Consider the following 143,632-nt stretch of genomic DNA (forward strand, 5'->3'; position numbering starts at 1 on the left):
CCGAACTCATCAAAGGGCTCAGTAGGGCAAAGTGTGTTCCACTGAAAAGTATTTCCTTTCATGAAAGGCTGCTGGGAATATAAAGGGCACATTTCCCCATGCTACTTGTGTATTTTAATTTCTCTTCACCATAACTGCTGTTTGAGAAGTATAGGTTCAATTTTGCAGAAGAGGAACCTGGTGGATTGGAAGGCCTGTCTGGCCTGACAGCTGCAGGCTCGGGGCTGTCAGATATCTTTCTTCTCTTCAGCCCCCCACGCCAGGTAGGTCCCTGGCTGGACTCAGTGCGGCCCCACCCCCACATCCAGGACACAGAGGCTCCCTCTGCCCCTGCACAGGTGACCACAGCCACATGGTGACCCCCCAAACAGAGACCTGAGGTGGTCCTTAGGGTCATTCTCCATGTTATTTCCCAGGCGCTGCCTTCGAGGCACGTGGGGAGATAGCACTTCCTGCTCCCTTGTGATCGAGTGGGGTCATCTGTCTAGCCCTGGCCAATGAGGTACATGGGAGCAGAAGCAATTGCCAGGTGAAGACGCTCTTCCTCCATCGTGGCTTCTGCTAGCCTCCAAGGTGGTGGCTGCTCCGTCGCCTGGGCCCTGGGAGAGGTGACCAGAGAGCCCCACCGACTTTTGATGGATATGCCGGTGCCGCTGAGACTTGGATGGTTTGTAATGCAGTGTGTGTGACCGCTCCTCCCTTGACTAGTACATTTCTCCAGAAAGCAGAACCAAGGTAGAACTGAGAAATGGGGTGGAGGATGTTCAGTCTCTGGAGACCTGTCTTGTGTTCTTTTTATGAGATGGTTCATCAGGTGTGGCCACGGAGCAGGCAGAGGAGAGGCTCAGGGAAACAAAGGTTCTATGCATGCACAAGTCTAGAGACAGGAAACATACGTGCCATGCGTGGCAAAAACACAGGGTAGTCAGGAGGGGGAGGGGAGAATGCTTAAGCCACAGCCTTTATTGGGGTTTCCAAGAAAAAGGCAAGGTAGCACAAGGTGAACAGTTTGGGAAGGACTGGTCCCAAGAACTTCAGTGGGCTCTGGGCTATAGGGGCATTTCCAGCTGCAGAATACCTGGCCCTGCGGTGATTAGGCAGAGGGATTTCTCCTGTCAGCACAGACTGATAGATATCTGGCTCTGGGTGTATGATGCCAAATGCCCAGGCTGGATACCTGCGGTGTCTCGGGCCCAGCGGGGACCGACTGAAGCGGAGTTGGCCCTTTGCTGGATCTTAGCACATCTTGACACGAGTGGCAGAAACTGCTTGTTGTCCACCCAGTAAGCACCCTCCCCTTTTCCTTTGTAACAGAGCTCCAACAATATCTTGTAATGCGCCCAGCCTTGTGTGCAACTGTGTGGCCATGTGATTAAATCCTTGCTACCTAAGTACCTAAGTAAGTCGAAGTCTGCTGGACTTCTTGGTGGGCTTCCTATAGGGGGTCCCTCAGCTGGAGGTCCTTCTGCGCTATCCTTCCTGCTGTCGCAGCTGCAGCCCCATCCGCGTTCTGACTGGTACAGGTGGTACACAGTGAGTGTGAAAATTGCGAAGACTGGGAAGATGTTTCAATACCTAATGAAGATCATAAAACCTCCTATAAAAATCCACTGTCCAGGAAGATGGGCCACAGTTCCCATGTGTTTTGTAATCGGCTAGCAAAGCCCTACTGTAAGGGGCTGGAAGAGATATCTCTGGGTGGGCTGAAGGGACTGGGGACATTTTTCTGGCCCTGGAGGAGAGCGATTCTTTAGCAAAGCAACTCAAGCAACTGGAGAAGTGGGGCTTTGGACATACATTCTAGGGCTCTTTCTGCCTTCCTTCTCCTCCCCGAGTTGCACTAGGGCCCATGCACCTCCACCCCACAGCCTTCCCCAGAAGCTGGCTCTCTGCCAGGCAAAGGCAGGGAAAAGGGGTGTTCCCAGCTGGCTCTCCAAGCTCTCTTCAGAAGGAAAGCCAGTCTTCTCCAGGAAATGGAGCAGAGAGTTAGTAAGAGAAGACCAGTGCGGGGAGACCCTCAGACCTCTCATGGCTGCTCTCTGAGCCAGACAAATCCCTTCACTGACTTGGGTTCCCACCTATAAGATGGGATAATAATACCCTGCCTGCCTCCCTCCCAGGGATGTTGAGGGACCATCCTGCAAAGCTCAGAGGCATGCAGAAAGTAGGGGAATTATACACGTGCAAGCTGGAGGTGTGGGGTTGGTCCCCTCACAGGAAGCAAAAAGTAGTGACCTACGTCCTGGTGGTGGTCACCAGCCCTGGCTCAGGTCTGATGGACCCAGATCAACAGCGCTCATGCCTCCTGTGATCCTGGACCTGACCTTTCTCATCGGTAAACCGGCATTATTTCTGTAGACAAGGATGGAGGCTGACAGATGTGAACCACCTGGCGCATCACCTGGTTCATGGCAGCCCTCAGAACTGGGTGGGTCTTCGACCACCCACCCCTGGGGTTAGTGGACATGTGCATTCTTACCAGATGCCCTGTTTTCAAGCCGCCTTTGTGTCTGGTGAATGCCCCACCTAATGACATTATACTAATGAGGGTGAAGGACAGGGAAGCTTGGCATGCTGCATGCAGTCCACGGGGACGCAAAGAGCTGGACATGACTGAGCAACCGAACAACACTGATACTTCCAACAGAGCACCCTTAATTTACCACATGCTTTGCAGTGAGGGCTGGGCACACGACTAAGACTCCCCCAGTCACATGCCCCCAGTGCAAAACTTTGGGGGATCCATGACCCAAGGAGACAGGGGCACACAGACCCACTTTGGCCATGCCTACATCCAGAGTCTGGAGTCACCAGGGACAGAGGTTCTGCAGGGACTGGCCAGGTCTGGGAGTCAATGAGATGGGTGGCCATGTCAGTGTCCCGTGATTAGGGGCTGAGAGGTGATCTGGGCCATAAGACTTCCACGCTGGACTTGCTGACTGACTTAGAGGTGAAGGGCTCCCCAGTAACCTTTAATAAGTTCCTTTCTTGCTTAAGTAACCCACAGCCAGTTTCTGTTGATGGGCGATCACAAACTCTGGTTGACTCCCCTCCTCAAGCCCAAATGCTGACACTTCCCCTATCCCCAAGTTGCTTGTGTGTGTTTAGATGCTCCGCCTGTGCCTCTGGTCAAGAAGCTTGGCTGCTGCGACCAACTTTCACCAGCAAATTACCAAGTTAGACCCAGGGCCAGGCTAATGAGGGTGGCACAGCCGCCACAACCTGCAAGGGGAAAGCAGACAGATCCTGGGTTCAAATCCCAGTTCCATGGCTTACCACGCGTGATCATGGGCCCTCCACATACCTGTCCGAGTCTCAGTTACTTGTCACAACACCCCAGTGGTCCTGTTTTAGGAGTTTCAAGGAGGTAAGGGGTGGAAAGCCCCTTGCCCCATGCTTAGCACACTGTAGGCACTGGATCTGAGAAGAAACTGGGTCGGGAAGGAGAAAGACGTTAGCTCTCACGTTATGGGTTGTGTCCCGGTCACCTGGAGAGGTGAGTCAAAGGTAGAGTAGGGTGCAGCAAGCCTGGCTGTGCCCTGGGATCTGTCTTTTTAACAAGTGTTCTCTACCCAGAGGTCTCTGTTGCAGGTGGCTGGGGTCAGTGCCCTTGGAGAAATACAGGATTCAAGGGGAATATTAGAGGAAGCGAGGGCCCAGATGGTGGGGCCGCCACAGTAGTGGGCCATCTGGGGACCTCAGCTTCCCACTTGCTGGAAGCTTATCTTGGGAGAAGCTCCAACCTGGATGGATGGTCCAGAAAGGATGTAAGTAATTTGTTTATTTGATCTCTGATCACATTTAAAGCAGTAATGGATACACTTTTCTCACCTGGATAAAACAAAAATTCAATAACGTGGATATTATAACAATTCAAATTTAGCTGGCTCTTCCCATGGGCCCCGTGTCATTGCATACTTTATGCTAATAAATACAAAGTGAAATCATTCTCAAAGGTAAGGAAACTGAGGCCCAGAGAGGTGGAGTGACCTCTCACGCGGCCTAAGCTCAAGTGGCCTAAGCATAGAGATTTTAGCCCAGGCAGGCTGGGATTCCACAGCCATACAATATGCTGTGCCCCCTTTAAGATATCACTTTTGGGTATCTTTTGAGGGGGTGGTATTGTAAGGGGTCTCTGGCCGGTGCCTGTCTTCCAAGCAAGGGGCTAAGTAGAGCTAAATGGGGTGAAGCATGAGGGAGTCAGCCCTCTGGCCCTCAGCTCCCACCTGGGAAATCCATGACTCAGCTATGTGGGGATGGGGAAGACTTCCAGAGCCCTGACAGCTAGGTTCAGTTCACAGCCAGGGCCTGTTCACACACTCGGGCTGTTTGGCCTTAGGCAGGGTGCGCCACCCTCCTCATCCGGGGGCTGCGGGGAACAGCGTGAGATCAACGCGAGAGCAGAGCGTCCCACGTGCAGGCGGAGCACTTCCTGTTACCACTTAGCGGTACTGATGCAGCTGTGGTGACCTAACCCGGGTTTTCTACACCATTCCGGTTCTAGGCAGAGGGTAGAAGTATGCAGTTGGCACTTCTCTCTGCCCAGCAGCCATTCGCCCTTCTTCCATGAAAAAACCTCCTGTTTTCACTTGAACCAGTTGACTTTTGTTTCAGTAACTTGTAGCTGGATTCCTTCCAAGAGGAACTTGGAAACACGTTTATGGAGTGTCAGCTATGTCCTAAGCACTGCATATGATTCATTTAATTCTCATGACAAGCTGGTAAAGCAGGTCCCACTACTCCATTTTTAGACGTGGAGACTGAAGCCCAGAGAGGTTTAGTAACTTGTGCAACGTCGTAGATCTGAGACAGAGATCTGATGCCCCAGCCCAGCCCATCTTTTAAATGAGTTAGTCATTACATTTATATCTGTGATCGACTTTTCTAGGAGGGCATTCATTTGCTCAATAGATACTTACTGAGAGCCTATTATATGCCAGGCAGGGTGCTGGCCCTATGGATGAGAACCCCATAGACAAGTCCCTGCTCTCAAGGAGTGCCTATTCCAGACGGCACAGAGGTTTCATCTCACAGTCCAAATCCAGATGGTATTAGTTACCAGCCACATTATTCTGAGAGAATTCTGAGCTGCCTCTGGGCTCAGCAGGAAGGGGTGTTACTGGCTGATCCGTGAAGGGTGCTGTTACAGAGTTTCTGAGTGTATGGTGCATATTGGATACCAATGGTTTAGATTTTTGAAGATGGTTATGCGAGTGTATAACAAAGCAGAAACATATCCTGGTCAGACCACAGGTTCTAGTTTTCATTTTGAAAATAGCCACTGTAGATCTAATAACTAGGCCCTACCCTCAAGACTTAGGCTCTAATTGGTGGCTAGCCACCTTGGTGGCTGAGATGGTAAAGAATCTGCCTGCAATGTGGGAGACCTGGGTTCAATCCCTAGGTTGGGAAGATGCCCCAGAGGAGGGCATGGCAACCCACTCCAGTATTCTTGCCTGGAGAATTCCCATGGACAGAAGAACCTGGCAGGATACAGTCCATGGGATCACAAAGAGTCAGACATGACTGAGCGACCAAGAGTGCACATGCTTAAAATATAAAAAAAATTTAAAAGGACACATGAACAATACAAGATGATTACTATCAAGGAACAGAATGGAACAGCACAGTCTGATCCAGAGTTCAGAAGCGAGACAGGCCACTTGGATGGGAGTGATCACGGAGGCTTCCTGGAAGAGGAGCTTGGAGTGGGGGCAGGGGGAAGGCATTCCAGGAGAAATAGCAGCAAAGGCAGAGGTAGGGAAGCTTGAGGTGAGAGTGGAGAGGCTTGCAGCCTGGCTGAGGTAGGAGTGCTGGGGCAACAAGGTTGAAGTGGTAATGATGATGAGATGGGCCATGGAGTCTTAATGTCAGGCTGCGAATTTAGTCCTGATCCTGACCCTCCCTCTCTCCCTTCAGTTGTGGTTCAGTCACTCAGTTGTGTCCGACTCTTTGCCACCCCATGGACTGCAGCACGCCAGGCTTGCCTGTCCTTCACCATCTCTCAGAGTTTGCTCAAACTCATGTCCATTGAGTTGGTGATGCCATCCAACCATCTCATCCTCTGACGTCTCCTTCTTCTCTTGCCTTCAGTCTTTCCCAGCATCAGGGTCTTTTTCAACGAGTCGGCTCTTCGAATCAGGTGTCCAAAGTATTGGAGCTTCAGTTTCGGCATCAGTCCCTCCAATGAATATAGGAGGGACTATATTCAATAGGGAACCACTGAAGACTTTGAGCAAGGGCATGCTACAGAAAAGTATCAATTCTTCTTGGTGACTGCGATAGGAGAGAAGTCAGCTGGAGGTGGCTAAAACACCAGGGCACAGAGGGCGCACCCTGCATGTAGGTGGGGGTGAGGGGACATAGATCTTGTCCCAGATCTGTGTGGACAGACATGCTGTGTGACCACAGGCAAGTTCCTCACCCTTCTGGGCTGGTTTCTTCCTCCATCTTCTTGAAAAGCCTGCCCCTCCCCCACCGTTTTTTTTTTTTTTTTTTTTCTTTTTGCGGTGCTGTGGGTTCTTAGTTTTGCACTAAGGACCGAATCCCTGCCTGCTGCAGTGGAAGCATGCAGTCTTAAGCACTGGACTGCCAGGGAAGTCACGAAAAAGCCTTTTTTAGACCCTGACTGAGTGAACTGAGTTACGTGTGTGTGGTGGGGGGTGAGGGCAGGGGATGTCACATGGTTCAGTTAGGGTCTCTATTTGCTACTTTTCTTCGGACTTGAAAACCTGACCTAGGACTTGAAAACCTGACCTAAGGTGGGTCCATCACCCACGGTCTCCCACACACTTCAGGCCCCTGTGGCTCAGCCCTTGGGTGTGTCCACACCTCAGCTTCAAGTGCATTTGTCTTATAGAAGGAAAAAAAGGACCTTGGAGCCACTTTGCAGCTGCGTCACTCAAGAGAGGGACTTTGCCTCTCAGCCTGCTTCGCAGGGATGGCAGGAGCCACTGAAGTAATGACTGTGAGGCACCTGTGGTGGAGTCTTATGCTCTGCATCCTTGCTGCTGCTTCTGTTTCCTGCTCTGGCTTTCAGTGTGGGGCTCTTGGCTATAAGCCCCTGAGGCTGGCAGTGTCTCCTCCGTAGGCTGAACACTTTCTGGGCCCCAGCCAGGATCTGACGCCCCAGTGCCCCCTGTCCAGGCTCCTCACAGGGACTGTGACGTGGGCCCGCCCGGCCTGCTGAGCCACCCTGACGTTCACCCCGCCCTGGGCGGCTGCCCTGCATCATTCCTCCCGGGACTGCCCAGGCACCAGGTGTGACAGTCACCTCTGCGCCACCCAACCCACCAGGACCTCAGCTAAATTCTTCCCTGCTTTTTGTTTATTTTACATGATTATTTGGGGGGATGGTCAAATACATTAAATTTTTTTCAAAATTTAAAACGCACAAAAAGTGTGCTAGTACAAAAAAAAAAAAATCCCCTCCCACCTCAGCATTGAGCCCGTTAGTTCTCCTTCTTGGAGATAACCCATCTAAATTCCTTTTTAAAACAATTAACCTTAATTTGATCCCCCCTTACAAAAATCATAAACATTCAAAGCAAAAACTAACTTCAAAAGAAAACCCCATCACCTTGAAACAGACACAGAAATACAAATCAAAGCCTATCCCCACAATCCCACCATCCAAATTTCTAGTGTTTTAGGATATGACCACCCAGACAGTTTTCCGTGCATATTTACTTTTTAAACAATGAAAACAAAACACAGGATGGCCGTCATAATACTGATTTTTTTTTCAATATGTTGCCAGAACATTTCCTTGTGGCTTTTTAAAAAAAAATGAGACCATATTTTGTATTTTATTTATAAATATATATTAAAATTATAAATATTATGTATTGATATAATTAAATTATATAAGTCTATACTATTTATTATGTTAAAAACCAGGATACTGTTGAGAGGGGTTACCGAATTTTTTGGTTTTGTTTTTGGTTCTTTAATGATTTTGCCTTTTCTGAGCTTGCACAGTTTGTGGTTGTAGGTCCATAGTAAATTGAAGCTGTTTTGACTCATAAGAGAACAAACACATGGTTGGTTACCAGAAGGGAAGAATTCAGGCAGTGGACAGCCAGGGAGCCCCAGGACTGACGCGCACACACTGCCACATTTAAAATATGGAAAACCCACAAGGATACCCTGCACAGAGCAGGGGACTCTGCTAACCGCCACGCGGCCTGGACAGGAGAGGAGCCGGGAGGAGGACAGACACGTGTGTACGTACAGCTGAGTCACTCCACTGTGTACCCAAAGCCGTCACAACACTGTCAGTCAGCTATATTCCAGTACAAAATAAACAGTTAAAAAAATTAAAACCTTACAAAATAAGCAAAAAAAAGAAAAAATAAAGCTCTTTTCATCATTCATAGACATGCACCATAAGATTTGGCCACTGATTTAGATGTAGGAAGTATAAAAGAAGTAGAGATCTCAGATGTGTCTAAGTTTTCTCATTTGTGTTACTAGGTGACTACTGATCACATTTACTAAAACAGGCAATGAAAAATGGAAAGCGTAATTTTGATGAGAAAAAAAGTTATAAAACATATTTCAAACTCCTCTAACTAAAACAATACTGATAAGAAAAACACACGTAATCCTTGTGTTTTTTCTTAATCACCATCTTTTTAGAACTTTGCATTTATCGTTGTGTAGTAATGTGTTACAGCAACCAAGAATACAGACTTTGTATTACAGGATGTAATACAGGATGCCTCATTGCTTCTTTAAATGACGTTGATGGCTTTCTGATCTTCCAAAGACACCTTATTTAACTGACCCTGATGATGGGCATTTGGAGATTTCTAGATTTCCCTATTACAAGAAACAAAGTGATGGGCCCTGAGACCCCACCCTACCCTACTTATTTTCTTATGACAAATCCCTAGAAGAGGAATTGTTAGGTCACAAGGTATGGCCATTTTTTAAGACCCATCAAACTACCTTCATGTTTAGAGGAGTAGGTGTCCTATCCAAGTCTGATTTCCTCAAGGTCAAGAAGTCTGGTTCATACCCCCACCCCCACAGGAGCTGTGAGCCCCTAGCCCCATTTCTACATCTAGACTAAGGCCAAAACCCTCCTCTGAACCTGGTGACCTCGGGCAGGTTGACCCAGCTGCAGGAACTTACTTGGGCCCATCCCAGGTCCGGGTGAGTCAGCTGACCAGGGAGCAGGAACCCAGCTGGGACAAGGGCCACCACTTTCCAGGGAGGGGACCAGAGTCCGTCAGCAGTGGCTGGAGAAGGACGAGCAGCAGCACCTGACTACAGGTAAGAGCCGGGCGCAGGGCCCCTCGGCGGGGGGGGGGGTCACCTCTCTTCTTTCCCTGTTTCGACCCTTCTGGGACTTCCAGGCCTATTCTTCTCAAGGTGCCTCTCTCTGGCAGTGAAATGTGAACTGGGGTTTCCTCTTCTGAGCCCGGCCCTGGGCCAGGTTCAAGGATAGGTGATCTTTATCCAGACATCACTAGGGCTCCATCCAGGCTCCTTCTGACTGCCTGGGACAGTGATCACAGGGACGGGACCCACACTTTGTTCCTTGAAATGGGCCCCTGGGAAACCAAAGAGCAATCTCTGCAAGGAACTGAATGCAGGCTTCAGTTTCTGTTACTTACTTCTCTGCCTGAAGCTGTTTCCATCAACAAGCTCCCTACCAAGGAAGGAGAACCTGCTGGGGGACTGGGCCAGTGGCCTGACCCAAGAACTGGTTTCCTCCTGTGGGGACTCCCACACAGCTGGGGAAACTGAATGAGGTCACGGATATAAGGAGCATGTCTCCACACAGCTAGCCTCAGGAAATGGTGCTTAAGACGGGGCTGCTATGTGCTGGGCAGGCACTGCACTGGCTGTTCTACATACGGTGGTCCAAACTACTAACAACTGTACCACCATTGCCTCTAGCCTGGGCTCTCTGTTCACTCATGCTCCCTCTTCTGTCTTCCAAATGAAAGTCAGACCATGTCATTCTGCTGCTCAACATTCTCCAGTGGCTGGCTCCCATCTCACAAAAGTCTATGCCAAGTCCTCAGCATGACCCACAGGCCGTAAAGGATCCAGTCTCTCTCACCACCTCTCCAAGCTTCTGTCCTACTACTTCCCCTCTGAACAACTGACTTCAGTCTCATTGGTCAGACATTCCCTAAACAGAATAGGCACTCTGACCTTAGGACCACTGCAGTGGCTGTGCCCTAAGCCTCACTGCTCTTCCTTCCCCATTTAGGCCACTTGTGGCCCCCACCCCCAGCAAGAAGGCTCTTCTGGACATCCAGGCTCTATCCTTCACTCCCTATCACTTCCCTAACCACCTAACTACCTAACACTTGCAGAGGCACTTATTTATCCAGCTAGGTGACATTCAAAGGCAGGTTTTCTTTTGTTCCCTGCCTTATTACCGGTACTTAGAACAGTACTGGGACTTAGGTGCTAAGTGAATATACTGAATGAACAACAGCTAACGATTACTGCATGCCCTTTGTTATGGTAGTACTTTCTGTACACATCTCTTCTTAAGAATCTTTTAACCTCCACAACAACTCTGTGATGCAAGTATTGTTATTCATATTACAAAGGAAGAAATGACATGCGGAAGGGACTTGTCCATGCTTGCTCTCCAGCCAGAGCACATCAGTCTGAACCCATCCTGCCTGCCTCCAAGGTCCTTGCTCACATTCTGCCTCTCCTGTGCCTGGGTTCAGAAGCATCCACACTCCTTGAAAGAAGTTCACAGTTTTTCTCCAGCAGGCAGTACAGCCTGAGAGAGGGAGGGGGATATAAGCTGGTGGCCTAGCAACAGCCTCTTCTTTTCCAACTCACCACATCCCTGGGCTAATTTGGCCTTCCAGGAGCTATTCCTCTGACACCCTAACCCACGCTTCCCTCCCGCACACTGTCTTCTAAAGGATGGATGAGTTGTCCACAGGAACAAGTGGGTGTCCCGTAGTGTCAGCTCTTTGGAACAAAGTGTTCTCATTTCAAAGCCCAAAGATGGGGGCTGGTGACCCCTTTTCAGCCCTGCTGGTCTCTGAGAACCTGATTGCTGCTCGGTTGTGGGAGTTGCTATCACTCAGAATACAACAAAGTACAGAAGCTCAGAGATGGAAATTGTGGAAAATGCCGTGGGAGAAGAACATTTCTCTGGGTGAGCTAGGTTAGATGGGTTCTTTCCTTTCACAGGAGTCAATTAATTGTAGGAAATCACCAGCATCATATTGAGCAAACTCTTCCATTGTCATTACAGGAGCCAGCCTTTCCATCTACTTCATCAGGGCACTGTTTTATCGCCCTTTCTAGGCCCAGGGTTTTTCTTCAAAGGTCTTTTTGGAACTTTTTGTCTTTCCCTTGAATCTGCTTCCATTTCAAGAAACAGTAATTGGACCTCTGCTGTGTGCCAGGGAGTGGGCACAGCACTAGGGCTTCAGAAGTGAACAACATTCCTCACCACAGAGGGAGACAGGCAAACAAATACAGAGTAGTGGACATCCAACTCAGAAAATGCAGACCTTGCTCACAGTAGGTGCTTAAAAAACAGTAGTGGATTGAAAGGTGAGATTAGTAGTGGAATGAGTATGAGATTCTGTGGTTTAGAAAAGGGAGACTTGCTTATCTGTGCCTGGTTGGGGGAATTTGGGGGTAAAGTGAGTTCACCAGATGAACAAAGTGGTGGGGGCAGGGGAGATGTGAATGGCATTCAAGACAGCGGGAACAGCACCTGTAAAAGCACAGAGGCAAGAACTAGCAAGTTGAGTTAGGATCAACAGGAGTCTAGAATGAATGAAATGCAGGGTAAGTGCACAAGAGTGAGGTTATCAGGAGTCAGTGGAGAAGGTACCTGGAGTCAGGTCAGGGAGATTTGAATATCAAGATGAAGTCGGAGATTTTACTCTGAGGGTAGGAAATGGGTAGGCTGGAGGGCAGGAGCCAAGGCTAACTCCCACGTTTCTGGCTCTGACCACGGGGTGCATTTGGTGGGGTCACTGTAGAGGGGCAGCAAAACTGGGAAAAATTAGTTTCAACCAGCGGGAGGTAGTAAAGACCTGGAAGGCGGCTGGACTCTTGGGTCTGTGCCTCCCATCCCTGGAGTAACGTACTCCACTCTCCTCCTCTGGAACCTCCATTCTTCACAGTCCAGTCTGTGTTCCTTGGCTTCCTCCGGGAGGCCTTCCCCCTTGCCCCAGGCTTTTATCCTGCACCCCACAGACCCACCTGCCCGAATCTCTAATAACGAGCAGTGGGTCGTTTTGCTGTGGGAAGTGATCTGCCAGGCTAAGCCCAAGACCCTCACGCCGAGCGGCAGGCCCTCAGTCATTCTCGGGTGGGATCCCAGGGTGAATCTTCCTGGGGCGGAGCACCGGGAGAGGAAGTCAGGGCGGGACAAGAAGCTTGGGAAGGTGACGTCTCAATGGGTGGGAAATACTCGGGGATCCAAGGTGCTTCCGAAACCTAAGGAAGCGAGGTTTCTTCCTCTTCCGTCTTCCTAAAGAGCAACAGGCAGGCCGGAGCGCAGGCGTGTCAACTTTGCCCTCCTCCCTCCCACAGCTGCCTGAGAACGGAATCCTATCAGTCAGGGGAGGGTTCAGCCGCACCCACTCTCCTTCGGGAAGCCGTTAATGGACTAACGCTCAGGGGCGTGAGGAGGTGTAGGGAGACGTTCCCATTGAAAGCGCAATTTGATCCGCGTAGCTTCCACACCGGTAAAGAGGCTATGCGGAGCCCGATAGAGCCTTTCACGCCTTATTCTGCTGCTCTACCTGATTTTGTGTGTGTGTGTGTGGATGTGGGTGCCAGCCACGAGCGTCTGGAAAAAGCAAGAGGCCGAGGGGACGCTAGGATCCCACCGAACCAACTACCCGCAGAGGAGGCTGCCATTTTCCACCCACAACCGCGGAGCACCCTGGGAACGCCGCGTAGCCGCGCGCAGCCCCGGATGGGTGAGACGCATGCGCTCTAGCCGCCGCAGCGCGCCCTAGCGGCCTGGCGGGAGGCTTTGCCGTAACCCATAGCAACCAGGGGAGGTCGCCTCTCTCTTGTCGAGCAGAGTTCGGAGCTACAGGAGGGTCAGAATGGGAGTCTTGGAGATCTTTGATCAGCGATCGTTGGACAGGTTAGGAAACAGGGCTGGGGTGAAGAACAGGCCCTAGGGACCTGTGGCGCTTTCTCCGGTCCTCCTATTCACGGAGTTGTGTGCCTGGCTGCTTCCAAAAAAAGCAGGAAATTGAGGCTGAGGGAGGGGGTAGGTTTGTAGGTTTGTCCAGAGAGGCTATTCACCCCCCCACCTCTTTAGGAGGCATTGCTGTGAACAAAGCTAGTGTAGGTGATGGAATTCCAGCTGAGCTATTTCAAATCCTAAAAGGTGATGCTGTTAAAGTGCTGCACTGATATGCCAGCAAATGTGGAAAAACTCAACAATGGCCACAGGACTGAAAAAGGTCAGTTTTCATTGCAATCCCAAAGAAGGGCAATACCAAAGAATGTTCCAACTATTGCACAGTTGCACTCATTTCACATGCTAACACAGTAAGCTCAAAATCCTTCAAGCTAGGCTTCAACAGTAAGTGAACTGAGAATTTTCAGATGTACAACCTGGATTAAAAAAACGCAGAGGAATTAAAAGGCCCGGACATCACTTTGCTGACAAAGGTCCGCCTAGTCAAAGCTACGGTTTTTCCAGTAGTCATGTACAGATGTGAGAGTTGGACCATAAAGAAGGCTGAGCACTGAAGAATTGATGGTTTTGAACTGTAGTGCTAGAGAAGACTCTTGAGAGTCCCTTGGATAGCAGCGATCAAACTTGACAATCCTAAAGGAAATCAACCCTCAATATTCATTGGAAGGACTGATGCTGAAGCTGACTCCTTTGGCCACCTGATGCAAAGAGCTACTCATTGGAAAAGACCCTGATGCTGGGAAAGACTGAGGGCAAGAGGAGAAGGGGCCGGCAGAGGATGAGATGGTTGAATGGCATCATCAACTCAGTGGACATGCGTTTGAGTAAACTCTGGGAGATATTGAAGGACAGGGAAGCCTGGCCTGCCGCAGTCTGTGCTAAGTCACTTCGATCATGTCCAACTCTTTGTGACCCTATGGACTGTAGCCTGCCAGGCTCCTCTGTTCTTGGGATATCCCAGGCAAGAATACTGGAGTGGGTTGCCATTTCCTTCTTCAGTGGGTCTTCCTGACCCAGGGATTGAACCCCTGTCTCTCACGCCTCCTGCGTTGGCAAGCAGGTTCTTTACCACTAGCACCACCTGCGAAGCCTTACGCTACAGTCCATGGAGTTGCAAAGAGTCGGACGTGACTGAGAGACTGAATAGCAACAAGTTGAAAAAAAACCCTAAAACAGCATGTTGCCCTGTCTGCACTGTAAAGAAGAAATGAGGGCAATGAAAGAAGTTTATAATAAAAGAAGATGCACTTCACTATGTAAAAGCTCAGACTGGGTTACACCGGATGACGCTTGTACCTAACTTAAAATGAGGAAGTTTGGATTTGTGTGCTCAGATGCTCAGTCGTGTCCTTCTCTGGGATCCCATGGACTGTAGCCTGCCAGGCTCCTCTGTCCATGGGATTCCCCCAGCAAGAATACTGGAGCGGGCTGACAGTTCCTCCTCCAGGAGATATTCCCGACCCAGGGATCCAACCAGGATCGTCTGCTTGTAGGTGGATTCTTTGCCTCTAGGGCCACCTTGGATTTAATAGATAGTATTCAGCTGAATTTTGCCAAAGTTTATATTTGGCATCTTGAGTCAAAGCTTAAATGTATTTGTACACAGGCGTGGAGTGACTGTGCAGACACACACGAGTGTGTTCTGGTGACCTACCCGTGTTGTGGAGAATTGACAATGATTTTTCAAAATGGTGAACCAAACCAAGAATAACTTCCTCAGATAAGCTGGTGTATATATTTCTGGATGATATATTGTATATTAAAACCAGGGAGGAGAAGGAAATGGCAACCCACTCCAGTATTCTTGCCTGGAAAAGTCCATGGACAGAGGAGCCTGGCGGGCTGCAGTCCATGGGATTACATGACCGAGCATGTGTGCATGAGGGTGGAGGGAGATGGGTTGGTAGCAATAAAGTGGTAGAATTAAAAAAATAAAAATAAAACCAGGGAAAGTTTCATTGTATTTGTATATAAAACAGGTTATACACAGGTTTTTTTGTTGCTTCCATGAAGGTTTGATGGGATATTGGAAACTTGTGCGGGGCAGTTTGTTGTGATGAGCTGTTCTGTGCATTACAAAAGGTCCCGGTCACTACTCCCTGCTTCCTAAACGCTAGTAGTGTCCCCTCAGTCTTGTGACATCCAAGAAGGCCCACGCAAATTTCCAGTCTGTTTCTTGGAAAACCACTTATCTATTCAGCCAAATAGCAATTTTTGTCAGCATCTGTGTGCTGGGTGCTGTTTCAGTGGGGAGGCATAGGGTGATGAACAGGACACAATCCCTGGCATTCTGAGTTGGAGTTCAGAATGAGGGGATACCCAGATAGTAATTGTATAATATGATAAATAACTTGACAGTAGACGTGGTACCAGTCAGTTTGGGAACACAAGAAGACCTAGCCAACTAGCCAGGGGTCCTATGGCCTGAAAAAGCCAAGCAGAGAAATCGCATTTGAGCTAAGTCTTGAAAGAGCGCTATGCAGAGAAGGATGGTGTGCCCAGCAGAGGGATCTGCGTAACCAACAGGTCCAAGGTTGCTGGCACACAAGGGACACTCAAATAGTGTGAGTGAGTAGATGGATAATTGAATGAGATATGCATATTTCCTGGCAGGGAGCCATTCCCCACTATATTGTGAACTGCTAAAAGGCAGGGAAACACCTGCCTCTTGATTTCACCCAGATCCCTAACGTTGGTTGAGACCCAGAGAAGATGGCAGTGGTGAAAGTGTCCCAGACCCGGAGGACGAGTTGTGTGATCCCAGCCTGGAAAGGATCTCCAGGAAGTGGATCTCAGATTCTGCTCGCCCAGATGGCAACTGCTACAGATATAAAAGCTCTGCTACTTCGGTGTTTGAAAAAGCAGGGCAGGGATGCCTCTTCTTTTCACATCTGTAGCTCATGTGTGATCCAGGGTGTTTTTGATGGGTGGTACCTTCTGAGGACTGTCCCAAGAGCCAAGTCTCCTGGAGTGTGTGCACAAAAGGGAAGACCACAGGCAAAGGGGCCTCTCCCCCCAGCTGGTTTAAAGCAGGTCAGAGCCAGTCTCCCTCTCCCCATTGGACCATCCCTTTCTCCTTAAGATGGTCATTTCTGCCCCAAATACTAGGTGAGGGCAACGATCTGCAACTGCCTGTCCCCAGGAACCAAGCAGGCAGTGTGAGCCAGCTGGATGGGTACGTTGGGAAACAAGAGGTGTGTGCAACCTCATCTAACGGCAGGCTGTGACTCCGGCCTGGCTGAGTGTTGCTTTTGTATGATTCCTGCTCTTGCATTGCCAAGTTGTTGTTGTTTTTTTTCTTCCCATACAAGATAGAAGTGGAGAATTTTATATTTCCAGATTTTAGCGCTTTACTTTACAAGGAGAAATGTGGAAGCCCAGGCAGAATGCATTGCTTCTGGAAATATTGAGTTGATGTCCACGCTAGGGGCTAGGGGCTCCACAATAAATTAGAAAGTCCAGTTTCTGACCATTTGGAACTCCCAATAGGTAGATCAAGAGGCAACTTCGGAGCAGTGAATGATCAACAGACTAAGAACATGAGTTGGGAGGGGAGGTGGGTGTGTGGGCAGGGGGAGCAAACATCAAGGCAAGTTTCCTGAAGAGCCCTCTGATATGGAACTTGAAAATAATTGGAAGTTAGCCAGGTGGGGAGCAGAGGGAGTAGAAAGGTATGCCAGATAGAGGGCATAATAATACAGGCAAAGGCCTGGGGACATGAGAAAGTTCAATTAATTCAAGGATCTAAAAGTAGCTCATTGTGGCTGAAGCTGAGGGTGGGGGTTGGGAGAAAGATGTGTGGAAAGAAAGAAAGCAGGAATTAGGCAGGGGTGCAAGCAAATGTCTATTGGGACTCAGGGCCAATGAGTAAATCGGTCTTGATGTAAGAGACAACAGAGGCTGAGGGGGTCTGGGGTGCCTGGGAGTCGACTACGACTCAGATGTAGCCACTCAGCAGTGGTCCAGGGTTGCTAGAGTGTCCTGTTTTTCAGGAGCAGTGTGAAACTAGATTATTAAATGCAGTGTCTAGAGTTCTAGACATTTAGGCTGCTAATTTTGAATGTATAAGGTCCTTGGCAAGATCAAACATCTGTTTGCATCTGGCCTGTGAGCCACTGGTTCCAATCTCTGGAGGAATCGTAAAGGGTGTGTGGACTGGATTCTGAAAGTGGGGAGCCATTGGGTGGGGGGTGGGCTTTAAGCAGGGCCATGGTGTTCCAGACTCACACAGAAAGGACCTTTTGGCTGGAGAACAGCAGTCGAATTGACTCATTGTAGATGTTGTGGTTCCTGCAGGAGAATGCGGAGATGGAGGAGGACAATGTGGGGATGGGTGGGGAGACGGAGGAGGACAGCGTGAGGATTAGGGATGGAATATTGGGGAGATGGGGCGGATAGGCAGACTAGAAGGGATGGTGTGTGTACGGGGTCATTGGGAAGGCTTAAAGTTGATGTGTGTTAAGGCAGCAGGTGCAGAGAAAGGCCAAGGAAGAGCGATGGAGGGAGATGACCTTGACCCCTGGAGATCACTCAGGGGATATGCCCAGAGATTCTGAACCTGGTCCATGAATGTGGGCCCAGTAGAGTGAATAGAGTCCCCCTGGGTCCCCAGGAACTGCAGTTCAGGTGGGAAGACAGACTGAGGACAACTGAAGAGTCCAAGACGGGAGGCTGGTCCGAAGTCTCTGCTGAGGGCAGGGCCCTGGGTGGGAGCAGTGGTGACCTCACTGTTTGAGGAGCCAGGGCAGGAGGGTGGCGTAGGGGCTTCCAGCTGGTGAGGACTGGCTGAGCAAAGGCTGGTAGATGTGATGGAGCCAGTGTGTTAGTGGGTAAATGGAGAAGAATCCAGAAACACAAACCGCTCCTTGCTCACATAGCATCTAGGGGGGAAATAAAGCTTTTCTGTGGGTAATTTCTTTCAATTTCTTTGGGTACCTTGCTCTAAGGTCCTGCTGGTTCTCTCCCCGACAGGTAAGAAGGTTTTTAGTAAATGCTTATGGTCCCCCATCATTTCTTTATCCCTCTGAACAATATTCTGCTGAGCATATAAACTCTGTTACAGTTTGTGTGCATGTTTTTTAAGAGTTTCCATTGGCCTTCATCATGATCAAGATCAATACTCGCCAGTGAAGCCTCAAATGCCCAGAGATGGAGAGGGGTGTAGGGGGGCAGGGGAGGAATCCTAAAGTGCCTGCTGCCTTTCTGTTGTAATATGAAGTCCCCACCCACTTGACACTGGACTGAACCCCGAGTAGTTGTGGGAGGATGCTGCACAAACCCCTAATGCCGGCTGGGTATACAGCAGGTGCTCACTGTGCACCAACTGGACTGGGTTTAGGTCTTGAGTGATAAGATCTTGTAAGGCTGTCTGACCTTTGAAACGGCAGGGAAGGATATGGCCCCCCAGTCCTGCTTTACCTGGTCAGCATGTCCTGGGTGACCCCTGGGTTCAGGTTCTAAAGCCCAGAGTCGGCTGAACATGGTGGGATGGGATTTTGCAGGAGTGGAGAACATGGGCTTGGCAACCAAACAGACTCTGGCTCAATCCCAGCTCCTCCATCTCTAAAATGGGGATAATAATACCTATTATATAACTGGTATAATATAATAATATATTATTATATAATATATAAATATATAACAATAGAATATATATTATATAATATATGACAATGTATAATATATATGATATGTCATATGTATTATGTATAATAATGTAACAGTAGTATAATAATAATAATACCCTTCCTGCCATCTTTCTCATTCTGAGAGTGCTGAGGGGCACTGTCTCTGCCTCCTCTCACCCTCAGCACCCCGCTCTGTGCCCTGCAGGGTGTTCCAAAGAGCAACCATGGCCACGCTGTACCCATCTCTGGAGGACCTGAAGGTGGACCAAGCCATGCAGGTAAGCTTTCAGGCTGTTAGCCCGGGTCCCCCGACGGGGCTTCGGGATTACCCCGGGATGGCTAAGGGAGGCCTGTCTTGGATCAAGGTTGGAGGCCCCTGGGAGTTCCTTATTGGCCCCAAGGCACGCCGGTCCCCAGGGCAGGGCCTGCTGGGCAGAGCAGGAGTCCAGAGGCCGAGGCAGTGGGACCACAGCAGGTGGAGGAGAGGAGCAGCTACAGGCAGGCCTGTGTCTGGAGCTCGCTCGGTCCCAGTGCTTCCTCCCTCGGGGTTCGTGCAGACCCCATGCTCTAGGGCAAGCTTCCAGGGTAAACCCTGTGGCTATGGTGTTTGGCCTCCTCAGCCCCCAGAAGCCCTTTCCTCCTTCCATCCTGTGTGAGGTCTTAGTGGTTTTTGGGAACCGGGGGCTTTTAGACTGACAATTACCTTGGCCACCGCAGGTAGTAAATGAGTTGTGACATTCAGTGGGTTGTGGGCCCCTGGGAGAACCTCCCTCCTGAGGCATGGAGGTGTTCGAAGCCACATTTATTGAAGGGTTGGATATCTGCTCAGGCCACGAGCATACCTATTGCCCTGACCCCCAGCGTCAGGGAGCCCCAAGCCCCAAGGGCTCTGGGGTTCTGACCACAGCTGACCGGCACTCCCCTTCCATCCCCAGGCCCAGGCCAGAGCCGTACCCAGGATGCCCGCCCTGCCAGCACGGGGCAAAGGGGACTCCCAGCCTCCAGGTGAGTGATGCGGATGGGGTGCTTCCTGCCGAGAGTGACTTCTGCTGGCCATTTCCGAGAGCCTGCCTCCGAGCCATGGGCACTGTGTACAGTTGTCCCCTCTACTTTGAGGGGGACACTGAAAAGCTGTGACCTTGTGAGGGCCCCGATAGCCCTGACTTAGGGCCACCAAGGAGACCAGGATGTTTGCGGTGGCCCTGGAGCTGCTCTGGCTATCTTGACTCTGGTCCTGTGGTAGCAAACTTGAGCTCAGGCCCAGCTCCTCTCCTCCTCACCGTGCAGTTTCCCAGAGCTGCCTCTGCGTCGGCTGGTGCCAAATAAAGTCAACTGAGCTGAACACCAAAGTGATCCGTGAGGGACTCTGTGTCCCAGGCTGCTCCTGGGGAAAGCAGACCACCTAAGGGGAGGACCCACGTTGCCAGCGAGTGTTCCCAGGGCTGCAGAGCCATCTCAAGAATATACTGCATTCTTGGGAGTAAACAGCATCACGAGCCCTTTTATTTCTTAACAAAGATGCGTGACCCCTTGGGACCAGGCAGGTGTGGCTAAGCTCATGGCCAGAGTAACATCTTTCTTTTCTCCCCCTTCCCTTCCCATCAGTTTTGTACCCTAACCTGGCAGAATTGGAAAACTATATGGGTCTTTCCCTCTCCAGCCAAGAAGTCCAGCAGAGCCTGCCTCAGACTCCAGAAGGTGCCAGTGTAGGTATTTTTCTCTTGCCTGATGCGGGCCCTCCTTCCTTGGTCTTGCCATTTAAACAGACTTGAATCTCCTCTCTCTAGCATCCCTGAGGCTCTGTTTCTTGATGACACGTTTCATTTTGAACCTTCATGAGAAGTGCTGTGGGGTTTCATGGTTTCCTGCAGGCCTTGGGGCTAGAGGGCCATTGCCTGCCCTTTGACCTCTGACCTGCTGATCTAAGCCTGCTGGATGAGAAGGGAGGACATTAAACCTGGCCTGAGCCCGGGTGCTTCTAGTGAGGGGCTGCCTGTGACTTGCAAGCAGCTGCATAGTTAGGCAGAGTCTGTGAGGAGGAGCTTGTCAGCCCCCAGTCCCCAAATGAAATAAAAATCCTTGATTCTTGTTCTCCATGGCTTCAGGGAGAAAAAAAAACAAAAAACCATAACATAGAAATATTCACTCCTGAAAATGTATTCACTTATAGAATCAGTCCCAAACTGTCTCCCCATCAGCTTCAACATTCCTGGTTGGTCCACTGTGCTGGTCCAGTGCAAATAGATTGCAAAGTGCAAATACAAATCTTGGTAAGACTGCGGGATTTCATGAGATTGATGGAAGTGATGATGAGAGCTGCCACACTGACAAATGGGGATTTTACAGGAGAAATCAACAAGGATGAGGACATGTGGGATTCTGAGCAAAGCTGGTGACACCCTGGAGTGTTTCGCCAAAATGACACCCTTGACAGTCACATAGGGAAGCACACACAGGAAGCAAAGTAGGTCGCATTGTCCAATTTTAATCCATTGATTGATCTCTCTTTGGTCAATACCCTAGACAACCTACATTTGATAAAAAAATAAAATATGACAGATAGTGCACTTTCATAATTAAAATTTTTAATTATTTTTAGTTTAAGTTTTTAAGTAATCGGAGATTCAATCAGGAAGTTGCCAAGACAGAGAAGTCCTTTGTACTCTTCACCCAGTTTCCCCAGTGGTTCCATTTTATGTAACTGTACTATAACGTCAAAACCAGGCATTTTACATTGGTACAATGTGTGTCTAAGGTTCTGTGTCCTTTTATCACCTGCAGCCACCAGCACATTCAAGATCTAGCACTACATCATCACCACAAAAGTCTGTCTTGTGCTCCCCCTTTATAATCATGCCCAGCCTCCCCTTCAGCATCCTCAGCCCCTTGGCAATCACTAGTGTGTTTTTGCCCCTATAATTTGATCATTTCAGAAGGTTATGTAAGTGAACTCACATGGTGTTTGACCTTTTCAGATGGGCTCTTTCAGCATCGTGCCCTGGAGATCCTTCCAGGCTGTCGCCTGTTCCAACAGTTCATTCCTTTTTATTGCAGGATTGCGTTCCATGGGGTAGCTATAGCTCAGTTTGTTTAACCTCTTGAGGGACATTTTGGTTGTTTCCAGTTTTTGTCTATTATAAACTAAGATATTACAGATGTTTGTGTACAGATTTTTGTACAGACATAAGTGTTTGTTTCTCTGGGATAAACGCCCAGGAGTGCAATTCCTAAGCAGTGTAATACTTGTATGGCTAATTTTCTTAGAAAGAAAGTGCCAAACAATTTTCAGAGCGGCTGTATTATTTTATTTTCCTGCCAACAATGCATGAGTGTTTTGTTGGCACATCCTTGCCAGCATTTGATATTATCACTATTTTAAATTTTACTCATGTGGGTGTGTAGCAATGTCTTATTGTGGTTTTCATTTGCACTTTCCTAATGGCTAGTGATGTTGAACATCTTTTCATGTGCTTATTTATCAGCCATATATTCTTTATGATAAAATGTTTATTCACATATTTTGCTCATTTTCTAAATGGATTTTTTTTAAAAGTCAACTTTTGAGCCCTTATTCTAATGTCCTTTGTCATTTGATTTGTAAATATTTTCTCCCACTGTGTAACTTCTCCTTTCATTGTATTAAAAGAGTTTATTGCAGAACAAAAAGTTTTCAATTTTGATAAGGTCCAATTTATTGATTTTTTTTCTTTGTGGATCATGCCTTGGTGTCCTAAGAAACTTCACTGAGCTCTAGGTTCTGAAAAAATTTCCCTTTTACTTCTAAAACTTTTATAGTTTTTGTTTAAATTTATGATTGAACTTGAGTTAATCTTTGCATCAGGCATGAGGTCACGATTCATATTTTGCCTATGGATATTCAGTTGCTCCCAGGCCATTTGTTGAAAAGACTCTTCTGTCTCCACTGAATTGTTCTCACACCTCTGTTAAGAAGCAGTTGCCCCTACTTGGTGAGGCTATTTTTGGATATTCTCTCTTCTGCTCCAAAGGTCTGTCTCTCCCCAACATCACCCTATCTTGGTTACTGTAGCTATATAGAAAGTCCGGAAATTTGGCAGAGTGATTTCTCCTGTTTTTTCCTTTTTGTCAGAATAGTTTTAGCTATTCTAGTTCCTTTGTGTTCTCAATGTAAAGTTTAGATTAACCTTTCCTGTATCTATAAAACATAGAGACTGTGATAGGAAATGTATTAACTATGTATATCAACTTGCAGACAGTTGACAGCTTCACCTAGTTTTTCTGATCCATCAATACAAAATATCTCTTTGTTTATTTAAACCCTTGATCAGGCTTCCCTGATAGCTCAGTTGGTAAAGAATCCACCTGCAATGCAGGAGACCCCGGGTTGATTCCTGGGTCAGGAAGATCCACTGGAGAAGGGATAGGCTACCCATTCCAGAATTTTTGGGCTTCCCTTGTGGCTCAGCTGGTAAGGAATCTGCCTGCAATGCAGGAGACCTGGGATCAATCCCTGGGTTGGGAAGATCCCCTGGAGAAGGGAAAGGCTACCCACTCCAGTATTCTGGCCTAGAGAATTCATCCATGGGGTCTCAAGGAGCCGGACATGGCTGGCTGAGCGACTTTCACTTTCAAACTCACAATACATTAAAAACAACAGTAATGAGTACTCAAAATTTCTCTTTTTAATAACTTCACTGTTTTCTACTAATATCTATCCTACTGAGGTTATTTCAGTTTATTTTATCTAGAGGTAGAAATATCATATGATGATGTGATGGGAATTCCATGGACTGTATATTTCATGGGGTCGCAAAGAGTCGGACACGACTGAGCGACTTTCATTTCACTTCACTTCTTTCATCTCCTTTATCAGTGTTTTGTCTTTTCCAGTGTACAATTCCTGTATATGTTTTATTAGCTCCACACCTAAGTATTTCTTTCTTTTTTTTTGAGCGATTGTAAGTGGTATTGTATTTTTAATTTCAGTTACCATGTATTCATTGTTAGTATCTAGAAGTACAATTGATTTTTTTGGTATGCATTGGTCTTGTGTCCTGTGACCTTGTTGAACTCACTTATGAGTTCTAGGAGTTTATCTGTAGATTCTTTGCACTTTTCTAGTAAAGTATCATCTCATCTGAAAATACGGACCATTTTATGTTTTCTTTTCTGATCTATATGTCTTTTATTTCCTTTCTTTGCCTTATTGATCTGGCTAGTTCTTCCACTACTGTATTTAACAGTAGTGGTGGGAGTGCACACCTTTGCCTTATTCCAGATCTTTTGGGGGTGGGTTAGTATTCACTCATCTTGATACTTTTGACATAATTTTTTTCAAGGCAGAAATCAACTTGAGCTCCTTTACCCCCTCATTGTTCACTATTTTTTGTGAATCTTTTTATTTTTAAGTGGATTTTAAAAGGTTCTCCTGACACCAAGTTGTCTTGGAAAATGAGGACCCTTTTTCTATAATACACACCTGTCCTCCCGTCTCTATTTTCCTGGGCTGTGTTTTGGGAGCGGGGGGTGGGGGTGGGGGGGGCGGGGGGGGGGGGAGTGTGGACTTTGACGCCCCCTAGTGGCTTTATGGCGCCATGTGTCCTCTTGCCCGCAGGAGGGAAGTGCGTGCGTGGTCTGCGGTGGGCTGTGGCTCAGGGTGCACCCCCTTCTCTTTTCCCAATCCCCGCTCCCACGCCTGGGCCTTTTTTTTTTTTTTTTTCCGCCTGGGCCCTTGAGGCACGAGGCCCCACGGCGCTGGCTGACCTTTGCTCCCCTGTGGTTTGCAGGCAGCGGTTTCGGGCCCCTCGCCGGGCCAGGTGGTGGCGCCGGTGTCCGGGAACAGCCTAGGCGCGCTGCGTGCGGAGATCAAGCCCGGGGTGCGCGAGATCCACCTATGCAAGGACGAGCGTGGCAAGACAGGGCTGCGGCTGCAGGCCATCGACAAGGTGGGGCTGGGGTCGGGCGGGAGAGGAGGGTAGGGGCCCCGCGGAACGCAGAGGGAGAGCTCGCCCGCGGCCGAGGCTGCCCGCGCTCCCCCGCGTGCCTCCGGGGTTCTGGCCACATCGTCCACCAGCGGGAGACCGTGGACCACAGTCAGAAAGGTGCTGCGCGGGGCGGGAGCCAAGGCCCACCTGAGCCCTAGGCAGGCTCGTCCTCTCCATCCCCTCCCATAAGGCACTAGGGCTTGCTCTAGGTTGTGCCAGGGATCCTCCACTTGCCCCTCCTGGGACTTCATGCCTCCTTGCTCCTCACTCACAGGGATCCGGCTTCTGGGAGGCTTTCTGCAGACAGTGGAAGGCGAGGAGTGTGGGGGTGTTGGCTCAGATGCCAGTGTGAGAGGCCTTGTAGTCTGGTGACTGGGGATGCAGCCACTAGTTGGAATTCCTGAAAGTGTTAGTTGCTCAGTCATGTCCAACTCTTTGCGACTTCATGTACTGTAGCCCGCCAGGCTCCTCTGTCTATGGAATTGTCTAGGCAAGAATACTGGAGTGGGTAGCCATGCCCTTCTCCAGGAGATCTTCCCAACCCAGGGACTGACCGAGTCTCCTGCATTGCAGGCAGATTTTTTATCATCTGAGTAACCGGGAAAACTCCTGAATTCCTGACTCTGTTGCTTCCTAGCTGTGTGGCCCGTTTCCTTACCAGGAAAATGGGTACCCTGTATGTTACTGTACAGAGTTACAGCCCCAGGGCCCAGTAGGCTCTGAGAAGATCAAGAGGCAAGCAGCAGCCCAGGAGGAGGCACCTGGGCTCAGGGTGGGCTGGGGGAACTGACTGCGGGGCTCACCTCCTTCAGGGGCTCTTCGTGCAGCTGGTCCAGGCCAACACCCCTGCGTCCTTGGTGGGGCTGCGCTTTGGGGACCAGATTCTGCAGATTGATGGACGTGACTGTGCTGGGTGGAGCACGGACAAAGCCCACCAGGTGGTGAAGAAGGCATCGGCCGAGAAGATCGTCATAGTCGTTCGGGACAGGTGAGCACCCGGGTCCCAGGAGCCTGTCTGTCTGCCCTTGGTTATGCCCCAGGCCCAGCTCACTGTCCCTCCCTGCCAGGCCGTTCCAGCGGACCATCACCATGCACAAGGACAGCACAGGCCATGTCGGCTTCGTCATCAAGAAGGGGAAGATCATCTCTTTGGTCAAAGGGAGTTCTGCAGCCCGTAATGGGCTCCTCACCAACCACTATGTGTGCGAGGTGAATGGGCAAAATGTCATAGGGCTGAAGGTAAGCAAGGCGGAGCGTGGCTCCATCCCAGGGCCTCAGGGGCTGGGAGATCGAGAGGTGGTGGGAAGGTTCGTGTCTGTGGGTGGCTGCTGCCCTCACCCCAGCTTCAGTCCTCATCCTGAGGCTGCAGCAGGGATTCAATGAGACAAAGGTACGAGAGCTCCGAGGACGGTGCAGACACTAAGTGCCCAGTAAATACTCGCTGTTGTTACTTACGCATGAAGGCCAGAGGTGCGATGACAGGTGGTGGTGGTGGGACAGGGTGGGAGCCTTCGGGGAATGGACCCCAGAGGAGGATGAGTCACATGGCTTCTGGTCCCTGGACAAGTGAGAGTGCTTTATCCTGACTGATGCCACCAGGACTGAGAGTGGTTCTTAATGCCCGTTGTGATTTAGAGTGAGGGTCCCCCCTCCTTGGGCATCCAGGGCTTTGGGGCTCGTAGGCAGGTGGAGGTGGCTTGGGGGGGATGCCATCTCACCCCACAGATGACAGTCTTGGCTCCACTGCTCCTCTCTCATAAGGGCCATCTCCAGGTCACTCTTGTCACACATCTTCTCCCCTGTGCTTGACGGTCTAGTCCCATCTAGCACATCTCCCGTTGATCCTGGCACATCTAGGAAAGCACACAGCCTGGTCGGAGATCTATGTAAAGTAAAGGTCACGGTCTCCGAGTAAGGGCCAGAGGCTCGTCTCGTGGCCTTAGCGTTCGTGGCATACTCTATGTAGGTGCTTTTCGTGTCTTGTGCTCCCCACTATCTGAACGGCTTCTGCAGGCCTTTCTTTTTACTGGTCAACAAGATGTAAGAGGAAGAGGTACCCCACGGGCTCGGCTCAGGCCGACAGGAGCCCAGAGAAGAGGGTGGGTGGGTGTGTCTACTGTCCCCCTTTGCCCCCCCCCACTGCAGCGTGGTTCTCTTTCTGCTTTGGGGTAAGAATCCCAGTGTCACTGGGGCCTGGGAGACAGCACACACGTGTTTGGTGGGATTCCCGGGGCTCTTTGGGGGAAGTCATGTCTGTGAGGCCGTTCGGTGTCAGGCCCACACAGGTCCTCGAGGTGAGGGTAGGAGAGGTGAGTCCATTTTACTGAGAGAGCCTCAGATGGGAGGCCCACATTCTTGCTTGAGCTGGGGCCCTGCCACCCTCACTCAAGGGGCAGCCTGTTCCCTACCGTCATTGTCAGTGGTGGACTCCAGCAGGGCCACGCTGACCACTTCACAGAGGTGCCTCAGAGTTGCCCCTGGTCCCCAAGGTGACCACTCACTCACCTCTTTAACAGGACAAAGAAGTCACAGAGATTCTGGCCACCGCCGGGAATGTCATCACCCTGACCATCATCCCCACTGTCATCTACGAGCACATGGTCAAAAAGTAAGGCTGCCCTCCTCCAGACGCCCCCCTCACCTTCCTCCCTCCCTTCCCCCGCCCGCCCCCCTCACCTCCCCACCTCCTGGCCACCGGCCTCCTCTCCTCTTCTGCAGAGCCTCCGCTCTCCTCCCCTCGCTTCCCTTCACGGGAGCCAGGGGCTTCTGGTAACTTGGGGTGAGGCAAGGGAGGCACAGGTTTTTGGGGGCAGGGGGAGAAGGTGTTGCCAGTTTTGGCGACTGTCGTTACTGTATCTAGGTTGTCCCCGACCCTGCTCCACCACACCATGGACCACTCCATCCCTGACGTCTGAGGCCACGGGACAGCAGCTCAGCCCTGTCACCCTCCTGCCGGAAAGGGAATGTCCCTGCCTGCGAAGGCGCGCTGCCTGGGGGCGGGGCCGTCTCAAGGGGGCGGGGCCGTCTCAAGGGGGCGTGTTCAGGGCGGGGCGACATGGCATCCTGTGCGCCTGTCATTTACATACACTGGCCTTGTTGGAGTCTCAGCCACTCAACGGGGCCCACAGGCAGCCATTCTCTGTGCTGATTTAAATGCTCCGCACGTCTAAACACTTCCTAAAGTTGCAACTGGGTCCCTTTCAAATTTTTGTCTCTACCAGTAAAACAGTTCCATGTTTTGAGAACACAAATACATTTTTTTTTTGTAAGAATTGTTTCTTTTTCCTTTGCTTGTTCTTTGTCACAAACTGTATAGAGTTATAACCCTTCACTGTCTTTTGAATAAAGATTTGACTTTAAATAAAATCCCTTCCTCAAAAGTAATTGAAATTCCAGAATCCTCAGTCCCATGACGCACCAGTGTTGGTTGTCTTTTAAGCAGTGGTGAGACCGATCCCTTTTCTATGTGTTGCCTCTGAGAACATGACTTGCCGCCGTCATATGCCGCCTGTCGGTGTGAAGCAGGGATGACTCAGTAGTGGTGGGGGGTGGTGGGGATAGTGTGGGCTCTGGAAGGGGACACTGGCTTTAGAGCACCCCCTGCTCAGTGACTCCAGCTGGCTTCTGCATCTGTAGGTGTGAGAATCACTTCAGGGGTGCTGGAGAGGATGAAATGGGTGCACTCTCAGGGCCCAATGGGGCTGACACCCAGGGGGTGCCAAGTGACCCCCAGGAGGGGTCAGATGCATGGTAGAGCTGAGCCAGCTTGCAGCTCTCAGGTTCCCTCTACCTCAGGAAAGATCTCTGCCCACTCAGCTCTTTCCAGGGTGTGAGTTTTGACTCCCATGCGGGTAGGGACAGCGTGAGCCCCCTTCATCCCCCTCACTGCCCCAAAAGACACAATATAAAGAAAACAGGCTATGGATCTGGTTGTGTTTTCATGCTTTAATCCAGAGCTGTTCTGCTGTAGGTACAACTCTGTCAGATCAAAAGGACAAAGGAGACAAAAGTGAAGACCCCTCCCCACCTCCCACCCCCTTCCTGTGTCCCCTGAATTCTCTGTCAAGGGCATGGCTGAATATAACAGTGCACTATGAGTTGTTTGTACTGACCCCTAGGTCACAGAGGGGTCATGAGTTCACTGGGCAGAGGCCCCTCCGTAGGCCTTTACCCCAGAACCTTGTCACTTGCCTCCTGCGCTGCCCCCCGCCCCCCCAAGGTGCTGCCAGGTACCCCGGTGCTACTGGCAACTGGGAATGGTGTTCATTGAAAAGCTAAGTTACCCCCTTGGGAGATATTTGGAATAAACTTCACTTGAGGCCAGCTCTCTGAGCAGAGTCCTGCCCCGGACTCTGATTCCTGCTTGAGTCTGGACCAGAGGAGCAGCAGGGCCAACTCTGGCCTGGACCCCACAACTGAGGGGAAGCCACTTCTGGCAGCGGGGGTCCAAGGGACCGGCAGTTCCAGAAGGTGATTCCTGAGAACAGTGTTGCTCAGGATCTAATCAGCTCCAGCCAGAGGCTGGGGAGAGGGGAGACCCCAGAGATCTCTGCTCTAGAAGCGGAGGGCAGGAGAGATGGTCACAGCCCAACAGGAGGAGGTATTAAGCAGGAAGGAAAAGGGGAGCCTTGGAGGCTGAGCACTCAGCGGGAGGCTCCGGGGCCCTGGCTTTGCCTCCAGCCCCACATTCTGGGCCCTGCAGTCTGGGCTTGGAGCCTGAGCCGGCGGACTGCTGCCTCTCACCGCCAGAGCCGCCCAGGCAGCTCTGCCCCTTTTGCATAGATGCGGGATCCTGAACACACACACACGCACACAGGCACGAGCTGGAGCCCGGCTGACACAGTCCCAGCACCTGTCCCGGGCCTGGGCCGAAGGTTCGCCTCCTCCATTGACAAGAGACAAAGCCTGTAGAAGGTCCCACCAGACCCCACAAAAGAGAGGACCTGGAGTGGGCTGGGGCCCCTCTGACCAGGCAGGCAGGTCTCAGCCAGAGCAAGAGTAGAGGGTGGCACCAGGTCCTCTCCCCTTGTCCACAGACCTGAATCACACTCTTCCCGAGGGGCTTGTTCAGAATTAGGGACAGCGTGGACCATGGCCCCGGCCCTGACCACGTCCACCAAAACACAAGACACAGTAGGAAGGCCACAGACAGCAAGACGCAGACAGGAGCAGAGGGGCTACGCAGCTCGACTAGATTCCAGGGCTGAAAAATATATAGATTTTATGTTGTCAAATATAGTCATACCTTTATTTTCTCGGCAAAGCTTTTGACTATTTCTAAGGAGACATTGCGCAGCTCCGTGAGTACACGGCATGAGGCGGGGTCCACGGCCAGTCTTGGCTTGGCTTTGGATTGGGGCTGTCCACTGCCCCTCCGCGTCATGACCCCAGGGTCCTGTGGGGCAGCCCAGCCCTGCCCCCAGAGTTCAGGTTTGGCTTGGCTGGGATCGGGGGGAGCTCCACAAAGGATGGCAGGTCTGAGGCCTGGAGTGAGGACGGGGGGCTTCGGAGGCACGAAGCACGTGGCTGAGGGGCTCCCCCCCGACCTGGGGGTGAGGCTGGCTGCCCCCCCAGGGCATGCAGGCATCCCCCGCACCAGCGGAGGACACAGAGAGGAAGGGCATAGTCCACGAGTCAGGGGACAGCTGCTGAAACAGCGGGGGTGGGCAAGCAACCTTGACGGAACCAGAGTGCCCCCCTAGGCCAGAGGGGTGGGTAAGACACAGAGTCCCACCAATGCTCCCCACCCCTGCTCCAATGTAGGGCATAACTCTGAAGAGCGGGTGGGGTGAGCAGACAGGTATACGCCCTGAAGGGGAAGAGGAATGGGTTTACTCTGTAAAATAAGAATGTTAATAAAGTGTCAGCAGCTTTGCTGGGGGACCCAGACATGGTCCTAGGGAAGGAGGGGGGGGCCAGTGAACCTTCCCAGGTTGACTGGGCTTGGGCTGAGAGCCCTTCTCCACTCCAACCTAGGAGACATTCCAGGGCACCCTGCTTTGGCCTGGACGGACATCATGGCTTCAGCACCTCATCTTGCCATTCATCCTGCTGGATATTCCTCCAGAGGCAGATAGGTGTAAGATTTGGGAACCCTCATCCTAGAAAGCAGGCAGCCACCTCAGGGGAGATCCTGGGGTGCATGAGAACCAAGCCCCAAAATGAACATAGTGCAAAGAAGAAGTTGGTCCTAAGGTCCCCAGAGAAACTCAGGCAAGCTCCAGGGGCTGGAGTCAAACCAGCTGGGGTTGCTGAGCCCAGCCCCGCCTCCCAGGCTGCAGGGCCTTGTCTCAGAGACTGGAGGAGCCCCCTTGAGCTGCCAGCCCCATCTCCTCTTGTGCTGGCAGAGTCTCCAGATGGGAGCTGGGGCTCAGGCCAGTCTGACTCTCATAGAAGAATGACCTGACACCCTCAGAAACGCCAAGAGGAAAAGTGAGGTGGGGAAGATCTGAGATGAACAGACAGACAGGGGACCCATACTGCCCTCTGCCACCTCTTGCCCATCACCATCTTTCCTCCAGCCCGTGGCCTGACTGCGCTCCCAAATCCCAAGTGGGGAGCAGTCTGAAGAGGCTGGAGCTCAGCGCACGCCGAGTGGTTCCAGACCTGTTCCGAGTCCCAGTCCCCTGCCTGTACTTTGGGTCACAGCTGCCACCATCTGAGGAGATAATACTGGCCCAGAAGCCTGGGCTGAGGGCAAGGGGTGGCTTGGGAGACAAGGCCTGGGGTACGCAGGGAAACAGACAGGACCTGCGGGCGGGGGATGGGGAGGCCGGGCTGACAAGTCAAGGCTGGCCTCCCCAGATCATCACACGGGAGACTTCCTGAGCAGCGACTGCCCTGTGTGGGGGGCTGGGTGGGCAGGGGGGCTGGGGTGGGGGCCTCGCCATTTTCTCTCTCTGCAGTGTGTCTGATCAGCGGGCCTCCCGGCCGGTGGTCTCTCTTCCCTTCTCTCCTGCTGCAGTTTTCGGACACCTTTCCCCAACCTTCACTCCCAGCCTCTGACACGGTTATCATCCTGAAAAAGCCACCTCCAAACCCCAAACTAAAGAAATAAGATGATGCCCCAGGGGAAGGTGTGAGAGGGAGGGCGGCACCCCTACAATCGGTAGTTGGGCCGTGGGAGCTCCTGCCCGGGCCGGCCCTCCTCAGAGCTGGGAGCTGCCTCCGGCGGTTGTGCCAGCAGCACTCGGGCCCTGATGGCTCAGCGAGCGGCAGCTGATCCTGCGGATGGAGTGCAAGGCCACGGTGCAGCAGCCCCGCAGCAGGGAGCTGATGTTGTAAATGGGCTGGCCCTGGCGCCGCTGGGAGCGGCAGAGCCAGGCCACCGTGGGCACGGCGGGCACCACCACGGCCAGCAGATCCACGATATAGTGGCGGCTCCAGTAGCTCTTGGGCTCCTTCTCGGCCGTGGCTGCCTCCTCCTCCTCTTCCACAGGGCACGCCACGCTCACCGATGGGCTGGGGTTTGGGTGGGCACCAGGGCGGTGTGGGGTGGGCCCCCAGATGATGGGCTCCGGGGCCTCCAGCTCGTCCCCCACCGTCACCACCACTGCAGAGTTGGGGTCTCTGGGCCCCGGGGGGTGGGGATCCGGCTCTGGGCGCCTGTCCCCTGACTCGGGGACCATCCCGCAGACCTGGGCCTGGGTCACTTTCTCCAGGATGGTGTCCAGGTCAGGCTGGGATGGCATGAAGTCCGTCTGGATGGCGCGCTCCTGCATGCAGCTGGCCTGCACGCCGGCCTCCGTGCCACACAGCAGCTTCTCGTAGGTGTTGCTGGCGGGGAAGCGGGGCCCCAGGCTGAAGGAGCTGTGTAGAGATGAGGGCTCCTCGGGGCCGCAGTCCACCCCTGACGACAGCAGGCTGCTGGCCTCCAACGCCTCCGTCCGGCTCAGGGTGTCATCGTTGGCCACGAAGCCGCTGTCGACCCCATCCTCGGCCGAGGTGCCAGGGTGGTCCCCGGGCGGGCGGTCGCCGCAGACAGCGGGGTCGCTCAGCTTGGTGTAGGTGGAGCTGCGGGTGAGAGAGCGGGCCGGGGAGCCACCAGCCGACTCGGCCGTGCCGTCCTCCTTGGCCAAGCCGTTCTGGGCCACTTCCATGCTGTGCAGTAGCGTCTCCAGCTTCTTGTTCTGGATGTTGATGTCCACAAAGTACTTCTGCAGCCCCTTGTCCTTGTCGATCAGGTTATTCTTGACGGTGTCGATGACCTGCTTGAGCTGCTTGATCTCCTTGCGGGCCTCCTTCAGGGCCAGCTGGGCCTCCACGCGGTGACACTCCTCTTCAATCCAGTCCTCCTGCATGCGAGACAGCTGCGTCTTCAGGTCATCTATCTCCGTGTCCCTGTGAGCGGACGAGACACCTGCGCTCATCACCTGGCCGGTCACTCCACTGAGGACAGGCAAGGAGGGGGTTGTCCCCAAGGACAAAAGCACTAAAAACAAAGGAACGGCTCGATGTCTCCTTCCTCATCCTCTTTATTCCACTGGAGAAGCAGTGGGGGTGGGAGGGGGGTGAGGGGTCAGGACAGAGGAGCCTCCTCCTTGGGGACAAGAAGCCACCGTCGCATTCCCACCCACCCCAGAGCCGAAATGCAGACGACTGTCCACTTTGACATCCACTACCCAAAGAAAAGAGTTGATGATGAAGACCTCGGTTTAAAAATGCAATTGCTATAAAAACTTAACACATCCATTTAAAACTCTTAACATAAAACCACAAAGATGAAACCTAAAATCTCTGCCCAGAGGATGTGACTTCCTACAAAAGCCGGTGGTGGAAATTTTCAGTGGAGGGTTATTTGGCCAGCAACTGCGGGGAGAGGGTGACAAACCACTTTGTTTTTATGAGAGAAATTACTGCCGCGAATGTAGTTGATAATGTTACATCTTCCCTCCAGGGGAGGGGTGAGAAGTGGTGGATGAGTCCAAGGAGAGTAAGGAGAACAGAGTGGCTGTCTTTTATCTGTGCTGGATGTGTCCTTCTTATAAGTAGTGTTGAGAGGAGAGGCCCAGAAGATTTGCTGAAAAAGGCACAGAACTCCTCCCAAGAGAAGAGGCAAGAGCAGGCAACACAGACTGTCAGAAGAGTCTTGGCCAGAAACTCTCAGGCTTTTAAAATCCCTAAGGCTTAGATGAATCTGAGGGGCAATGCAGGGGAGGGAGGTGAAGTAGGAAATGATGCTATCTAGTCCAGGGGTAAAGCCAGGGTGAAACTCATCAGGATGGGCCAAAAGCAGTAAGAAAGGAAAATCTTTCATGGAACTGAACCTGGCCTGCATGCAGCCACTCAGCCCAAACCCTCCATTCACATAAATAAAATCCAAATGGCATGTCCATCACTTTGGGGTTTATAAGGCCAGCAGAGGGACCAACCCAGATCCAGCATCGTGCACTTTTCAAAGGAGGATTAGAAATTCAGGAAATGGGCCTAGGAATCTCACTCTGCAAAACACTGAAAGGCCTGGGCCTGGGGTGCTGCAGGGGCCACAAGATCAGCAATGGTATCAACTGGAAGGGAACAGAGGGGAAGGGCTGCCCAGCAGGGCACAGCTCGGCAACGGAGGTGCGGTGGCAGCGGGAACTCGGAGGGGCTCAGAGCCCCTACAGGTGTGGGGGAGACTGTCCACTCCTCCTGCCTCGGGGTGGAGGGTTCACTCTAGGGTAACCCTGCTCACTGACGCTGAGCCCTGGGAGGAAGGGTGAGTTTGGAAGAAGGGACTGGGCATGATCAGCTGGGCTGGACCCTCTTCTCCTTGGAGCTGGCAGGACCCCAGAGCTGCGGCTTCCCAGCCCTGCCTCCATCTCAGGTGGGCTGCAGGACGTTATGTTTGAACTGGGTCTTGACGGATAAGTTTGCCAAGGAAGTGAGATGGGGGGAAAGTGCATCTTGGAAGTGGGGATACAGTGTATGAAAGCACAGCGTGAAAAGCCGTCTTTGAGGAGCAGGCAGGCTACTGCAGGAATGAGAACATCACTGTTCGCAGCGTGTGTGGAGGGCGACAAGACAGCAAGTAGAGAATGGCCACAGTTACTGCACCAGTCATGGGTGGAGAGGCCAGGGAGCCGAGGGCAGGCAGGTCCACAGCAGGGCATCCTGCCCAAACCACACAGGGCAGGTCGCCTGCTCTGAGCCACAGGGCAGTCCTGGAAAGGCAGCAGGGAAATGGGCTGTCTGCTCCCTGAGGACATCGGAGCAAATGGCCAAACAGGCCCAGGGCATCACTGAGAAGAAAACGGGAAATAGAAATTCCGGCTCTACAGACAAGGAGGCCCACAGAATGCCACCTGTGACCTCAAGTTCTAAACCACAACAAATACATACTGAATGGTTACTTGGCAGAGCTCTGGTCAAGAAAGATGTAGTCTTATTTACTTATTTTATATATATAATAGACACATTCACAGAGGGAGAAAGATTACTGGCTACCAAGGATGGGGTTCTTGGGGAGAAATGGGGGCATGATTGCAACTGGGAACAGGGTTTCTGTCTGGAGTGATGAAAACATTCTAGAATTAGATACTCTTGATGGTTGCACCATTCTGTGAATATACTAAAAAACCACTGAATTGTTTACTTTAGATAAGTGAATTGTATAGTATGTGAATTATATCTCAATAAAATTGTTATATTAAAAAAAGAAAAGATGAAGGAAGGCATAGTCATGGTGCCCTGACCCCCAGTGCCCTGCCTGGCACCTTGTCCAGCTCAGAGTTAGCTGTGTATCTGAATCCACACAGTTTGGAGAAGATGGGTAGATGATGCAGAGGTCAGAGGGCAGCCCTGCAGCTTCCATCATAAAGATGAAGCTGTCTGCCTGGAAAGGTGAAGGCTGGGAGGGTCAGGACTGGCCCTCGGGTCTGGAGAATGAGCTCAGACAAGCTCATGGGGTCTCCTGGGAGACCCCTGGGCTGGGTGGGCGCTCAGAGAAAGGTTTCTCACAATGGATGAGGAAGAAGGCACCTGGGCCTGAACGATGGGTCAGGAGCCCCTGGTGACCCCCTGGGAGGAGGCCAAGGAGGGTTAACAGGTTGTTTCTCCCCCACCCCGCCCCCCCCACCCCAGGGGCAGGTCAGCCAGGAAGAATGCCCTGGGCTCCTACTCCTCAGGTAGAAAGGAGCCAGGGCACGAGAAGTGGCCAAAAGGGGCTGCCAGGCTCCGACCGAGAGAGCACTGCCTTGGAGTGAGAAGGGAGGCGGGGAGGCCGGGGAAACCGCTTTCGGCTTGGCCCTAAACAGCCACCTGAAGCTTCTAGGAGCAGCTGAGGGAGGGAAGGGACGGATGGGGTTTTGCGGGAGAATGGAGCCCCCAGCCACTCCTTCCTCCCAGAGATGCCGCGGGCCCTGGCCTTCCGCTCACCGGTCCTGGAGCCGGTCCTGCGTGTCCTTAAGCCGGGCCTTCAGGTGCCGGATGCACACCTCCTTCTGCTGCAGGGGCGTCAAGTACTGCTCCGGGGTGGGGGGCTTGATGCCATGGTTGTCACTGCACAGCGTGTACTTCATGGAGCGCCTGCCAGGGGGCGCTCGTCAGCGGGGAGGGAGGAAGGGCCTGGCGATGCGCTGTGCCTCCAGGAGCGAGGGAGCCCCACCTGCCCATCCCTGTGCCCCGCCCCCTCACCCCGGTGCCCCCGCCCACTCACCCTGGAGCCCAGTCCACCCATCCTGGTGCCCGATACCCCCTCCCCTCCTCCAGCGCCTTGCAGGCCAGGCCTTCCCCTGTGCCCCTGTGGGCACGAGAACACCCGGCCCTTCTGGAAGGTGGGTTTTATTAAGGTTCTTCTGAGGGGAGGGCATAGCGTCGAGGTGGGGAGGTCAGGGCTCCTGTAGCTCGGGGTGGGGAGATACGTCACAGAGCGTGTGGACAAGCCTGGTACCACCCAGGGCAGTGCCATCTCTGTCAACCCAATCCCAGCGCTGCAGCCCAGGGCTGAGTCTCCCATCCCAGAGAATAAGGCTGAGGCAGGGAGAAGCCTCCCTCTCCTTGTAATTATCCCGGGGCCTGCCTGGTGGGTAAGGACTTATCTGTGATATATGTGAGTGACTCGGTGTGGAAATCTAATAACTGTACCGCAAGAACCATATGAGCTGGCTCTGTGTTGTTGTCATCACCGTCTCCTAAGCGTTCATTCTGTGTAAGGCAGGTACCGAAGTGGTAGCCTGTCCTTTCCCTGGCGTAAGGTGGGTGATAGTAAATATAAAATTAATAGTGTGTAAGTTTTCTTACTGTTCTACAACTGTGCTTTCAGAGGATCACATTACCCTACAGTATGCCTTTCTCTTGTAATTGGAGAAACTGCATATCAGCCTGTTATCACTGTAAGTGGTTTTTAGAAAAATGTAACAACGTTTCTCATACTATATTATGAATATGACTGTAATACTGTATGCCATAAAATTTTGATAATGATTCATTCATTAGATAGGCTGGGCTACCGTGAAGCAATCGTATTGCTGCTTCTTTGTTATCAATGTGTATTGTTATCCATACATGCATCATTATACTTGTAAGTAAATATGAATTTCTTTTTCACATGATCTTTTCATTTTTGATGTCTAGTCTTAGTGATACATATAATTCCTATAGCACTTTGTGTCATATAAGACAATATTGCTGTACTGACAGATGATTCATCTTAGAAACAATGTAAACATAACGTGTCAATAAATACAGTGCTGTAAGCATATTTTCTTGTGCTTATAATTTTCGTAACATTTTGTTTTCTCTAGTTTACTGTATTGTAAGCATATTGTTGATAGTACATATAACACACCAAATATGTGCCAGTCAACTGATTATGTCATAAAGGCTTCTGCTCAACAGTAGGCAGTTATGTTTTGGGGCAGCCAAATGTTATATGTGGATTTTCAACTGCACAAGGGGTCAGTGCCCCAACCCCCTTGTTGGACCAGGGTCAACTATTCTAGGACACCAGCTCATGAACTTGTTCCCACAAATGCAGGTGGATCCTTCCCATCTACACATGCCCACTCATGCTCTAGAGGCACATGCGAGCCCAGATGTGCTATGAGCATCGACCTGTTCATAGCTGTACCCTGAGGTGGAGGCAGGCTGGATACACACCACTCCCAGCAGCCACATTCCCCTGCATGGGGTTGTGCAGACGTGTGTGTGTGGTGAGCACACCCAGGTCCCACCAGTGCCAAGGAGAAAGAATTCCCACCCAGAGGAGGCGGGAGGGCCAAGGCTTTCACCCAGGGGCAGAGAGCACCCCAGTCCCACCAGCAGACCACGGCCTGACCTCCTCAACTCACAGCTTCCTGCCTTTTCCCTGACAGAACTCCCATTTTGCTTGGGTGGCCCTGCAGCCAGTCAGTCACACCTGCACCCACCAGCACAGTGTAGACAAAATTTACTGGGGAACATGTCCTGTCTCAGAAAATATGAGCCTGGCGTAGGGGGAGGGAGGGTTGGCCTCCTGCCTGCTTCTTCCCTGAACGTGGACCTGATGCCTGAAGGTGTCGGAGCCAGCTGTACACCAAGGATGGTGGAGGTGGGGTCCTCGACACTTTGGGGAGTCGCCCACCTCTGGCCCCTTGTTCTGAAAGCATCACCCCTAGTTTGTCTCAGCCAATGTCTTTGGTTACGTGCAGCTGGGTATGATCATATTCATGTTACAGATGGGAAACTGAGGCTCAGAGAGAAGGGACCTGCTCAAGGTCACACAGCCAGGGAGCTGGGGATGGTTAGAACACCCACACCCCCCAGGCCCCAAGGCGTTCAGGTTCCCCGCGGGCTGGGAGGCGGGAGGGAGGGGCCGGTTACCTGGGCGTGGGGCTGCTGTCACTGCCCTTGCAGGAGCCCGAGTTGCTGCTGCTACTGAGAGAAGAGGTACCGTAGGCATCCCGCACACTCACGGGCGGAGAGGTGCGCCTGGGGGCAGGGAGAAGAGGCAGGTGCTCGTTCTGGATGGTGGGCAGCTGCGGACACTGGGCGAACACCGCCAGGCCGCTGCGGCCCAGAGGGCCCCCACTTTGGGGTCACCGCCGGGGAGAGAAGGAGAGGGGAGGGTGGGGGGGACAGAACAGACAGGGGTGACAGAACAGACAGTGCAAATCAAGATGGAAAACCAGGAGGAGGCAGGTCCTCCTGGCTCCCCAGGGCAGAGGTGGAGGCTGAGCAGGGCTATGGGCCAAGGGTGGGGCCCAGCTACCCCTACCGAGGGTCCTCAATGTCCAGGGTCCCCCAAGCCCAGAAGGAAAGGGCCCTGCATGAACTGAGACGGAGGTGGAGAGGAATGGGCAGGCAGGCGTAGGGGCAGGAGGAGGGGCATACGGGGAGGCCAGGTGAGCCTGGGTGGAAGGCTACATGATGTCTTTATGAGGATGGAACAACAATATTAATGATGGGAGAGATCCAATGGTTTAAGTCTTCAGAGAACTTTTCTATCCACGGTGTCATCTGAGCCCTTAAATAGTTCCTGAGGCAAGCGTCAGCAAGCTCATTTTAAAGACGAGAAAAGTGGGGGCAATGACTTGCTCCAAGACAAGTAGATGGTGGAGTGGAGGCAGAGACCCCCTCCCCCCACTTTCAGAGGCCAAGGCTCTGGGCAAGGGGGAGACTCACCTGCGGGATCCACCAGAGGCCCGTCTACTGCCTGGCAGGGACATGGCCATGAGGCTGCGGGTCCGGGTGAGGGGCGGGATGGGCGGTGTCCCCGGGGCTGAGGAGAGAGGGCGGGTTGGGGGGGCCGTGGGGAGGGCCGGGCCCGGCCACGTCATCCTCTCGCTGGGGCCACTGCCCGGCATGGCTTCTCCTCTCACCCTTCAGCAGGACACCCGGGACCAGATGGGGGGCTGGCAGGCCAGGTTCTGCCCACAACTGCCTCCACCAGTGAATTTAGCAGGGTCCCACCACCCAACTTAAAATCATGATCGTCAGAGCCTCAAGACAGCCAGAAATCATCAGTCCAGCCCCGTGTCCTCAGATGAGTGGATGGTGCCCCAGAAGAGCAGAGGCCTCCCCCCAGGTCACACGGACACTGGGGCAGGGCCTCCTGATTGGCTCAGCTCAGCACCGAGTCCGGCTGTGAGCCAGGGCCCCCAGACCCCTGACTCTCAGACCCCCCACCCCTGTGCTGGTCAATCCACCCTCCTCCTTGGAGGGGACTGCAGGCTGGAGGACTCCTGGAGCATCACCAGGAAGCCCAGATTAGGCTGGGCTAGTCTCGACGTCACCTTCCCAGAGGGCCTGTTGGTGCGAGGCTCAGGGCTTCCCGTCTATAGGGGAGACAAGACAGACCAACACACCAGCACACGTGTAGAAAGACATATGGATACACATGAACATGAAAAGGTACCGCATCCCTGCCATTCCAAGGCGTGCCGCACAGAGCTCAGGGAACATGCTCAGGGGGCCTGAGCAGGACATTCAGCCCGTGCCCGCCCTGCCCCCACTGCCCACATGCTACACACAGGCATGCCTTTGCCCATCCATGCAAATGCGCATGCTCATTTTGGGATGCATGAGGAACTCAGGGTACAGGCTCAAAGCAAATGAGGAAGGAGACAGATGGGAGAAGAAGACACCCCCCGCCCCGACCCATTCAGAGCATCACTGTAGGCTGGACCCAGTAGGAAGTGACCATGCCTGCAGAGATCCATTCTTGGCCCTCTTGACAAGTGGGTAGGGAGACTCAGACCTGGGCTCCTGTCCGGGGATCCCTAGGGCCCTTTCCTGGGTAGGGGTTTGGGTTCCGAGGGCAACTTTACAGATGTTTAAGGGAGGGAGAGGCCCCATGCTGGGCTGGTGTTGGCTGTTGTGGGAGGAGGCCTGCGCTGGGCTTTAGCCCAGAGCTCCTGAAGGCCAGGGCAGGGGGTGGGCCTGGACTCTTTGCAGCCAACATGCTAGTTCTGTGCCAGCTCCAGAGACCCTAGTCCCCTCCTTCCACACTCAGAGCAGGGACTAAGGACAGTCGCCTGGGTTACAGGACTTGGCCGAGGACACCGTGCACTGGACCTTCCTTCATGCTGGGAGAGAAGCGGTTGCCAAGCCCTACACCACGCCAAAACCCCGTGCCAACCACCTTACGTACATTACGCCATCGACTCCTCCCAACAACCCTATGAGGAAGTGCTGTGATTAGTCCCTTTTCAGATGAGGGATCTGAGAGGGAAGGGACTGCCCGAGTCCCTGCCCCAGTGTGGCAGGACCAACACCTCAGCCAGGCCAACACCAGATGCTGAGGGGCTGGATCACGGAGCCTGGATCCCCTGCCCAGGGCACCACCCCTTCCCACGTCAGGGCCTCTGAGGATCCCGGCTGCCCTGGCCAGTGGCAAGGCTGCCTCCTGAGCAAACAAAGGTGCTGCTCAGGTGGCCTGTTTCTTGGCTGGGACACAGACACGGTCTGTTCCCTGGAGGGCCTGGACACAGCCAGCATTGTCTGCCCAGAGGTGTCAGGTGCCAGGTACGGGAGCCGCCGGCACCCTACCTGTTACCTGAGCTGCTCGACCTGGCTTGGCAATGCATTCCACCCGCCATGCCCCAACCACCCAGGCAGGGCCTCCTGGAACTGCAGGGCTGGCCCTCAGAGGAGGAACCGTGGGACAGGGGCTGGGGGGACAGGGGTGCTCCTCCATACTTGCCAGGAAGGCCACCAACGTCTTAATACCTCCTAGGCACAGGAGGGCCTCAACCAGGAGCATGGGGGAGAGGCTGATTGTCCTTACTCATGGGTGGACAAGGGCTTCAAGGATCACCTGTCTTTTTTTTTTTAATTGGAGGATAATGGCTTTACAATATTGGGTTAGTTTTTGCCATATAGCAAAGTGAATCAGCTATATGCACATACATATCTCCTCCCTTTTGAGCCTCCCTCCCATCCCCCCACCCCTCAATCTACCCCTCTAGGTTGTCACAGAGCATGGAGCTGAGCTCCTTGGGCTATACGGCAGCTTCCCACTAGCTATCTTATGGGAATGTATATATGTCAATGCCATGCTCCAATTCATCTCACCCTTGATCATCTGTCATTGACGAAACTCTTCTGCCTGCTACCAGGTGACCATGCTGAGTGCTATTATGTGACTTGGCCCATTATTCCAAGTAAAAATCCTTTGAGGCAGGATCTGTTATCACATTTGGGTTCAAGGTCACACAGCTGCACGTCCAACAGACCCTGGCTTCTAGCCCCAGTCAGCCTGGCTTTACCGGCCATCCTCCCATCATCACTTCTGGCTTTTGGGAGGATGCTGTGCCTTCAGGAGGACTTTCAGCAGAGGCAGGACTCAGAGCTGAGGCCAGGCCTCACTCTTCCAAGCTAGCTCTGGTGAGTGTTGCTAAGGAGCTCGCAAAGCCTGGGTGGAGCTCTAGGCTCCAGTCCTGGGAGGCAGGCACCAGGCCTGCTTTGCCTTGGAGCTGCGTGTGGCCTTGTACAATGAGGGCTTTGTCCCCATTCCTACCTTGCTTGGCAACCAATCCCACACCTCCCTCCTCTCTTGCTCCCTCTTCCTTCCTCTCTGGCCTGGGGAAAGGCGGGGCAAGGGGATGGCATTTGTACCTGGATGGAGCCGACAGTCTCCTGGGAGGCCAAAGACAGCCATTCATCCGGGACAGAGGTGGAAGTGGCATTTCCCCTGCTGGGATGAGACCTTGCAGGCTGGAGTCCCTCTGGGAGGGCAGAAGATACCCAGGCCCAAAGGGAGTCACCTCCCCAGGATCCAGCCCAGAAGTGTTGGTGAGCACCTGTGCTCTCTCAGGTCCTCCCTCCCCTCTGAGCCCCAGAGAGGAGGTAAGTTGCCATGGTGTTTGTTGCCATGCCAACTGCTTGGCCTGGAGTCCCACAAGCCTATCCCCAGGTGGCCATTGGAATGGAAGGTGGAAAGGAAACCCCTAAACGTGGGGAGCTGGGCTGACAGTCGCCCCTCACCTCCACCCCAGGGTAAGCCCAGGCCCATTTCCCCATCCTGCCCACACCTTGGCAACCCTGTTGGATCCACCCCTTTCATCAGTCCCTCACACACCCAACAATGGGAGCTTGGGAGATGGAAAGAGTCAGAAATAGTCTAAGAGATCTGGGCTCAAATCCCAGCTCTGTCACCCTCTAGCTGCCTGCCTTGGGCAAGTCATGCCACTTCTCTGAGCCTCAGCTTCATCATCTGTAGGTATAACAGAAAGCTCCTCATATGGTTACTGTGGGGATGAGATGGGATAATTCAGGCACGGGGCTTAGCCCAGTGCCCACCATACAATGAACACACAAAAATGGGAAGTGCCAGGATTTGGGTAGTAGGTAACTGCAGTGCAATGTGAGCTTTGAGAGAGAAACATTCAAGGCATAATAGTGTCTTCAGGAAGGTCAGGGAAAGCGTCTTCAAAAGGAAATTTACACTGGGCCTTAAGGGGTTAACAGGAGTTCACCAGGCAGAAAAAGTGCATGGGAGGGATGGAGAAGCCTGGGCAAAGGCAGTGAGTAGTTCAATAGAATAGTGTGGCTGCTTGAGGAAACTAGGGGGCCTAGTGGAGGCAGGGGCACAGTGGGAGTGAGGCTGCAGAAGGAGATGGGGCCAGACCACACAGTGCCACAAAAGCCAGAATCTTGTCCTGTGAGCAACAGGGAGCCATGGAAGGGCCTTAAAATGGGGATGGACATGATCAGATTTGCATTTTAGAAAGCCCTGCGTAGGGGATCTTTGTGGACCATAGCTGGAAAGGAAGAGAGACCAGTTAGGAGGTTATCAAAAAATTAGAAGGGCCTGGTTCAGGGCATGGGCTTCCCAGGTGGTGCTAGTGGTAAAGAACCTGTCTGTCAAAGCAGGAGACATAGGCGACGTGGATTCAATTTCTGGGTTGGGAAGACACCCTGGAGGAGGGCATGGCAACCCACTCCAGTATTCTTGCCTCCATTATTCTTGTCCAGTATAACCCATGGACAGAGGAGCCTGGCGGGTTATAGTCCATAGGGTCACAAAGAGCTGGACATGATTTAGTGAGAATGAATGCAGAGCAGCCCAGGAACAATGGAGAAAAGGGCATGGGGGCTCCTAGAAATTTATCAGAGGCCCTAAATTAAGTAAAACGTAGGGCATAACTCATCTTTTTTTTTTCTTTTTAGGTAAGAATTGGATTTATTTAGAGAGAAACACACTCCATAGACAGATTATGGGTCATCTCAGAAGGGGAGAACAGTCTAGGGCAAAACTCTTGACCATGGCATTCAAGGCCCTCTCATCTCTACCGATTCCAACCAGCTCTCAGCTGCTTGCTGATCCCCGAGGAAAGCCCTGTTCTTGCTCCCATGTCTGCAAAGGCTGTTTGCCCAGCTGACAGCCCTTGCCCGGCCTTGTCCTCATGCATACATTGCACTTTGTGTTAGGGTCTGCCCTGCAGGCCTTTCCTCCTGCGACTTCACCGGTCACTTATTCTCTCGACCACTTAGCATGCCATGGCTTAGGTTGAAACTCAGGGAACACCACCCTCTGGGGAACTTCATAAAAATAAACACAATCAACACACAACTGTTAGTAACACAATGGATTAAACAGACACGTATGATAGACCAAGCGGTTGGATTAGATGGTCTCTAAGACAGTTCTGGATCCAACATTCTCTGATTCTAGGGCTGTGAATGAAATAATAGAGTTCTAATTGATGCTTTCTTCCCTTTCAATGACTAGAACCCCTGGGTTTCAGTTTCTCCATCTGTAAAATTAGGAAGCTGCCTTCTTCAAAGCGAGACATGATGGAATTTTACTCAATCAGTGAGTCATGGGGGAGAAACCAGGCTCTTGAGTTAATCTAATATGCTAGCTAAGTGAAAGTCCCTGTATGTACCATAAATTATCCTCCCCCGCCCCCAAAGAATTAGCCATCAATAAAAGAAGAAAGCTATCCAAAAATCCAAGGGAACAGAACAATCTGTGTCTGATGACTCAAGCCTCTCACAGCTGTGGAAAGCAAAGCAACACAACCTACAGACCAGAACTTGGGTGAAATCCTCTCTCTGCCAAGACTACACCAGAAGGCAGAACATTCCACCTGTCAAGCTGCAGAGCGCTTGGTGCTCCTAGAACGCTAATGCAGAGAGGAGTGGCAGGTGAAAGACGGGCCTGGAGTGTTCCAGCCACCCTCTCTGGATCTCCAGGTTAGTGCTCTGAGCGCTGCTCATGGCTAAGGGGTTTGGTAAACTTCCCCTGGCTTCAAAACCTCATCACCCACTACGCTTCTCCACACTGTCAGCAAAAGCCAGGACCTTTCCTCCTGGACATGGAACGGGAGGCAGTGGCAGCACGTCTCCAGCTTGCTCCTTGTTTCCTACACAGGCTTCCCGCAGAGCTGGAGCCACAGATGCAGCCACTGGACCCCTCCTCACTGTGGCGACCCCAGCACAGCTCAGGGCAGACCCACAACTTGACCACGTGCTGCAAAGGCTCTCAATGCAAGCAGGATGGGAGTGAGGGCGGAGGCATCTGCTGTGCTGGGTAGTCTCCGGTAGTTACACTCAGATCCCAGAGCTGGGAGGGCATGGAGCCCAGTGGTCTTCAAACCACCCAGAGAACTTGCCCCTGGGACTGCAAGGGGCTGTAGGCTGAGGCCTCCTTCCCCATTTCACCTGGAGAGGCTCCTCTTGTATCTGTTCTACCTATGGAAGGTCCAAAGTAAGACTACCTTTTTGGGTTTTGCAGGTTAAATATCTATACAATGTATATTTTCTGTGATGAGATACTCCTTCATATCCACTAGGATGGCTATAATCAAAAACACAGATAATAATAAACAGGGGTGAGGATGCAGAGAAATTGGAACCCTTGTGTGTTGCTGGTGGGCATGTAAAACAATATGGTACAGCTGCTGTGGAAAACAGGCTGGCAGTTCTTCAAGTAAAACACTGAATTACCAAATGACCTAGCAATTCCACTGGTGGGTATTTACCCCAAAGAATAGAATATAGATGTTCAAACAAAAACTCACATAGGGATGTCCATAGCAGCACTGTTCACAACAGCCAGAAGCAGGAAATGACCGAAATCAAATGTCCATCGAAGGATACATGGACAAAAAGTGAGGTTTACACATTTGGTGGAATACCATTTAATCAGAAAAGGAATGAAGTATTAATATATGCAACAACATGGATGAACCTTGACAGTATTATGCTAAATGAAAGAAGCCAGACACCAAAAGACACATACCGTGATTCCATTTGTATGAAGTGTCCAGAACAGGCAAATCCATAGCGACAGAAAGCAGATTGGCAGTTGCCAAGGGCTGGGGGAAGGAGGAGTAGGGAATGACTGCTAGTGGGCATGGGATTGATGAAAATGTTTTAGAATTAGAAAGCGGTGACAGATATACAACTTTGTGACTATGCTAAAATCCTTTGTATTGTACATTTAAAACTGTGGATTTTATGGTATGTAGCTATATATCAATAAAATAATAATATATATATAATCTATATAATATTTATTTCAAATGAACTGGTGTAAAATGACAGGCATGGTCCAAGAAGCAGAAGGGAACGATGGCTCAGCAAGCAGAGACCGGACAGGGACCAGAAGCAGCCCTCCTGTTCTACCTGACTCCAGGCCGCTGGGCCCAGGGCGGCTGCTGTCCTGGTGCCCCTGAGAGCCTGGAGGAGACAGGCAACTAAGGCTGCCCCTCTTGAAGGTTTGGAATATCTCCAATTCCATCTGATTCTCACAAATTCCCTGTGGAGGGAAGCCAGGTAGAGACCGATTCATGGAGACATGGGAAATCTGAAGCTGCAGAGCTTTTGAGATCACTCAAGGTCACACCTGGACGTCTAGGTCTCAACGCCTGCATTTCTACTGCATCATGAAGGTCTCATAGCGCAAGAGATCTGGGACATGTATTGTTATGCTGCATGAAAAAGCAAAATTCTACTTTCCTGGGAGATCCTAAAATACTGTGGGGGAGATGTGGGGTTACATCCCCAAATCCTGTGCTCTTCATGCTTCCATAAAAGGAGGACATCGCAGGTGGAGAAAAGGGAAGCCTCATATACTCTTGGTGGCAGTATAAAATGAGGCAGCCTCTGAGGAAAACAGTGTGGAAGTTCCTTAAAAAACTGAAAATAGAACTACCATATGATCTAGCAATTCCACTCCTGGGTATATATCCAGAAAAACCAGTAACTTGAAAAAACATATGCACCCTAATGTTCAATAGCAGCGCTATTTACAATAGCCAAGACATGAAAACAACATAAGTGCCCATCAACAGAAGATTAGATTAAGAAGGTGTATATGTATATATACACACACACATAAAACGAATATTACTCAGCTGTAAAAAGAATGAAATGTTGCCATTTGCAACAATGTGGATGGACCTAGAGAATATTATGCTTAGTAAAATGTCAGACACAGGAGAAATATGTGATATCACTGATATCTGCAATCTAAATAATAATACAAATGAATCTATATACAAAACAAAATATACTCACAGATACAGAGCACAAACTTGGAGTTACCAGAGGACAGAGGGAAAGGGAAGTGACAAATTAGAGGCTGGGGTTAACAGACACAAACTACTGTATATAAAATAGATAAGTAACAAGGATATACTGAAAAGCAGTGATCCCCAACCTTTTTGGCACCAGAGACCAGTTTCATGGAAGGCAATTTTTCTGTGGATCAGTGTGGGGAGATGGCTTTTGGGATGACTCGAGCTCATTACATTTACTGTGCACTTTGTTCCTATTATCATTACATCAGCTCTGCCTCAGATTACCAGGTATTAGATCCTAGAGGCTGGGAATCCCTGCTGTCAAGCACAGGGAATTATACCCATTATCTTGTAATAACCTAGAATGGAATATAATTTGAAAAAATACTGAATCATTAAGCTGTACTGCTGAAACTAACACAATAGTATAAATCAACTATATTTCAATAAAAAGATGATAAAATAATACACTTCCTGAGACAAAAAAGTGGGACATCACAGAAACAGGAGGCTAGCAGAGCAAGGATGATTATTCAAAAAGAAATTCTTCATGTCTTCTCCCTAACCAGCATAAGTCTCTCCACGTCCCTCCAAGAATCAGCCGTGTGGGCATAGAAGAAGCCCTCATTGCGAGGACCATTGTGTTCAACTCTTCCAACAGCTGTTGGCTGCACCCTGCTCTCTAGACCAAGTGCTTTGTGAGCCCAGCACTGAGAGACCCTCAGCTCCCCAAGCCATATCGCAGGGTCACTGTCATGACCTTGGGCCCTTGACATGTCTGAGTCTCAGCTGCCACATGCGTTCAGTGGGAGCCACCCTCCTGACCTTGCCTGTCTCTTTAAGATCCAACCAAGGCAATGAATGCAGCAATGGAGGAGGTGCTTAGACAAACAGAAGACAGAATATTTCTTGCCATTACTACGAATATCACTACCTTGAAGGGGATCTTCTCTCCTTTTTCAGAGATATTATTCTTTGCTTTATGTCAAGTCCCAGCAGGCACAGGGGGTGACTCTGAAATTACTGGCACCCTCTGCCCAGCTGACTGCCCTGGGCTGGCTCTCCAGGGCAATGCCTGCCAGGTCTCCTATATGGGGAGGGGTAGCAGGGGGCAACACTGGTTTCTATCCCTCCACCATCCAGCATGCCAAGGCTGCCCCTCTGCAAACAGCCACAGGGAGGCCTGGGGGACAGAGGGGCCCTGGTGCAAACCCCAGCTGGGCAGATGCCTGGCAAGTGGCTCCTGGCAGATGGAGGCCCTCCAGTGACCTTGGACACAGCATATGCTTCCCTGGGCTTCCTGGCTGATAGAGCTGTCAAGCCATCGCCTGGCTCCTTTCCCCACTGCCTCCTCTGCCTGAGGTTCCAGCTCTAAAGCCTCACAGGATGGGACCTCTGACTCTATGGATTCTCTCTCTCTCTCTCTCTCTTTTTTTTTTTTCAAATCTCTGCCTTGGTTCTCAGAATCCTTGAGTTGGATTGAGTTGAGTCCACACCTATCCTAAATTTATCCCAAGTACCTCCAGGGGCTAACAACCTCACAGAATTCTAGAATCCTGGGTAGATTTTGTCATAAGCCATCATTTTACAGAGAGACACTGAAACCCAGGAAGAACATGCAATTTGTTTAAAGTTGCCCAGCAAGTGGGGGATAGAGTCTGGGCTGGGAGTTCAACTCCTGGCTCCAGTGACAAAGCTTCTGCACTGTGGCCTCCACCCCACACCCCTATTTGAATCCAGGCAGAAGCATCCTAAAAGATGTTGCTGTGAAAGTGCTGCACTCAATATGCCAGAAAATTTGGAAAACTCAGCAGTGGCCACAGGATTGGAAAAGGTCAGTTTTCATTCCAAACCCAAAGAAAGGCAATGCCAAATAATGCTCAAACTATTGCACAATTGAACTCATCTCACATGCTAGCAAAGTAATGCTCAAAGTTCTTCAAGCCAGCCTTCAACAGTACATGAACCATGAACTTCCAGATGTTCAAGCTGGATTTAGAAAAGGCCAAGGAACCAGAGATCAAATTGCCAACATCTGCTGGATCATCGAAAAAGCAAGAGTTCCAGAAAAATATCTTTATTGACTATGCCAAAGCCTTTGACTGTGTGGATCACAACAAACTGTGGAACATTCTTCAAGAGATGGGAATACCAGAGCACCTTACTTAATTCCTGAGAAATCTGTATGCTGGTCAAGAAGCAACAGTTAGAACTGGACATGGAACAACAGCCTGGTTCCAAATTGGGAAAAAGTATGTCAAGGCTGTATATTGTCACCCTGCTTATTTAACTTATATGCAGAGTACATCATGTGAAATGCTGGGCTAGATGAAACACAAGCTGGAATCAAGATTGCCAGGAGAAATATCAATAACCTCAGGTATGCAGATGACAACACTCTTATGGCAGAAAGCGAAGAAGAACTAAAGAGCCTCTTGAAGAAAGTGAAAGAGGAAAGTGAAAAAGTTGGCTTAAAGCTCAACATTCAGGAAACTAAGATCATGGCATCCAGTCCCATCATTTCATGGCAAATAGATGGGGAAACAATGGAAACAGTGACAGACTTTATTTTTGCGGGGCTCTAAAATAACTGCAGATGGTGACTGCAGCCATGAAATTAAAGGATGCTTGCTTCTTGGAAGAAAAGCTATGACCAACCTAGACAGCATATTAAAAAGCAGAGATATTACTTTGCCAACAAAGGTCCACCTCGTCAAAGCTGTGGTTTTTCCAGTAGTCATGTATGGATGTGAGAGTTGAGCTATCAAGAAAGCTGAGCACCAAAGAATTGATGCTTTTGAACGGTGGTGTTGGAGAAGATTCTTGAGAGTCCCTTGGACTGCAAGGAGATCAAATTAGTTAATCCTAAAGAAAATCAGTCCTGAATATTCATTGGAAGGACTGATGCTGAAGCTGAAACTCCAATACTTTGGCCACCTGATGCAAAGAAGTGACTCATTGGAAAAGACCCTGATGCTGGGAAAGATTGAGGGCAGGAGGAGAAGGGGACAGCAGAGGAGATGGTTGGATGGCATCACTGACTCAATGGACATGAGTTTGAGAAAGCTCTGGGAGTTGGTGATGGACAGGGAAGCCTGGTGTGCTGCAGTCCATGGGGTGGCAAAGAGTCGCACATGACTGAGTGACTGAACTGAGAAGTTTGATAAATTAAGAACAAAAGCTAGCTTTTTGTGTAAAGAGGTCATGGAAGGAAAGCTGAGGGTGAGACAGAAATCTCACCAACTTTAAGACAGCTCACAAATGGCACAGTAAAATATACACTGAAACTGAGGCCTGGGGAAGAAGGGAATACCCCAGCCTGACCACACATGCAAACGTGGTAGCAATAATGAGGTTCAGGGTCCACTCTGAGCTTCCTGACCACCAAAGCAAAAGGAGAAATTATGCCAAGTTTTCTTGTTCTTATAGTTAGAGGAGAGTGGGAAGCAGACTAGTTCTTCAGGATAAATAAATCTCTCCCTAAAATGATTGCTAAAAGAAACATTATGGCATGGGATTTGCTGTAGGGATAGAGGACTGCCCATTGTGAACCTACAACAAGGGTCCCAAGGTAAGGGAAAGACGGTCATCTCTGAGCTCGCCCAAGTTGCCCTGTGTGTGCTATGCTCTGCTGACACGAGATTGAAAGACCCATGGAACACAAGGACCAAAGGCTAAAAGGGTGTACAGATGTGATCTGGTCTGCCTGGGACCACAGCCCCTTTCCATGGAGATAGCCCCACCCAGACTGAGATGAGAGAGCTTCTGTCTTTCTGTGTATCCAAACCAGGAGACCACAGAAACTCACACTGTTGTCTTGCATTCTTTCTCCCGCCCTCTCTCCTGGCATTTCATGACAACCTAGTCCAACGGCCACATTTTCTAAAACATAAAACCAACGACTTGTCAGAGGCCACAATGTGAGCTGCAGGGTCAGGGGACAGGAGACTGAAGGTGGGCCAGCTGAGTCCAATCGCACCAACCACTCTGGGCATGCTGCTTCTGTTGGAAGCCAAGTCTCATCTATCTTCCAGAGGCTCTTGGGGGCTTGGAGACACAGGCCCAGTTCACCCAACCATTTCTTGGCCCAGGGGCCATGATGATCCTACATCAGCGTCCTTTACCTCTCCTCCCAGGCCCTCCTTCTTTCTCCAGCTGCCAGCTTCCCTGCCATCCTCGGCAGCTGACTCTTACCCAGCTGATTTCCAATGGCACGTCCACTCTCAAGCTGAATTCTCTTGCCTTCACCAAGATCCAAGGTATTTGATGGTGCCCAACATAGCTCAGACTTTCTGGAAGAGGGTGGGTAATTATAAACCCCTGTTCCCAAAAGACTTCCTACTCTGGAGAAGCTGCGTGTGTGTGTGTGTGTGTGTGTGTGTTAGTTGCTCAGTAGTGTCCGACTCTTTTGCGATCCCAGGGACTGTAGCCCGCTAGGCTCTTCTGTCCTTGGAATTCTCTAGGCAGGAATACTGGAGTAGGTTGCCATTTCCTTCTTCAGGGGATCTTCCTGATCCATGGATGGAAGCTACATCTCTTATGGCTTCGGTACTGGCAGGCGGATTCTTCACCATGTGAGCCACCTAGAATTCTTTTTTCCAAATCTATGAATCCTTGGGATTCTTCAGTAAGTATTGGCTTCCAGGTAGCCAACTCCTTTTGACTCAAATTGGAACACAATTGTAGGTCTCGGGCATTGCAGGCAGATTCTTTACTGTCTGAGCCATGAGGGAAGCCCCAGAGAATCTGCTCTACCCCTTAATTTAGCTAAAGTGAGCGTTTATAAATGTTTTAAAGGAGAGATTCTGTAAACATCCACATCTGTATTAAAATCCTTTTGTCTCAGAATGAGTTTTTACCCTTTGCTAAGAGACTAATTGAACAGAAAGACATGGCTTTGGGATCAGATAATAAGTCTGGATCTGAATTCCAAACTGAACCATCCACTATCTTCATGACAGTGAGAATCCCACTTAATTTCTCTAAGCCTCAGTCTCCTTATCTGTAAAATGGAGCTAATTACAGTTGTTGTGCACAAGTATAGTCACGATTAGCAATTATGTGTGTCTAATTAGCTATTATATATGTGAAATGCCAAGTGAGGAAAGCACTCCATACGCCGTATTTATTTATTCACCTACATAGTCTTATTCTTGGGCTTCCCTGGTGGTCCAGTGGTTAAGAATCTGCTTTGCAATGCAGGACACATGTTCAACCCCTGATCCAGGAAGATCCCACATGCCAGGGAGCAACTAAGCCTGTGCGCCACAACTACTGAGCTGGTGCTCTAGACCCCACGAGTTGCAATTACTGAGCCCATGAGCCACACTTATTAAAGCCTGTGTGCCTAGAGCCTGTGCCCGGAACAAGAGAAGCCACTGCAGTGAGACGTCCACGCAGCACGACAAAGAGTAGCCCCCACTCTTGGCAACTAGAGAAAGACCAGGTGCAGCAACAAAGATCCACCACAGCCAAAAAATATAATAAATAAATCTTAAGAAGTCTTATTCTTAATGTTATTCACACGTTACATTTTTATCCCACCTTAAAATCTTCCTCTGAAATATCATCATAGTTTGTATTTCAGGGGGCCTTCTATTTCTTCCCAGGCTTTGTTTTCTCCATAGTCCTTCGCCACAGCTCATATATTTACATATTTTGTTTATTGTCTCTAGAACACAAGCTCCAGGAAGGTAAGAATGTTTGCTTGTTTTGTTCTTAATTTAGTTTCCAGCACCTGGATTAGTGCCTGGCCTCAAATATTTTCTGAATGAATTAGTGGTTCTGCATTCACTTTGATTGATGTCACTACCCAGGTAAAAGCATGCTTCTGGCAGAAAGTGAAGAAGAACTAAAGAGCCTCTTGATGAAAGTGAAATAGGAGAGTGAAAAAGTTGGCTTAAAGCTCAACATTCAGAAAACTAAGATCATGGCATCTGGTCCCATCACTTCATGGCAAATAGATGGGAAAACAGTGGAAACGGTGGCTGACTTTATTTTTTTGGGCTCCAAAATCACTGCAGATGAGTTCCAAGCTTACTCCTTGGAAGGAAAGTTATGACCAACCTAGACAGCATGTTAAAAAGGAGAGACATTACTTTGTCAACAAAGGTCCATCTAGTCAAGGCTATGGTTTTTCCAGGTCATGTATGGATGTGAGAGTTGGGCTATAAAGAAAGCTGAGCACCGAAGAATTGATGCTTTTGAACTGTGGTGTTGGAGAAGACTCTTGAGAGTCCCTTGGACTGCAAGCAGATCTGACCAGTCCATCCTAAAGGAGATCAGGCCTGGGTGTTCATTGGAAGGGCTGATGTTGAAGTTGAAACTCCAGTACTTTGGCCACCTGATGCGAAGAGCTGACTCATTGGAAAAGACCCTGGGAAAGATCGAGGGCAGGAGGAGAAGGGGGCAACAGAGGATGAGATGGCTGGATGGCATCACCGACTCAATGGACATGGGTTTGGGTAGACTCCGGGAGTTCGTGATGGACAGGGAGGCCTGGTGTGCTGCGGTTCACGGGGTCACAAAGAGTCGGAAATGACTGAGCAACTGAACTGAACTGAACTGAAGCAAGTCAAAATGGGGCAAAAGAAAGTTTAGCAGTACTTAGTTTGTTATTTTAGTCCTTTTCACACATGGTGTCCTATTTAGGTGGGCTTGTCTCTCCTGCTAGATTTGTAAGCCTGGGTTTTTTTTTCACTAATTTATTTTTTAATTGAAGAATAATTGCTTTGTAAGCCAGGGTTTTATCCGTCTTCACATCCATAGTATCTAACAGGGTCTTGAGTGCAAAACTCTTAAAACCTGTATCTTAAAGGAAAGCATGAAAGCAGCACAGTTTGAAAGCTGCCATTTCACCAGTCTCTTGCCAGGCACTGTCCTGCGTGCTCCACACTGATCCTGTCAATTCACCCTTATATTATGGGGTGTTCTCTCTGAAACCAGAAACCAGTGAACTTGCATGAGGGCAGGTGGCAAGTAGGTGGTAATGCTGAGAGTAGAACTCAAACCATTCCAGCTGCCCCTCCAAATTATTGGGTTGGCCAAAAAGTTCATTCAGGTCTTTCCAGAACATCTGCTATAAAAACCCAAATGACCTTTTTGGCCAACCTGATACATCTCCCCACTCAGAAAATCCAATTCACTGTGTCAACAACCCCAAATACTAATAGCATCCCTCAGAGAAAAGTGAAATATATATTACAGTGGATCCTCATTGTTTGGGGAGTCCATAGTTGTGAATTCACTTACTTGCCAAGGATTTATTTACAAGTCCTGTTGGTTGCCTGATGCCCACATTCCCAGCTCAGGTGGAACAAGGCAACCTTCTTACTTCTTTCCTTTCTTTCTTTCAAAATAAAACTTGATAAAAAATTAGTGTTTCAAACTGGAGTCACCAGAAGTACATAGTTATTGAAAATATACATACTTCACTTGGCTTGTTTCATTTCTTAAAAACAAATGTCTTTTTGTGGTCTATTTAGAGCCATGTTTTAACAGTTTTGTGCTCTTTTTTGCAGGGTGACTTTGCTATTTAAAATGGCCTGCAAGTACAGAGCTGACATGCTCTCCAGTGTTCCTAAGCTCAGGAAGGCTATTAGGTGCCTTACAGAGAAGATAAATGTCAGATAAGCTTCATTGAGGTGTGAGTTACAGGGTTGCTGGCACAAATTCAATGTGAATGTATCAACACTGTATATTAAAGGTGCTGTCTTAAAACAGAAACACAAATAAATAAAACAAGGTTTTATTGATCAGTTGATGAAAACATGACAAGAGACTTCCAGGAACCTAGCTCTGTTTTCCCCCGGGAGCAATGGTTTTGCACTAATTCAGGGTTCCCAGTTGGTTTATAGTGATAGAACATGACTATTGTAAATAAGAATTGACTGTGCTAAGCATAGGTGCCAAGGACACAGATATGCACAAAACAGGTCGAGTTGTATTCATGTGCACACTAGTACACACATATAACTACGCTCATCTGTGTGTGTGCAGTCCATGTACTCAACACTGCCATTAGCACCAGCACAAGCCAAGCGTTCCGAGGGGCTGAGGAATAAAGGCAGGAACTCAGAGGGTAGAGCCAGACGCCCCTGGATTCAAATCCCAGCTCAGACGGGAGCTGTGTGCCTGCAGGCCAGTCACAATCAGGGCCAGTTTCCTTATGTGCACATAAGGTTAATCACCGCCACATGGTGACGTGGGCCTGTGCATGTTAAGGTGCCAAGCACAAGGCCGAGCACACCACAAGTCACAGGGGGGATAGGGTTTGGAGCAAGCAACAGGACAGGGCCTTTTAAGGCCCTTGTTATCTATTCCAGTAGTCATGTACAGATATGATAGCTGGCCCATAAAGAAGGCTGAGCGCTGAAGAATTGATGCTTTCAAACTGTGATGCTGGAGAAGACTCTTGAGAGTTGCTTGGCCAGCAAGGAGATCAAACCAGTCAATCCTAAAGGCAATCAACCCTGAATATTCATTGGAAGGACTGATGCTGAAGCTGAAGCTCTGATACTTTGGCCACTTGATGTGAAGGGCCGACTCATTGGAAAAGACCCTGATGCTGGGAAAGGTTGAAGGCAAAAGGACAAAAGGGTGGCAGAGGATGAGATGGTTAGATAGCATCACCAACTCAGTGGACATGAATTTAAGCAAACACCAGGAGATAGTGAAGGACAGAGGAGCCTGGCATGCTACAGTCCATAGAGTCATGAAGAGTTGGACATGACTTAGTGACTGAATGGCAACAATAACAATTTGTACAGGGCATGTGTAGGGAGTCAAACTTAGGGCCTCCTCCTTAGCCACTGGCCTCCTTGCTCTCACAGACCTGGGCTTAACTCTGCCCAGTGTTACTTCTAGGAACACCTGAGGCTAGGAGTCCAGGAACCAGAGGCTTGAGAAATGGAATATTTCCTGTCATAGCAGTAAACAAGGCTGTCACAGTCATCAGTGATGGTATGTAGCCTTCCAAGCCACTGAAAACTTCCAAGCCCTAAGAAAACTCAGGAAGGTGGAGAATACCTGCCACCTAGCAGCCATCAGACTGCAGCCACTCTCTACCGTGAGCCCTGAGGAACTCAAGATGTGAAAACAGAATATTGGCCCCAGATAGCTGAAGTGCATATCAAAAGAATGGTGACTTCAGCACAGCCAAAAATATAGAAATAAAAAGAGACATATATATATACACGCACACACACACATCTTGCATCTTCCCCAAAATAGAAAAGCACTAAATTCCTTAACTTGGGATATTCAGCTTTCTTTAATTAACAATAATCTTTTGATTGTTCAGACTGCCTGTTCTTTGTTGCAAAACTTCTGTATAATCTGGTTCCTTCCCTTGCCTCCTCCGAGCCGTTGTCTCAGGGTTACTTGAGATGCTGTCTCTTGGGCTTGAAGTCCTAAAAATTCTCACCAAATAAAACATAACTCTCAACTTTTAGGTTGTGAACACTTTCTAAGCTGACAGGGTCAAAACCAGAGGGTGCTCAGAGGCAGGCAAGTCCAGAGGTCCTAAACTGGCAGCCCACAGGCTGTATCATGCCAGTAGACTAGTTTGCTTTGGCCTGCGTATGTGTGTATTTTATTTTCAGTCAACATTTATAACTTGAAAGATTTCATACTTAAAAAAAGATTTCATACTTAAAAAACCCGGAGATTTCTAATCTGTCTTAACCCCAAAGATCCTGTGGCTCTGTGCCCGCATTCCTGCAGGGCAGTGATGGACTGAGGCTGAAAAGTGGCTCCTTTTGGCTAATTCTCACCTGCAGTCTTGCTCTTTACCTGTTTTTTTTTTTTTTTTGGGGGGGGGTTAGCTGTCTGGTGTTGGAGTTTGGATTCTCTAGTCTAGTCTGATCCCATTTTATAGGTAGAGGATCTGAGGTTGGGGGTTTTTGGCCCTTGCCCAAAGCCCCAGGATGAACTGGTGGAGCTGAGACTCGAACCCTTGCAGTCTGAACCCAGGCACTGGACATACAGGGAAGTTGGGAACATGGAATGACGGACTTGGGCTGAAGGGTAATTCTGCTTAGGAGAAGTCTGCTGGGGCAGAAAGGTAAAGCAGAGACCAACAGCTCTGGCTGCAGTTAGCACAAAGTTCTCTCTTCCCCACCTGCTGGCAAACACCGCCTCCTGACTATATAAGCTAAACTCCTCTTGGCTGTGTTGACACAAGGCTCTCAGGTGTCCCTCTTCCTGACTTTTCTCTGGAGCACACAAACATCTTCATAATCACAGGGGCCCTTGAGGAGGCATGCAGAGCAGGGGCTTTTCCTAGGGCAGAATCTATCTGGAAAACTTAATTCTCAGCAGAGGACTAACCATGGGCTTTAGCTTCCTCATCTGCAGCATGGAGTTTCCACTGGGAATTTTAATCATATAATGCTTGTGAAGAGTCCTGGCACACACTACCCAATGAGCAATAATTCCATTTCCTTAATTTATAAACCAAGGCCCAGAGACATAACTCATCCCAAGAAGGTCACAAATTAGGTACAACTGGATAATTTTTAAATGTTAAATATAGCTCTACTTATGAATATTGTTACTATAGCTATAGGGCTTTGCTGGTGGCTCAGATGGTAAAGAATCTGCCTGCAATGCGAGAGAGCCTGGTTTGATCCCTGGGTCAGGAAGATCCCCCAGAGAAGGGCATGGCAACCGACTCCAGTATTCTTGACTGGAGAATTCCATGGATAGAGGAGCCTGGTCGGCTACAGTCCATGAGGTTGCAAAGAGTTGGAGATGACCGAGCAACTAACACATTACAATTATAAAAGTAGCATACACCTTAAAAAAAACAACCTCCAGTTTTGCTACTCAAAGATAAACCACTGATTAATTTTATTGTTGCTCCTTCTAGTTTTTTCTAAGCATAAAAGAGAAACTGTATTGGTTGGGGGGGGGGGTTGTTATTTTTACATAGTTATAGCCATGGTAAAGAGGGAACTTTGTATCTTTCAAAAATTTAACACAGTTTATGAATTGCCCATGATATGGCATTTTCTTTATAAAAAGTATTTTATGGGCTATATAATAGTCTATTTCATGGCTCCATTACAGTTACCCTTAGCATTCCCTTTTCTTGAACATTTAGACTTCTTCAGTCTCAAAAAGGATGCCACAGTAGGCATCTTCGTGCATAAATGTTTTTCTGTATTTAGAATTACTTCATCAGGATGAGTCCTCAGGAAAGATTTGTAGGGTTAAAAAGTATGAATATGCTGCCAACTGCTTTGCTAAAGGGTTGAGTTGCCAGTTGATTCTCCCCCCATAGCATATGCACAGCAGCTGTGTTTCCCCTTGATAAAGCCACAGGCACTTAGTTTTGCCTCCTAAAAGGCAAGGAGTTCCAGTTCAAACACAAGAGTTACCCAAGATGGTCTTTCTGCATCTCTTTGGCTAGCGACAAGTGTCCTCACCCCCATGTGGCAAAGAGGGAAACTGAGGTCTCCTGGAGAGCCTGAGCTCGAAAGTGGCCTACCTCTATGCCCCCTCAGGCTTTCTCCCTCTCCTACTCACAGCCCTTCTTATCTGTGTGGCAGCTCTGGCAAGGCCATTTTGGTCAATGTTTACCAAGTGTCTATATGTGCTGGGTTCTCCGCAGCGGTCCCAGTAATTAGAGTGTGTGTCAGGGAGGGGCCGGGCAGAGGATGGCTGTCTCTGCAGAACTCAGGAGCAGGTTTCTGCGGATGGACGCAGAGCTGTCTGTGGGGATCATTCCAGATTGAGCACAGGGGACGGGAGTCAACACTCCAGAGGCCTGAGGGAGGAGGGCAGAGACAAGGGGCTGGGCACACACACTAGGTCAGACAGGGTAGGGCCCAAAGGGGAGCAGAGGGGAGACTGGGTGCTGTGGGAGCACCTTCTGAGGCTACAGTAAAAAGATCTGAGCAGAGGAAGGACAAGGTCAGGTTTAGAGTATAGAAGGCAACCCTTCACCAGCTCTGCCGAGAGTGGGCTGGAAGAGATGAGGAGAGGCACCAGGAGACGGAAGATGGGAGAAAAGGAGAGGAAGTAAGAGAAGTAAAGACGGCTTTGAGAGAAATTTATGAGGAAGACGGCCCGGATGAGATGGGCGAACCAAGGAGAGGGAAGAACCGTGATGACACCCAGGCCTCTGGACAGGTGGGGGTGATGGGCACTCATCACTGCCCATCCAATGTTCCTCTCCCCTCTTCCCTTAATAACAGAACCCTATTTTTGTTCAGGGGGAACTATACACCCAGTTTAAAACATACAAGTGTCCAGAGTGGCGGTGGCAGTTCTGGCCTGTGCACTGTGGGCAGTAACATCCCGGCTCAAGAGTCGGACTAGCTGTTGTTTAGCCTGCGAGGGCCAAAAGAGAAGTGGGCATCACACCTTCAGTGGCTCAGAGTCTCCCAGGTGCCAGGAACAGGATTGCACTCAGAATCAAGGCCTAGCGGACACCAGCTGAAGGAAGTCAGGCAGCCAACCAGGTGATCAGGGCCTGAGAACCCCATATAGTCAATTCAGGCACCCGGGAATGGGCCCTGAGGGAGTGTCACCATCCATCTGTCCTGGGAGCACAGGAGAGAGAGCATGGAACTGGGAACCCGGACCCTCAGCTCTGCCACTGACTCACAGACCTGAGGGTGCCCCTCTCTTGAGCTGGTCCCTCAGCGTCCCCATCTATGAATAGAAGAAACACTCCAACCTCATGGAGCTGTGTGACCACCTGGCCTCTGCCTTCCTTGTCAGCCTCACCTCCCATCACACCTTCCCAACCATCTTCACTCTCACTGATTCATCCTGTGGATTCACCATGCTCTGACATGTGCCATGTCCTCCACCTAGAATGCTCTTCCAAGCTTCTTCCATCTGCTTATCTTCCAAGTTGAATTCAAGCATAGATGCCTGTGTGTGGCTCCACAGAAAACAAGAGTTCACAGCTCAGCCATGGTGGCCGAACTGTACCTCTGACTTTTGGAGCACTTGTTACACCAATAAGACACGGGCTGTTTACACACATCAGCTATGGATCACTGTCTTCCATCTTTTGAGGGCTTCTAAGCCTACAGACACACACACACACACACACACACACACACACGCAGCATGTATCTGCTGGAGAGCTGCACAAGGGCGCTGGCAGAAGAGATAATGATGTCCTGATCCAGGCTCCACATGCCCAGAGCAAAGCAGAGAAGTTTACCCTGCACTGTTCTAGCCCGTGCCTCTCAAACCTGGCCTTCCTTAATGAATTCATGGAGCCTCCTCCTCTGTCTCCCGAAGGCCTTTTGTGGCAAGAGGTGGTGCTGACACACTCCTTGTCCTTGGAGTTGGGATGGTCAGGGAGAGAGCTCTGCACCAGCCTCTCACCCACAGGAAGGCACAGCTGTGCCCATAGGACGGACAAAGTGAAGGAGGCACAGAGAGGTGACCTGCCTCTCTGGGGTCACAGGAATCAAAGACATCAAGACCTCCAGCCTGGGACATCTTCCTCTAGAGATCAGAGGTCTATGTGGGCTCTGACACCACACCCCATGGTCTTAGGGACCCAGGCCCCCTGTTTGCAAAACGAAGTTCTTGAGGTGTGTGAACTTGAAGTATTTCTAGGTCTGTCTTGTGATTCCACATGCTAGTAGAGAAGGATTGAATTCAGAGGCTAGAGTCTCCCAGGAAGCTAGTTTCTCTCTCTTACACACATACGTACACACATGCACTGAGTCTGAAACTCCTACAGGGCCCTCTGGGGCAAGACAGAGATTGGAAGAAAATAGTTGCAAAATATATATTTGACGAGGAACTTGTATCAAGAATGCATAAAGAACTCTTACAACTCAGTAATAGCAAGACAGCCAAACGGTTAAATATTTAAAAGTTGGAAAAATTTTTGAACAAATAATTCACCAAAGAAGATATATGGATGGCAAATAAGCACACAAAAAGATGCTCAACATCATCAGTCTTTAGGAGAACGCAAATTAAAGCCATAAGGAGACACCGCTATACACCTATTGGATGATTAATGGTAAAAAGACTGATCATACCCAGTGCTTTGAGGATGTGGAGAAACCAGAACTCTCATACACGCTGCTGGGAATGTAAAATGGCACAACCGCTTTGGAAACATTTTGACAGTTTTACCTTAAATACGTATTTACTAAGGGATCTAGCCATTCCACTTCACTCCTAAGTATTTACCCCAGAGAATAAGAAGGTATATCCACACAAAGACTTATACACAGATGTTCCCAGTAGCTTTATTTGTAATAGCAAGAAACTAGAAAAAAAACCAAAATGTCTGTCAACAAATAAAGGGAAAAGCAAATCATGGTTTATCCTTACACACAATGGAGTACTACTCAGAAGTAAAAAGGAATACACTATTGATAAACACAACAACTTGAATCTCTAAATAATTATGCCAGGTGAAAGAAGCCAGACCCTCTCCCCCAACCAAAAAGAGTATATGCTGTATGGTTCCATTGATATAAAGTTATAGAAAAAGCAAAGTAATTGATAGTGACAGAGAGCAGATCAGTGGTTGCCTGAGGAGGGGAATGGACAGGGAGGTATGAGAGGAAGGAATTACTACAAAGGTACCAGAGGAAACTTTGGGGGTTGATGGATGTGTTAATTATCTTAATGGTGGTGATGGTTTCATGGGTCACATACCATGTCAAAAGTTACACTTCTAAGTAGGTGTAGCTTGATGATCAAGAGCTGGAAGGAAGGGAAGGGGCCGGAGAAAGAGAAGAAGGCAGGGCAGCAGCGAGCAGGAGGGGTCTTTCTTGGAAGCCTGGCACATGCACAGACGTGGACACAGATGCACGGATGTACATGCACTGAGTATGAAACCACCACATGGCCTCTCGGGAAGTTCTAAGAGTCTCTTAACTCAAGAGATTCCATCTGCAAAAAACATCAAGCTATCTGCCATTCGCTCATTACTTGTCCAGAGTACTTCCTGCATGCCTGGCTTGCTCTGGGCACTGGGGATTCAGAGACAAATCAAACACAGGCCTTGCTCTGGGCAGTTCACGCTATCGACCATGGTGTAGCCTTCCCAAAATTCAGCCTACGCATTTAGCCTCATAACCTAAACATCCCAGCCGGGTTCCCTTCACAGGATGTGTGAGAACTCTTCTTCTTCGACCTCATTTTGTTTCTAGCCTCGTCATCTCTTGGGAGAAAGCCTTCAATTAGCTCATACCTCCAGCAGATTTTTGTCTTTTATCTGTGCTAAGCAGACATCCAAGCCAAACCCCAACTGTTTCTCATAATTGACTAATGAGATCTGAGTCAAAGTCTTCACAGAATCACAGAACTTAAGGACAGGAAAGAATGTGAAGATTTCAAAGCCCAACATCCAATGATGCTGATTGAAGCATCATTTCTCTGAATAACATTCCCGTTCTGCAGTCACCTAGACTCAGTTTGAATACCTCCAGGGATAGGGGAGCTCACTACCAACCGAAGATGTATCAGATCTTTGGAAAACTAGAGAAGTTATAAAGTTCTTTCCTTCTAACTGGGTGGAAGGGCACTAGCATTTTTTAAGCACCTACTGTGTGCTAAACCCTGTGTTGTGGGCTTTACACGCATGGGATTTCTAATCTAGTTTAATTCTCTACCCAGCTTTGCTCCTATGAGGCTGGAATGATGACTATGAAGCCCATTTTTACTACTGAGGAAACAAAAGGGTCAGAGAAATCAAGTGACTTGCCCGCGGTCACAAAGTAAGTCCATGTTCAAGACCAAGGCGGCAGTCCAAGCTTGTCCAACTCCAAAGTCCGTGCTCTCAGCTGACCACTCAGAGAGCAGGGCAAGGGATCTGATGCTGTCCAGGCTTGGATCCTGGGCTCCTTCACTGGAAGGCTGACCTCTGAGATTCCTCACAACAGCCATCTCCTGCTAGTCCCAACAACTCCGAGGCCCATCCTCTCCCCGGCGTGGAGCCTACCGGCCCCCCGTTTTTAGAAGGAAGCCACAAGCCAGGCTGTTGGCTCAAGTAGTCCTACAGCTCTAGGCCGGGCCCTGGGTACCGGGGGCTGCTCTCTGTAGTGCAGGAAATGGGAGGGCTTGGAGGGTGAGGAGCTCTCCATCCTCTGAGAGCACAGAGCTTGGCCTGGTGACTAGGAGCCCGGGTTCTGGGAAGGAGCTGACGAACAGGGACTCCTGAAAGATAGCACATGAACTGGGCCTTGAGACAGATGGGAACATGGGGAGATAGCAGTGGTGATGCGAAGAAAATTTCAGGATGAGTTAAAGTAAAAGAGGTAGGAAGGAGGGGCCCGTGGAGGGAATACTGCTGACTGGGATAGAATTTGACCAAGGGCCCCTTAGGACATTTCTGAAGCAGCAAAATACCTTTCTTTAGCTCTTAGGCTGGCTCATTCCAATCAGCCCCAGGGCTGGTAATCTTGCTCGCAAGAGCCCAGCTAAGGGCTGAGGGGGGAGGAAGGGATACGCACAGGCCCAAAGGAGCAGAAACAGGGAGAGAAAGAGAATGAAAAAGCAAAGAGATAAAAAGGAATGGGGAGAAGCTGGGCTCAGGAATCGGTTATTTGGTAGCTCAGCCACATACAAAAGACAAGTCACCTCATTTCCCTGTGACTTGACTTCCTCTTCTGTAATAATACTTTCCTCGCAGAGTGGTAGGAGGATGGGCCATGTCACACATCTCTGTGCCTCTTATCATTCGCCGGGACAAGGGTTGGGACCCAGCGGGGAGAGAAGCGATTGAGGCCATAGAGAGGAGGCGCATTTGTGGGGCCATCTGCCATGCACCGGCCCTTTTGGCGGATCATCCTCTCCTCTCAGGCGCAAATGATCGATCCCTCTTTGGTAGATGAGAACATGGCCCAGGGGTGGGGGCTGGGAGGGGAGGGTGGGGGGTAAGATAATTTGTCTGCGGTCCCAGGCTGACAAACAGCAGAACTGGAGATAAGCCAGGCCTGACTCTGAAGCCAGAGCTTACCCTGAGCAGCAAGTAGCCCCTGGGAGGCCCAGGTCGGCTTCAGCTCTGTGCCCCAAATGAGAGGAAGGTGACCTTACTCAGCGCCCTAGGCTTCGCCTCACTGCAGAGGCCACATTTGGCACACCTGTCTCCCAGGAGAGCTCAATGTCCGAAGTCTGCCACCTCCGAAAGGGAGGATGGAAGGAGGTGAGTGGTACAATGAAGAGAGGAGCAGCGGCTGGGAGGGAGGAGGGGGACGTGGTGCCAAACTAGCCTCCTAATGAGGCTTGGGAAAGACCTAGGCGTCCCTGTGCCATTTCTACCATTAAAAAAGCTCTGGAGAACAGGGGAGTGCCCTTCGCCAAGAGGTACTAACCCTCCAGCCCAGCTAGACTGGTGGGCTCACCACCCTAGGACTTGCTCAGCTTACCCAGTCCTACTCCTCTCCCTTTTCCCAACCCTCAGATCCTGCTCTAGTTCCTCCCACTAGGAAGCCCTCCCAGATAGCCCCAGCCTATGGTTACCCTTTCTCTTGGGGACGCCAGTAGCACTCACTGCTTGCATCACCTGTGACCAGTCCTATGCTAGAATTCCCGACCCTCTAGAATGCAAGACTGTTGAGCATCGCCATTCCAAATCCCATCACAGTGCAAGAATCCCTTCTAGAACATTAAGACCTATGTGAGCAGCCTAGAGATGAGGAACTAGCTCTCAAAACATACTGTTTCACTGCTAGATGGTTTTTCAATTTAGCGTGTTCTTCCTTGAACTGAGCCTAAATTGTCCTCCCTGGCTGGCACCTGTAAGTGCTGATCTGGGGACTGCCCCTCAGGGCATGTGGAAGCCCAAGATCTCTCCTGTGACTGAAATGTGAGTTTCTGCATACAACTATCTTCACACCCAATGACCACTATTCCATCCCAGCAGTGTGGGAAGCCATGTCCAACATGCCTGGGTTGGAGTCCCAACCTCACCACTTTTTTGGTTACACGAGTATAGCCAGTTCCTTCTTTCCACTGGTCTCAGCTTCCTCAATTATAAAAATGCCCCACCTCACCAGGTGGCACGGCCTCACCTGTCGAATGTGGTAGCTTTATTGCTTTATTCATTAACCACTTTTTTTGAAAGAATATGGCTTAGAAGAAAGAACATAGCTTCAGTGCATTCAGTGTAGGCTCTGCTACACAGTAGCTCTGAACAAACTACTTCCCCTCTCTGAGCCCCAGGGTCCTATCTATAAAATGAGGATAACATACACTAGGTGGGACTGAGTTGTTTTGCATCTTGTTTTTTCTAACAAGTGTCTTGGCCTTTCTTCTGGATCTGCCCAGTTTTGCAAGGTTACTATAAAGCAGCTACCCTTTTACTGAGCACCAGCATGTGGCAGGCACAATAAGTGTTTCAGATGAAGACTCCACTCAATCCCCATACCCACTCTCTAAAACAGGTACTACAATCTAGCATCTAACACTCGAAAGGCACGCAATCCAATGGCAATTGTTATTAAATATTTCTATGAGCCAGGCTCCATGTATCATCCATATAGCTTTATCAGCCTCAAAATCTCCCTGAGAGGAGGGACTGCCCGTCAGTACCTGCTTATAGACCAGACACTGGACACACTGGCTGAATGAATGATGGAAATATTTCTTTGCATTCCCCCACAGTGGCCCGGGTAAAGCCTGACCACGGTAGGTGCTTGATGAATATTTGATTAAGTGGAGCCACAAAAATGTAAACTGTCCTCAGTGGCTTTAGTCTGAATCTCAGAATGCCTTGAAAGCATGTCAGTGGGGTTCCTCCAGCTAATCAGGAGGCCCTCTCTGAGAACGCTCCAGGCTTCCTTCACAATCAGATCCAAGCTTTTCCTTGGGGGTGGCTGTCAAAAAGAGACCACTTACTGTACAGACCTCATCATAACCCAGGCAGAGGTGGTAGAACCAGCGTGGCTTCCAGAGAATAGGAAGTGCCCCTCCTGCTGAGGAGATACCAGCACCTCTCCTCACACCTGCTTCTCAAGGGTGGCTTTTGTGCCAGCTTCACTGGCCATCAGTCAAGTTCCCCCTTCTGAGGCTGTTGACCAAGCTTCCAGAGACCCTGTGGTAGGGAGGCTGGCAGGTGCCAGGGGACTCAGAGAGGTTTGGAAGCCTCAGTCTCCAGAGAATCCATCCTGACTGTGCTGCCAGAAGCGAAGGGGCACAAATTGGGCCTTTGAAGCAGGCGGCCCAGAAGCAGAAGATCTAAGTGGCCAAAGCAATGTGTTCCCCTGTCTTGCAGAGAGGGAGGGCAACCCTGGTCCAGGTCTGTACTCTCAGCTTCATTTCCTTTCTCTGTCCTCATCCTCAGCCAACAGCTATGAGCAATAAGTGTCTGGCATCTCACACTGTACATCAGGGAGCACAGACTGATGGCCTGACACAGACACACTTTAATGGGCATATTTTAAAAGGCTGCTTAGTTGGCCACATTAAAAAAAAAAATCAAAAGATGTCACAAACATTCAGATTTCTGTCTTATTTTTTATTATTGTAATTATTTATTTTTTGGTCACGCAGCTTGTGGAATCTTAGCTCCCCCGACCAAGGATCGAATCCATGCCCCATGCTGTGGAAGCATGGAGTCTTAACCATTGGAGAGCCAGGGAAAGACCTGGATTTCTTTCTTATATATGAGATGATCCGACAACATGTGACCCACATTCTTGCATGGCAGCTGCCTCTTTCAAGCAAACACTCTCCAATTTGCTATCATCCTCCAAAGCCCAACATGGACAACAGAGTTTGAGGTCCCTTCCTTTACATGTTTTATTATAGCATATGGACCTCCTCTAGTGACCTTAGGAGGTAGATAGATAGCATCATGTCCCCATTTTACAGATGAGGAAGCAGAGGCTCTAGAGAAAAAATTACTTGGCCAGGATTTGAACCCAAGAGCCTGACTTCAGAGCCAAACTCAAGGACAGTAAGTGTGTGCAAAGTCACTTCAGTTGTGTCTGACTCTGTGTGACCTTATGGATTATAGCCTGCCATGCTCCTCTGTTCATGGGATTCTCCAGGCAAGAACACTAGAGTGGATCCTCCTCCTCCAGGGGATCTTTCTGACCCAGGGATTGGACCTGTGTCTCTTAGGTCTCTTGCACTGGCAGGCGGATTCTTTACTACTAGCACCACCTGGGAAGCCCCTTGGTCTGCTGCAAAATATGGACAATGCAGTGAGACTTTTTTTTAATATTTATTTTTATTTATTTGGCTGTACTGGGTCTCAGTTGTGGCATGTGAGATCCTGTTCCCTGACCAGGGATTGAACCGAGGCCCCCTGCATTGGGAGTTTGGAGTCTTAATCACTGGACCACCAGGGTAATCCCTGCAGTGAGTTTTTAAATAAAGCAAAATGCATTTGATTTGAAGGAATCATTTTTTCCCCCTGATTTTATATAGCCTTCTTACTTTGGGGATAAAGGTATTAAAATGTTCTTTTTCTCTCTATATGACTGTAATAGTAAATAGAGCAAGTGTTATTTGTCCTTATTTGGCAGAGTAAAAAGTTGGCCAACCTAGGATAGACTCTCAAATTTACTGATCTTTGAAATCTGTCTGAGGACCATTGCTCTGCTATATAGCCTTCCTGTCCAGAATGAAAGCATGTTTCTGTTACTCCTCATGGTTCAAAAACCCCCCACCTTGATCCACATCTCATCCTATCTTTGAAGAGGTAGCTTTTGAACTGAGCCTTTCCCAAATCCTCTCCTTCCAGCAAACCCACAGAGCATGTGTTCATACCTCTAGTTATATTTATCTTATTCTTCCTCAGGTTACAGTTATCTGTATTCTATCCACTCTTGTACCCCTTAAAGTGGTTCTAGAACAGAAGAAAGTGTTGCTGAATTGTTAACCAGTCAGTGCTTAAAGAGATCAACACCTCTGCCTATCATTTTGCAGGTGTGGAAAAGCAAAGAGCCTTGCCTCAGGCCATCCAGGGAGTCCAGGCAGAACTGAGGTCAGTCTCCTGGCTCCTTGGCACTCACTCTTTCCACTGTACCAGCCTGCTTCCCAGATGTTCCCTTTTGGTTGGCTCAGTACCTCAATTCAGAGGTGCTAGCATATGACAAACACTTCGTAAATACCTGCTCATCAAGCAGTACAAAGCAGCCTGGGAACACAGCCCTCCTCTCTCTAAGGGCCCTTCGCTTTATATCATCTGCACCAAACCTCGACTTGGTGTGAGCTGCCCATCAAATGAAGAAACAGCCCCTTAGGTCCCTAGTGACCTAGATGTACAAAGATACCCTTATGGCTCAGAAATGCAATCCCCGTAAGGCCAGAGTTCTGATCCCAGCCTTGCTGAGTAATTTTGGGTAAATGCCTTCATCTCTCCAGGTGTCAGGTGCTCCAGACAGATGGAATAATGACACGAGGAAGAAGTCCCCAAGCCTACTGGATGGTTATAAGCACTAGACAGGCTTTCCAAGAGGAGCCTCAGAGTCCTGCTTCGAGGCCTCTGATGACAGGGAAGGTTCCAGTACCCCTGAGACAAATGGATGGTCCCTTTGGAACTGAGCCACAGAGTGAGTTGGGATGGTCCCTCAGATTGTGGCCACTTTTGGGGTTGCTGCAGTGAAGAGTCAAAAACTCCTCGGAAACGTCCTAATCTGGGTAGACCATTTATTATTATTACTATTATATGCAAATTTAATGCAGAAAATGGCATCATCTCTCTAAAGTCTTCCTGACCCATGGAATAGGAGAGGCCATCCCTTTCTCCCTGTCCCATTACATCCACATCAGTGTTATCACAGCTCCTAGATGGTCCAACCATACCCACAGGCTTAGATATTTGTCTCCCTCTATTAGCTGTGAGCTGCTTGAAATTAGGGATCGCCTCTTACTCTTTTCTGTATCCTATGTGCTTGGTCTAGGGCCTGATAAATAAATAATAAACAAAGGCTGATCTATGTTTAGCCAGACAAGGAAACCCCTCCACTGCTGTTCTGGGACAAGGAAGCATTTAGGCCATTTAGAGTCACAGAGGCATCCAGTGCATTGGGACATGCAGAGAGAAACTGGCTAACCCAAAGTCACGCTGTCAGTGAAAAGGCTCTGACTAAAAGCGGTTCTTTCAACTCTCAGCTAAACTGTCTCTGGTTCTATCACACATTAGCTGTGTAACTCTGGGCAAGATCCTTTGCCTCACCGCCCTGGCTTCCTCACTTATAAAATGGGTAAGATTAAAGTCTAAGCCTACATAATAGGATTATTTGAAGAGTAAGCGAACCTGTGTAAAACAGCACAGGACCTAAGAGGAGCTCAAAACGTGTGCCTGTCAGGACTGGCATTCACTCCCAGCCGTTCTCCTTGGTAAAGGGGCACCGGCCACTCATCAGCAAAGCCGAGCTCACGCTGCAAGGAAGACTTCACAGCACTAACTTACGCACTCGTCAACCCAGCAAGTTCCCCCGCAACAGTCCCTTGGGGGAAATGCCTGATCTTTTGTCACAAATCCTTCACAGCTTCCCCTTCTCCAAAGCCCTAGGCACAGTTACAAGTGTACACACACCTCACAGCAACTAGAAGCAGGGTAGCAAAACCTTGGCAAGAGCTCACCCTTTCGACTCAGACAGACCAGGTCTCGGATAACAGTTCTGCCACTTGGAGCTCTGTAGCCTTAGGTCACTCTCTCTAAGCCTCAGACTCTTCCACTTTCACATCAATATAATCTGTTACAAGGATTATCTGAAATAGGTAATGGTCTGCTATTCCATAAATGATACTGAGAGTAATAATAGTTGTCTTATTTTTATTTAACAAAATCCACTTGACAAAATGTCAGAAGCAGAAGGAAGCTTCAGGATCATGTCTTCTCATTTTATACCTGGGGAACTAGAGGTGCTGAGAGGAGGTATGATTGACCCAAGATCACTCAATGCGGTGGTAGTAGAACAAGACCTGGGACCTGGGTCTCCTGATTTTTTGCTACATGTCCATTTTGACTTGTTTGATTCTCCTTATCTTCTCCTTCCCCGAAATACAAGTGGCTGGAATCACTCTCTTCCCAATTTTCTTCTCTTTATGCTCATCTTTCACCAGCCAGAACCACCTGTTTGTCAACATCATCACTCCCCAAGGCACATCTAGTTCTTTCAAGCCTGACTCAGGGAGAAGGTAAAACAACTGTTGGCCACTGGCAATAGCAATAGTAAGAGCAATAATAACGACAACCAACAACTGGCACAGTACTATACTTAACAATGCTTTTCCCTACACTGTCAACACACTCCTGCAGTTTCTCTCTAACCTAGTTGGCTTAGGGACATAATTTCCTCAAACTTATTTGATCCAACACTTACTGAGAACCTGCTTTATGCCTATCCATGGGCTAGAGGTTGAAGACATAGAGAGAAAAAAGTCCAGGCCTCTGCTGGGAGGAGCTCACAAACTAATGGGGAAGTAGTGGAGTTGGGGAAATTTCTTATGGCCCAAATGGTGCAGCAGCAAAATGCCCTGCACTACCCTTATGGGGAGTCTTCTTTATCATGCTGTCAAGAGGCAGAATATATCTGTGGAATAAACTGCAACAAGGAAGGCTGAATGTAAAGCTGAACAGGACAGCAGGAGAGAAGATAAAGAATAGGAAATGCAGACACCAAAATCTTGACCTCCGTATCTCATGGAGATTCTAGTGAGAGACTCCTGGAGCGCAAGGGAGCAGGAGTGGGATCCAGGTGAAAACAGGAAGGCTTGGTCCCTGCCTGCCTGTTAGCACATAAGATTTTGATGCTTCTGTTCCCTAAAGGACTCTGATCTTTGACGTCAACATTTTCCAAACCCAGTGCTGGGCTACATGTGCCTCCTTGAGACAATCATTTGCTGGAATGATGTCAGCACCCTTGCAGCAGAAATGTTTGTACCTCCTGCTTGCTTCCTAGGCCCCTCAGCCTGGCTGCCCAGCCCACTCCAGCACACATTTTCCCCTGGCAGGGAACCATCTACAAGGATGTGGAAGAGACGGGTGGGGTCAGGGAGGTGAGAAAACACAGGACTAAGAGGAGCCACCCCTCCCCTCTTCCTCCAGTCTACCTCCCAAGTCCCACATCCCTGAGAACCTACTATGTGCCAGGTACAGGCAGTATTTTTAGTGCTTTTATATGGGTCTCATTCAGTCTTCACATCAACCCTCTGAGAAATTCTTCCCAGATTTACAGATGAGGAAACTGAAGCTTGGGGGAGGGAAATAACTCGACAAAGGTAATTCCAGTGATGGCACAGGAGATGCCAATACAGGACGGTCTGAAGCCTCCAGTTCTATAAGGCCCACATAGTCAGTGCTTCCCTTGAGAAGTCCTGAGTTTAAAGAGATCAACTGAGGAAACCCCAAATATTTCATAGACCCAAGTTTAAATTCTAGGTTGCTTTTAATAGAGATGTCCCCCTGACATGAAAGAGCTGCTTGAATGGCATATTAAAATTGTACAGACCATCTAATCCAACTCCTGCATTTAACAGACGAGCAGACAGACACCCACGCCTAAAGAATTTTAAGATGGCTACTTGGGGCCTCTGAGCAGGCTAAGGGAAATAGAGAACCCCAATCTCTGGCACCTTCTCTCCCCCACCCTGCCTGCAGAGATCCCCTTCTTTGGGGAAGCAACTCCAGCCCATCCCACCTCCAGATGGACAGGGAAGGCAGAGGAAACAGGCCTCTCCTCAGACTGCAGGGGTGAGGGAGGGAATGTGGGACTCCCCTGGCTAGTTGGTGTCCCCAACAGCCCAGCTCCTGGCTAAGGAGCAGAAGGAGAAATTATCACATCTCGAGGAAGCTCCAGGGAGACTGAGGCTCAGAGCTCCTACTCTAGGGGTCAGGGGCATTTTTTCCCAGATCTACCGCAGGGCCTTGATTCTTCTCAGGAGGGGAATAAGGGAAGGAAGCAGTCATTGGCATTTGACCTTGGGCTGGGTTTGAGGTTCCATCCTCCGGCCACCCTCAGGTACCCTTGCTCCTCCTCCAAGAAGGAAAGAGGCTTAAATGTTTGCCAAATGCTGGAACAGGAAGACAAATGGGAATGGGAGTGGTCCCTAAAATCCCCTAAAATCGCCCACTTCGGGCATCTTCTCTGCTGCCACCGAGCATCCTCTAACTGGTGAATTTCAAGGTGGTGGCGGTGGTGGGGCGCTTAGAAGGGTGTAGGGGAATGAAGGGAGGGTAAGAATGAGTCACTGTTAACCCCTCCGCGGCTGGTGCCCTCTGAGGGATTCTACCGCAGCGAGCGGCCCCCGCCCGCAGCCCGCAGCGGTGCAGCACACGCGGCCCCCCTCCCGGCTCCGCCGAGGCCTCCTCACCTGAGTCCACTCGCCCTCCGCAGCCCCGCCGGCGGCTCTCACCGCTCCGGCCCGGCTTGGCGCAGCGCCTCTGCAGTCGCTGCAGCAGCTGCCTGGCCCAGATCAGCAACCTGCGGCGGTGGGGAAAACAGACAGACAGGGGCGGGTGAGCGTGGGCGGGGACCCGGGGCGGTCGAGTCCCCCGGCCGCTGACTGCCTGGCCGCCGCAGCCCGAAAAGCCTGGAGGGCTGGCTGACCGCTGGGCGCTCCGGCCGCTCCCCCGCGCCTCCCCTTCCCCCACCCACATTTGGCCCTTTGGGCCGCGGCGGCACCGCTGGGGCGGTGGTCCCCGGAGGTCCCTGTCATCACCTGCGGAGGCTTCCATGGCTTCGGCTGCCCTGCCCAGGCCGCCGAACTGCTCTCCGGAGCCCCTGCTGGAGGCGGCTAGCTGGGTGCTCGCCGGGGCTGGGGCTGCCGGGAGGGAGGGAGGGAGGGACAGGGAGGGTGAGGTGGATGCAGGGGACCAGCCAGTCGGCGGCTCGCCGGCAGCTGCGTAAGCGCCCCGTCTTCACTTTCCTTCTTAAAGAGATAGTTAGCATCTTGCTCCAAGAGATTTCGGGAGCGGCGATGCCAGCATGCACCGAATAGGGGTGGCTTCTCCCACCTCCACACCGGCCTGTACGTAGAGCCGGTGGTGGCACCCGGCCAGAGCATGTTGGCTCACTGACAGGTCGTGTGACCCTGGACTAGTCCTGTCACCTCTCTGGGCCTCAGTTTTCTCATCTGTGACATGGGATATTGATACCAAACTCACTTCTTGTCACATGGTGGTCTTAAATAGTCATTTGATCTTAATTCCTTGAAGAATATTTTCACTCAAGTACCTCTGAGTATTTAATGCAAACAGTACTCAGACCACTTAGAAAAATGATAGTAAGAATCTTAAATATCTGAAAACAAAAAATGTTTTTCTTTGAGGTATTAAGATGGTGAATCATCAGAAAGATGGAAAGATAAAAACAATCACAACCTAAAATAAGTGTTCATTATACACCTTTCCCCTCTGTGTCTGTCTTCCATCCACTGTCACAGGGAAGAAGAGAAAAAAGCAAATGGGAAAAGTCTAGAAAACTGGACTCTCTGCCTAGCCCTTCCACTTCTAGTCCTGTAACTTTAGATAAAGTAACTTACTCTCTGGGCCTAGATTCTTATCTGCTCTCTGTGTGGGAAGCTGGGTGCAATGGGAAGGTGCTCCCTCCTTCAGAACCAGCCCTATCTGATCAGTAACTCCTTTACTCAAATCTTCCCTCAGTTCTTCCAGTTGTTGTTTAGTTGCTAAATAGTGTCGAACTCTTTTGTGATCCTATGGACTATAGCCTGCCAGGATCCTCTGTCCGTGAGATTTTCCAGGCAAGAATACTGGTGCAGGTTGCCATTTCCTTCTTTAGGGGATCTTCCTGACCCAGGGATCAGACCTGTCTCCTGCATTGGCAGGTGGATTCTTTACCACTGAGCCACCAGGGAAGCCAGGCCTTTCTTGACCACCCTAAATAAAATAGTGACTCCCTCCTCCTTCACTTCCTCTGCCCTAGTTTTGCTGTATTTCAGCACCATATTAAATTTTTACTATTTGTAGTCTTTCATTATTACCCCCACTAGAATGTACACTTCATGAAGGTAGGGACTTTGTTTTATCTCCTGCCATATTCCCACTGCTTAGATCATGCCTGACACATATCACATGCTCAATAAATATTGACTATGTAAATGAAAGAGTAAGCATGCATTGTGCCAAGCCCTAGTTTCTATAGAACATGAGGTCAGATACTATCCTAGTCTCCAAGATTCCTGTCCTTAAGTCTCTGTCTACTCTTGGCAAGGCTTAACTTGGTACCCTTCGCCCTAAGCTGACTTTTCCAGAGAAGTATTTGTAAAGTGAATTCTCTGACCTCATATCATGACTCTGCAATACTGGCCTGGTAAGAAATAGTTAATATTTACAACACATAATTATAATATTTACAATATACTATATATAATAAGAAATAATTATTTTAAGTGAACTGTTACTTTTCAGAGTTAAGTCTTTTTTTGTAGCTCTGATTTGTGGTAAATCCATCATTCTGTAACAATACATATAATTTTGCAAAAAATACCTATAAGTTTTTTGGCATTGGTTATATTTCCCCCTCATTCATTTAAACTGAATTCTTCTATCAGATGGCTGTATTATATTATGCTTCGTGGAAAAATATGACAGAGCAATCATAGTAGGAATAGGAAATTCTAGTTGAAAAAGCCATGTAAATTAAGGCCTGCTGTCTAAAAAACAAAAACCTAATGCTAAATCAGCAAGTTAATTGATGGAACATTTTATCTGCTCTAAAGTCCATCTAAATTATATAAGTGACTTACTTACACTTAAAGCAAAACCAAAGGAAGCCATGTAATTATTGTTTGTTTATCAGGAGATAATTTCTGAAATCCTCATTTAAAAATATTTTTTGTCTGTCCTCATGTTTTTTTCCTTGATACTTAGAAGACGACATTTCCCAGAAAAATCCATAAGGAACTTCACCCCCCAGAAGAGAGAGGATCTCTATCCACATTACTGTCCTCTGGGATGGTGTTAGCTAGCAAAGACTCCTCAGCAACATAAAGCCTGTGATTGAGAAGAAGATAGCCAATGTTTAGTTACAATAGAAATTGTAAGCAATGAGGATTTTAAACACAAAATGAATTATTCAAAAGAAACTAGTAGTTTTGCTTTTGTTTTGTACAAATTGAGAAATACTTAAATTTGTTTATTTTCAAAAGCATTTCTGGTTCCAGTTCTGGTTAAGTACATTCCTCCCACTGAATGTCACAATAAACCTGAAGAAAATGCATGTAGCAGCTACTCGAGGACTCTGAAAATACTAGCAGGCAAAATGGGGTAAAGGATAGAATTTGACACACCACTGACTAGTGAATTTACCAATTTTGCTTCCTCTGGTATCCCCCAGCCTGGTCTCAAGGTAGCCCCAAATCTGGAATTGGGGAATCAACACAGAGAAAATGCTTAGTTCTGACTTGAGGGTTAGGAAAAGAGACCCCTAATGCTCAAGGTGAGTGAGGGAAATAATTTTACTTTTATTCTCTAATCTTATCTCATGACCCAGTCCTAGGAAATCCTGCAGTGGTGGCTGTGACATCTGGAACCCATAGGTCTCTAAAACTGAGGGAGGAAAAAGTTCTCCAATCAGAGTAGCTGTGGGCCTGAGAGTGTGAGCCTCTGCTGGTATTTGTGTTTTGTTTCTTTCTGTTCCTCCCACCATTTGGGTCCAGATACAGGTGCAATTGTGGGAAGAAGGCAGGAAAACAGAGTGGAATAAATAAAGCTACAATCTCCAGCTTTCTGGTGAACCCCAAAGAGGATGAACTAAATCATTATAAGGGTAATAATAAAAAAATAATAATTCTGGTTACTACTGAAAACTAAGAATAAAGAAAAATCTTGCAAGCAATCACAGAAAAATTATGTGTTATTTACACAGGAATACTGATTTGAATAACTGTGAATTTCTCAACTGAAACCATGAAGGGCAGGAAAAAAATGGAACAAGAATTTTATATTGCTGAGAGAAAAGAGCAGTCAACCAGAATTCTACACACAGCAAAAATATCCATCAGGAATAAAAGTAAAATAAAGACATTCTAAGATAAAGGCAAGATAAGAAAATTTATTTTCAGCAGAGCTGCTCTGAAAGAACTGTGAAAGAAAATTCTTCAAACAGAAGGGAAATTATATTAGAAGGAAAGTTAGAACACCAGGAAGAAAAGGACAATAAGAATCATAAATTTAACAGGCTATTCTCCTCTTGAATTCTTTAAAATATGTTTGACAGTTGAAAGCAAAAATCATAACACTGTCTAGTGGGTTTTCAGTGTAGATAGATGTAATATATAAAACAATTATGATTACAATATAAAGTAGGAAGGCTAAAGGAACTTAAATGATACAAACTTTCTACACTTCACTCAAGGTGGTAAAATATTGATTCTAAGTAGTGTGAAAATTTAAGAATTTAATTTTTAATCCTTAGAGTTACCATTTAAAAATATCTACAACAAAAGATATACTAAAAAAAAAAAAACCCAAACAGATAAATTATATGGCATTCTAAAAAAAAGTTCAGATATTCCAAAAGAAGGCAAGAAAGGAGGAAACAGAAGTGAGAAATAGAAGAAACAAATAGTAAACAAATAATAAGATGGCAGATCTAAATCCAAACATGTCAGTATTTACATTAAATGTAGAAACACATCAACTAAACAGATTATCAGGATGGACTTAAAAATGACTTAATTAGATGCTTTCCATAAGAAACTCACTTTAAAGAATGATGTAGGTAGGCTAAAAGTAAAATATGGGGAAAGATACACTGTAATACTAATCAAAGGAGAGCTGGAATGACTTAATATAAGAAAATGTAGACTTCAAAGAAAATAAAATTACGAGAGACAAAGGACTCATTATACAAAAGTAAAAGAGTTACTTTACCAGGAAGATATAATAATTGTAAATAATTGTAGAAGAGCTTCAAAATACATGAAGCAAAACCTGTCAGAACTGCATGGAGAAATAGATTCACAATTATAGCTGCAGACACAAACACTCCTTTTTCTGTAATCAGTAGAACTAGTAGACAGAAAATAAGTGAGGATATGGAAGGACGGAAATGCACTATTACAACTAGGTTCAATTGACATTTATAGAACACTCCACCTATCGACTACAGAACATGTTGTTTTCAAGACAGACCCTATACTAGATCATAAAACAAATGTTAATAAATTTAAAAGAATCAAAATCATTTAAAGTATGTTCTCAGATCATAATGAATAGAATAATTACGTAAAGGTAACAGGAAATTCTCCCTTGAAAATTAAACAACATACTTCTAAATAATCCACAAGTTAAAGGGGAAGTTTCAAGGGAAATTAGAAAATATTTTGAACTGAACAAAACTGAAAATACAACTTATCAAAATTAGTGCAATGCAACTTAAAGCAGTGCTTGGATGGAAATAAATAGCATTAAATGTTTAAAGAAGGAAGGTCCCAAATCAATTAAGCTTCCACCTTAATAAAACTAAAAAATAAGAGAAAAATAAACTCAAAGCAAGCTGCAGGAAGGAAATAATATCACAGCAGAAATCAATGAAATTGAAAAAAGAAAAGCAAAGGAGAAAGTCAATGAAACCAAAAGCTTTGAAAAGACCAATAAAATTAATATGCCCCTAATATGACTGAAAAGAAAAAAGAAGACAGAAATTAACAATATCTAGAATGAAAGAGGAGTTATTACCATGGACCCTGCAGACATTAAAAGGATAATCAGGGAACATTCCAAAAAACTACACAATTTAGATGAAAGGGAACAATTCTTTGGAAACCACAAACCAGTAAAACTCACCTAAAATGAAGTAGATAACTGCATAGCCTTACAATTATTTAAAAAATTGAATTCATAGTTTAAAATGTTTCAAAATATAAATCTCCAGATCCAGATGGTTTCATGGGTTAATTCAACCAAACACTTAAAGAAGAAAGAGTACAAACTCTGCATAGTCTTTTCACAGAAAAATAAAATAGGAAGAAACAATTTCCAAGTAATTTTTATGAGGTCAGTACCATCCTGATCCTAAGATCAGAAAAAGACAGTACAAGAAAAGACAAATACAGACAGACCAATACCCCTCATGAACACAGATGCAAAAATCCTAAACAAAATGCTAGCAAGTCCATATGGAAAGATGCTTAACATCATTAGTTATTAGGAAAATGAAATCAAAACCATGAGATATTACTTAAAACTCACTGCTGCTGCTAAGTCGCTTCAGTCGTGTCCGACTCTGTGCGACCCCATAGATGGCAGCCCACCAGGCTCCTCCATCCCTGGGATTCTCCAGGCAAGAATACTGGAGTGGGTTGCCATTTCCTTCTCCAATAGGATAGCTATAATCAAAAAAGGGGGCAATAACAAGTACTGGTGAAAATATAGAGAAATTGGAACTCATACATTGTTGGTAGAGATGTAAAAAGGCACAGATACTTTGTAAAACAGTTTGATAATGCCTTTAACGCTGCTGCTGCTGCTAAGTCGCTTCAGTCATGTCCGACTCTGTGCGACCCCACAGACGTCAGCCCACCAGGCTCCTCTGTCCCTGAGATTCTCCAGGCAAGAATATTGGAATGGGTTGCCATGTCCTTCTCCAATGCATTCATGCATGCTAAGTCGCTTCAGTTGTGTCCGACTCTCTGCGACCCTATGGACAGCAGCCCCCCGCGCTCCTCTGTCCGTGGGATTCTCTAGGCAAGAATACTGGAGTGGGTTGCCATTTCCTTCTCCAAATTCCTTTAATAGTTAAACATAAAATTATCATTTGACTCAGAAATTCTACTCCTATGTATATATCCAAGAAAGATTAAAACATGTATACACAAAAACTTGTAACTAACAAACTCTTGTTCACAGCAACATTATTCATAATAGTAAAAAATGGAAAAAACAACAACAATAAAATGGAAACAAGCCACATCTACCAACTGACGAATGGATAAATAAAACAAATATCCATATAATGGAATACTAATTTAGCCATTAAAAGGAATGAAGTACAGATACATTCTATAACATAGATAAACGCTGGATCATAGAAAAAGCAAGAGAGTTCCAGAAAAACATCTACTTCTGCTTTATTGACTAAGCCAAAGCCTTTGACTGTGTGGATCACAATAAACTGGAAAATTCTGAAAGAGGTGGGAATACCAGACCACCCGACCTACCTCTTGAGAAACCTGTATGCAGGTCAGGAAGCAACAGTTAGAACTGGACATGGAACAACAGACTGGTTCCAAATAGGAAAAGGAGTACGTCAAGGCTGTATATTGTCACCCTGCTTATTTGACTTATATGCAGAATACATCATGAGAAATGCTGGGCTGGAGGAAGCACAAGCTCGAATCAAGATTGCCAGGAGAAATATCAATAACCTCAGATATGCAGATGACTCCACCCTTATGGCACAAAGTGAAGAGGAACTAAAGAGCCTCTTGAGGAAAGTGAAAGAGGAGAGTGAAAAAGTTGGCTTAAAGCTCAACATTCAGAAAATTAAGATCATGGCATCTGGTCCCATCACGTCATGGCAAATAGGTGGGGAAACAGTGGAAACAGTGTCAGACTTCATTTTTTTGGGCTCCACAATCACTGCAGATGTTGATTGCAGCCATGAAATTAAAAGACGCTTACTCCTTGGAAGGAAAGTTATGACCAACCTAGATAGCATATTTAAAAGCAGAGACATTACTTTGCCAACAAAGGTCTGTCTAGTCAAGGCTATGGTTTTTCCAGTGGTCATGTATGGATGTGAGAGTTGGGCTATAAACAAAGCTAAGTGCCAAAGAACTGATGCTTTTGAACTGTGGTGTTGGAGAAGACTCTTCAGAGTTCCTTGGACTGCAAGGAGATCCACTCAATCCATCCTAAAGGAGATCAGTCCTGGGTGTTCATTGGAAGGACTGATGTTGAAGCTGAAACTCCAATATTTTAGCCACCTGATGTGAAGAGCTGACTCATTTGAAAAGACCCTGATGTTGGGAAAGATTGAGGGCAGGAGAAGAAGGGGACAACAGAGGATGAGATGGTTGGATGGCATCACCGACTCAATGGACATGAGTTTGGGTGAACTCTGGGAGTTGGTGACGGACAGGGAGGCCTGGTTCATGGGGTCGCAAACAGTAAGACACGACTGAGAGACTGAACTGTAACTGTAACAGGGTATAAAATTAACCTGCAAAAGTCAACTTTATTATAATGACAAAATTATAAAGATGGAGAACAGGCTAAACGTCTTCAGGGGCTAGGGAAGAAAGTAAGGAAGGAAGTGGCAGTAGCTACAAAAAAGTAACACAGGTGATTCCTGTGAAGGAACTGTTCTATTTCTTGACTGTGGTGATGGTCACATGAAGCCACCTATGTAATACAATTGCATAGAACTAAACATACACAAACAAATGAGTGCATGTAAAACTGGTGAGATATGAACAAGGTGAGTATACTGTATCAATGTCAGTTTCCCTGATACTCTACTATAAATACGTAAGATGTTACCATTGGGGAAACTGGGTGAAGGGTATACAGGATCCGTATTGTTTTTCACAAGTTCATGTGAACCTACAGTTATCTCAAAATAAAAAAGTAAACAAAAAGTCAACTGGAACTCACATACATTGCTAATAGGAATGCAGAAAGGTATATCTGGAAAATAATTTGTTAATTTCTTATAAAGTTAAACACGCACTGCCTATATGACCCAAGTCTAGGTATTTACCCTAGAGAATTAGAAACTTATATTCACACAAAAACTGTACACAGGTGTATTCAGCAGCTCTATTTTTAATTGTTAAACAATTTAAATGTCCTTCAGGAGTTAAATGGATACATAAACTGTGGTATATCCAGACAACAGAATACTACTTAACAATACATAGGATTGAACCCCTGATACATGCTACAATTTGTACTAATCTCAAAGATAGAATGCAAGACTTCAGTATGAAAAAGGTTACTTACTATATAATTCCATTTGTATGACATTCTTAAAAAGATAAAACTATAGTCATGTAGAAGAGTAGTTACCAGGAGCTAGAATGGGGGAAGGGTATGACTATAAAGGGTTAGTACAAGGGATTTTTTTGGTACCCTGGTTCTGATAGTGATCACAGGAATCTATACCTGTAAAATTCACAGAACTGTGCACTAAAATAAAAAAGTCAATCTTTCATTTGTTAATTAAAAATTAAAGGAAATTTTTAAAAAGGCAATTTTGACATCTAAAACTTATAGTTTATAATGTATAGTTAATACATTCAAAGGGGCCATTTAGAATTTAGTCTGCAGCATAATTCCAGATACAATAGTATGGAGCTCACAGAGCAGTACATGAAAATTTCTTAACTCAAACTTCAACTAGGAAAAAAGAAGCTTTGGTTTTAATGTCAAAAATGCTCAGTATACACCATATAAAGAACATTTATTTTAGTTACATTTACATGAATTATAGCTGAAAACAACATGCTGAATAAACATCCATTAATTTTTTCTAATGTTAGTTTTGCTGATACATAAATGATAGCCATAATAATCATTAATAGTAAATAAACAGGTTGCATGACCTATAATTAGACTAAAGCCATATTATATTAGACTCAGATAATTTGAGACTAAGAAAAATTTTATAACTCTTCGATTAAGATATTAGATTAAAAGCCAGGGCATTATATCAAATCAAGAGTGATATGCATTATAATCAAATAAATTATTATCTGTGGTGAAATAAGAAAGTGTTAATTATTAATTACTAATATTTATTAATAATTAATAATTATTAAATTAGAAAATTTAAGTAAATAATCCACTTTATAAAAATCCTTGAAGACACAAAGTATTTTTAAACTGTATCCTAAATGCAACATTCAAGTCAAGGAAATGGTAAATGATATGCATTCAAGTCAACTAAGTTAAAAATATTACTTAGCTACAATTATATCTGGAAGCATATAGGTTTTTAATTATGTCTATGATTACTCTGAACTTACAAAGAGGAAATATGAGCTCAACCTATCTATCTATGAAATATGAACTCAACCTATCTACGAAACGGATCAGACCTTCAGCTGCTTCCAGACGGCTTTTGCATTAAACTGAACAATCTATACAGAAATTCCAATGATGACATAAATCTGCATGTTCTGGATTTCCTTCACATTTTATGGAACATTGGTCCCACTGTAGCTATAATATCTGCATAGGGAGCACTCTGGCTCAGCTCAATAGCCTGCTGTTTTTTTAGGACAAGAAAGCTATAAAATTTGGCAGCAGTTTGTTTTCGGTCACTATTTCTGCAGAGCTTCATCAGACTAAAGTACTGCATTCCCATCTTGTTGGATTCCTGGGAAAACAATTATAAAAGAGGAAAGGGAAATAAGATCATTAGAAACAAAGCAGGCTGTGGATGTATAATGAACAACAAATATTGGTATTTTTGATAAGTGACTGAAATTCTTAAATGGAGAAATGCAAATGATTCATTAGAACATAAGAAAAACATAGGTCATTGAGCACAGCTTGGTTCATTGAGAAAATACACGCAAAAGAACTCTAAAGTGTTACACAAATTTCTAATGTGTTATACAGATGTTAGGTCTATTGATGTTAACATAAATGACTCATGCGGAAAGTGCAATTAATTGAGACTTGCAGGCAGAAAAAAGTCCACAGGACCTTGGGAATCTTCAAAAATAACGATTATCAGCCCATCAGGTTTATTTTATAGGTACTGCAGTGTGGGGTTAACTAAACAACTCTAGTGGTAAATGTAATGGCAGGGGAATATGACTAAATAAACATCTCCCAGTTTCTTTGCACAGATTAAAAAGACATTGGTTCACTACATTGGTTCACTTGAAAAACTGAGGTACAATAAAATATTTAATTAGACTGCACTTGGAATCAGATTTCTAGAGTAGGAGTATTGTGTTTTAGTTAGAAAGACTATGGTTAATACTGACCAGTATCCCTGTGACAATTGTACTAATTTGGTAGCTGTGAAGCTTTTTTTTTTTTTTTAAAAGACCATATAAAAGGGTTTTTTTTTTTTTTTTTGCCAGTCCATAACATTTAACTGGTGGCTCAGATGATAAAGAATCTGCCTATAATGCATGAGACACAGGTTCAGTCCCTGGCTTGGGAAGATCCCTGGGAGAATGGAATGACTCTACCCACTCCAGTATTCTTGCCTGGAGAATTTAATGGAGAGAGGAGTCTAGTGGGCTACAGTTCATGGGGTCACAAAAAGTCAGACACAAGTGAGCAACCAACACTAACTTTTAACAAATTGACAAGTTACATATTTTATCATACTTTAATCTCAACCAAAGGAGTAGCACAGTGTCAGCAACCTTTGAGATGGCATGCCAAGCCTTCATTTATTCCCTCTCTTTGAAGGAGACAAGATGTGGATTGGTTGGTTTTCCCCAGGGAGAGAGCAGGAACAGCCTTGTAAATTTCAAGAATCCTTTTGAAAAACACCCTGAGAGGATTATTCTGTTTCCTCCAGGAGCTCCTCTAAAATGAAGGTAAAGAAATAAAGGAAGAAGAGAAATACAAAGTGGAAGACTTATCAGACTTAGAGAAAGCTGAAACCTAAATGCCAGTAGAGAGGATAGCCAGCAAAAGATACAGATACAGAACCTAAACCCTGCTTATGGAAAGCATTTTAGGAACTTACTTGGAGAACAAGAATTTTTGAGGAATGTAGTAACCTCTAGACTGAGATTAGTGAACTGCAATATCCAATGGATTTTCAGCCTCTAGCCAGCCCTGCTTACTTCTGACTGGCTAGACCCTATGACCCAAATTGGCATATGCCAATTCCTTAATCAATCTTGTTCCTTCCATTTCTCATGACTAATAGGGATTTTACACATTTCAGTGGTTTTTGTATGCCAATCAAAAAACTCACTAGTTTGTCTAAAGTCTGAAGTCAGGGGAGATTCTGTCAGCAACCAAGGACCTCTCAGTTCAGTCCCAAATGGGTTTTTCCTCCAACTGCAACTCAAAGCTTCACATCTGTCTTCCTCTCCCTATAGAGTTTATTTGTGCCACTAAATGTGTAAATGTATATAGACAGAACTTTACTTTCCCTCTAGCTTCTCTAATTGTTTAATATATTTTACAGTGTCTATTATATCACATTGTTAAAGCCAGTCATCTATTTATCTTTACATTTCAAAAATCTGGACATAAGGCCAGCATTTACTTATGCTCAGTATTTAATGGTGAAATTTGAGTGTAAGTACAATAAAACATGAAAACTGTGGGAAAAAAGCATTTCCACCAGTGAAAACCTTTCCATGAGAACATGCCTCTTGCAAAGGATCTCCTTCATCCTTCTCCGAAAGAGGAGAAGAGGAAACACGGGAAGAAGCACTTGATCCAGAGCCCCAATTCCTACTCTATGGATGTGAAATGCCCAGGATACTATAAAATCACCACTGGCTCTAGCCGTGCACAAACACTAGTAGTTTTGTGTGTTGGCTGCTCCTTGTTCTTGCCACCCTACAGGAATAAAATCAAGGCTTCCTGAAGGATGCTGCTTCAGACAGAAGTAGCACCAAAGAATCCAAAATCAAGATGAGTGGGAAACCATCCCAACAAACACATTTGAATAAAACAGAAACAAAACCCCTAAATGAAACAAAACCTAGGAAAAACTCAGTGATTATAGGCAGCAGTATGTCATAAGCTAGAAATGAAGTGTGAAGTTAAAAACATGAGAATTCCTTAAAAGGCTACTTGGAAACAACTAGACCCTCAGGTTTACTCCACCACCTCACAGAGCCAGGAGACCATTAGTTGTCTTTCTGGAGATACCAACCATGAGGTTTTAGACTTGGGATATGAGGCACTGTGGATAGTGGAGGAGAAGTATTACAAACTGGGGGATTAAGAGAAATTCTAATGTCTAAACAGTGAGACTGCCAGCTTTTCCCTTACACCCTTTTGGTTCCTCAACCATGGACGTCATGCTTATATCTTCTAGACAGTAGATCTGACCATGCAAAAATAGACCATTCCAAGGAAAAAAATTCTATAGATCATGACATCTGTGTGCGTATGTATTGGCAGGGGTGGGGACACCCAAAATTATCGTGCTATGAAGACAACAAGGCTATAAGCCCCACTCATGCTTATATAACCTCCAATCAGCTTTTTGTTGTCTCATTCTTAAACAAAAACCAAAGATCTATTAAACACTTGGATAAAATTTCTAATATCTAAGAGAATCACTAAGGAAACAGACAATGTGGGCAGTAGAAGAAAGCTATAACCTCTGAAAATTAAGAGAAGATACCATCCACAAAAAATGATTAGGATGCTATTGAGAGAAAACAGATCAGTGGTTGCTGGGGTCTGGGGGAGGGGGACCAGTGGGGAAGGTGAAACAAGGGATTATCAAGAGACACAAGGAAACTTCTGGAGATTATAGATATGTTCACTATCTTGACTGTGGTGAGTTTCCATTGGTACACACATACATCAAAATTTATCTAACTGTATATTTTTAAATAGGTGTGGTTTATTGTTATGTTAATCATACTTCAATAAAACTATTAAATATAAATAAATAGATTGTGAGAGTCACTCAGTAGTGTCCGACTCTTTGTGACCCCATGGACTATACAGTCCATGGAATTCTCCAAGCCAGAATACTGGAGTGGGTAGCTGTTCATATGCTATAAAATAAAATAATTTAAAAATAAAATAATTAATAATTAAAAACCGAGAAAAAAACTCCTGGAAAACAAAAAAATTATAAAGATGAGGATAAAGCTGAAGAAATCTTCTAGAGAGCAATAAAGAAGAACTATGGATGGAGGTTCATGACATTGTATAGGGGTTAGGAATCAAGACCGTCCCCAAGAAAAAGAAATGCAAAAAGGCAAAATGGTTGTCTGAGGAGGCCTTACAAAGAGCTGTGAAAAGAACAGAAGCAAAAGGCAAAGGAGAAAAGGAAAGATACACCCATTTGAATGCAGAGTTCCAAAGAACAGCAAGGAGAGATAAGAAAGCTTCCTCAGTAATCAATGCAAAGAAATAGAGGAAAACAATAGAATGGGAAAGACTAGAGATCTCTTCAAGAAAATTAGAGATACCAAGGGAACACTTCATGCAAAGATGGGCTCAATAAAGGACAGAAATGGTATGGACCTAACAGAAGCAGAAGATATTAAGAAGAGGTGGCAAGAATACACAGAAGAGCTATACAAAAAAGATCTTCCTGACCCAGATAATCATGATGGTGTGATCACTCACTTAGAGCCAGATATCCTGGAATGCAAAGTTAAGTGGGTCTTAGGAAGCATCACTAAGAACAAAGCCAGTGGAGGTGATGGAATTCCAGTTGAGCTATTTCAGACGAGATCTGGCGTGTTCAGGGTGGTATGGCCATAGACAAGTTGAGCTATTTCAAATCCTAAAAGATGATGTTGTGAAAGTGCTGCACTCAATATGCCAGCAAAATTGGAAAACTTAGCAGTGGCCACAGAACTGGAAAGGGTCAGTTTTCATTCCAATCCCAAAGAAAGGCAATGCCAAAGAATGCTTAAACTACCACGCAATTGCACTCATTTCACATGCTCCAAAGTACTGCTCAAAATTCTCCAAGCCAGGCTTCAATAGTACATGAACCGTGAATTTCCAGATGTTTAAGCTGGATTTAGAAAAGGCAGAGGAACCAGAGATCACACTGACAACATCTGTTGGATCATCGAAAAAGCAAGAGAGTTCCAGAAAAACATCTACTTCTGCTTTACTGGCTATGCCAAAGCCTTTGACTGTGTGGATCACAATAAACTGGAAAATTCTTCAAAAGGTGGGAATATCAGAGCACCTGACCTGCTTCCTGAGAAATCTGTATGCAGGTCAGGAAGCAACAGTTAGAACTGGACATGGAACAACAGACTGGTTCCAAATAGGAAAAGGAGTACATCAAGGCTGTATATTGTCATTCTGCTTATTTGACTTATATGCAGAGTACATCATGAGAAATGCTGGGCTGGAGGAAGCACAAGCTGGAATCAAGATTGCCAGGAGAAATATCAATAACCTCAGATATGCAGATGACTCCACCCTTATGGCACAAAGTGAAGAAGAACTAAAGAGCCTCTTGAGGAAAGTGAAAGAGGAGAGTGAAAAAGTTGGCTTAAAGCTCAACATTCAGAAAATTAAGATCATGGCATCTGGTCCCATCACGTCATGGCAAATAGGTGGGGAAACAGTGGAAACAGTGTCAGACTTCATTTTTTTGGGCTCCACAATCACTGCAGATGTTGATTGCAGCCATGAAATTAAAAGACGCTTACTCCTTGGAAGGAAAGTTATGACCAACCTAGATAGCATATTTAAAAGCAGAGACATTACTTTGCCAACAAAGGTCTGTCTAGTCAAGGCTATGGTTTTTCCAGTGGTCATGTATGGATGTGAGAGTTGGGCTATAAACAAAGCTGAGTGCCAAAGAATTGATGCTTTTGAACTGTGGTGTTGGAGAAGACTCTTGAGAGTCCCTTGGACTGCAAGAAGATCCAACCAGTCCATCCTAAAGGAGATCAGTCCTGGGTGTTCATTGGAAAGACTGATGTTGAAGCTGAAACTCCAATACTTTGGTTACCTGATGCGAAGAGATGACTCATCAGAAAAGACCCTAATGCTGGGAAGGATTGGGGGCAGAAAAGGAGAAGGGGACGACAGAGGATGAGATGGCTGGATGGCATCACTGACTCGATGGACGTGGGTTTGGGTAGACTCTGGGAGTTGGTGATGGACAGGGAGGCCTGGTCTGCTGTGATTCATGGGGTCACAAAGAGTTGGACACGACTGAGCAACTGAACTGAACTGAACTGACTGATACAGCTTATAAAAAATTTCACTATAGAGTAATTTGGCCTCAACAAGAACACAGTGAAAATGGTTTCATTTTTATTAATATCTAGAGGATTTAACTCAACTATTTATTTATTTTAAAACTAAAAACAGTGTTGATAAACCCTACGAAGTCTTACCTGCAAACTATGTAACATCTTAAGTATTCTTGAATTCCATCTTTCTGCTTCAATGCTTTGTTCATTCCCCCATGATTCCTGTTTGAATAATTGATAAAATATTTCCCTTAATCAAAAGTTACTGAATGTTTACTATCTGCCAACCATAGTGTAGAAAGAAATACAAGACACACAACCGTTAACACGGGGTCCTGCCAAATAAGGAGGTTATCATCTGCAGTCGAGAGAATAAGACTAACAAACAGATATAGCTCAGTTTTTATAGCCTGATATCTATGCTCCCAGGCTATCTTCTGACAAGGGGCTCCAGAGTAGGAGATTCTGCATCTGTATTGGTGATGCATCCCAGGCATTGTGCCCTTACTTTTAAAAGTAAAGATGAGTGCTCGCTTCGGCAGCACATATACTAAAATTGGAACGATACAGAGAAGATTAGCGTGGCCCCTGCGCAAGGATGACACGCAAATTCGTGAAGCGTTCCATATTTTTGAAAACAGAAAAAAAAAAAAAAAGTAAAGATGACCACTTTTGGCTAGGACTGTCTCAGCTCTGGTCAATCTGAACTCAGATGACAGGAGTAAACATAAAGCTAGAGAAGAACTGCACTGTAAAGATGTTTATTTGAATTTATCTGGTGATATAAAGGTTCTAACAATAACTGATGTTTAGTGAGTTGTGTCCAATTGGGTTAGGAACCTTTCAAATTTCAAGGGTGCCTTGTCCAAAAAAGATCAACACACTGCCTTTCATGTTATGTGAATAGATACAACTTTTCAATCTTATTTTCAGTTTTTAGTCACTTGCAGAAAGACTGTAATATTTAAAAACTGTAGACTTCAAATCCCTTCACAGGAACTCACTCTAAGTTTCCTTACCAACTAACAACTTATAAACTGAGAACAGAACTGAGCATAGGACAGGTGCTGATAAGTCTGATAAAAAAGCATGCCTACAAAGGGTCTGGGGCGGGGGGTGGGCATGGGCAAGTGGCACAGATTTGACCTATTAATACTTTATAATTTTTCCTGTTATCTCTGTTATCATGCAACCTAACAGCTACTGTGTTACCCTTATCACAGCTCCACTGTTTGTCAAGCTTTCATGTATACCTCTGGAGCCCAGACACTTCCTAACAGTGCTTTCAATTTCATCGACTCCAAGATGACTTCAGAAAGCTTCAGAATATCCTATATGATATTTTAAATCATCTAAGGCTAAAGGGACTGCCAAGTCCCCAGTCCTGCCAGCTGCACTGGCTTTCTGGTTCTGCCTATACAGCATCTTTTATTACATTTCAAAGAGACTGATCTGAAAATATGGTCAATATTATTCTGAAGAGTTTTCTAAATTCTTCTAGGTAAAATTTAAGTTTATTCATTACTGGTTGATTCTGGGATAAATTAGTTCACCCCATTACTAATGTTTTATTTTATTGTTAAATACACAAAAGCTACTTTTCAAATGTGAAAAGTAATGGCCCAACTCCTTGTTAAAGACCGATGAGACTGCAGCTTCATTTATATTGCACAACTAAACTAACCAGGAAAAGCCTCAGAAAAAGTCGTCTGTACACTTTGCTGAAGCCTGTCTACTTGATCTATCTGGATATTCTACAGCTGAGTCCATTGTGTGGAAAGCCTAGTTGATTATTAAAACAGTTGAACTTGTGCTATGCTATGGTTTTCTTGACCAAATGTGAAAATATCCTGTGTCTAGAAGCAAAGAGAAAGGTGAAAGTAACTCAGCTGTCTTCTGGTTCAGCTGTTTGGATGTTTCAGGTAAAAATTTCAGGTATTTATTCTGTCCTAGATTATCCAGAGAATTCAGTCATATGAAAAAAATCCAATTTAATAGACTTGGAACCCATTATAATTTATCTGAAAACAAACTAACATTAGGCATTAGTAGGTGCTTCAATATTATTTACCAAGAAACTTTCTGTCAAAATTTATTACAATCTTAAAAATGCCTTCAGCACTGTGGGACAGGGATTATAGAAAGGAGACAGTAATCTCTGTGGAGTCAGGTGAGTCAGATATTAGCTTGGGCTTTGCTATTGACTTGTGGTCCTCTGTGCAGACCATCCCCTTTGAACCTTTTATTCCTTTACCCGAAGTTTATGCTTTAATCTTCAATTCCATTCTTATTCTATTTCCACAAATGGAGAACAGATAAGAAATACAGTCAGGAATGGGAAATGGTCAGTAAAGACCATTCCCTTTTTCTGATCTCTGGAAGTCAGAACATTTTTTTCATTTGAAAAATGAAATTTCGAATGTCTTAAGGCATACCCCTGATACAGCTCTGTTTCTTTAGAGATGTTTTAAGAATAACTTAAAAAAATGACTCTCAACATTTTAACCAGGACTATATTTGATAAGCATAAAAATCTCTTACCTTTAAAAACATTACTTAAAATTTTAAAATAAATCAAAGAAAGAATAAAAGATCAAAGCAACTCTACATATGCTCTGTCAAGCTAATCATACACATCTTTGTTAAGATCACAAATTTAAACTGCAATTTTAGAAAGTAACATGACAGCTAAAAATAATTTTGGGGTAAATAAGGTGTTAACTATTTAGGAACAAAGTTTTAAAGAACATTCTCAAGACTATACATCTATTTACCAATTCCATTGGACAATTTTCAATTTCCTGTGCCAAGATGGCATTTGTTGAAGATGATTCCTCAGCAGCTGAAGACACCATTTCAACAATATCCTGCTAAAGCAAATTCGGGAAATATAGGTAAGTCATCACAGTAGTAGTAGTCATCACAGGAACAATCTCATTTTGTTAAATGATTTAATCACATGGATGCTCATTTCTAAAACTAATTTAAAATACTATCTGCATTCTCAAAATATCATTTCTGAAATATCCCAGACTTAAATATTCCTGTTTTCTTTATGCCTCCCACACATGAAGAACTTGCATGTTCTGCCCTCCTTGCTTTTTTCCTCCTATATCCTATTCCTATATCCTATATTATATCTTATATTCTTGTTCTTCCAATATCTTTTTTCTTCTATTTCTGTCACTACCACAAACCTCCTATCAAAAGTCTCTGCTGCTGTGCATCTGAGACCATTTCTTCTGAAGCAGTCTGTCCTTGCCCTAGTCCCCTACCTTTATTTTCATGCCAGAACCAGGTGGCAGAGGAAGAACTGTAAGCAGAGGGAATGAGAATGGGAGAAGCACTATTAATATCCCTTCCTAGGGCTATGACAGGATTCCTGTCACTGCTGCTGGAGCTGCCAATGGTAAGAGGGAAGAAAAACTGTGTCCGCTGGAAGGGAAGTGGAAGAAGAAGAGAAATTCTCCATTCCCCACTGCTCCTTCCTCATTGCTATAGAAGCTGTTGGCCCCCTTTTCATCTTCAACCTGTCTCCAAGCTTCATTCCCCAGCTGTCATCTATGATTGTGATTAAGTTAGAAGCTTCCTACAATATAGTTTACTTGACTTTTCACTTTAGCTTTAAAAATTTTGCATGAGTATCAGTCCAGTTCAGTTCAGTAGCATGAGTATAACGGGGTGCATTTGATTCTTTAATATACATGTTTGCGGAGCCCTATCATGTTTTCCTTTTTAATTTCTGTGAATATTCCACATTTTAGACAGTTTCTATTATGCAGTTAATTTACAGAAAAATTGTTTGAATTTTTGAAAGATTTGAAAATGATTAATCAGAATCAACATTTTTCTGTGTATTCAAGTTAACTGTGATCCCATTCCTGACTATATTTCTTATCTGTTCACCATTTCTGAAAGTAGAATAAGAAAGGAATTGAAGGCTAAAGCATAAATTCAGGTAAAGAAAGAAAGAATGTTCAAACTACTGCACAACTGCACTCATCTCACACGCTAGCAAAGTAGTGCTCAAAATTCTCCAAGCCAGGCTTCAACAGTATATGAACCGTGAACTTCCAGATGTTCAAACTGGATTTAGAAAAGGCAGAGCAACCAGAGATCAAATTGCCAACATCTGTTGGATCATAGAAAAAGCCAGAAGATATCAGAAAAAATCTGCTTTATGGACTACGCCAAAGCCTTTGACTGTGTAGATCACAACAAACTGTGGAAAATTCTTCAAGAGATGGGAATACCAGACCATCTCACCTGCCTCCTGAAAAATCTGTATGCAGGTCAAGAAGCAACAGTTAGAACTGGACATGGAACAACAGACTGGTTCCAAACTAGGAAATGTGTACGTCAAGGCTGTATATTGTCACCCTGCTTATTTAACTTCTATGCATCATGCGAAATGCTGGGCTGGATGAAGCACAAACAGGAATCAAGATTGCTGGGAGAAATATCAATAATCTCACATACGCAGGTGACGCCACCCTTATGGCAGAAAACAAAGATAAACTAAAAAGTCTGTTGATGAAAGTGAAAGAGGAGAGTGAAAAAGCTTGCTTAAAACTCAACATTAAAAAAACGAAGATCATGACATCCGGTCCTATCACTTCATGGCAAATAGATGGGGAAACAATGGAAACAGTAAGAGACTTTATTTTCTTGGGTTCCAAAATCACTGCAGATGGTGATTCAGCCATGAAATTAAAAGATGCTTGCTCCTTGGAAGAAAAGCTATGATCAACCTAGACAGCATATTAACAAGCAGAGACATTACTTTGCCAACAAAGGTCTGTTTAGTTAACGCTATGGTTTTTCCAGTAGTCATGTATAGATGTGAGAGTTGGATTATAAAGAAAGCTGAGCACTGAAGAACTGATGCTTTTGAGCTGTGGTGTTGGAAAAACTCTTGAGGGTCCCTTGGACTGCAAGGAGATCCAACAGTCAATCCTAAAGGAAATCAATCCTGAATATTCATTGGAAGGACTGATGCTGAAGCTGAAACTCCAGTACTTTGGCCACCTCATGTGAAGAGATGACTCATTGGAAAAGACCCTGGTGCTGGGAAAGATTGAGGGCAGGAGCAGAAGGGGATGACGGAGGAGGAGATGGTTGGACGGCATCACCGACTCAATGGACATGAGTTTGAGCAAACTCTGGGAGTTGGCGATGGACAGGGAAACCTGGCGTGCTGCAGTCCGTGGGGTCAGAAAGAGTTGGACATGACTGAGTGACTGAACTGAACTGAAAGTAACATTGGGAAAATATTGGAAAGCACATTGTTTCCAACTATATTTTTAATAAATATGTTTTTCAAATAGAAATTAAAAATAATTTTATTGGTAATGGATCCTTAGATATTCTTTCAGATTCAAGGCTGGGCTTCCCTGGTAGCTCAGCTGGTTAAGAATCCGCCTGCAATGCAAGAGACCCCGGTTCGATTCTTGGGTCAGGAAGATCCGGTGGAGAAGGGATAGACTATCCATTCCAGTCTTCTTAGGCTTCCCTGATGGCTCAGCTGGTAAAGAATCTGCCTGCAATGTGGGAGATCTGGGTTCGATCCCTGAGTTGGGAAGATCCCCTGGAGAAGGGAATGGCTACCCACTCTAGTATTCTGACCTCGAGGATTCCATGGACATATAGTCCATGCGGATGCAAAGAGTCGGACACGACTGAGCGACTTTCATTTTCACTTCAGATTCAAGACCGCGGTAATTGGTGGCTCTAACACATATTATTCATAGAGGTAGGAAGGGTGAATTTATGAATAGAAGGAAAACATGGGCATATTTCTTTTTAATAGGTGTATTGTCTAGAGTTTTTAAGGATTCCTTGATATATTGAATGTGAAGCCTCAGCATATGACCAGGTTCAGGTATAATAATTTATTCAGTGCACCATGCAAAATACTATTTCAGCATGAAACTACTTATATTGTGATTTACTATAATATCGTAAACTTCTAGAAAAACTGTTTTGGATGGAAATTATGTATTACCCTGCAGTACTGCTGCATACTAAAGAAGATATAGAGTAACATAAGATGAAATATAAACTATAAATGTAAGAAGATAAACCAGAGTCTCAATTTTCTTTCACTATGAATGTCAGGAAGATAATATTTTTATGATTCTCTTTGATTAACTTACATCAGAGTTAATGTTTTTATTGGTATCCTCATGAGAACTACATTTTGATCCATCAGTCACTTCCTTCCAAGTTTTAGGTTGACTTAACTCTTGCAGGGAATTTGGCTCTTCCATCATGGAGGTCTCTGAATTGTTAAGGAAGTAAAAAAGATTGCACCAAAGTATCTTTCAAACTTAAAACTGGAATATGGTTTTTACGAAAGAAAAGTTTTGACAGACAACTTAGAATCCACGAATTTAAGGATGCACAAGTTTTCTTATAGCACCCCAAGTCTCACATATTTATTTTACCTTTCCCCTCATTTGCCTCTTTATCACCTCTACTGCATGTTCCACCAACTATCTCCTCCACACTCGCTCCCACACATTCAACTCTCAAGACAACATGGATAGCTCAAGCCCATCTTGGTATATTGTTCAGCAGATTTTAATGCCTTCAGGAAGCAGGAGTTCACTCACCACAATAATAAGTTGGTTTTATTATTCCTTTATAGTAGTCACAATAATAATTATTAATATCTCATGTCTTTTCTGGGGGATAGAAATATCTATGTCTCAGGTTAACAATATTGTTTAAATGCTATTCTTATCAAGTGATTTCTCAGGTTAGTTGTCTTAAAGTGATATGTTATCCTTCTAGATATAAAATATTTCTTTATCAAAGGCTTATGAGTACTAGCTTTGAGGGTAGGAGAGGTGGGAAAGAGTGAGATTAAGAATAGCCCACAAAGTATACATACTTCATCTTTTTAAGGTGGTTTGTTGGACAAAAGTTAATTTGCACATAGAAAAATGCAATGCTGATTTGACAACTTCTTTTAAGTATTCTTCTAAGAGCATTTACATTTGGGAATATGGAATTAGATCCCATCTTTATTTTGAAATGTAAAATCAAATTTTTGTTTCTACAACATTCCCTCAACACCAACAGAATTAGTATGTCTCACCTACTATATTTTCGCTTCTCATTTCTTCCCTTACTGACTCCTTCTGTATCAATTTTCTTCCAAGTTTAAAGCCAGAGGACACAAAGCATTTTGTAAACAACTGTAAAAATATACACTTTTTCTCATTTTATGTACAAGTAAAGCAATTCAACAAAATACAAGCACATATGCTAAAAAGTAAAAACTATAATTCATGTACAGGCATCGAGCAAATTAATTCAAAAGTAAGGGGGTATTTTTTCACGGGTTTAAATTCTGTTGCATATATGAATACAAATATGTATTTATTTATCACCAAACATTTCACCCATGTCAAAGTATGGAAACTGTTACCATTTTCAGTTTAGCATGAGTCAAATCCTGGGCAGCAGTTGACAGAAGTGTATCTGCTCCTCCCTTTTGCTTCCACATCATCAGTCTTTGGGTAGGAGGTGCAAGTTCCAAAACCATGAGTGTGTCCGTAAAGGAAGTAAGCTGTCTATGCATAATTTTGCTACTGATCTCCTTGACTGGATCTATGAGCAATTTCCTGTTTTTACCTTTTCTTTTTTCAGCAATATCTAAATATAAGAAATATGTACAAATGTGATAGGTTGTACACCTCTGTAAAATGATATTCTAGGCACTGCATATCTAAGAAATGTCTAACACAATACACCCTACAGAGTTGCCTTAAGAAAAATCCCCTTCTTTCTACTGAAAATTATCCTTTTAAGGTTTTTGCACAGCTACTGTGTCTCAGCAACCAAGGGTTAACACATTTTGTAAACTGCTTGGGAGGCAGTTGACCTACTAAGTGGAGAACTGAAAACTGTGGAGCAGGGAGTACATTGAGAGGGAAGTCACTCAGTTTTGAAATTCCTTAAAATAACTAACAGGATAACTTTTTAAAAAATTACTGATAGATTAAATATTGATTTCTTTATTTTTCAGGATAAATTTTTGAAACATTAATTTGTATCTGTCCAGTGCATTTTCCCCTTTCCCACTGAAATTCATATGTAAATTCCAAGTAGATAGCTAGGGTCATGGGATTTGCTCCTTTAACTAATTTTGCCAGGTAAAAAGTAGAAGTCAAGCTTTTCCTTAGTAAAGATGCAACAGTTGGGGGATGGTTAGATTTCTTGGACAGGGTGGAATTCTGAGATCAGATGGAGCCAGAAGGAACCTGCTTGCTGATGTGTCTCAGTAAAATCCTAGGAATATGACAAGATTCCAAAGAGGCTGGCTGCGTGATGACCACAGAGACTATGCAGGCTGGGACACTGGGTATCACCAGGTGGTATGGCTGATGACCAGAGGTTCCCTTCTACCTACTGTACCCCTCCTTCAAACCTGATACTACATGGCTCAGGGCAGATAGGGGAGCTATGCAGATTGAATTTCTTGCCAACCAAGTGGAATAGGGGCTCAGAATTGAATTCTGTAAAGAAAAAGTTAAATGCTTTATTCTTTGCATGCCTGAATTTATAAACTGAAATTCATATCAAAGATAATACTTAAAACTAGGATATGCTTTAAAGATCTAGGGATATGTTCGATTCATATCCAGTGCCTCTATTTGGATCCTTTCACTCTGTCTTATTTTAAATATTCAAACATTCATTTGCATGTTTATCTTCCCAATCAAATTTTAAGCTTTTTAAAAGAGGAACTATGTCATCTTCATTTCTGTGCTCAGAATAAATGGCTTGATAACTACTAGAACTGAACTCAGGTTTAAATTTTCCAGTTTCCCAAACTGGATAGATGGTTTGATCAGGACTGGATATAATAAAATTATCATCTCAAACTTTCTTCACATTCTTCCCTTATTGTATTATAAATGTTATTACTAGATTGACTACCTCCTACAACATTTTAAGAATTATCAAAATATCTCAGGGTAAATAAGATAGTAGTGCCTCAAAGCTAAAATAAAAACATGAATGATTCTGACCTGAAGCATCAATTGGGTCAAGGGTAAATTCTTCCTCTTCTTTTGATACTGTAGTTTCATCCATTTTTTCATTTTCAGGTGAACATACACACTCTGGATTATCTGGTTCTACTCATCAACATTGCCATAAAAGGATTTATTAAAAAAATAATGATTATGTTGCAAACTAGAAGACTATATGAGAATTAAAGTGAAAGATTAACTGTAGATTTATATTGCTAACTGGAGCCACAAATGAATTTTTAGAATCATGTGTTTAATAGCGTTGAAGAGGTTCAGAGATTATATAGTCTGGGACCCACAGTGTCCAGGTGGGTCAAATATTAATCACCCACTTTTGCACCTGTGACATCTAAGGCTAGGCTACAGTCATGGCAGAAGTAAAAACAGTGGTAGGAACCACAATAAATGACTGACATAAATTTGACAATATGTCTGCTAAAAACTGTATTCTGTTAATGATTATTTGACCCATAAAGGATCATACATAACTAAATTTTTATTGCCCATCTCTTTCATTTTAAATTTATACTACTGTATTAGAAAGCAAATGCAACACACAAAAGTGAAAAATCAAAATGGGGCTAGTCATTTTTTTATTTTTTAAGAAAAATCAGACTACAAAGACTTCAAATCATCTGAAGTACTTTCACAATCAATTTCAAGTAGAAAATATCCCCATATTTGTGATTTCTATAAAACTGTATGTGGATCATCAAGCCATGTTAATATTAATGTGGTATTAATGTTAATAATAACAATGTTAATGTCAAACATTAATGATGCTTTTTACTATGTAACATATTATTTTAATGATTCAAAAGCAGGATATTTTGCCAGACTATTTAAATATGCTCTCATAACAAATAAACCCAATCCTGATTAAACACCCATCATTGTACTTTTCTCAAAACTTAATTTTCTATGCTCTATTGTCGAAATCATGCTAAGAGTTTGAGGGACAACTCTCTTTAATATCTTTCACTATACTATACTGCTACTTAAACCTAGAAGTTTTGAGGCTTAATTTGAATAATAATATCTATTCACTTTCTACACAAAAGAAAATTCCTACATACCCACTACAGTATTAGGAGGCTCAGGAAGCAGGGAAATTTCTATATTTAAATGCATTTCTTCTGACAGGATATTCTGATCATCTTGCAGTAGATTGTCTTGAAAACAAAATAAACACTTTTCTTATACAGAGCTGAATCTGTCATTTGTTCACTAAACACTTGATAGCTTAGTATGCAACGAGTTGTCAAGGGATATAAAAAAGAGTGAACTCTACCTAATTAGATTTGACTGGTTACATGGACTACCATGGGGCTTCCCTGGTGGCTCAAATGGTAAAGAACCCACCTGCCAATACAGGAGATGTGGGCTTGATCCCTGGGTTGGGAAGCTCCCTTGGAGAGGGAAATGTTAACCAACTCCCTTATTCTTGCCCGGGAAATCCCATGGACAGAGGAGCCTGGTGGCCCATGGGGTCACAAAAGAGTCGGACATGACTGAGCGATTAAACAACAACCTAGACTGCCATATTTCATGCAGTAGGATATGAAATTTTATATATTTAATTTCCTTTCCTTTATTAAACATGTATTTTTAAGAGTTTAATGTCAGAAAATATTTACCAAACTACCAAGATAGTAGCCTTGTTACAAAGCCATGTTTAGATTTCAAATCAAGAAATAAAAGTTCTCAAACCCCTTTAGTAGAGATCTAAGGTAAAGCCACTATTTTTCATAGTTTTCAAATTTCATTAAGTTTGCCATAACCAGCCTTTTATTGTAAATTAGATAATTAAAAAAAGATTTGATATATAAAGGTCAGTATCATTATAATTAGGTACATTTAGACTTCCCAGTTTTGTCTATCCTATTTCTATGATTACAGTAAGATCACAATAAAATAATAATATAAAATGCTAGACAGATCCTTTAGACTAGCCGTCCCACAATTTTTGCTAAAGAAAACAATGTTTCTAGTATACGATCTAGTATATTTTGTGAGGAGTACACTAACCTCACTTCTTCCTCTCTAGAAACTAGAAATTTGTAGAAAGAAAAACAAGAACCTATATGATAAATGTATTTCACCACCTATATAATAAATGTGTCAAAGATGGCTATTTACTTAGATCTAGCCTAAATGTTTAAATATACTATAGACTTCGAAAACTTATGTAAAAAATATTTTAATCTATATGACACAGAGGCATATCCGAAATTTCTGTTTGTTGGAATAAATCTTGCAGTTTGTTATAGTAATTTGACTGAAACAAATATCCAGTTTCTATATGACCAGAGAGCATACCAATCATTTCTCCTGCAGCTCCTTCATCTCCAAATCCATCTCCACTGCCACAGAACAGAGATTTTTCTCCAATGGGGCTTTCAGAACTATGTTCAAGTAAAAGACCACTGGAACTCAGCAATATGTTGTCATCAAATAAGCTATGTCTTCTGAGAATTTCAGGTTCCTCCCCTAAATAAATACATATCATTAATACTGAGTTGGTCATAGCAACACAAAATTTTAAGGTTAGAAGCTAGAATTTAGATATCATCTTGTATAACTCATCTCATTTTATAGATGAGAAAAATGAGATCTAAAAACTTACTTGAATTATTCAAAGAAGACAAACAGATGGCCAGTAGGCACACAAAAAGATTCTCAACATCAATAATTATTAGAGAAATGAAAATCAAAACTACAATGAGGTACCACCTCACACTGTCAGAGTGGCTGTCATTAAAAAGTCTACAAATACTATCATATGTAAAATGGATAGCTAGTGAGAAGGTGTTGTACAACACAGGGAGTCCAGCCTGGCACTCTGTGATGACCTATAGGAGTGGGATGGGTGGGGGAGAGGGAGGCTTAAGATGGAGGGGATATATGTGTATTTTGCCTGATTTGTGTTGTTGTACGGGGACTTCCCTGGTGGCTCAGATGGTAAAGACTCTGCCTGCAATGCATGAGACCCAGTTTGATCCCTGAGTTGGAAAGATCCCCTGGAGAAGGGAACGGCTACCCACTCCAGTATTCTGGCCTGGAGAATTCCATGGACTGTATAGTCCATGGGGTCGCAAAGAGTCGGACATGATTGAGTGACTTTCACTTCACTTCACATCACCACCAACCCTTGCAGCCCTGGTGTCCTCATCTGTAACCAGGTGTTTAGTGACCTGAGACTCTCTGAGCTCAGATAATCAGACTTTCATTTCCAGCGGCCCTACCTTGGACAAGTGCTTCAACAACCATATCAACTTCCTAGAGGTGCTGTGGGGATGAAAGCAGACAGTTATTGTGGACGTTCAGGGCAGTGCCCACACACTGTCAGCACCATTCCAAAAGGCTCCCTGGGACTTCCCTGGTGCTCCAGTGGCCAGGACTCCATGTGCACAATGCAAGGGGCCTGGTTGGGCCATCCCTGACTGAGGAACTAAATTCTGCATGCTGCAAATAAGACCCAGAGCAGCCAAATAAATAAATATTTACAAAATGCTCCTTGGAACCCTGGTTCAGCCACTTACTAGCACCATGACCTTGGAGAAAATCACTTAAACCTCATTGTGCATTAAAATCTGTGCTTTGAGATTTGACAAACTCTTGGGAAGCATTTTCTTCCTCCTGCTGGTTGTGGATGCATTTTCCCTGCAAAAAGTTGTTAAGATGCTTGAAGAAGTGGTGGTTGGTTGGTGAGAGGTCAGGTGAATATGCTGGATGAGGCAAAACTTAATAAAGTTTTTGTTCAATTTTTGAAGTGTTGGTTGTGCGATACGTGGTCGGGAATTGTTGTGAGAATAACTGAGCCCTTTCTGTTGACCAGTGCCGGCTGTATGTGTTGAAGTTTTCGGTGCATCTTGTTTTTTTACTGAGCATACTTCTCAGATGTAATGGTTTCACCAGGATACAGAAAGCTGTGGCAGCAGGCCACCAAACAGTGACCATGACCTTTTTATGGTGCAAGTTTGACTTGGGAAGTGCTTTGGAGCTTCTTCTTGGTCCAACCACTGAGCTAGTCATTGCCGGTTGTCGTATAAAATCCACTTTTTATCACATGTTACAATCTGATACAGAAATGGTTCCTTGTTGCACAGACTAAGAGAAGATGACACTTCAAAATGACTATTTTTTTGATTTTCAGTCAGCTCATGAGGTACCAAGTTCATGAGGTACGCACTTACTGAGGTTTTCACCTTTCCAATTTGCTCCAAATGCCGAATGACCGTAGAACGGTCAACACTGAGTTCTTTGGCATCTTTTCACGTAGTTGTATGAGGATCAGCTTCAATGATTCCCTCAATTGTTGTTGTTCAATTGCTTAGCTGTGTCCAACCCTTTGTGACCCCATGGACTGCAGCATGGCCAGGCTTCCCTGTCCTTCACTATGTCCCAGAGTTTGCTCAAACTCATGTCCATTGATTTGATGAGGCCATCTGACCATCTCATCCTCTGTTGCCCCCTTCTCCTTCCCTTAATCTTTCCCAGCATCGGGTCTTTTCCAATGAGTCAGCTCTTTGCATCAAGCGGCCAAAGTATTGGAGCTTCAGCTTCAGCATCCTCTCAATTGGTCACTGTCAACTTCCAATGGCCAGCTTCTACACTTCCCATCTTTACCTTATCTCGTCTCCTCTGCAAAATTTCTTGAACCATCATTGCCCTGTATATTCATTAGCAGTTCCTAGGCCAAGCATGTTGTTGATGTTGTGAGCTGTCTCTATCGATTTACAACCCATTTTGAACTCAAGTAAGAAAATTGCTCTAATCTGCTTTTTCTGTCTAACATCATTTCCCTAGTCTAAAATAAATATAAAATAAACAGCAAGTAATAAGTCATTAGCAAGAAAAAAACACAAAGAAATGAGCATTAAAATGATGTATAACATAACCACATTTATTTAAGAATGTATTCCAATGTCAAACAGCAAAGTTCAACAACACACAACTGCAATTACTTTCACACCAACCTAATATTCAGCCATTTAAAAAGAACAAAATAATGCCATTTGCGGCCACATGAGTGCAACTAAAGACTATCATACTAAGTGAAGTAAGTCAGAAAAAGAAAGACATATGCCATATGATGTCACTTGTATGTGGAATCCAAAATATGGCTCAAATGAACATACCTACAACACAAAAATAGACTCACAAACATAGAGATCAGACTTGTGGTTGCCAAGGGAAGAGAGAAGGAGAGGGATAGACTGGGAATTTGGGGTTGGTAGACGCAAACTATTACATTTAGAATGGATAAATGACAAAGTCCTACTGTATAGCACAGGGAACTACATCCAATCTCCTGGGGTTAAACCATAATGGAAAAGAATATTAAAAAAAAAAAGAGGTATATATGCATAAGGGCTTCCCAGGTGGCTCAGTGGTAAAGAATCCACCTGCAATGCAGGAGATGTAGATTTGATCCCTGGGTCAGGAAGATCCCCTGGAGAAGGAAATGGCAACCCACTCCAGAATTCTTGCCTGAGAAATCCCATGGACAGAGGAGCCTGGCAGGCTACAGTCCATGTGGGGTGCAAAAGAGTCAGACATGACTTAGCGACTAAACAACAAAAGTTTATATGTGTAAAACTGAGTCACTTTGCTATACAGCAGAGATTGGCACAACACTATAAATCAACTATACTTCAATAAAAAAGAAAAAGAGAAAAACTTATTTGAATTATTCAAGTAAATTCATCCTGCTAATCAGTAAAGACCAGATTTCTAGTCTAATGCTTTTCCTAATACAATGAGGAAAAACTGCCAAAATACTAGGATTGAGCTTTTAGTGGTGATACAATTTAATAACTTCCCAGAAAATTATTATTGGCAGTAGAATTATTTATTCTACCTTAGGTGGGTCATATCCTGCTTGATCGGAGAAGGCAATGGCAACCCACTCCAGTACTCTTGCCTGGAAAATCCCATGGACGGAGAAGCCTGGTGGGCTGCCGTCCATGGGGTTGCTAAGAGTCGGACACGACTGAAGTGACTTAGCAGCAGCAGCAGCATCCTGCTTGATCAAGTATTATTTCATATTATTTCAAGGACATTAGAGCTTCAGTTGTTTGAGTTGTTAGTCCAAAATGAGGGTTTGGAATATAAGGAGTTATGTTTGCCTTCTATATAATGGAAAAGTAGGTAGAATATTAAAGAATGGGTTTACAACATTGTTTAGTATTTATTGAACGACTAAGTAAGTGGTAGTCACTCAGTCGTGCCCGACTCTTTGCGACCCCATGGACTGCAGCCCACCAGGCTCCTCTGTCCTTGAGATTTTCCAGGCAAGGATACTGAAGTGGGTTGCCATTTCCTTCTCCAGGGGATCTTCCCAACCCAGGGATTGAACGCAGGTCTCCTGCACTGCAGGCAGGTTCTTTACCAACTGAGCTACAAGGGAAGCCCATTGAACGACTAGGTATTAGGCAATATGCTAGGGGTTGGAGACACAGCAGTAAGAAAGACAAAATCTGGTCAGCTGAGACTTCCCTGGTGGTCCAGTGGTTAAGAATTTTCCTGCCGGTGCTGGAGACATGGGTTCAATCCCTGGTACAGGAAGATCCCACATGCTGCGGAGCAACTAAGCCAAGCACCACAACTACTGAAGCCTGCGCTCCCTAGAGCCCGTGCTCCACAAGAGAAGCCATCACAGTAAGAAGGCCGTTCACCTCAATGAAGAGTAGCCCCCGCTTGCTGTAACTAGAGAAAGCCTGCACGGCAATGAAGACCCAGTGCAGCCAAAAAGAAATAAATGAGTAAACGTGTGTGTGTGTCCAACTCTTTGCTACCCCGTGAACCCGCAGCCCTCCAGGTTCCTTTGTCCATGGGATTTTCGTGACAAGAATACTGGAGTGAGGTTGGATGCATGAGACAAGTGCTCGGGCCTGGTGCACTGGGAAGACCCAGAGGGATCGGGTAGAGAGGGAGGTGGGAGGGGGGATCGGGATGGGGAATACGTGTAAATCCATGGCTGATTCATGTCAATGTATGACAAAACCCACTACAATACTGTAATGTAATTAACTTCCAACTAATAAAAATAAATGGAAAAAAAAAAGAATACTGGAGTGGGTTGCCATGCCCTCCTCCTGGGGATCTTCCCAACCCAGGGAACAAATTCTCTGATTCTCCTGCGTCTCTTGCATTGCAGCTGAATTCTTTACCACTGAGCCACTGGGGAAGCCCAAAAAAATAAATAAATCTTAAAAAAGAACACCTGGTAAGCTAAGATAAACTGAGTGCTTATTATGTGCATGCATTATATTATGTAGTAGAGAATACTATTACAGTCCTCAGTACAGACAAGGAAATATCCACAGAAAGGTTTTATAACTTGCCTACAGTCATATCCTAAGAAGTGATAGAGCCAGGATCTTAACCCAGCAAAGACAGTCTTCATATCAGTGTTAGAATTCTGCCAAAATGGAGACTTATGACAGAAAACTCCTAAGACACTGACAGCAGCAGATAAAATGAACTCCCTGCTTCAAACAGACCTGCTTCCAGATTGGCTGTCAGTACATGCATATCCCTTTCTTGGATTTGAGTCTCTTGGTCCAAAAGTCTAAACCTTAGAGATGAGAGTCTAGCAGTCTGAAAATCCTAGAGGTTAGAGGTTGGTCCTCTCTTCCCTTCATCTAACAACCCATGTTAATGCTAATCGATAAAGAAAATCATGAAGTATCACTGCAAGACCCACATTTCTTCTAGAAAAAAAGCTAAAAAAGGCAACTTTGACTGCACTGAACTAAAGATTTGCTCAATAGAAGAGATTAATTTTTCCAAAGAACTAAAAATATTGTTCTCATCTTCCAGGTACACCTTGATAGCCTCCAAAAGAAAAATTGGTCTTGGTCAATACAACAATAACATTTATGAATAGTACCATATTCTGAGCACTGAGCATCATGAGAACCTGAGATTAAACCAAAAAATTAAGGAAACAGTCTTGGTTTCACTTTTATTTTATAATCCAGAATAGGATGAAATAATATTAAACATCTCTTAGAGGACATTAGGTTTGAGCTAGTGTTTGAAGGAGAGAAAAGTTCCTTATTGGTAGAAAGTACTGAAGGAGAGAGTATGGGAAATAACTCTGTGATGTTGCTAGCAATATCCCAATTTTACAAATAGGGCAGTAAGGCTCAGATGAGCTAGGTGATCTGCCCAATATCACACAGCAAATCAACAGAGGAAGCTCAGGCTCAAACCCAGGTCTGTCAGTCTACTCTGAACATATTCTTCCCACCTTCTTGAACTGTAGAGGAAGACAGAATTGAGAACAATTAAACTGTATCGGGTGACTGGTACGACAATTGCTTGACTGGAGCAAAAAGTCTGTATTAAGGTAAAACAAAGTTAATAGAATAAAGATGATGATAAACCGGTAGAGTGCCTTGAGGATAGGCAGAAGTGTCTATCAGTTAGTTATAAGGACCCAAGGCACTTAAGAGGAATGTGACATGGAAAAAAAAAAAGGAATTTAAAGACAATTGCTCTTGCACAGATGTATAAAATGTGGGAAGAGACTGAGAGACATGTCCAACTTAAAAAAAAAAAAAAAAAACAACGGACACTGGGATGAAGCTTAGAGAAAACATAATTAAAAGTGATCCTAAAGCATCAGGGCTGAAGAGTATTTACAGGGAAATGTATATAAAGTGCCTTGGGCAGTAAGAACTACGATTAACTCTACCAATGTGTTAGATTTCAAGGTTTGGGGTAACAGCCAGTAAGAGATGTGTGCTACTCGAAGTAGGGTCTGTGGACAGTGATGATCCACAACAGAGTAAATACACAAATTATAGGTAAATATTTACAAAGTTTTAAGATAATGTCATAGAGTAATTTTATACATGTTGGATTTAATAACAAAAACGTAAGGCTTATATGTTGATTTAAAATTTTTTAATTTTTCTAGTAATTCATTTTTATTATATTTTACAAAAGTATCACTCCATGACAGATCAGAAATTGACAAAGTATAAAATTGGTCCTTCACCATAGCTCATTTGAGAAACACTGCTATAGATCATAAGAGTTATGGAAGAGTCAGGATGAAAAGCGGAGGTTACGATGTAGCTCAAACATTACTATCCTGACCACCCTCCTCCATCTAAGACAGGTTTAGGCCATCCTTCTCCTATGCTCACGCATTGAGCATTAAGAAAATCAAAGATGAATATGACACAGATCTTCCCCTCATGGAGTTTTCAGAATAATACAGACCAATACAATAAATGTCATGATACAAGTCAGAGAGTGGTAAGTGTCACAAAAAAGAACAAATACTATAAAGTTAAATTACACCATATAACTTCAATTTGAAAATACATTAAATAGTTTCTATTTCCCAATCAATGTATATTTAGTGTGTATTTCTTCCTCATTTCCAAGATATTTTAAAATCTTATTATTGATATCATATTTAAAAGAAATATATTTTAAAGACTCTGTATGCAGCACACATGCAAAGCCTTGTGTACATGTTAACTATAACAACTGTTATAGTTGTTCTCTCCCAGCCTGAAGTTCCTTGAAGGCAAGAAATGCTTCTTTAAACTCTGCATTGCCCATCCTGTGACAGTATCTGACATATGGTAGATATTCAGTAAATGGTTGTACACTGAGAAGGGAAATATAGGCTAAGACTGAGTCTTAGCATTTGACACCTATATTAGAAAAAGGCAAAGATAAACTCACTGCAGGGGTTAAATTCATATATCAAAAATTCATTCTACAGATATTTCTGCTGGCATAGAAATAGCTTTGGTGTTGTTTTATTTATACAACAAAAATGAAAATATAACTGATTATGACTTGTAGCTTTAATTTCTCAAATGTTCTCACCAAAGCTTCCAGCGTGGAAAAGTAGATCATTGCCATAATCTTCTCTAAGTGTGATTTCTTCTGGTTTGCTTTGGTTCTGAATAGAGCATTCTGAAACATCAATAGCACTATGGAGAAATACAAGATTGAGGGAAACATGTGAACAGAACACAGTGACTTTGCAGTATACTGAGAAACAAACAAAATCCTTTAAAAAACAGGTTTTATTACAAAAATAAAGGAGAATTTGCTCAATAGTATTACTTACAAACATTAGTTTATTATACATGCATATCATCTTCAGGTTGTCAAATCCAACCAGTAATTCTCAATCCTTATTTTACTCACCATAATCAACAGCATTTGAAATAGATGTTCACTCCCTTCCTCATGGAACACTTTCTCCTCTTAACCCCTGCAATAACTACTGACCTCTACCACACTACTGTATCTTGATTTTCTTTCTGCCTCATTGGTTGCTCCTTTTCCATCTCCTTTATTAGTTCTTCCTCATCTCCCAGACTATTAACTAATAAGAATGAATCAATATCCAGTCTTCAGATCGCTCTCATCCCCCCACTTTCTCTCCTTCCTTCCCCTCTCTTTAAAATCTACACTTATTCCTTTAGGGATCTCTTATGACTTATGGTTAAAGTTCCATCTACATATTGAGAGAGTCAATTCCTAGGCAGGTTGATAAGAAGTCTAGGTTCCCAGAAGAGGAGAAAGGGGTCTGAAGCTCTCAAGGAGGAGATAGGGGTTTGGATCTCTCAAAGAGGAGGAAAGGACAAACTTTTTTCCTCTACATTCTTTAGTCTTAGTCACATAAAATGTTTTTTTTTCTTTAGGCCGGGAACTGATGACTACAAAACAAACAACTCAGTTTAAACTCTGTACTAGCGGATAATCAAAAAAAGCAAGAGAGTTCCAGAAAAACATCTATTTCTGCTTTATTGACTACGCCAAAGCCTTCGACTGTGTGGATCACAATAAACTGTGAAAATTCTGAAGGAGATGGGAATACCAGACCACCTGACCTGCCTCTTGAGAAACCTGTATGCAGGTCAGGAAGCAACAGTTAGAACTGGACATGGAACAACAGACTGGTTCCAAATAGGAAAAAGAGTACGTCAAGGCTGTATATTGTCACCCCACTTATTTAACTTATATGCAGAGTACATCATGAGAAACGCTGGGCTGGAGAAAGCACAAGCTGGAATCAAGATTGCCAGGAGAAATATCAATAACCTCAGATATGCAGATGACTCCACCCTTATGGCACAAAGTGAAGAGGAACTAAAAGGCCTCTTGAGGAAAGTGAAAGAGGAGAGTGAAAAAGTTGGCTTAAAGCTCAACATTCAGAAAACTAAGATCATGGCATCTGGCCCCATCACCTCATGGGAAATAGATGGGGAAACAGTGGAAACAGTGTCAGACTTTATTTTTTTGGGCTCCAAAATCACTGCAGATGGTGACTGCAGCCATGAAATTAAAAGACGCTTACTCCTTGGAAGGAAAGTTATGACCAACCTAGACAGCATATTAAAAAGCAGAGACATTACTTTGCCAAAAAGGTCCATCTGGTCAAGGCTATGGTTTTTCCAGTAGTCATGTATGGATGTGAGAGTTGGACTATGAAGAAAGCTGAGCACCGAAAAATTGAACTTTTGAACTGTGGTGTTGGAGAAGACTCCTGAGAGTCCCTTGGACTGCAAGGAGATCCAACCAGTCCATCCTAAAGGAGATCAGTCCTGGGTGTTCATTGGAAGGACTGATGCTGAAGCTGAAACTCCAATACTTTGGCCACCTGATGCGAAGAGTTGACTCATTGGAAAAGACCCTGATGCTTGGAGGGATTGGGGGCAGGAGGAGAAGGGGACAACAGAGGATGAGATGGCTGGATGGCATCATCGACTCAATGGGCATGAGTTTGGGTAAACTCCGGGGGTTTGTGACGGACAGGGAGGCCTGGCGTGCTGCGATTCATGGGGTCACAAAGAGTCGGACACGACTGAGTGACTGAACTGAACTGAACTGAACTAGGGATTATATAACAACAACGTATCCTGCTTGAGGACAGTTTCTCCATCCTGAAAACCTTCTGACTAATCCTGATGTCTTAAAATGTAAATTATGGAAGTGGATCTAGTAGGATTTTTCTATTGTTAAATTCTGATCCTGTTATCCTAAAGTGCAAATTGTAGGAGTGGGTCTGGTAAAATTTTCACAAACTTGACACATTCTTTTGATTTATTGTAATAACTAATTAAAAAGTATATAATTCCCTTGCTGAAGACTAGTGAGTGGGGCATTCTCAGCCCCCTTCTGATGTCTATGTCAGAAGGTTTCTCTGTCCCTTTTCACTTTAATAAAACTCTGCTATACAAAAGCTCTTGAATGATCAAGCCTGGTCCCTGGTCCTGGAAGCTAAATCTTCTTCTTTGGACATCACAAATCTGATACTGTTCACCGTAAGTTATCAATACTCACAACTCTCAAATTTATGTATCCCATCAAATTTATATATCCCATCAAACATCTTTCCTGAATTTCAGACCCACATATTCAACTACCTACCTGCTCCCTTGGATGTGTAACAGCCATCTCAAAACATATGTCCCAAACCTAATTTACTTTCCTTTACCTTGCCCCTTTAAGCTTGCCATTCTCTAGTTATCCTAATTTTATTAAACTGGTAACTCCATTCTCACACCAGAAATCATACAGTCAACCTCACCTCTTTCTTTTTCTTAAAGCCATATCCAATCCTTAGCAAACACCATCTAGATAAAATGAAGACTAAAAACTGATCACAGAGACTGCCATTTCTCATCTGATTTCTTACAGCAATAATTTTTTCACAGGCTCTCTGCTTCCTCCCTTTCCCCCTTTTAGTAAGTAGCCAGAGGGAAGCATGTTGAAATCAAGATCCAGTCACTTAACCTGTTCAAAACCCTCCTGTGCACCCCATCTGAGTAAAAGAAAAGTCCTTATTATAGCCTACAACACCCTCTGACATCTGCACCCCAGCTACTTCTCTGATCTCATATCCTACCACTTGGGCCTTTCATTTACTCCACTCCAGACTCACTTGCCTCTTTGCTGTTCTTTGAACAGATCCAACACGCTCTGCCTTAGAGTTTTTTCATTTGATTTACGTGGAACTTTCTTCCCCACATTACTGAATAATTTATTCCTTCATTTCTTTCAGGTTTCTGTTCAGAGCTTATCAGTAAAGCCTTTCTTGACCTTTCTGATACTTTATTTTCTATTTCTCTCCATAATGTTGATCATCTCCTAGTATATTGTGTATTTACTTGTTCGTCTTATTATCTGTCTCTCTGCAACTAAAACATAAGATTCATGTAACCAGGAACAGTGTTTTATTCATTGTTACCTCCTCAGCGCCTATAACAGTGCTTGGCATATGGAAGGCACTCAACAAATATTGAATGAATGACTGTACTGTCAATATTGCAAACTATATTCAGCAAACATAATGATACATTTTTGGTGTTCTTCTTTGAAATTTTGCACTAAATTTAAGTCTTTGTCAACTACATGAGTAATTCAGCTATTAACTATGTTCTATTTGTGTTCGTGAAATCTGAAAATGTAAGCAATAAATTACCAGGAAAATCAAATTGAAGGAAAAGAAATAAAATAATTTACTTCATAGTCTGGGTGTCAAAATCATGAAATTCTTCAGGCAATGTGATAGCACTGTATGCCGCTTCAAAACTCTCCTTTGGAAGGTCAACCAATCCTGAAAACGATAAAAAAAAAAAAAATGAAACAAAACTCCCCCCACATTCAATAAACTAAATCTCTACTTCCTCTCACTGGACTGTTTAGTCTCCTAACTCGTTTCCCTGTAATCTGCTCCTACCTCTCTTCAGTCTATTCTCTACAAAACAGCCAGAGTGATATATTAAATATGCAATTAGGTCAGATCACCCTCAAACTTAAAATGACTCAGTGACTTCCCTAGTACACTTAAATAAAATTTAAATTTCTAATCAGGGCCCTGCACCCCTACAAAACCTGTAGGCATCATCTAACAACACTTTGCCTTACTCACTCTACTCGAAACGTACTGGTCTTTTTGCTCTCTGAATGAGTCAAGCACCTTACTACCTCAAGACCTTGGCTCTTGCAGTTCCCTCTGTCCAGAATGCTATTCCTTTAGGGATGTCTTACATGGCTGGATACTTCTCTTTCTTCAAGTCTAAGCTTAAATTCTATCCACTCAGAAAGGCTTTTCCCAACTTGCTTAACTAAAATACATGTCTGTTATTTTCTGTGGTAGTACTCTTTTCATATTTCTTCATAGCACAATCTATAATTATTATAATAATTTTAAAAATATCTTTTTCATTATCTGATTTCCTCACTAGGCCAAAAGGGACTTTGTCTTGCTTGTCTTTGTAACCAGAGCCTAACATAGTGTTTCACACAAAGTATGAGCTCAATAAATATTTATGGAATATATAAGTGAACCACAACTATCTAGAAATCTTACAAATATTTTAAATAAAGAAAAAAACCTTGTCAATATTGATTCACCAGTACTAATTGAGGGAACACTATTTACATGGGACTGAGACAAGTACTGTAAGTGATTCAGAAAATAAATATCACAAAGATACTGCCTTCAAGGAGCTTGCAGACTGGTGTGAGAGGAAAGGTTTGTACCTAAATAAACATAATACAAGGTGGAAAATGACGAAAGTCATAAAATTAAAATTAAATTAAAAATTGAAGACATTCTACTTATGACACATGTAAATCTCTAGCACTTTGGAATGCCTAGAGATTTTCTATAATATTTCATAAATAGTGTGCTATTTAAGAGTCTTCAGAATTCTGAAAACAATGACAATTATTGATATCTAGGTTCTGTCAATACATTATTTCTAATTTATCTCATAAAGGCAAAAGCAGACATGGCAAACAAAGAAACCCATTAAAACTGAATGTCAGAGTTTCTTATACAACTGTGGTAGCTTTAAATACATTTCTTATGTAAATATGCAAGAACATTTCAAGTTTTTGAAAGTATAACCTCTTGCCCCAAACACAGTAAAAGAGCAAGGAAAATAATATAATTTGTTCTTAACCGTGGAAACTAAGTTCCACTCAAAAGGAAGTTTTCCATTCATTATACCCACCCTGGAATTATAAAGTATCAACAATTAAAAGAGCCCACCCAAACTAAAAATGCAAAAGGGAAAAAAAACAAGTGAGACAAATCAATATCACACTTATACCTGGGCGAAATGTCATCTTCATTTTAAGCAAGGCTTCACTGCAATCTGCCAAAAGATATTTTGCCTTCCTATTATAGATTCGAACAACTCCCAAAAGAAGGTGTCCTGAAGTTCGCAGTGCAATTTTCACCTTTCAATAATTTTTAAAGTATTAGAATATTAAAAATTAGATTTATAAACTCTGTTCTTTGAAAATTATAAAATCATAAGAATTTCTTCTCTTTAAAAAGCAGATGTTTTTGTATTCTTATTTAAGGTAAATCATTTAACTTTTACCTCATCTTGTAAAATGATTAACTTTTTAATTTAGTGAAGATAATCTAATGTGGCATTTAAATGAAATATGCTATTGTTGATTTTATGAAAACAACATAAACTTTGCAGTCAGGCAGACTTGCGTTCAAGCCTTGGTTCAGTTGCTGAGGCTAAGTCATTTAACCTTCCTGAACTTCAATTTATTAATAATGACTATAATTTATTATACACTTATTTTGTGTCCTAAGAGCTTTTCATACATTAATTTATTTAATTTTGACAACAACCTCTATTTACAGAAGAAAACACTGAGACTCAGACGTGATAAACAGCATACGTAAGTAACAAAACTATAAAGAGATGAAGCAGAAATTAAATTTGACCAACTCAGAAGTTCATGTTCTTAAATACCACATTCACTGAGGCTAAAAGAAGCCTATCTCATAGGGTTACTGTGAAGATTAAACAAACTAAAAAAAATTAAAGTCTAGCCCAGTGCCGGGCACAAGGTAAGATTTCAATATATAATTGAATATATTATATATTGAAAATTATTAAATATTATATATTGACTATATTGGATATGTAATATATAATTCATCCTTCTCTTAAGAAGAAAAATTCCTAACCTATACAAATATTAAAATAATATTTTAATGCAAATTCTAGTAACTTGTAACTGTTTTATAATGAATATAGTACTTTGTTTAATGAAGTTTTCACATATATTTTTATTTATACTCAATCCTCCTTTCCTTCTACTCTCCCTATTCATTCACTCATTATTTTTCTAAGAAATATTCACTTGGTACCTACTATGTATATAATATTTTGTTAGCAAATAAGAAACAATCACAAAATAGTTACAAAGCATGGTCTTTATCTTTCAGGATCCAGTCTATTTATGATAAACATATTAAAAAGTTAACTACCAACAGAAACCAATATATGTTTATTTTCAGACAATAAATGCTTAGGAATTAAAAAAAAAGAAGACCATTTGAGTAGTAAAACTTCCTAGGAAATACACTGCATGGTATAATGTCTTTTAATTCCTTTCCTCTTCATAAGCCAGAGTAAATACATCCTATAATTTTAATCAATAACATACCTTAGGAGAAAGAATTTTTTCAATGGTTATCTCTAGATTACATTCAAATATATGGGCCTTTGTGAGTTTCTTCTCCCAGTGAGCTGCAAGCCAGATTTTGGCCAATGGCCCTCGCTTACTCATAAGCACATGTGTGTAGAACATGTTGCCTGTATTCCTTAATAATATTTAATGAACTAGAGAGAATATGAAAAGATATTTAAAGTTGAATACAAAACACTATTAGTGTTATTTTATAGTAAGCAAAACCATTTCTCATTAATTCTATAACAGATTAACTTCTAATTCAATACATTACTCAACTCAAATTACTTTCTTGTGAAAAGAAACTGCTTTAAAATACAAAACTATAAACTAATGACAGAACTCTATTAAAACTGTGAATAGCACCTCGTTTAAATGTATTCTGATCACTGTGCACTTCATACATTGTACATATACTATATAAAGGATTTGAACTCTAAGAGCTTGGCAGGCTATAGTCCATGGGGTCGCAAAGTCGAACAGGACTGAAGCAGCTTAGCAGCAGCAGCAGCATAATCAAATAATGGGCTTCCCAGGTGGCACTGGTGATAAAGAACCCGCCTGCAATGCAGGAGGCATAAAAGATGCAGGTTCAATCCCTGGGTTGGGAAGATACCCTGGAGGAGGGCATGGCAACCCACTCCAGTATTCTTGCCTGGAGAATCCCACAGACAGAGGAGCCTGGCAGGCTACAGTCCATAGGGTCACAAAGAGTCGGACAAGCAACTTAGCACACACACAGTAAATAAATAGAGAAGGAAGACTGGGGGGGGATAAAAAACAAACAAACAAAAAAAAAACAAACAGGAAATGGAAATAGGGGGAAAGCAACAGAATAGCAAAAGGTAGAAAAAACTAAGAAAAGCAAACACAGGTAACCACTTTTCTAAAACTTTAGTTTGGGAAGTGTGAGATCGTTGATTTATATCCAGGTATTGAATTCCTTTGTTTTCTTTAAGATACTATGGTTTATTCATTGATGTATTAATTTATGAAGTTAAAATAATGGAAATCCAAAGGACCATAAAGTAGAAAAATTAAGAAAACAAGAGACTACAGAAAAAGAATCAGAAGAACAAAAAAGAATCGGATTTAAATGTTTTGAAATAAGAATGGTAAAAGAAAACCTTCACTTGAAGGTAAAAAATTTATGAACATTTCTACAAACTGTACTATTCTCAGTAACATCATAAGGCTTCATTATTAGCAAAGGAACGTCAGGACACCTCGACTGACAAAGAATCAAGTTATTGCTTACATATAAGTAATCTTAACCTGCCACTAGAGAAGCATCTTTTTGCTTCTTTCTTAAAGTTCCAATAAAAGGGAAAACTGAGCCAAAATAAATACGAAAACAAAATCAGCCACAGAATTAAAAACTCAGGTGATCAATGCCATTTCCACCGCAAGAATCAAATCGTTGGACCTAAAATAAATGTGGTTATGCAATCTACTAAACCACATTTCTCAGTGGGTGGGCTAAAGATTTTAATGAATATGGCCTTTGTCTGCCTTGGCTCCACTGTCTTCCTTTTTAATCTGTGTGTTTGGTATCTTGGAATAAATTCCAGTTTGTCCTTTTCAATTACTCCCAGGTGTATGATTATTAGTAAGCTTTAAGAAAAAAAATAAACCTGTGATTTAGTATTCCTGAGACATTGATTTTCTCACGCCTGCAATCCCCCATCCCCCACAAAATCCCGCCCCCCGCCCCCCAAATCCCTCACAAAAGTCCCAATGTCCTGAGAGTTATTTGTAGGTTGAATTGAGTTCATGAACCTATAGCTAGGGAAAGAAAAGAGTTAGTCACTCAGTCGTGTCCGACTGTTTACTACTCCATGGACCGTAGCCCGCCAGGCTCCTCTGCCCATGGAATTTTCCAGGCACGAATACCAGCATGGGTTGCCATTTCCTTCTCCAGGGAATCTTCCCGACAAAGGGATCGAACCCGGGTCTCCCACATTGCAGGCAGATTCTTCACTGTCTCAGCGACCAGGGAAGCCCAACGAAAAGCTAAGGATAGTATGGCAGTAGAAGCCAGGGAGTGGGCTTAATTCGTGGGAAGGGATCCCTGGTGAGAAGTGAGGGTGGTGGGCGAAGGGGAGACTCAGGGCAGGATGAAGGGGCAGAAAGTGGACGCTCGGGGAGGTGGGGGAAGAGCCACGGGGGGTACTCCTTCCGGGGAGCGAGAAGGAGGGAGGGGAGAGGAATGGAAGGCGCTAGGGTTGGGTGGGGGGTGGGGGTGTGAGGAGAAGACAACGAGCATCCAGGACACGAACGTCTAAGGCTTCCTCCACACGATTCCTCAGAGTTGAAGGCCCGAGGCTCAGAGGGAGACACTGAGGCTGAGGGGTGACCGCAAGCGCCCGTTTCCTCTCCTCAGAGGGTCCCTCAGGGCTCGCGCCAGTGAGGAGCCTGGCAAGGCCACTTGTGGGGATGAAGGTGGCCGTGGCCCCCGTGACCCAGTCAGCCTCCAGTCCCCGGATCCCACCCAGCGCCCTACTTCCAGCGCCGGGTCTGAGGCGAGACGAGCCGAAGCAGCGGCTGGAGGCGGAGTCGCCCGGTCTGCGAGGTGAGTCCTAGACGCTCAGCTCTCAGACCTGGTAGGCTTCAGGGAGGGCGCGGCAGGGCGATGGGCGGGGCGGGGCCGCGGGTTGGGGCGGGGCAGGGGCGGGGCCACTGAGTGACAGGGGAGAGGGGCGGGGCATCTGGGAACCGGGCGGGGCAGTGGGCAGGAGCAGGCCTGGGGGCGGGGCGGCAGGAGTGGGCAGGGTTAATGGTCTGTCGGCAAGGCGTGGATGAGGAAAAGGGCTGGGCCCGGGAAGGAACCCGGGACCCGGGCGGGGATGGAGCGACAGGGCGTGCAGTTTTCCACCTGGGGCTTGCTCGCGGAGCTCGCTGTTCAGGGACCTGGTCCCTACAGAATAGTTGTGTTAGGTGGTAATGTCTAACCCCTCTGCCTGGCCTCTGAACATCACTAGAATGGAGTCTTCCACTTATGAACGAGGGGCTCCCTGGAGAAGTTATTTAATCTCTTTAACTTCAGTTTCTCTCACCTGTAAATTGGAAATGATAATGAAAGTACCTGTGCCATGGGATATTGTAAGAGATGAGTGAGATGAAGCATGTAAAAAGCCTAGCAATCATAAATGCTCAGTAAATATTCAGTTCAGTTCAGTCGCTCAGTCGTATCCGACTCTTTGCGACTCCATGGACTGCAGCACGCGAGGCCTCCCTGTCCATCACCAACACCCAGAGCTTACTCAAACTCCTGCCCATTGAGTCGGTGATGCCATCCAACCATCTCATCCTCTGTCCTCCCCTTCTCCTCCCGCCTTCAATCTTTTCCAGCATCAGGGTCTTTTCCAACGAGTCAGTTCTTCGCCTCAGGTGGCCAAAGTATTGGAGTTTAAGCCTCAGCATCAATCCTTCCAATGAACATTCAGGACTGATTTCTTTTAGGATGGACTGGCTGGATCTCCTTGCAGTCCAAGGGACTCTCAAGAGTCTGCTCCAACACCACAGTTCAAAGCATCAATTCTTCAGCGCTCAGCTTTCTTTATAGTTTGTCGAGTCTGGCTCTACAAGCAGGGTTTCCGGAAGCGTGATGCAGCGGGAGAATAAGAAACAAGACACATGAGTTCAGTGAAAGGCGAAGATCAGGGGACCAGCACCGCTCCAAGGTGAAGGTGCCGAAACTGAATCCGTGCCAGCTTTGTTATACTCTCAGCCGCGAGGGAAGGAATGTTCAGGGGGTTAAGCAGTAACTCATGTGGCCTTCAGGGCCAAAGAACAAAGTGATCATTAACCTTTGGGTAAACGAGAAACAGTAATCAATAACAAATCACTAACTAATATTCTTATCTATAGATTTCCTCCAGATACGAAAAACATGTGACTCTGAGAGGCCAGTTGGGAAACACTCTGGGGTTGGTTTTCCACCCCCAGGATCACATCTTGTTTTCAAGATTATGAACTGTTCCCTCTGGACTTGTTCCAAGAGTCCCATGCCTTAAAGCATCCAGTTTATCAATAATCATAAATTCCTTCTGTGGCCCTCGCCTGGGCCTGCTTTTCTTCTATTCTTCCTGTCTCCTACATCTCCCCCTTTTTTATTTTCCACGTGATGAGAAATGGTGAGAAATGCTAGTTGCTGTTGTTGGCTTTGTTGTCTCTTGATTGTTCTTCTCCAGACTATGCAGAAACACAAACACATAATTAATGGCATTCCCATAACCAGAGCAATTCCATATCCAAATGTTTTGATCTGTTTTAAGGGATTAAGAGAAGAAAGATTATCAGCAAATTATCAAGAAAATCTGATCCAGTAATTACATTGAGATGTTTATTAAAAGCTTTTAATATATCTTGTTGTAAGTCTTGAATATCTACAGAAATATTACCTTGGTTCAATAGGTGTTGTTTAACTTTATCCCAATTGAATTGTGTCTTCTTATATTTGTAAGCTGATACACAAAAGGAAGTATAGTTCCAATCACATTTTAGTCTCATCTGTTTTTATAAACTGACTAGTTGATTTCCTGATAAAATAACAGATTGTTGAAGATCAGCCACTTGGGAAGCCAACTTTCCATCAATTTTTTGTTTAGTGGTCCAAAGGACGTCGGCATCTCTACGCCATTCTTGTATAAGATGAACTGTTTGTATAGACTGATGAAAAGCCACTCCAGCTATGGCTGCCATAGTGGTCAAAGCTATCTATAATGCCTAAAATGACAGCAATTAGCAATCCCAGAAAATGTTTAATACATTTAAGATTTTACAATATTCCTTCAATAGCATATAATGTAGGGCTTTCTTGCCAAGGTCATTGTAAATCAACTGGAACCCATATGCCAGTTCCGGTTTTAAGAATATAAATACTTTGCCAACTTTCATTAAAAGGAATGGCATAATTTATACATGTATAAAATGAACAATTAAGACATGTTATTAATCCCAAATTGGGATCATATTTTGCTGGTACAGTCATAAAAACAAAAGGAATTCTTATACAAGTTTGAATAGTGTGGGTAGAGTTTTTTGTAAAGTTAAAGGTAGCTTTTGGGTCATTATCCTCCATTCCAAGTGATTAATTTTTTCAAAGTTATGGGTATGTTCCATATTTCATTTTGAATAAGGTAATGATCTAAATGAGGCATGGGGGGAGCAAATCCTGCTCCATGCCATATGAGGGATTGACTACCATAAGTACTAAGGGCCTTATTTTTATATACCCATGGGGAAGACACTTTAGATTCTTTAAGTTTAGGGGTTCCTCGGGATCCCTAATTGATAATGGAGCCTTCTGTAACATTTAATAATAAGTGACCTTCTGATCCCTTACATAATTTCCTTTGTATCCAATTTTCAATACCATGGCTAATTTCAGCAATACAGTCAGGAAGCTCAGGTGGATTCATCATGCTGGAAGTTTCCTCCTTTTCTAAAAAAGCAAGAGCAGTTAACAGAAAGAAGGAAGTCTTATTATCATTTGATTCTTTGACAACTGACAGCCATTTTTGATATCCTGTTTTAAGGCATACACTTCCAAAACCAATACAAATAGGAGTGGCATCAGAGCCAATATTATAATTTACCAACTGGCGAACTTCTTCCTTTTTAATAGGAAAATTTTGATCATATGGTCCGGGGAGCCAGGCCAAATCATTTACGAATAATGGGACTGGCAAATCTTCCCAAGTCACAGGTCTCAGCAGGGGAGTATTAGGTATATAAGTCCAATAGTGATGACTATCTATAGCTTGTGTACTTACCGCATGGTCAGCAAAGTGACCATAGCCAAGAACATGTTGTCTGGTGTTTTTGGCAGTCTTCTTCTATGTACCATCTTCTCTGCCTCTAGAGATAGTTTCTCTATCTGTCCTCAAGTTGGCAAAGGTGCTTCTTGGGTTATTTTTGATATAGTCCAGTATTAAGGATAAGCAGTGACACGGCCCCAAGCGTGGGTTCAAACAGTGGGTCTGTATCAAAGTAGGTCCTTTTCTTTCCAGGGCCGTATTTTTCATTTTGGGATCCACCAATGTTCATCTTCTTCTGTTAAAATAAGAACATAACCTCATCCTTGTTTAAGTAAAATTCCCTTTTCCAACTCTTATTGTCTTTCCATAAGACTTGTTGAGTTTGTTGTAAGGTTTCTTTTTTAGAAAGCAAATCATTAGCAGTTTGATTATTTGTCCAGTGTATTGTAGCTGCTGGTTCTGTATTGTCCCCTCTAATATCCAAAAAATTTAAAGTAAAAAGAGCTATTGCTAATTTATTTTTGGGGGAATTAGGTCCTATTCCATACCTTTCTCCCTCTTTTTGCTTTTGTAAAGTGTTTTTTAATGTTCAGTGGACTTGTTCAACTATAGCGCATCCTTGTGGGTTATATGGAATTCCAGTGGTGTGTTTAATAGATCAGTCTTCAAAAAACAATTTTAACATGTGACTTGTACAAGCTGGTCCATTATCAGTTTTTTTATGTTTAGGGAGTCCCATGTAAGCAAAAGCTTGTTTGAAGTGAGAAATCCACTGATTTGCAGTTTCTCCTGTATGATGTGATGCAAATATTCCAGAATAAGTGTCAACAGACCGATGGACTAGTCCAGCATTGCCAAATGTTGGAATATGTGTTACATCAGTTTGCCAAATATTGTTGGGAAATAATCCCTGTGGGTTAACACCTTCAGGCAATGTCTGAAGTAGAATTAAGTGTGTTAGTTCATGAAATTGTGACGAGAAAGAAATGAAATGAGTTTAGTGTCAGTAGTATTTTTTCCTTCTGCTAAAGGTCCTGGAAGTTGTGAATGTGATCGAATATGAGTAATATAAAAAGGATTGTTTCTATAAAAAATAGCATTTTGTAATTGATTAAACTGTTGAATAATAGGCAGATTAGAGTTAGGTACTGTTACAGTCTTGATTAAAGAAGTAACCTTGACAGCATATTGTGAATCAGAAACAATGTTAACAGGTTCTTCAATATCCAATAATACAGTGTAAATAGCTTCTAACTCAGCCTGTTGTACAGAAGAATATTTAGATGGCCAAATCTTTAGTAGGACCAAAATAACCTGTTTTGAGGTCCTTATTTGCATCAGTAAAATAGGTGACAGCATTGTGAATAGGCTCTATTTTTCTTATTTTAGGGAGAATCAAAGCATGTTTTTTAAGAAAATTGATTAACTTAGAAGAAGGGTAGTGGCAATCAATGTTGCCAATAAAATCAGAAAGAGCAATTTGCCATTCAATATTTTGAATATATAAATGTTCAATTTATATTTTAGAAAATGGTACTATTATAGTCTTTGGATCGTAACCCGACAATTGTTGAATACGAGTTCTCATCTTAAATATTTACTTGCTAACCATATCAACATAAGTAGTCAATAACTTAGTTTGTTTACGACATAAAAAGACCCATTCAATTATAGCTTCTGTTTGCCAGATTATTCCTGTGGGACAATATGGAGTGGGCATAATTAAAGCTGTTATAGGCTGATTTAATTCTACCCTAGTCAATTGTTGATTTTGAATTACCTGATTAATTTGTTGTATTTCTATTTTGGCTTCATGGGTTAGAGACCGAGGACTTTTTAATTCATTATCTCATAGTATATTAAATAGATTTTTAAAGGCATAATTAGGAATCCCTAAGGTTGGACAGGACTTCCCTGGTGGCTCAGACGGTAAAGCGTCCGCCTACAATGAGGGAGACCCGTGTTCAATCCCTGGGTCTGGAAGATCTCCTGGAGAAGGAAATGGCAACCCACTCCAGTATTCTTGCCTGGAAAATCCCATGGATGGAGAAGCCTGGTAGGCCACAGTCCATGGGGATTCAGACACGACTGAGCGACTTCACTTTCAAGGTTGGGCAAAGCCAGTTAATATCACTTAATAATTCTTGAAAACTATTTAAAGTTTTTAATTGATCAATTCGAATCTGTGTTTTTTGTGGAAATAGTGTTTCTATTTAATATATAACCCAAACATTGATAAGAAGCTTCAATTTGAACTTTATCTGCTGTAATAATTAATCCATACAATTCTAAAATCTTTTGGGTTTCTAAAAATATTTGTTGGAGAATTTTCTTATCAAAGTATGCTAATAAAACATCATCCATATAATGAATAATATAGGCTTGTGGATATTTTTCTCTAATTAAACATAAAGGCTGATTTACAAAGTTGACACAAGGTGGCGCTGTTCATCATTCCTTGTGGCAAAACAGCCCAGTGGTATCGCCGACTAGGGCCTTTATTATTAATATTGGGAATAGAAAAAGCAAAAATTTGGAGCATCATTAGGATTTAATGGGATAGTGAAAAAACAATCTTTTAAATCAATAATAATAATTTTCCATCACTTCGGAATCATAGCGGGAGAAGGGAGTCCAGATTGTAATACTTAATGGGTTCCATAACAGCATTGATTTTTCTTAAATCTGTAAGCATTCTCCATTTACCTGATTTCTTTTTAATCAGAGACCGGTGAATTCCAAGGGTTAGTAGTTTCTACCATATGTCCTGATTTTAATTGTTCTTCTACTAGTGTTTGTAAGGCTTTGATTTTTTCTTTTGATAAAGGCCACTGTTCCACCCATATAGGTTTATCTGAAAACCATTTTATTTTTAACGCAGTCTTTGGAACAGTGGCCCCTAGGCTAAATTTTGAGGAGTACTAGGGTGAAGTCCCATATTAGTCATAATTTGTTTTGTCTGAGACATTATGGGAGGTATTGTAACATAAGCTCCTCATTGCATAAGTAAATCACGGCCCATAAGTTAATAGGAATATCAGCGACCAGTGGGTGAAGCATAGGAGTTCATTGATTGGGCCCCTGGAAACACACAGGGCGTGCACTCAGAGCTATATTGCTCATTGTTCCTATTCTAGTAATAATTGTAAGAACTTGTTGTAACTGCCAGGATCAAGGCCAGTGTTTAGAGGCAGTGATAGAAACATCTGCCCCTGTGTCCACAAGTCCAGGGAACTGCCTTCCCATAATTTTTATTTCTAATTTTGGTCTTTCGTCTGTGACAGAAGTTTGCCAAAATACTTGTTTTCCAGTACTTCAAAATTCCCCTATTCTCTTTTTAGGAGAATTTAATTTTCTATAAGGTAATAATAACAATTGAGCGATTTGATCTCCCTTAGATATTTGATAGGGAACATTGGTTTTTAGCATTATAAGTATTTCTCCTTCAAAATCTTCATCTATTATTCCTATTTGAACTTCGACCTCCTTTAAAGTGAGACTGCTTCTTCCTATTATTAAACCAACAGTATTTTTAGATAGGGGTCCCCAGATGTCAGTTGGTATTTTATATATTCCCACAGAGGGCATTACTACTAAATTTTCTAAGGCCAGTATGTCTAACACTGCACTCCCTGATTTGCGGGGAGTAAGTCATGAACTGATTGTTTTCTTGAGGCTGAGCTGGGTAGGCAAGGGGAACTGCATTCCAAGTGCCTGCATTGTTTTTGCGGCCCCGAGCCAGGCCCCGATTCCCGTTTCCTGACAAGGGAGTCCCATCTTTATGAAATTTTGACCTACATTGATTTGCCCAGTGATTTCCCTTATGGCATTTTGGGCATAATCCTGGAGTCTTGATATCATTTTTTGTCTTTTTTGAATTTCCTCCTTTACAGTCTTTTATAATGTGTCCTAATTTTCCACATTGGTGACATCTCATATCCGTCTTTTTATTAGCCTTGGACAATGCTTGAGCCAGGAGTTGCATTTTATACGGTTCTGACCCAATATCCTGGCAAACTTTGAGATATTCTTCTAGGGGGCACCCTGTGCTTTGAGAGGCTGAGTCGCCTTTTTACATTCTGAGTTAGCATTGTCATAAGCAAGAACTTGCATCAGCAAATCTCTCAGACCAGGCTGTGAGACTGTTTTGTTCAAATTTTGACGTGGCCTGGCGATAAAATCTACATAAGTTTCCCTATTTGATTGTTTAATTTGGGTAAATGAAACCGGGGCTTGTCGGGGTGGATTTATTCTCTCCCAACCTTTTAAACATATAATTCCCACTTGAGTAAGTAATTGATCATCAAACTGTAACTGAGCCTGGATGCCAAAATATCCTCCGCTACCCATTAATTGATCAAGCGTTATATTAACTGGCAGGTTGGCTGTCGCATTTCTGTGAGCTTGTTGATTTGCCTCATCTTGCCACCGGGTCCTAAATTGTAAAAATTCTGAGATGGATAGGCAAGTTCTGGCTATCATTTCCCAATCATAAGGAATTAACCGTTCAGTTTGTGAAAGTCCCTGAATTAGTCCCATGGTATAAGGAGAATTAGTTCCATATTGGGTACATGCCTGTTTTATCTCCTTTATAGTTTTAAATGGTATAGCATTATAATCGTAATGGATTCCTCCTTGTGGGAATTGAGGATCTGGTGGGATCTGAGTTATAGCCACAGGGAGAACTAAAGTGTCTTCATCCCCCTGCAATTGTGCCATATGAACCCTCTTTTGTAAAGGTGTCATTTTATTAGGCACAGTTATCTGTGGTTTAAAACCAAATCCATCATCCCAAGGGGTTTCAGGATTGAAAGGAGGAGGCTCAACCAGAGGTGCAGTTGGACTAGCGAGCGAGATCTATTCTTGACTTCTGTCATTCTTTTGGCTCTTATTTTTCGTTTTTATTGATTGCTTCTCTTCCTCATCACCAATGTTATCATATAAATTCATTTCCTCCATTTGTCCTTGTAATTGTTCTGTAGAATCCCGTGAATCCGAGCCTTCTGATTGCACTGGTCCTAAAGCTGTGGTAATGAGATTCCCTACTGACCATACAGACAAAAGAATCTTTTCCCCGCGTGGGAAGGCACGGCGCAGGCAACGCATAACTTCTTGCCATTCCTCATACCTCAAAGTCCCTCTGTCTGGATCTAGCCAGTAGCAATATTTTTTAACGGCAGAAAATAATTCTTTAAAAGAGGATTGAGATATCTCAACCTCCGAACTTTTTAACAAAGTTTTTAACACTTGCATAAGTAGTCACTATGCTTAGAAGGATTTTGCCCCTTTGTTAGCCTGATTGACAAATCCGCAGGGGTGTACTTACCAACTACAACTGGCCGGACTTCCCTGCGTTCTCCGCAGCTAGGAGCGTAGCCTCCTAGGCTGGCTTCACTTTCAAGTCCCCGTTCAGTCCAGCTCGACAAGCAGGGTTTCCGAAAGCGTGATGCGGCGGGAGAATAAGAAACAAGACACAAGAGTTCAGTGAAAGGCGAAGATCAGGGGACCAGCACCGCTCCAATGTGAAGGTGTCAAAACTGAATCCGTGCCAGCTTTGTTATACTCAGCCGTGAAGGAAGGAATGTCCAGGGGGTTAAGCAGTAACTTATGTGGCCTTCAGGGCCAAAGAACAAAGTAATCATTAACCTTTGGGTAAACGAGAAACAGTAATCAATAACAAATCAGTAGCTAAAACTAATATTCTTATCTATAGATTTCCTCCAGATAGGAAAAACATGTAACTCTGAGAGGCCAGTTGGGAAACCCTCTGGGGTTGGTTTTCCACCCCCAGGATTATATCTTGTTTTCAAGATTATGAACTGTTCCCTCTGGAATAGTTCCAAGAGTCCCATGCCTTAAAGCATCCAGTTTATCAATAATTATAAATTCTTTCTGTGGCCCTCGCTTGGGCCTGCTTTTCTTCTATTCTTCCTGTCTCCTACAATAGTCCAACTTTCACATCCAAACACTACTGCTGGAAAAACCATAGCTTTGACTGCACGGACTTTGTTGGCAAAGTAATGTCTCTGCTTTTTAACATGTTGTCTAGGTTGGTCATAATTTTTCTTCCAAGGAGCAAGCATCTCATTCGACTTCATTCAACCAGTGAATGAGGTGGACATCAATGAAGTCCACCTGACTTCACATTAGGTGGCCAGAGTATTGGGGTTTCAGCTTCAACATCAGTCCTTACAATGAACACCCAGGACTGATCTCCTTTAGGATGGACTGGTTGGATCTCCTTGCAGTCCAAAGGACTCTCAAGAGTCTTCTCCAACACCATAGTTCAAAAGCATCAATTCTTCGGTGTTCGGCTTTCTTTATAGTCCAACTCTCACATCTATACATGACTACTGGAAAAACCATAGCTTTGACTAAATGGACCTTTGCCAGCAAAGTAATGTCTCTGCTTTTTAATGTGCTGTCTAGGTTGGTCATAACTTTTCTTCCAAGGAGTAAGCATCTTTTAATTTCATGGCTGCAGTCACCATCTGCAGTGATGTTGGATCCCCCAAAATAAAGTCTGTCACTATTTCCCTGTTTCCCCATCTATTTGCCATGAAGTAGTGGGACCAGATGCCATGATCTGAGTTTTTTAATGTTGAGTTTTAAGCCAACTTTTTCACTCTTCTCTTACTTTCATCAAGAGGCTCTTTAGTCCTTCTTTGCTTTCTGCCATAAGGGTGGTGTCATCTGCATATCTGAAGTTATTGATATTTCTCCTGGCAATCTTGATTCCAGCTTGTGCTTCATCCAGTCCAGCATTTCTCATGATGTACTCTGCATATAAGTTAAATAAGCAGGGTGACAATATACAGCCTTGACATACTCCTTTCCCGATTTGGAACTAGTCTGCTGTTCCATGTCCAGTTCTAACTGTTGTTTCTTGACCTGCATACAGATTTCTCAGGAGGCAGGTCAGGTGGTCTGGTGTGCCTATCTCTTTAAGAATTTTCCAGTTTGTTGGGATCCACACAGCCAAAGGGTTTGGCATGGTCAATAAGCAGACGTAGATGTTTCTCTGGAACTCTCTTGCTCTTTCGATGATCCAATAGATGTTGGCAATTTGATCTCTGAGTCCTCTGCCTTTTCTAAATCCAGCTTGAACACCTGGAAGTTCACGGTTCACATACTGTTGAAGCCTCACTTGGAGAATTTTGAGCGTTACTTTGCTAGCATGTGAAAGTGAAAGTTGTTCAATTGTGTCTGACTCTTTGCAACCCATGGACTGTACATACAGTCCATGGAATTCTCTAGGCCAGATAACTGGAGTGGGTAGCCTTTCCCTTCTCTAGGGGATCTTCTCAACCCAGGGATCGAACCCAGGTCTCCCGTATTACAGGCAGATTCTCTACCAGCTGAGCCACAAGGTAAGCTAGTGTGTGAGATGAATGCAATTGTGCAGTAGTTTGAGCATTCTTTGGCATTGCCTTTCTTTGGGATTGGAATGAAAACTGATCGTTTCCAGTCCTGTGGCCACTGCTGAGTTTTCCAAATTTGCTGGCATATTGAGTGCAGCACTTCACAGCATCATCCTTTAGGATTTGAAACAGCTCAACTGAAATTCCATCACCTCCACTAGTTTTGCTCGTAGTGATGCTTCCTAAGGCCCAGTTGACTTTGCATTCCAGGATGTCTGGCTCTAGGTGAGTGATTGTACCATCGTGATTATCTGGGTTGGGGAGATCTTTTTTGTATAGTTCTTCTGTGTATTCTTGCCACCTCTTCTTAATATCTTCTGCTTCTGTTAGGTCCATATCATTTCTGTCCTTTATTGAGCCCATCTTTGCATGAAAATTTCCCTTGGTATCTCTAATTTTCTTGAAGAGATCTCTAGTCTTTCCCATTCTATTGTTTTCCTCTATTTCTTTACATTGATCAATGAGGAAGGCTTTCTTATCTCTCTTTGCTATTATTCAGAACTCTGCCTTCAAATGGGTATATCTTTCCTTTTCTCCTTTGCCTTTCCCTTCTCTTCTTTACATAGCTATTTGTAAGGCCTCCTCAGATAACCATTTTGCCTTTTTGCATTTCTTTGTCTTGGGGATGGTCTTGATCACTGCCTCCTGTATAATGTCACGAACCTCCATCCATAGATCTTCAGGCACTCTATCAGATCTAATCCGTTGAATTTATTTGTCACTTCCACTATATAATTGTAAGTGATTTGATTTAGGTCATACCTGAACAGTCTAGTGGTTTTTCCTACTTTCTTCAATTTCAGTCTGAATTTGACAATAAGGAGTTCATGATCTGAGCCACAGTCACATCCTGGTCTTGTTTTTGCTGACTGTATAAAGCTTCTCCATCTTTGGTTGCAAAGAATATGATCAATTTGATTTTGGTATTGACCATCTGGTGATGTCCATATGTAGAGTCTTCTCTTGTGTTGTTGGAAGAGGGTGTTTGCTATGACCAGTGCATTCTCTTTGCAAAACTCTATTATCCTTTGCCCTGCTTCATTCTGTACTCCAAGGCCAAATTTGCCTGTTACTCCAGGTATTTCTTGACTTCCTACTTTTGCATTCCAGTCCCCTATAATGAAAAGGACATTTTTGGGGGGGTGTTAGTTCTAGAAGGTCTTGTAGAGCTTCATAGAACTGTTCAACTTCACCTTCTTCAGCATTACTGGTCAGGGCATAGACTTGGATTATGATGATATTGAATGGTTTGCCTTGAAAACAAATAGAGATCATTCTGTCATTTTTGAGATTGCATCCAAGTACTGCATTTCAGACACTTTTGTTGACTATGAGGGCTACTCCATTTCTTCTAAGGGGTTCTTATCCACAGTAGTAGATATAATGGTCATTGAGTTAAATTCACCCATTCTAGTCCATTTTAGTTCGCTGATTCCTACAATGTCAATGTTCACTCTAGTCACCTCCTGTTTGACCACTTCCAATTTACCCTGATTCATGAACCTAACATTCCAGGTTCCTATGCAATATTATTCTTTACAGCATCGGACTTTACTTCCATAACCAGTCACATCCACAACTGGGCGTTGTTTTTGCTTTGGCTCCGTCTCTTCATTCTTTCTGGAGTTATTTCTCTACTGTTCTCCAGTAGCATACTGGGCACCTACTGACCTGGGGAGTTCATCTTTTAGTGTCCTATCTTTTTGCCTTTTCATACTGTTCATGGGGTTCTCAAGGCAAGAATACTGAAGTGGCTTGCCATTCCCTTCTCCAGTGGACCACGTTTTGTCAGAACTCTCCGCCGTGATCTGTCCATCTTGGGGGGACAGGCATGGCTCATAGTTTCATTGAATTAGACAAGGCTGTGGTCCATGTGATCAGATTGGTTAGTTTTCTGTGATTGTGGTTTTCAGTCTGTCTGTCCTCTGATGGAGAAGGATAAGAGGCTTATGAAAGCTTCCTGATGGGAGACACTGACTGAGGGGGGAACTGGGTCCTGTTCTGATGGGCGGGGCCATGCTCAGTAAATCTTTAATCCAATTTTCTGTTGAAGGGTGGAGCTGTGTTCCCTTCCTGTTACTTGACCTGAGCCCAAACTGTGGTGGAAGTAATGAAGATGATGGTGACCTCCTTCTAAAGGTCCCATGCACGCACTGCTGCACTCAGTGCCCCCAACCCTGCAGCAGGCCACCGCTGACCCACGCCTCCGCTGGAGACTCCTGGACACTCATGGGCAAGTCTGAGTCAGTCTCTTGGGGGGGTCACTGCTCCTTTCTCCTGGGTCCTGGTGTGCACAAGGTTTTATTTGTGCCCTCCAAGAGTCTGTTTCCCCAGTCCTGTGTAAGTTCTGGCAGCTCTATGGTGGAGTTAATGGCAACCTTCTCCAACAGGGCTTATGCTATACCCAAGTCTATTGTACCCAGAGCTCCTGCCCCTGCAGCAGTCCTCTGCTGATTCGTACCTTCTCAAGAGACACTCAAACACAATTCTGTCTCAATCTCTGTGGGGTCTCTGAGTCCTGGTGTGCACCAGGTATGTTTGAGCCCTCTGAGTGTCTCTGGCGGTATGGGGTTTGATTCTAAATGCGATTTCACCCCTGCTACCATCTTGCTGGGGCTTCTCCTTTGCACTTGGACGTGGGGTATCTCCTTTGCCCTTGAACTTGGGGTAGTTAATAATTCCCCTCCTTTTGTGATGAGGAAGTATCCTGGAGAGGAGAAGCCACAGGTGCAGGATCATATAGTTGGGAATGGTTTCACTCCCTTTTTCCCACCTGAGCGAACTGTGTCACAGTGACCACTCAGGCAAACATCTGGGGGATGCCCTTGATGCTAGCTTCTTAATATTCAATCCATAATCAATCCCATCACTTTACCTTCCAATAGGACTTTATCCATTCCTCACTGTCTCTACCCTCTCTACCACTTCCTCTTAGAGAAGCGCTAACAGCTTACTCAGCAATCTCCCTCATGTCACTTGCCTCCATTGAGCCCATTGCCCACACTGCAGCCAGAGGGGTCTCCCCTTTTAAAGCTCTTTAAGTCTTCCTGTTGCTCTTAGAATAAAACCAAACATCTTCCTGACAACTACAGGGTCCTGCCTAATCACCCCCTTACTTATTATTCTAGCTTCATGTTCTATAAGTTGATTTATCCTGACCACAGTGAATCTTCAGTTTCAGGGTCCTTGCTTGCCTGGGCTCCTCCAAGGTCCTGGGAGAACATAGCAATATGTTCAGCAGGGTATATGTTTTTATAAACATTGCAGAAGTAAGATATTTAACTATAATCCTTTACAATCATTGTCTTTCAACTCTCCCTCTGTCATAGTATATTGTTCCAATGCAGTACTGGAAGGATGCAGCTAAGACAAAGTTGAGTTAGGTGTACATTAGTTTAGATTTAGAGGTGTTATGGACTGAATGTTGTGTCCCCCGAAATTCATATGTTGAAGTCCTAATCTCCAATGTGATAGTATTGAGAGATGGGGCGCTTGGGAGGTAATTAGGTCATGAGGGCTCCACATTGATGGGTTAATAATGTGGAATTAGTTCCCTTATAAAGGAGACCTTTCAACCTTTCTGCCATGTGAGGACACAATGAGAAGACAGCTGTCTATGAAACAGGAAACAGGTTCTCACCTGACACTAAATCTGCTGGCAACTCGATCCTGGACTTCCCAATCTCCAGAACTGAGAGAAACAAATGTTTGTTGTTTAGCAACCCAGTCTGTGGCAGTTTGTTGTAGCAGCTCAAACAGACTAAGACAAGAACCATTTATATGCTTCACAGTCCCTTTCGTCTACAGTTGTGTCATCACTGTCCATCCCAGTGCAGGAGTGGCTTCCAGGAACACTCCTATTGTCCACTGTGCTGACTCGCCCTGAACGATGACAGGAAGGTGCAGGGCCACAGGTCACAGTAGTGGCCAGCATCAGGGGTATGTACAAAACGGGTGGGGAAGAGATTTGAAACATACAGTACCAGAGCTAGTTCATAGAAAACTCTGTTGATCATCAGATGTATTAAACTATATGCAAAGGATTTGGTTCTTAGCAAAGTCCGGTTAGGAAATGGCAACGCACTCCAGGAGTCACTTGCCTCCCTTGGGCCCATTTAAGATCGTTGTCTTTCAACTTTCCCTCTGTCATAATATATTATGCCTGGGAAATTCCAGGCACAGAGGAGCCCAGTGGGGGTCGCAAAGAGTCGGACATGACTGAGCAGACATACATGCATGCAAAGCCTGGTTAAAAGCAGTATATTTGGCAATGCAGCCTATACAATTATAAATGTACTGCACGTTTTTTCCTCCTTTCTAATAGAAACTGAACAAACTAAAAGATATCAAGGTCCTATGTTTGTAGGGATATGGAGAACTGTAAACAGCAAGTATAATATGTCTACGAGGAAATTTGAGTGTTTTATAATCTCATTGTGTTGGGTTATGCCTCACTTAGCATTTCTGTCCTAGCGGTGTCTTACAAATGAAGTGGCCTGTAGATCATAACAAAAGTGATAGAGTAGGCCCTCCGTATCTATAGGTTCTGCATCCGTGGATTCAGCTAACCTCAGCAAAATATTTGAAAAAAAATTCCAGAAATTTCCAAAAGCCAACAGCCACATGGTGACAACTATTTACATAGCATTTACTTTGTGTTAGATGTTATAAGTAATCTAGAGATTATTTAAAATATGGGGGTGTGTGAGTAGGTTATATGTAAATACTATGTCCTTTTACATAAAGAACCTGAGCATCCATGGATTTTGGTATCTTCAGGGGAATAATTGCCCTGCAGATTGTTGTTATTTAGTCACTAAGCCGTGTCCAACTCTTTTGTGACCCCATGGACTGTGTAGCCTGCTGGGCTCCTCTGTCCATGGGATTTCCCAGTGGGTTACCATTTCTCCCGCAGATACCAAAGAGTAACTGTCATTCATTAAGAGGAAGAGATACATTTCAAATCAAAGTAATGAATAGACTTGATTGTGATAATCTAGTTAATTAAAAGAAGTGAATTATAGGACTTCCCTGGTGGTACAGTGGATAGGAATCTGCCTCTGCCAATGCAGGGGACACGGGCTCAATCCCTGCCCGGGAAGATTCCACATGCTGAGAAGCAACTAGGCCCGTGCAGGACGACTGAGCCCACATATACTGCAACTACTGAAGCTCACGTGCCTAAAACCTGTGCTCCACAGTAAGAGAAACCGCTGCAGTGAGAAGCCTGTGCGCGGCAACGAACAGTAGCCCCTGCTTGCCACAGCTAGAGAAAGCCTGAATACAGCACCGAAGACCCAGCGCAACCAATTAAAAAAAAAAGTGAATTATATAAATACATTTGGGGGAAGATTCAAATTTCTCACTTATTTGACATGAAATACTGATATGGATGAAGATAACATGGAATTCATATTATGCCACCACATGGGGATGCTGACAATAAAACTAGTTAATGGACTGCCAACTCAAAAAGTATTGAAGCTTAGTCACTATATGAAAAGGCTTATGTCTGTGTTTCCATTGCTGCCGTGCAAATGGCAGTACTATCTTTCTAGATTCCATACACATTCGTTAATATACAGTATTTGACTCTCTCAGACTTACTTCACTCTCTGCAGTAGGTTCTAGGCTCATCCACCTCATTAGGACTGACTCGAATGCATTCATTTTTATAGCTGCAGGGCAGCAGTGGAGACATAGACATAGAGAACAGATTTATGGACATAGTGTGGGAAGGAGAGGGTGAGACAAATTTCAAGAATAGCATGAAAACATGTACATTGCCTTATGTAAAATAGATAGCCACTGGAAATTTGCTGTGTGACACGTGGAGCTTAACCCATGCTCTGTGACAATCTAGAGGGGTGGGGTGGGGTGGGGTGGGAGATGGGAGGAAGGTTCAAGAGGGAAGGGGCATATGCATGTACATGTGCATGCTAAGTTGCTTCAGTTATATCCAGCTCTTTGCAACTCTTATGGACCGTAGTCTGCCAGGCTTCTCCCTCCATGGGATTCTCCTGGCAAGAATACTGGAGTAAGTTGCCATGCATTCTTCCAGGGGATCTTCTTGACCCAGGGATTGACCTTCATCTCTTACTTGTCTCCTGCATTGGCAGGCAGGTTCTTTACCACTAGTGCCACCTAGGGAAGCACCAAAATATGTATACCTGTGACTGATTCATGTTGATATATGACAGAACCAGCACAATATTGTAAAGCAATTATCCTTCAACAAAAAAAAATTTTTAAGAGTTATAACTCATGTATTAATGTTAAAGAAATTTAGAAGTTTTTTCAAATTTGACAATAATCCTAAGAACTTACATGGCATTAAGCTTTACAACTTAGAGAAAATTGTTCAAACTACCCACCAAAAAAGTAAATCTTGTCAAGACTGAATTATTGTATTTATGTTTTTATAGAAATAAATCATTGTCTTATGACTATATGGTCAAAGAATATATAGAAAAATGCTATGGAGCTATATCATGGCAGCTAATTAATAAAAAATATTATGCTATACTTCCAGAGTTTATGATTTTATAATTTGTATCAGTTTTTAAAATTTCATCATTTGCTGTTATTTCTCCCGTAGTTATAAAAGAAAAATCCTGCTCTTTAATGTACTGCTATACTTATGACTTTTTATTCTTTTTCTTTAATCAGAGAATACCCTAAACTTTATAAGCTTCAGGCTGCGTAAAACCTGTCTCTGTCCCTACCCAGACCTGTGTTCTTGCTCCCTGTTATGTAGCCATATATTGAATCACTTCTATGCCCATTGAGTGGGAAAGTGCCTGGCACACCAGAAAACTACTTGTAGATAAATGAATGAAACTGGAATGCAAGAATGTCAACTATAGGAAAACATGAATTTTATCCATTTAATTGTTTTCCTACATTCCCACATCCAGAACAGTGTCTGACACATAGCAGGTGCACCATAAGTATTTTTTTTTAATTTATTTATTTAAAAAATACTTCTTTATTTATTTGGCTGTGCTGGGTCTCAGCTGTGACACTTGGGATCTTCAGTTATGGCCTGTGGGATCTAGATCCCTGATCAGGAATTGAACCTAGGCCTCCTGCATTGGGAGTGCGAAGTTTTAGCCACTGGACCACCAGGGAAGTCCCTTAAACTTACTTATTTTTAATTGAAGTATAAATGCTTTACAGTATTGTGTTGGTTTCTACCAAGTACAGTAAGTATTTTTCTAAATGCGTCCAGACCTGTTACCCATTTTATTGCAGATAATGCTTCTTTTCATTGGCTCTGGTTATTCCATTTACAAAGCACTTCCGCGAGATCTCTCCCACAGCTCTGACAGGTGTCATTTTCATTTCAGAGTTAAGGTTCAGAGGAGGAGAAGTGACTTGCCACAGGTCATTCAGTCAGTGGTAGAGCTGAACCTAGGTATCAGGACCAGAAAGCCTCGGTGTCCCCTCCCAGTGTAACCCGTTCCTCAGTAAGAAAGTAGACAATGAAGCCAGTCCCACAATGCAGAGCAGGCTGCTTAACAGAAGAGTTACTCCACATGGACACCAGGTGGCGCCCATCCACCGAGTAATTCCCTTAGACGGTCCTTGATAAGGAACACAAAAACCTTTATCAGAAACCAAAGTTTGAACCACCAGTTTCATTTGCTTTTAATGAGAAACGCTGGGCTGGGAGAAGCACAAGCCGGAATCAAGATTGCCGGGAGAAATATCAATAACCTCAGATATGCAGATGACACCGCCCTTATGGCAGAGAGTGAAGAGGAACTAAAAAGCCTCTTGATGAAAGTGAGAGTGGAAAAGTTGGCTTAAAGCTTAACATTCAGAAAACTAAGATCATGGCATCTGGTCCCATCACTTCATGGGAAATAGATGGGGAGACAGTGGAAACAGTGTCAGACTTTATTTTTGGGGGCTCCAAAATCACTGCGGATGGTGACTGCAGCCATGAAATTAAAAGACGCTTAGTCCTTGGAAGGAAAGTTATGACCAACCTAGACAGCATATTAAAAAGCAGAAACATTGCTTTGCCAACAAAGGTCTGTCTAGTCAAGGCTATGGTTTTTCCAGTGGTCATGTATGGATGTGAGATTTGGACTATAAAGAAAGCTGAGCGCCGAAAAATTTATGCTTTTGAACTGTGGTGTTGGAGAAGACTCCTGAGAGTCCCTTGGACTGCAAGGAGATCCAACCAGTCCATCCTAAAGGAGATCAGTCCTGGGTGTTCATTGGAAGGACTGATGCTGAAGCTGAAACTCCAATACTTTGGCCACCTGATGCGAAGAGTTGACTCATTGGAAAAGACCCTGATGCTGGGAGGGATTGGGGGCAGGAGGAGGAGGGGACAACAGAGGATGAGATGGCTGGATGGCATCACCGACTCGATGGACTTGAGTTTGAGTCAACTCTGGGAGTTGGTGATGGACAGGGAGGCCTGGCATTCTGCAATTCATGGGGTCACAAAGAGTCAGACATGACTGAGCGACTGAGCTGAACTGAACTGAACTGCCCTGCTTTTCCTTCATTGACCATCCGCTCTTTGGGTCTCAGTTTCCTTTTTGTCAAATGGGAATATCAACAGGTACTTCGTAGCCAGGTGGTATGCTATGGTGCCCATGCATAGCCCATGTTCAATAAGCATGTGTCCTCCTTCTTCCAACAGGGCCCGTGGTAATCCCTGGCTGTACAAAATTCTTTTTAGCCCTGCACATTGACAGAGAATGATTTCCAGTAGGAATGAGAAGGAAATTCCCTTTTGTTGATCATCTGCTGTGCTAGATGGAAAAGTGGCCCCTACATGCTAACCCCTGGAACCCATGAATGTTAGTTTACATGGGGGTGTCTTCGCAGATGTGATTAAATGTAAGGATCTTGAGATGGGGGATTATCCTGGATTATCAGCTGAGTGCTAAATGTAACCGCACATATCCTCAGTAAGGGGAAGGCAGAGGGAGATTGTTCACACACAGAGAAGGCAGAGGTGTGGCTTCAAGCCCAAAAATGCCTGCAGCCATCAGAAGCCAGACAAAATTGGGAACAGATTCTCCCCCAGAGCTTCCACAGGGAGTGCAGCGTGGCACACATCTTGGTTTTGATCCAGTGAAACAGGAGCAGGACTGTGACCAGGGGGCAAAGGAAGGGCAGAATTCCCATCTTATGAACTGGGTTCATGATTTGCTGGGAGCAAGGAAGGGGCTGCACTCCAGGGCACACTCCAACTCTGGGTCTGCTCACCAACCATCACCATGGTTCCAGGGGGTGTTGTCTAAAGATGTCTTTGAGTTCCTTTCACACACACACACACACACACACACACACACACACACGTAGACTGTCTTGCCCTAGACTCTGCCAGAAGGAGGGGCAGGGGAGTGGGAGACACATGAACCCAACATCTCTGCATCTTCTTTCTCACGGAACCCCTCCTTCCACTTCGTCTGATAAGAAGAACACCGTTGGGCTGTGGGTCAGAGCTCTGCTTAGGCAGAAAGTGGATCTGAGATTTACACAGTGTGTTATTTGGGCCACTTAGTTCCACTGACTGTGTTAGTCACTCAGTCGTGTCTGACTGTTTGCGACCCCACAGACTAGCCCACCAGGCTTCTCTGTCCATGGAATTCTCCAGGCAAGAATACTGGAGTGGATTGCCATTCCCTTCTCCAACCTTATGGCAGAAAGTGAAGAGGAACTAAAAAGCCTCTTGATGAAAGTGAAAGAGGAGAGTGAAAAAGTTGGCTTAAAGCTTAACATTCAGAAAACTAAGATCATGGCATCTGACCCCATCACTTCATGGGAAATAGACAGGGAAACAGTAGCAACAAACAGTGTCAGACTTTATTTTGGGGGGCTCCAAAATCACTGCAGATGGTGATTGCAGCCATGAAATTAAAAGACGCTTAGTCCTTGGAAAGAAAGTTATGACCAACCTAGACAGCATAATAAAGATCAGAAACATTACTTTGCCAACAAAGGTCTGTCTAGTCAAGGCTATGGTTTTTCCAGTGGTCATGTATGGATGTGAGAGTTGGACTGTGAAGAAAGCTGAGCACCAAAGAATTGATGCTTTTGAACTGTGGTGTTGGAGAAGACTCTTGAGAGTCCCTTGGACTGCAAGGAGATCCAACCAGTCCATCCTAACGGAGATCAGTCCTGGGTGTTCATTGAAAGGACTGATGCTGAATCTGAAACTCTAATACTTTGGCCACCTCATGCGAAGAGTTGACTCATTGGAAAAGACTCTGATGCTGGGAGGGATTGGGGGCAGGAGAAGAAGGGGACGACAGAGGATGAGATGGCTGGATGGCATCACCGACTCAATGGACATGAGTTTGGGTAAACTCTGGGAGTTTGTGATGGACAGGGAGGCCTAGGCGTCCTGTGATTCATGGGGTCGGAAAGAGTTGGACGCGACTGAGAGACTGAACTGAACTGAACTGAGTTCCACTGAAGCCCAAGCCCTTCATTCCTAAAATGGAGATATAATATGACCCTTGCAGAGCTGCTGAGTGGGTTCAGTGCTACATCTTTACTGTTTCATATGGTTTTGGTAGTCAGAGTAGATGACTGATAATGAAAATGAAGGGCTTACATGGCATGCACACAGCCCTTATTAGGCAACAGGCATGGTTGTAATCATTTTACATGCGTTAGCTCACTTTCACGACAACCTCAGAAGGTAGGTATATTATCCATTCCCATTCTGTACATGATGAAACTGAAGCACAGAGAATTTAATGACTTGCCCAAGGGCACATCATTAGTAAGTGGAGAGCTGGGATTTGAGCACTGGCAGTGAGGCTCCAGGCTGTACTTATAGCCACTACACTATCCTGAGCTAAAAAATGGTAGCTGTTATTATTCATTATAATAGCTGAGATTGATGTGCCAGGACCATGCTGATTCACTGCATTTGCTCAGTTGGTATGTGAGGTAATTAACTGTTGTGTCCGCACTGTACAGAAGAGCAAATGGAGGCGAGAAAAGTTATGTTATTTGCTTAAGGGCATAGAACTAATATATAGCAGACCTGGGATTCAAATCCAAGCATGCTGGTGTCACGGCCCTTACTCAGTTACTGCATTATACTTCCCATGTATTGACAATGATGATGATGAGAAGAGGCAGAAGAAGAAGAGGTGGAGGAGAGAACAAACCTACCTTATACTAACCTGCTGTGATGTGCTCAGATTCAAAGGTTGAGCTGATCCAACAGATTCCCTTTCCATAGACTTCAACGTAGAGAAATAGCAGAACCATGAAATCTTTAGTAATAGAAGTGGATAAACAAAAAAATGCAGAAAGAAGACCAGAAAGTAAAGCCCAAACATAGTTAAAGGAAGCCAAAGCCAGGACGTAGGACAGATGGCAGAACAGCCCCTGTCCCTTGGTTCTCGGCCTTCCCTTGAGGGTGTGGGACTAGTGGAAACTCAGTTCCCCAATCCCAACTCAGAGGCTCCTTTCAGCAGGCCTAGGTGAGCCTGGGTGTCCCCGTTCCTAGAGTGCACCTCTGGAGCTTCTGGGGGATGGTGGAGACTGATGAGGACCCACTCTGATGCGGTGAGGAAGCCAGTTGTTGAGGGAGAATAGAGAGTGTGTTTGTCACAGTGATGCTTGCCAGGCTGTCAACCCCCTCCCCTGGCTGGGACAGACCATGTGACTAATTCTAGCCAATGGGCTATGGGCAAAAGGGACACTTGTCACCGCCTGCTTAAAATGTGGACGAGACAGTGTGTGACTCTCCAAATGTGTCTTCCCTGCTGTAGCATCTGATGACATCGCAGATGGTGGCTGGGTCCCCGAGCAGGAGCACCTTCCCTGACACACACCCCCTGCCCCCTAACAGAATGTAGGACATGTAGTATGAGCCAGGGGGGGACCGTGGTTGGGGTCTTGAGATCTCAAGGTTGGTTTGTAAAAGCAGCAGAGCTGAATGCACCTCTTAGGAACACAGTGAATGAAACAGTAATGCTGGAGTGACAAGAAAACTCTTGTAGACCCAGACCTACGCTTCACCTCCTGGAGTTCCTTCTGTTGGATTTTGATGAAATTCTGCTTATCATTCTGCCTGAGTTTATAATAAGCCCCACCTAGTCCTTGCAGCTGGTATGCCATACTGGAAACCTATCCAGTCTTACATGGTGTGGTTGCTTTAAAACACATCTGCAAGTTTTTGATGCTCCTCACATCAAGAGGTGGTCTAATTCTGTTCCTCTTGCATGTGAGCTGGGCTTGGTGCCTGGATTCTCCTGCAAAGGATACAATGGATGTGACATTGTATGACCTCCAAGGCTGGATCATCAAGGCTATACAGCTTCCTCTTGATTCTCTTCAGATTCTTGTTCTTGGCACCAGCCACTATGCTATGAGGTAGCCCAGGCCACAGGGAGTGTTCATGGGTAGGTGTTCCAGCTGACAGCCTCAGCTAAGGTTCCAGGTAACAGCCTGCATCTACTGCCAGAAGTGTGAGTAAGCCTTTGGGATGAATCAAGCCAGACACCATCTGACTGCAGCCACTTGAAAGACCAAAAGCAAGAGCTCCCCACCTGAGCCCAGTCCGTCCCCAGAACCATGGGAAGTGTGATTTGCTGCAATGATGAATGGTTGTTGCAATGATAAAATGATGTTGTTTTAAGTTTGGGAGAATTTTGTTACACGCCAGTATACAGTCAGAACACACTCTGCAAGGTTGTCACACCTGGCCCAGGGCTGGATGCCAGCGGCAAGTAAAGACAAGCCTCTGACCCTTCTGGTTAAATCACAGCGTGAGCCCTGAACTGCCTGTCCTGAAAATAAGTATCACATCTTGTACTGTTGTTCTGCTCCTAATTTTTTAGCTTCTGACCTCGTCAGTCCTTTTCTGGTCTGTGCCCCCTTCTCTCCTCACCCTCGGATGCGAGGCTTGGGTCTATAGTCCTGTTTTTGCTGCCTCAGCAGAGAAAACCCTTAGATTTTCCTTCATGATCATGATCCCCAGGCCCCCTCTGGTGTGCATTGGCTGTCTTTGACAAACATGATCTGTAACCCCGCCCTCTGGGAACCCACACTGAGGATGTCATTTCCACTCCAATCCCCTTGTCCCCCAGCATCTGGGTTCAGTCTGAGTTTGTTATGACCTGGGATCAGAAATTGAACATTGGTTCCAGAGGTGGGATCTCGAAAACAACAAATACTCCAGCAGAGGGACAGGTTTATCTTCCCAGATTAGTAGAGAGGGGATTGGCAGATGGTTTTGGTCTGAGGACTCAGCTGTGGGAAGTTGGGAGAGGTAAAAGGGACTAGTGATTGGCACTGGGCATGGGAAGCAAATGTCATTGTTACTTTGTATGGTCAGGCAGATATTTCTCCTGATGATGGTTGCTAACAAGCTTGTCTATTTGTAATAGTCATAGTTTCACAAATCAATATATTTGTGATTATACAGTAATAATAATGTTATCATTTATTAGCTTTTATAATGCCAAGTGCTATGTAAGTTGGGCTATATACATTCTACTGTACAATATATATATTAATACCACAAGCTAGATACTATTTTTAATCCCTTCTTTTATAAATGAGATAATTGAGTCTCAGAGAGGTTGAGTAACTCATCTAAGATCAAAAAGTAAGTAAATGGTGGAGTTGGAAATAAACTCGGGTTAACAACTACATAAGGAGGAATATGCAAGTTAAGATCACAGTGTAACACCATTTTGCACTCAGTATATTGGCAAAAATTAAGAAGATTGATAATACCAAGTGTTGGCGAGAATATGGAGCAACAGGAGCTCTTGGACACAGCTTGTGGGAGTGTAAGCAAATGCCCCACTTTGGAAAATACATATCTTGTAAACTTGAGTATTCACATACCTCTAATTCAACTCCTTGCTATACAGGTATCTATCGCTTTTCTAAAGTTCACTTTACGCCATTTCACTTTTATGAGACATATACATTTGTAACCGCTTTTGTGAATTGAAAGAAAGCCCAAGTTGATTTTCATTTTTACAAAAATGAATGAAAAGTGAAAATGATGTTCAGTGTTTGATCTGGGGCGAGCTGTTACAGATGCAGTGAACACCCTGGGGAGGGGCAGCAGTGGGGAGGGGGTACTGGGGCCACCAAGCTCCTTCCCCAAGATTTCCCCCTGAAACTGCACTCAGCATCTCTGCACCAGGCCACCATAGCTTTGGTTTGGCTTTGACCTGTGTCTCTGCTTTATCTCAGTTTATCTCATTTTGTGCCTCTGTTAGCAAGATCTGTCCTAAGGTAACTGTTTCTTCACTTTACACAGTTTCAGCTTTGAGATGTTTCATAGGAACACTCTACTTTTGGATAGCGGGGGAAACCTGTATATCCTACAGGCACTGTGCTTATGTACATGAACAGAAGTGATCACAACAGCATCAGTAATGATAGCGCCAAAGTTGAAAACTGTGTCAGTCAGAGATAGGCAGGAGACAGAAACCACCCTATTAATTTTAACAGAGAGAATTTAATATAGAGAATTGCTAACCGAGTATAAAGTTGTTAACTGGATGACCAAAAGGTTATAAAAAGATCTCTAAGACAGAATGAAGGTAGCACTTGCAGAAGCATCTAGCATGCCCCAGGCCTGAGGGAACAAAGAGAAGAGGCTGAGATTATCAAAACGGAAAAACATAAAGCAGAAGACTTGCAGTACTCCACTTCAGGTATCTGAGAAAGGAGGTGTGCTCAGCTGGGGCTCAAGAGTCTTGGAAAGCAGGGCGGGAGCAGGAGGGCAGGAACTCAGACTTCAGAAGAGGAGATTCTGGCTGGAGCTGATGGCTCTGCGGTTGGGGGAAGTGCCCCATGGAGCTGAACCTAGAGCCCTGAGAAGGGGTTGCTGACCAGTGCCACAGAAGGAATTGCTGCTGTGAGGTGAAGGAGCATTACTGGGTGATGCTCATGGGGGCAGGAAGGCCACTGGAGAAGCTAAAGAGAAGAAAGATGAAGAAGCAAGTCTTTTCTCCCTCCTCCAGCCCTGTAGTGTCACTCTAGCTCACCCTGCTTATTGGCAGTCTAAGCAGCAGCAGCAGCAACCAGCTCCAGCCCCATCATCACAGAGCAGGTCATTTTTAAATTTAAAGTATTTATGTTTAACTGTGGTGAAATATAACATAGGATAAATATTATCATTTTAACCACTTTAAGGTATATAGCGGCATCAAGTACATTCACATTGTTATACCACCATCGCCATCATCCATCCACAGAACTTCTGTCATTTGGTAACACTGAGGCACGGCAACCCTTAAATGACTCCCTGCTCTCCAACTCCTGACAACCAGAAACAGGAGACAAACTCCTGTCTCCATGAATTTGACTACTCTAGGTACCTCGTGTGAGTGGAATCATACTGTATTTGTCCTTTTGCAACTGGCTTATTTCACTTAGCATTATGTCTTCAAGTTTCACCTATGTTATAGCAGTGCTGAAATTTCCTTCCTTTTTAAGGCTGACTAATGTTCCATTGTATAAATGTGCCACATTTCGTTTATGCATTCAGCCATTGATAGGGTACAATTTTTCATACTATCAAATACTATGTAGAAACCACCCCAGGTTAGTCTGACTATAGACGTTGTATATATAATACAACCCTCTCCCCACCCTTTGCCTCTGTATGCAATAGGTTTACTTTTTCAAACCCATTAAAAACAATATCCTAACAACATGCCAGAAGATTTTCAAAAACAAAAAAAGCCTGATGATAACTGGACCATCTTAACACCAGGACTTTATTTTCACCTGTTCCATCTAAAAGTCTTTCTTCTAGGCAGATGTAATTTTTCAAAGTTATGACTCCATCCCATACAATTGAAGGTTCTGCCACATCATACATCTTGTTGCCTGCCAAACAGGGTTGTCGTTGCTAACCCTGAATGAGGGAAAAACCATTTTTTTCTTGATTTTTCTTCTTTGCTTCTTTGACCATCTGGACAGTTTTGGTTGCAAATGAGGGGAAGCCTACTCAAATCAGCTTAAGCAAAAACAAACTGGTGCCTGAGTTCATAGGTGGTAGTGGTGGAATTTTCTGGTTTTTTGCTCTGGAAAGACAACAGGAGTAACTCACAGAACTAGAGTCTGAAACCAGGGACTAAAGAGACCCAGCACCCTTCTGGCATGCCCGTCTCTTGTATGACCCCTTCTCTGCTTCTCTTTGATCAGCCTCTTTCTTTCCTACTGCAGGCATGTCTCTGTCACCTCACAGCAATCCTGGCCACTGGCAGCCCCAGCTTTGCAACTGCAGTAGGACAAGTATCAAGAGGGTAATGCCAGAGAAGGTCTGTGACTGGCTCTGTCAAGTCACACGGGCCACCCATTGGGCCAATCATGCTTTTAGGATGATGATGAACTGTAATTGGCCAAGCCTGGTCACATGCTGATCCCTATGGCCAGAGTAGTTGTAGGGCCTGTTGCTTTCAGATAAAGGGAAATAAAAGGCCTGAAAACAACCATCAAGTCATTACATGGGGTTCTGTTTTTCACCATGGCAACACTGGATAAACACCCTCGCACACGGAGTTCTTTCTTTGTTTTAATAATCACCTTGTGAGAAATTCCCAAGAATAGGATTACAACCATGGTGCTGGCTGGAAGCCATATAACGTTTCTGTTTCCCAAATGTATCCACATCTCTTAGCTTATTTGTGAAATACTGCTAAGTGACAGCAGAGGAAAGAGTGACATAGAGAAGCTGAGTGACAGTTCCAGGGACATCGAGTGAATGAGGGCAGGGGTAAATCCAGAGCCCGGACTTCCCGACTCCCAGTCCAGTGCTCTCTTTCAACAGCATCACAGTCAAAGTTTAGACTGGTCGGGGGAGGTTTAAAGTCAAGGTCATCTCCGGCCTGTTAAGGGAGGGAACTTCGTCTGCTGTCTACCCCTTGAAGGAGGTGGGCCAGGCCCCTGGAGGGGAAGGGTTGGCGACCCCTGCCTTCAGAGCCT

The 143,632-nt window shown here is 44.9% G+C and overlaps 4 protein-coding genes and 1 non-coding gene across 19 annotated transcripts in view; 2 read left to right on the forward strand and 3 right to left on the reverse strand.

Moving 5' to 3' along the window:
* Positions 1 to 9,172: 9,172 nt before the first annotated feature.
* On the forward strand, positions 9,173 to 28,137 carry SDCBP2 (syndecan binding protein 2). Of its 6 annotated transcripts, none has more exons than XM_043884790.1 (9): positions 9,173 to 9,279; positions 19,004 to 19,076; positions 19,734 to 19,803; positions 20,404 to 20,504; positions 24,564 to 24,722; positions 25,574 to 25,749; positions 25,829 to 26,000; positions 27,278 to 27,369; positions 27,622 to 28,137. In XM_043884790.1, the coding sequence occupies exons 2-9, from the start codon at positions 19,023 to 19,025 to the stop codon at positions 27,674 to 27,676; spliced, it is 879 nt and encodes a 292-aa protein (XP_043740725.1). In that variant the 5' UTR covers positions 9,173 to 9,279; positions 19,004 to 19,022; the 3' UTR covers positions 27,677 to 28,137. The 6 variants fall into 6 exon arrangements, with proteins under 6 accessions (XP_043740725.1, XP_043740727.1, XP_043740728.1 ...); XM_043884792.1 differs by lacking the exon at positions 9,173 to 9,279 and adding an exon at positions 12,471 to 12,698; XM_043884793.1 differs by lacking the exon at positions 9,173 to 9,279 and adding an exon at positions 12,705 to 12,935.
* Positions 28,138 to 29,985: 1,848 nt separating this feature from the next.
* Positions 29,986 to 72,938, reverse strand: SNPH (syntaphilin). Of its 10 annotated transcripts, none has more exons than XM_043883902.1 (7): positions 72,803 to 72,938; positions 72,455 to 72,564; positions 39,953 to 39,994; positions 39,342 to 39,438; positions 38,541 to 38,648; positions 36,117 to 36,266; positions 29,986 to 33,101 (listed from the first exon to the last, which is right to left on the reverse strand). In XM_043883902.1, exons 4-7 carry the CDS (start codon positions 39,389 to 39,391, stop codon positions 31,910 to 31,912), a joined length of 1,500 nt encoding a protein of 499 aa, XP_043739837.1. In that variant the 5' UTR covers positions 39,392 to 39,438; positions 39,953 to 39,994; positions 72,455 to 72,564; positions 72,803 to 72,938; the 3' UTR covers positions 29,986 to 31,909. The 10 variants fall into 10 exon arrangements, with proteins under 10 accessions (XP_043739837.1, XP_043739834.1, XP_043739831.1 ...); XM_043883899.1 differs by having other exon boundaries at positions 38,541 to 38,747; XM_043883896.1 differs by adding an exon at positions 40,810 to 40,837 and having other exon boundaries at positions 38,541 to 38,747; positions 39,342 to 39,994.
* An 8,955-nt stretch (positions 72,939 to 81,893) lies between these two features.
* On the reverse strand, positions 81,894 to 116,111 carry RAD21L1 (RAD21 cohesin complex component like 1). The gene is made up of 10 exons (XM_043884900.1): positions 116,003 to 116,111; positions 113,476 to 113,651; positions 112,110 to 112,239; positions 110,512 to 110,605; positions 106,861 to 106,967; positions 99,319 to 99,489; positions 94,111 to 94,235; positions 90,730 to 90,825; positions 88,100 to 88,177; positions 81,894 to 82,428 (listed from the first exon to the last, which is right to left on the reverse strand). Exons 2-10 carry the CDS (start codon positions 113,617 to 113,619, stop codon positions 82,240 to 82,242), a joined length of 1,134 nt encoding a protein of 377 aa, XP_043740835.1. The 5' UTR covers positions 113,620 to 113,651; positions 116,003 to 116,111; the 3' UTR covers positions 81,894 to 82,239.
* On the forward strand, positions 88,482 to 88,588 carry LOC122682377. The gene has a single exon (XR_006337379.1). It is a non-coding gene; the product is annotated as a U6 spliceosomal RNA (small nuclear RNA).
* A 27,200-nt stretch (positions 116,112 to 143,311) lies between the features above and the next one.
* The window catches only part of C23H20orf202 (chromosome 23 C20orf202 homolog), a 3,236-nt gene continuing 2,915 nt past the window's right edge, over positions 143,312 to 143,632 (reverse strand). The window contains exon 3 of the mRNA XM_043882850.1: positions 143,312 to 143,632. This exon is cut by the window's right edge and continues 140 nt beyond it. Coding sequence (XP_043738785.1) covers positions 143,539 to 143,632 — 94 coding nt within the window. The 3' untranslated portion in view covers positions 143,312 to 143,538.

This window comes from Cervus elaphus, chromosome 23, assembly GCF_910594005.1.
Source record: "Cervus elaphus chromosome 23, mCerEla1.1, whole genome shotgun sequence".
In the NCBI taxonomy this organism is placed as follows: Eukaryota; Metazoa; Chordata; class Mammalia; order Artiodactyla; family Cervidae; genus Cervus; species Cervus elaphus.

Bases quoted from the DNA above. Each gene is read 5' to 3' on its own strand.
- SDCBP2 (XM_043884788.1), top strand. From the start codon at position 15,983: ATGGCAACTGCTACAGATATAAAAGCTCTGCTACTTCGGTGTTTGAAA. The intron at 16,042-19,003 runs GGATGCCTCTTC...TGTGCCCTGCAG, and splicing joins TGTTTGAAAAAGCAGGGCAG to GGTGTTCCAAAGAGCAACCA. The intron at 20,505-24,563 runs GTAGGTATTTTT...TGTGGTTTGCAG, and splicing joins AGACTCCAGAAGGTGCCAGT to GCAGCGGTTTCGGGCCCCTC.
- SNPH (XM_043883895.1), bottom strand. From the start codon at position 39,523: ATGCCGGGCAGTGGCCCCAGCGAGAGGATGACGTGGCCGGGCCCGGCC. The intron at 36,267-38,540 runs GTAACCGGCCCC...GCCCCCTGGCAG, and splicing joins GACAGCAGCCCCACGCCCAG to GCGCTCCATGAAGTACACGC. The intron at 33,102-36,116 runs GTGAGCGGAAGG...GTCCGCTCACAG, and splicing joins CAGGACCGGCTCCAGGACCG to GGACACGGAGATAGATGACC.
- RAD21L1 (XM_043884900.1), bottom strand. From the start codon at position 113,619: ATGTTCTACACACATGTGCTTATGAGTAAGCGAGGGCCATTGGCCAAA. The intron at 106,968-110,511 runs GTAAATTATTTT...ATTTCTCCATAG, and splicing joins TTTGACACCCAGACTATGAA to TGCTATTGATGTTTCAGAAT. The intron at 99,490-106,860 runs GTGAGAACATTT...GTATTTATTTAG, and splicing joins TTTCCACGCTGGAAGCTTTG to GGGAGGAACCTGAAATTCTC.